Source organism: Cupressus sempervirens, chromosome 8, assembly GCF_028749045.1.
Source record: "Cupressus sempervirens isolate cs-2001-9-10 chromosome 8, ASM2874904v1, whole genome shotgun sequence".
Classification (NCBI taxonomy): Eukaryota; Viridiplantae; Streptophyta; class Pinopsida; order Cupressales; family Cupressaceae; genus Cupressus; species Cupressus sempervirens.
The window spans coordinates 794,534,236-794,678,414 of record NC_143125.1 but is presented as its reverse complement, the minus strand read 5'-3'; the positions used below and the strand labels follow the sequence as shown (position 1 = coordinate 794,678,414).

Sequence of the window (144,179 nt, the reverse complement as noted above, 5' to 3'; positions counted from 1 at the left end):
CTCAAGTGGAATGATGAATAGGATATATAATCCTAGTATGCAAAATTTTGTCAATCTCCTTGAATGTTGCTCCTTCAACTATACAGTCATAGTTTCTTTGTTTCTACCTAAATGGTGTTGCTTTTAGTTTAAGAGGAATTTCATGCTTGAACTTCCCACCCATGAAATTCTTTATGTCTTCATAGCTCCAAGAAAATACATCTTGAAATTTAATTAGTATTTTTCTAATTTCTACCCTCTCCTCTGGTGTGCAACACTTGCCTATGTTTATCATCTTTGGACTGACTTTTGTCCCTATACTGATTCCATCATATTCACCACAGGTTCTTCCTTTCTTATCTCTTTCTCTCTTTATGAATGCATCATGCATATCAAAAATATTTTCTAAAGAGATTATATGAGGTGGAATTTTATTACCTTTCAATTGAATCATATCAGGCTCTATTTTCTTTTTATCACCTGTCACTAAATCATCACCATTTGCATTAGTGCTTCCTTCAAAATATAATCCTGCAAAAGGTTCTTCCCCTTCAATGAATTGTTGTATGTGTTTTTCATCTTCAAATAACTACCGTGAATCTTCATTATCAAGGACATTGGACCTTAATAGAACTTCTACTTTATAAACTTCATCTTTAAAATCAAGATGCGGTAAGAGCAATGATGCAGAGACTGCCAAAGAATCAGCTCTTGAATTTAGTTCCCTTGGTATTGATATGATTGAAAAAGCATCTAAACCCTCAATTTTATCCCACACCTTATTAAAATAGTTTCTTAATCTTGAGTTCTTTACTGCATATTGGTTTTTAACTTATCTCACCACCAATTTTACATCTCCTTGAGCTTTAAGTATCTTAACTCCTTTTTGTTTTGTTGTCATTATTCCAAGGAGAAGAGCTTCATATTCTACAATATTGTTAGTATTTTTGAAATCTAACTTATAAGCCAAGCAAGTCATTTCTCCAATAGGTGATATCAATACTACCCCTACACCACCTAAAGAAACCCCCCACTAACCACCAAGGGCACCCCCTACACCACTATACTATCATTCCAACCCTGCATTAGCACAACTGCCATCAAATTCCAAAGTCCACAACTAATCACCTTTAGTTTGTTGTGTTTCTTCTGAAATATCAGGAGTGTTAGAGAATAACATATAATTACCAAAATGCATTTCATGATACAAGATTTGAGACCTAGGATCATCTGATTTCAGAATAGTGAATTTTTCCTTTTCTTCTGGTTCTAACTTCACCTTTTTATCTCCAACTTGGATAGTGGCACAAGACCAATCTAGTTTTATCTCCCCACCCATTTCTTTGCAGAAACTTCTACTTAGGAGCATGTCATAGATTTTAGGGATTTCTACCACTAGAATTCTGAGATTAAGTCTTTCGAAAGGATAGGCAGCAAGGGCAACTTGAGCATCTTTTATCTATCTAAGCAAGGGCACTTGTTTTACATCCATTGAATAGCATCTACCAAAAGTTTTAGTTAGTGGAATTCCTAAATATTTTTCTACAGAAGTAGGCATCACATTATTAGAGGCTCTTAAATCTGTGATGCAATTACTCAATCTATTTCCCTTGATAAACAAGGAAATTTAGAAGGGGTCTGGTTTTTTATTTGAACATGTGGCCAAGACAAGAGGTTCTTCTTCTTTAAACAACTTAGGGAGTGCAAAATCTTCATCAGTAATAGAAGTTCCACTGGTGCTAGCTTTATTGTGATGATCAACATTAGCATTAATATTAACATGACCCGCATTCTTATTATTGCAATGCTCAACTAATCTTTACAATTGATTAGGATTAGACTTTAAGTAATCGAATAGAGATATGTGAATTCTTACCTCTTCATAGTATTGTATGATGTCAAAGGAATTAACTAACTTAACTTTGTGCTCCTTTTGTGAAGATGAAGTTACTATGCCACTATCTTTATCAGCTAAGTTTGATGGTGCATTATTCTTGATAGGAACTAAATTGTTAGTCTGATTTCTATTCTTTTGACCTCTAGTCATTGTTGTTAACTGAGGTCCTTCTAGAGTAGCAAAACAGTCACCTCCTACTTCTAAATATAATTCATACTCCAAGAAATAATTTTAAGATTCTCCACAAGGAGCATGATCATCCTCACTTTTATAATATTCAATTGTTTGTTCTTTATTATCCACCATCTACCTATATTTGATCATATCAGCACAAGTATCTCCATCATGATCTACCCTTAGATGAAAAGCACACATATTTTGTCTTTTTGGGGCACCTTCAATTGTTAATCTTTGTTGAATAGGTGGTATCTATAATTTTTTACCTCCATTTGGGTTTCTATAACCTTCTTGATGAGGCTGATGAAAAGAATGAGTAGGTCTATTGATTTTTTTCTTCAATGGAATGAGCTCATTAGACAATTTTTGAAGCATGTCTTCTATATTGTTTGAAGTACTAGCTATATTACTCATGGTTCTAGATTGGAATTCTCTTTTCCACTTACTAGATGCTATCATGTCATCCTCCATCTCCATAGCTAGAATATGAGCAACTTGCAAGTTTGCTACATTTGCTCTTCTAATTTCATATCCTAGATGAGAAGGCATAGAACTAATGTAGAAAGTATTCTTATTATCATTTGTAGGTGCACTTGTAGGAGGTATTATTTTGATGAATTTATTGAACCTTGCATTAAAATCTCTCACAAAAATTGATGGTTCTTTCTTTATCTATACAAATTGCGACAACAATACTTGTGTATCCTCTGTACTTTTGTAATGTTCCTCAAACCGTTATTTCATAGTATCCCAACCTATGATGCATCCTATAGATAGGCTTTGAAACTAGTTAGTAACATTGTCTACAAGTGTATCAACAAACATTTTGATAGCCACATCCTCATGTTGAGGATTTACTACATCACAAGCCTTATGGAAAGCACTTAAGTGTTGTTTTGCAGAAGTAATACCATCAACATTAAAATTTGGAAAGTTCTTCTTTGATGCTCTTGGAAGATCATTATTAGCCCCAAGGGCAAGATAGCCAATATAATTTCCCCATGGTTATGCCGTAGCCGCTAGTATAATATTTTGGTTTATAGGAAAAGTGACCAAAAACTAGAAGTATTGCACCTATCAAAAACAAAGCATAAAAAATAGAAGGAATGGAAGTCATAGAAATAGTAGGAGAAGAAGATTGAATTCTCTGTGATCTATTTGGAGGAACCACTGGAGAAAATTGAGTATCTTGAAGTTACTTGCTTAAAGATTCTCTTGCATGTGCTCTTCCTCTTCTACAAAGATCTTTTAGGATAGGAAAATTAGCCTTCTTGAGCTCTTCATATATGGGATCAAGCTTTCCTTTCTCCTTGGAACTCTTGGTATATTTGGAATCTAGGATGTATCAAATGTTCATAAAAATGGTGTTTTAAATTTATCTTTACTATTCTTCAACTTTGGATTTGCTTCTTTTCTTCAGCAAGGTCGAGGTTGTAAATTGGTATCAAGTTCTTATGGCAAACACCTGACTAGCACAAGTCCTTTCTTGCAACTCAAATATATGGAATTATATTGCAAATTAATATGAAGGAAAATTCTTTAGAGCTTTCCCATTAAACATTTATAATTTAAAATAGTTAAATTAAACATTTATAATTTGAAATAGTTAAATTTAATTATTCTTAAATTCATATACATTTATTATAAAATGAAAAGAAATGTAAAAGAGACTTGGGAAATAATGAAGTTTAAGCCATTTTTAAGATATTGAGGAGATGTTGCATATTATGTCATGAAGTATATAGAGTGTATATATTTACTATTGATTATATGGAGTGTGTCTTACTTTTGAATGTTGTTTTAACTTTCTTATATGAAGCACAAATAGAAGAGAGAATGAGAATTTTATTTGAGGATCTTCTTTATAAATAAATGTTCAAAAAAATGGTGTTTTGAATTTATCTTTACCAGTCTTTAGCTTTGGATTTGCTTCTTTTCTTTAGCAAGGTTGAGGTTGTAAACTGGTATCAAGTTTTTATGGCAAACACTTGCCTACCACAAGTCCTTTCTTGCAACTCAAATATATGGAATTAGATTGAAAATTATTATGAAGGAAAATTCTTTAGGAGCTTTCACTTACATTCTCCCCAATAAAGTCGCCAAAAATTATTGGTTAACAGTTTGTCCTCCTATTAGATTTTATAACCTGACTCTTTGATACCCAATGTTTGGAGAGATAAAAGGATTTTTACCAAAAATGTGTCAGTATATGTATTCTATCACTACCCTTTGAATTATTAGGTATAGCTCCCTATGATTTGCACTAATATGTTATGAATATATTTTCATGAGATCATAAGTTTTGACATTATAAGCTCTTAACCAAAGAGCAATAAAGGATAACGAAATTGTTTGTAGGCACAAACAATTTAGGCAAGATGGTTTTGAATAACCTATCACACTCAGTGGAATGACTATAGTAGATTATCTTGATATATCTAACCTTACTTCTATTCTAAATAAAAATTAACCATCTAAATGCAAAAGAGAAATGAATAAGATATGCACATGAGGGAAAATGGAATTTCTTTCACTATCAACCTTGAATGAAATAGAATCCAACCAATAACTAATAGATTCATCCACATTTATCTTTCATTTCCCAATGAAACTATCTAACATGTTATGAAACTTAATAAGAGAAGAAACATAACCATATAAGAAGAAAGTAAATGGAATCACTATACTACAAACATCAAAGTAAAATTAAATTCATCTAATTATTCACATAATCATACATGATTGTCTTTTGACTCTTAGTGCAAAACTACTCTATGCATGGGCCACAAAACATGACAAAAAAAAGGGTAAATGGAATTACAGACCAATTTAGCATCAAGTTTGTCAACCTTTGTATTGTCAAATGAGGTTACATTTATAGTTTTATGTCATCCCTCAGTTCCAGTAGAGCAACAATCAAAAAATAGAAATAAAATATGAAATTATCTAATGATATGAACACATGACATCCTTTCCATTAATGATTATGAATCTGTAGTAATTCTGCAAACATCCAATGACTATTCAACTTCATGCAATCTTAGGAATCATGTAGAAAATTATTATTTTCTTCATATTCTGGTTGTTGGCACCAAGTCTATATAATTCATATTCCAATAGTCATTGCAATTTTGAATTCGAGTCATTGATCTTAAACTAATGATCATGATTAAAACCCATCCATTTTCCTTTATGACTTTCTCCACAAGTCCACCTAGGTACACGTGTAGAGTCATTGTTATGTCACTATAATTATTTTCCTTGCAGCTTTTTATAGCGACGTAACAATGAGTGTTTTATCTCCTTTTGATCTAACTATAGTGATAAAAGGAATTTAACCCTTTGTTTACTTTTCTTCATGGGTCCACTTTCCATCTATGCACATCGTGGTAGATAGGTGGCACCATTCCATTGTTTAGAGAATATGACATTGAACTGCTTTTCTTTTTGGTACTTCACAGAATATAATAGGCCCACTAGGACATGTGTTGTTCTGTCACTATGTCGCCATGATCAAAACATCCCCATCTTTTCATAACGACAAAGTGATAGTTGTAGATTTTTCTTAAGATCAATGATCCCTATAGATGTTTCATAATTACTACGCATGATCAAAAAAAGGTCCCACCTAGTGGGTCTCGCAAATAGTTGTAAGCTTGTCGCTATCTCGCCATGACTATTCCTTGTGCAACTTTTTATAGCAACAAGCATAGATCTATTTTTGATCTAACAGTCAATGAGATGCATTGTTGAATACATATATTTCTATCATTAAAACATCATCCATTGATCTACTCTTCATTGACAATCTAGATTTAGTCTTCTGAGCTATTTGACTTTTCAACTTTGTGACTTATACACACGGATTGAATATTAACCATCGATTTCATTTCAAAAAGAGTCATACCACCTTTGACTGATTCCTTTCACCATTTCTAATGATTTATTTGCTTCTCTTGGATTTGATCCAATTTTTCTAGTTTCCATGATGTTCCTATGATTTGCATATCATCTTTTAGCCTCGATTTTCATATTCTTTACTGTCATTTTCTCTAAATACGTATGTGATCTCTCTATTCTACTTGTATTATGCCTTCAATAAAAACTTGATCATAGATTTAGGGTTTCTAAACAACTTCCCTCTCATCTAGGAAATGCATAAACTTACCCTCCCTTTCCTAATCACCTTTTATGAATAAATGCATTATATTTATTTGAATACCCACCTAAGTACACACAAAGGGATAGATGAGAGGAGAAGTTCCTCAAGGGTAATCTAAACACAAACTCAAGACATTGAATTTGACTTGACTCAAAACCATAGGGAAAAAAGATATGAACTAAAACTTGGGCAACAGGGTTATATTTCGATCCTTCTACTAGATATATATCTTTATAAGTAGTGGATTAATTTAGGGCTACAATACCCTTACCTATCACTATGCATGGTGAGTTGTTGTCAAAATTTACCATTCCTCCATCACAGACCTTGACCTCGACGAACTTTCTTCTATCACTAGACATGTGGTGCAAGTAACTTCTATCTATTATCCAATGCATTGGTTATTGGGGTTCTCTCTACCCTTTCTTTCATGATAGAAACAAAATATACTTCATCCTCATCCTCATCCTCATCATTGGTTGACACTTTATCTTAACACCTTCTTTAGCAATGTAGTGTCGCTTCTTCTCCTTTTCTTTGAAGTTTGAATGCTCTTTTTGGTTCTCTTCTAGTTATTGTTCTCATCCCTCACAAGTTCTAGTTATCTTGCAACATAATTTGCTACCTTTGTGCAGTTAAAAAATTTGAAAGGAAGGTTACCTTTTTACTTCCCTTTTCCTTTGACTATTCTTTTTGTGAACAAAGCCTCCAACTCTTCTTGGTTGGCTTCTTCAACATACAAAATCTCCAATTCTCTCTTGTATCTAGATGTGCTTACCTCTCCTTTTTGTTTTTATGTTGCAGTCAGGGCAACAAAGGGTTTGAATTCAGTTTCAACTTTGCGTGTTTGACTATTATCAAAGTTTCTAAGCTCAATTTCAATGAGCTTTCCTACTAAGGAATTAATTGATACCTCCATCTTATCTATTTTTCTGAACTCTTGAATAGCTAACACACTTAAGGAATATTTGGGTTGCATGCTTCTCAATATATTTCGCATACACTCTTCTTCTTATATTACACCTATGCATGTTCTAATGGATATCATGACATCCTTCACTCACTTTCCATAGGATTCAATCTGTTTGCCTTCTTGCATCCTCATGTCATAAAACTTCCCTCTTAGGCTCTCAGATTTATCCCTCATGATATGCTTGTTGCCGCCATAGATTACTTACAGTTTCTTCCATATCTTGTATGTTGTTTCTAGCTCTTCCACATCTTTGTACTTAGAGTAGGACATAGTACTATCTAGAGCATCAATTGTGGTTGTGTAAATCTCCTTTTTCTTCAAATGGTTTAGGATTTTTTGATCAACTCATTTGACATATTTTACCTCTACATGGGTCTAGTAAGCATCTCCAAGAGTCTTTAGATGCAAATGCATCTTCCTACATCATGAGTTGTAGTTTTCCTTGGAAAAATTTGATGTGTCTCTTTTAAACATCTTGATCTTTTGCTCAAGTTGTTAAACCCTTTGCTTCTGAGAACCTAAGCTCTTATATCAATTTTTGTTCCTACCGCAAGTTAGTGTACTAGGGGGAGGGGGGTGAATCAATATACTCACTAGTTTCAACTTTTTACTCTCAATCATAATTCACACTTATTTATGGGTTTTTTTTGGCTATAACTTAACCGGTCAAGATTAAGCAAAAAAAAAACATGAAATTAGAAACATATAACACATTATTTATCTTGTAGAAACCTACCTACGATAAAAACCACAGTGTGTGAGTTGATCCTCACAAAGCTTGCACTCTCCAAAATGTTTGATCAAGATATTATCTCTTATAGAAGATTACAAAGGCATTATTAGGTGCCACCTAATTAAGGGATTTTGATAAGACATGTTAATGTATTTCCCTATTAAGAGCATTTTGGTTAAAAGACTATATAACAAAAGTTCATGTGTCCCCATGTTAGGGGATTTATAAAAGAACCTATTAGAGTCAACCCTCAACAAGATTTACTATTGCAAAAATTAGTTAAAAATAGGGAATGATCTAACAAACAACTACTACACTTGCTTGAAATTGATGCTTCTTCAATTTTCTTGACCCATCTAGAACTATGTTATGTCTTTTCTTGGCTCTACAACTTTAGACCTCAATCACTTCTATGCTTGGCTCTCTTGTCTCTTGCTCACAATAAACCTTGTGTTTTCTAGGCCTACTCTCTTCTCATTAGCATTATGACTCTTCAAAGGTGAATTCTCTCTTGTCACTCTTCTTCACACTTTGAGATTCCACTTAGCTTGACTCTTCTGGCTCTTTGGCTAATCACTCAAAAATCTAACTTTTTTCTTTCAACTATATCTCATTTTATACTTTCTTCTATATTTTCTGAGAAGCCCTAACATGTGAATTCAAAAGTTGAATTCCTACCTCTACTACTAGCTCAGCTTCCCCTTGTAGTAGTCTGTCGCTCTAGTCAAATGTAGTGTGTTTGTATAGGAGTCATAGGTTTCATGTATCCTCAATGACTTTCTCTTATTAGAGAGAATTAAAATTTGGACTCCTTTTACTATTCCTCGATACATTAACCCATCACCATTAAGGATTATGATGAGTGCACTCCTACCCTCTTCATGTCTCGATAGTCACAAGTATATTACTCCATGCTTATCTAGCTAACTTGTCCAAACCATCTTGTGTAGCCATTGGTCAATCTAATTTCCCTTCCACTTGGTATCCTTATGCTCACTCGAACTTCACTTAGAATACTTCATCTAAGTCGATCACTTATGTCATCACCTCTACTAGACCCACATATCTTCTCTTCTCTAATCACCCTTGTGAACTAGAGTCACACATCAATGTGCTTTTTTTATCCTTTCTCTCTAGTGTTCTTAGTTTCTTCATGTGCCTTGACATCAATGACAACACCTTTGATAACTAGATCTATTGGTCTTTCTACCATTCAATCTTTGGCATTCAAGATACTTATGTCAACAAGAAATAGACAATACTGAGAGGGGGGTGAATTGTTATTGTAAAAAACTCATAACAACTGAATAAACTAAAAACTAAACCACATAACAATAAGAAACTCATAACACTATGCTTTTTTTTAGAAAAACCTATCCAAGGGAAAACCTCAGTAGGGACGGTACCCACAATGGTGTAGTAATCTAAAAGTTCTATGTTAGGATATTTTACCATGTTAAGATTCATTACATACATTTATTACATTAATCCTTGTAAGAGGACTAGAACTTGTTAGAGATCTCAACCCTATTAGGAGTTGTATTATAATGGAGCTCACTACTCTAAAAATATATTAGGTCTATACAATAATTTATATATATTATATTGTAATGATTGTTCAAATATATTATATATCTAATTATTCCTATGTATATCTTGCATCTAATTCTACCCATACAATTATTGATTACATATAACCATCAAAACATCATAAAAGGATCATACATAAAGTTCTCATAACATGCACATACCAATATAACATCATGTCATACTTTGCATCATCTAATTTTCCTTATTATATAACCTTCCAATTATATTGTCCAAACAACCTTGGAAGTGAAATGTGTGACACTCCTCCAAAAATGATTATCAAAACTTGCTAAGTGTTAACATCTAGGATATCATCCCTCCATTTCCAAGTAATTGAATTGACAAGGAAAGTCAATTCCTTCGGCCAAAATGATCAATCTCTATCTCTTATTCTTAATTCTACAATATCGACATGTATTCACATTAACCAATCAAAACATGTGTTATCTAACATATTAACTCTAGAGAACATACTAATATCATATACAAACTCCATACTACCATTACCTAAAAATGTGAGTAATAATACTTATCATATGAATCTCGCTAACTAAAACATTACCTTTGCAGACAGTTTTCCTAAATTGTTGTTAGGAAATTTTCATATTAAACAAAACCCAAAATTGGGTGTAAGTTGAAGTGAATTTACCATCTGATAGCATTTATATAAATGAAAACATGCATGTCTACATAATTTAATACTTCCTAATGATCTCTTATTTCTCTCATCCACATTGACATTTTCACTGTCAACTATCTTTTTCAACCTATTATTGTAACATTTGTATTTCTCTTTGTAGAATAACCAAGAAAATACCTTCATCACATGTAGGACCAAATTTCCTTTAATATTCATTTATTTTGATATAAAATTTTCTTCTAAATATTTTGAGATAATTCATAATAGGAACATGAACATCCTATAGCTCATAAGGATTATTACCAATACCGTATGATATTTTCACTCAATTCAATGTATAAACTATAGTACTAATAGATTCTCTCTAATAAACATAAGTTGCATTCCTTCAATCTTCATTGTCCTGGTAGTGTCTAAGATAGTTCTATTTCTTCTCTTCACAATAAATTTTTTTGTGGGGTTTGAAGTGCAAACATCTATCTCTTTATTCCATGTTCTTTACAAAATGCATTAAATTATCCACATTTGAAATTGCTAACTTTGTTAGATCTCAAACATCTTAGCTTGAAACATGTATTTGTCTCAATCATCACCTTAAAGATTTAGAATTTTTCAAAAGATTCTAATTTCTCCTTTAGAAATGTAACCCATATCATTCTTGAATAATCGACAATGAACAATATTAAAAATATATATGTATAATAACTTCTAGTTCTAGCAAGACCACTAAATGAATATGTGCAATACCTAATAATCTATTTAAAGAATGTCTTTCTCTTGAAGTTAGACCTTGTTATCTTATCCAAGTGGCATTCTTTAAACACATTTCATTAGTAAGCTTCAACAATTAAGGTAGATATTTTACTAGTTGTGTAACACATATCTTCACAATGTTATCAAAGTTCACATGACATGTCCTCTTATGTAGTAACTAGCTATCATGAATTTTACAAATCATATTTTCTTAGCATTATTCAAATGAAAAACATTGCCTTTGGTTTTCGTACATGTTTCAATCTAAACACATGAACTTCCCCAAGATTGAACATTTTTCATTCTTTAATTGTAGAGCATAACCTTTGTCAACTATTTTCCCAACACTCAATAAGTTATGCTTTAGATCTTCATCATATAAGAAATCAATAGTATTATTCTTACCATCAAGGGTAATGGAACTTTTGCATCAGATTAGACAAGGAGCATCATTATTTAATTTAATAACACTGCCATCATACCATTCCAGGTGCACAAATTTGTCCTTATCTCCAATCATATGATGTGAACATCCACTATCAATGACCCATTCATCTCCCTCTTCAAAATGCACAACAAGGGATCTTTCCACATTCATTAAACTAGTACTCTCGTTAGGGATTGGATTTTCTTCCTAATAGCAATAAATACAAATTTGAGATGTAGGATTATCTTGGGTTGGAGAAACATTGCATCATCCAAAAATATTAAATATTTTATTTCCATTTTGTGTCACTTTTTTTATTTGTACAATTTGGAAGATCAATATAGTGGCTCTTCATATTATCTATATGGTAATTATTATTACTAAATTATATTTAGGACCTATCTTGGATCATGTTCCTACATTCACATCTTATTTGGAACTGTGTTTCTTAAGTTATGAATTATTCTCTCTCAAGTTATGTGTTCTTATTTGTTCTTAGACCTGATCATGGAAATTGGATTTGTGATGGAGATATACAAATTGATCTATTTGGTGACATATCTAAATATTTTCTTGGATCATATGAGGACCTAAATCTAAAATTAAAAGATTACAAATAGTTTATTTAATAATTTCCTCATGATTTACGACTAGACCTATTTGTTGTAATGCATGGCATGTTCTTAGGGAATGGAATTGATCTTAAGGCCAACCTATGTGTCACAACGTCTACATATGTAATATAAGGGATCTCTAGGCAAGTGATAATTGGGTAATAGTAAGATATAGGAGGAGGATTGAATTCAAATAAAACTTTGAAGTCTTTTAAGCAATTGGGCATATAAGCTTGCCATCTATGAAGGCATGTGTGTTGTTAATTAAATATAATTTAATTTCCTATAGAATAATGGCATATCTACCATTTTTTTTTCTTTATTTTCCTTGTTGTCTAATATGTTTACTTGTATTACACACTTTGATAGATCTAATTAAGCTCTCTCCATCTATGGTTACATCCGATAGTATATGAACAAAGTTTTTATTTTTAAGGATAGAATTGTAAAACCATAATTTATGAAGCCTTAGTCAATTTTTAATGGGATAGCAGAATTGAGATTTGACTTAAAATTGAAGAGGGTATAAAAATGGTTCATAGAAAGAGAGATGTAGATCTTGCAGTGATGGATCTGATGAGAAAAATTACATCTAGACATGAAGGAGTTGAAACCTAATTCCAAAGAAGAGGATGACCTATTGAAGATGTGGTTGATGAAGAAACTAAGGTAAAAATTGTAGGAGATGTTGAGTTGGTACTTGAACAAGGGGATGTAAGATTATTGAGAGGCTCCTAACTAGAGTAAATGCAAGACGACATTTCAATTCAACTAATAATGATAGTAAGATAGATTCAAATGAATTACTTGATTGGATTCTTGAGATGAAAAAATATTTCAAGTGTTGATGCAAGGGACTCCCCTTAATACCATAAACTCATAACAAAAACAAAGAAACAATAGTAAATGCAAGAAACAAAATATGGACTTCTTATTATCATCAAAAATGTGGTATTATAGAATTCCCAGTTACAATATGCTAACCCAAATGGGTGCCTTCGTTACAATAATCTACAAGACAGTGATGTGAACTATCACCCCAAGTTGTCCTAGACAATGTTTGGGTCCTTCTTAAATAGGAAGTTTTATGCCACTTGGGAAGGTTCTAGATGCTCAAACTTAATACCTAGGGCCGATAGACCCTAACAATACACATAGAGTCAGCCAAATACATCTTTGAAAAATTATTTTAGAAATTTCAGTAGCCCAACTGTTGAAGGCCATAACTCACAAATCGTTGCTCCAATTGGCTATTATAACCACTTTTCAAAAATGCCAGCTCTTGATCTATAGGCTAGGAATTGCACTAGCACCCTTCTATCAAGTTTTTGGACTCCATCTAGGCAATCTAAGGCCTTCAATGGCGAGCCTGGAGATTTTTCTACAAATTTTTTCACCGAAAATCTGCAATAACTTCTCTGATACTTAAGCTAGAGCAATGAGATTTTTATGGTAGGCTTATATCTCTAAAATGAACCTTCCTATAGAAAATGAGAATATTATGAGCTCATATGACAAATTTACTAAAAATAGCAAGTTTCCATAAATAGTAACCACCTTGTCTACAAGTCCTTATTAAAATAGAAAAGGCTAAAAATAAAATATTTTTGGGTGATGCAAGATTGCCTTTACACCCAGGATGCTCCTGCATCAGATATCCGAGGTAATTTGAGAAGTGACCTCATCATGTCTCAGGTGTTTAGAGGAAAACCAAGATGGTTGACCTCCTCCTTTGCTAGCCATCATGAATCCTCAACTAGTCTCCCTTTCCATTTGACTAGATATTCCTCGTGAGTTTTGTTTCTGGTACTTTTTCTAATATGACTATCTAGTATCTCCTCAATCTCCTTAGTAGCCAAACTAGCTGCTGGAATGCTCCATTGTGCTTTTACAACTTCATTTCCATCACCTCCTTCATAATACTTTGTCAAATCTAAAATATTAAATATTGGTGAAATATTCAATTCAGCAGGAAACTCCACTTCATACATATTTCTAGAATCATGCCTCTTCACTATCTTGCATGGTCCAAACTTCTTCATCTTCAGCTTATTATATGTACTTACTAGAAAATGCTCCTTTTTCAAATGAACCATGGATTCATCTCTAGTTTTAAATTCCTTATATCTCCTTTTCATATCTTCCTTGGCCTTATTCTTTGTATTCATCTTATGATGTGCTTCCTCACCTCCTCATGGATGTTTTTCAAGTGTTCAGCAAAAACTTCTACTTCAGCACTACTTATCTCTCTCTTATCCAACTTCCTCAATTCAAAAACATTTCTAGGACTACTCTCATATACAATCTGGAATGATGATTTACTAGTACTCCTATTGACAGAATTATTATATGCAAATTCTTCCTATGGTAAAATTATATCCCATACTTTTGGTTTATCTCCAACCAAGAATCTCAACAAGTTTCCCAAACTGTGATTCACAACTTCTGTCTACCCATTAGTCTATGGATGATGTGATGAACTGAACTTCAAATCTGTCTTCAACTTTTTCCACAATGTATGTTAGAAATACCCAAAAATATTGGTATCTCAATCTAAAACTATACTCTTTGGTAGACCATGTAATTTCACCACTTCTCTGAAAAACAACTCTGCTACATGAATAGCAACACTACTCTTCTTGCAAGGAATAAAATGTGTCATCTTTGAAAAACTATCAACTATCACAAAAATAGAATCATGCCCGCATTGTGTCCTTAGTAATCCAAGAACAAAATCCATGCTGACATCCTCCCATGGCTTCTCTGGTATAGGTTATGGCTTAAACAACCTTGTATTCTGCTTCACTCCTTTTTCCATCTGACATACTAGGAAACTTTGTACAAACTTTGTCCCATCTTGCTATAACTATGGCTACTAATAATTTTCAAAAAATAAAGCTATAGTTTTATCTCTATCAAAATGTCCATCCAATCCCCCACTATGCCTCTCCTTGATGAGGGTTTCTCTCATTAAAATTCTTGGAATGCATAACTAGCTTCCTTTGAACAACATATTATCTTGGATCATAAAATCCAACCACTTTGTCCTATCAAGTGTAATAGGTTATGTACAAGCCTTCTGCACTTCACCAAAATCAAGATCATCTAGATACAATGTACTAAGTTCCTTGAACCCAACCACATCTATCTACATTTCTATCAACAAAAGTTGTCTTCTACTAAGAGCATCTACAACTTTGTTAGACTTCCCACTTCTGTGTTTCAAAACAAATGTATAACTCTGCAAAAACTCAACCCATTTTAAATGCCTTTGGTTCAATTTTCCTTGACTATTTAAGTATTGCAAAGCTTGATGATTAGTATACAAAAAAAACTCCTTAGGGAGAAGATAGTGTCTCCACTTCTTCAATGCTTGAACTATAGCATAAAATTCTTGATCATAAACAAAACATTCCCTTTTTGCATCATTCAACTTCTCACTGAGATAAGCAACTAGTCTACCTTCTTGGTGTTGGTGTTTGAAAATGTTGTAGGTTTCCAATTACCCTGATGAGAATATGACACATCTAGAGGTAGCTAACTCCCATATTCAACACATCATTTTAGAAACTGGGCCAACTATAAGGCTTGACTCTTCTTCACTTCAAGCTCTGCAAGACCTAGGCGAGTGGACCTTAGATTCAATTGATATGGTACCAGTGCAAAAACATATCCCTGAATCTATAATCAGCAGATAAAAACCCTTATTTCTCCTAATAACTCATGTAATGACATAGATCTATAGTAGCAAATTGCAAATCTAGGAAATCCATTAGCTAGGTGAGGGCATCTTATTGTAGCTCTTCAACATGAAAGGGAAAGAATGTTTGATTAATAATGTTGAATTCAACAAAACCAATATGTAGCAGTAAGAACTAATGATCTTGTAGCTGACCAATGCCTAATCCATTGGACAAATCCATGAATCAAATGCATACATATGGATATTTGATACTTATTTATATATTCAGATATACAATCTATCTATTCACCTTGTAAATAGATATCCATGTTCAATCTAGATCTCATTCTTACATGATATCTCCATTAGTAAACTTGCAACCTTGTTGATTCTCCTGAAGCATTTACATAACCCCTTGAGTTATAAGCAATAATGAAATAACATATAGCCTTAAGAGACTGCAACTATAACCTAAGCTCTTTGTTCAAATATTATAAAACATTGAAGATCACTAATAAAGGAGACAAGATTCAAGATGAAACTCAACCTGCTATTCTTTGTATTTGATTTCCTTGAAATAATACATTCATATGCATGAAATGAAAACACAAAAAAACCCAATAGATATGAACCATCTCTATTATCCTTCCTAATGTTGTTCATACAAGATAATTATGCTAAAAGAATGGTGTCACAATATTGGGAATATACCAAGACTAGAACCAAAACCTGGTATCACAGTAATGAGAATTTTTCTCCAAAAAATTAGAACTTGTACAATGAGAAAGAAAGGGAATAATAATGTAGGAAGTGAATTCTTAGATCTATTGTAAAGACAACATGTGTCCACTTAGAATTCCTTTCCAAGAAGATGAAAAATCTCTTTCTACCCTCTCTCTGTAACTGCATATCAAACCATCATCAATTGGCCTCCAAAGAACACCAAATATCTGAGATACTTGATTGGAAATCATAACTGATTTTGATGCCAAAATGAGCTCAAGGTAAAAGTGAAAAATTAGTTTAATATGACCTCAAGAATGCAAGAAAACTATTTAAAGTCAACTTTTTCTACATTCAGACCCCAACAAGTCTTCAAATCTGCCCTTTAACCAATTTTGATGCTCCATGGTGAAAAACACCCATCCTATTGAGAATGCCCTAGATTTTACAAATTTTCTTATAGTGTGAACTGATGAGCACTTGTGCAAAAACCAACCTCATATTTGAAAAGTTTAGATTGTTTCAGTTCTAATGGTATATTGGAGCACCCATTTCAGATTAAAAAATGCCCCTATTATGCATCTTTGAAAATCAGGCCTCTGTTTACAGGTTTCAAAATAATATTGCACAAAAATTTAATCCTTTCCAAAGTTTTGACTATATTATAACCTCCAATTTTATTTAAAACCTGACTACACATGATTCTAGGGAAGATATTGAAAAATATCATTTATTAAAAAAAAAATTTGCCCTTATCTTCCATTTTGGGTCAACTCTGCTTGATCAAGTTGCCACATGTCATCACATGATTGGCCTGTTGTTGCTTTTTCATCAATCCCTACCAACTAGGTGTGATGTTAGTACCTAAGGAAGTGTGCCACATCAAGAACCTTTTCCACATGTCACCATCATACTGGTCCACCTTTTTGCCATGTCACTATGCCACCTAGATGCCACATCATACTTGCTATGTTGCTATATTAATTGGCGTGCAACCTCACCTTAGTGACATAGTGAATACCATCAAATCTTCCACGTGGCATGATCTAGTGCATCTGCTAAATTTTCTTGCCACATCATCCTGCCTCAAAATCCATGCCAAGTGGCACCTTGTGATTGATCAAGAACTCCACATCATTGCCATTTCATCATCTTGTTGATGCACACACTATCTGGCTGCCACTTGTCACTCCCTGGTTTGGTGTCAAACTTCAAACGAGACCCACAACAACCCCTACTAGATTTCAAGGTTTTCCAGCAATTCACTATGTCGCTACCAAAAAACCTTGCCATTTTTTGGTGGTGATATAGCGAATCGCCAAATTTTGGAGTTTCTCAGCGAGTTTGAAATATGTTGATGTCACCTTGTTTTGTGTGTACATTCATTCAAAATTATGTTGACATCATCATCCAACCTAGACGCAAATAGGACCCTTGTGCAAGTTTGGCTTCTAAAAGCCTCTTGTCTTAAGACACAAGGCGTATTGCACAAGATAGTGTTTAAATACTTAAAAAGTCTTGCCCATGATGAATGTGGGATAAAAAAATTTAGACTTCTCACACATATGTTCTGCAATCACATCTAACCTTTCTCCAGCTACATCTTGAAGGAGTGTCTAATCTAAGTTGGTATTCTTTTTATATGTTGACTTATACCCTCCAACTGGTAGGTCTACTCTAGACGTGGGCCTTTGGCTTAGCGTTGGGGTTTCCTTTTTATTCCTTGTGGGGTGCCCTCTCTTCATCATGCCGCAAGTTCTTTTTAATGTGTGAGCCTCTGTGCTTTCTCTAATGTTTGGTGGCTTCTTCCCAAGTTTGGGAGTTCCTTCAAACTTTTACACTGGTTTGCACTTTTTATTGAACTAGCATGAGCTCTCTTTGTTTAACGTGATGCTCTTATTTTCTTTATTTTCATGGGTATTAATGCATGAGTTCCTTTTTTTAAATTCCCCTATTCTTTGTAGCTCGCCTTGGACTGCTTCAATTTTCCTTGCACAATCTTTGGTGCCTTCCCTTAGCGTGGTCTGCCCTTATGTGGGATTCCTTTTATCCTGTGATGAGACATTTTAAAGATTTCTTCTGCCTTTGGCAGCTGTGGATGTTCTTCATTTCTACTTGGCATGGATTCTCTGACTTTGATGTCATTCCTCCTAGCAATGATCAGCTTTTCCTTCATGCATGAGTAGTCTCTTTATTGCTATGGCTTGTGTTATTAGCTATTGGTGGGCTTCTTTTCAAACTCACCTTTTTCCTTTGACATCCCATTTTATTCATGAGACTCCCCTTTCAAATTCCTTGCTATCGGCTTGGCTTTTTCTTCATGTGGAGTGCTTTGACACCAAGTGTGAGCTCCTTCTTTGAGTTTGGCATCTTCTTCTGCTACATGCATGGGTATGTTTGAAACTTGCAAATCTTCCTTAATCAGCTCATGCTCCAAAAACATGGGGCTCTATTCTTCTAACCATGGCATCATCTTCTTCCTCTTTAATTGATTCAAGATGGGTAACATCCTTCATGCTCAACTTCAAACTACTCTCAAGTTAGAAGAGATCAAGTGACATGGAAAGACCAAGGTCATGGAGGCCTAGAATAAGCTTTAACATCCCTGATCTTATGAGACAGCTCGCAAGAATAAAGGTTTAACCTAACTTCATTCTTACATTCATGGGCACCCCTGCATTTTGACTCTTCTTGCCTTTTTCTAGTTTCTTTACATGGAGTTTCCCTTTCTATGAGGAGAGAGTACACATGACATCTCTTCCAATGGAGGCTTGATTTTTCCTAAAGAGTTCTATATGACTCCTAACCAAATCCACCATATCCCTGGTCAATAGATCAATCAGATTAGTACGTTTAATTCTCTGGGATACCTCCCCAAAAATATCACATATAAGAAATTCAATCTGCTTTGGAACTTCGTGGTCGAGAGTAATTGATGGGAACCACAGATCTGTAACAAACTCTTGCACAAACTTCTTGTTTTAACAGATTGAAACTCTTTGCTCAATAACTTTTTGTTTTAACAGATTGAAACTCTTATCTACTCCTACAGTCCACTAAAACTCTTTCCTATCTCCTCTCATTGTTTCAGTCAAGAGTCCACAAATACTGCTAAAACTTCTTATGAACTTTCTGTAAAATGTCACCAGTCCATGAAAAGAACTTACTTCTATCACATTCCTTGGAGTAGGTCATTCAAGGATAGCCTTCACTTTCTCTAGGTCCATTTTCAAAACTTCTCCTGAGACTACAAATCCCAAGTACACCAACTCCTTTACAAAACTGCACTTCTTTAGGTTTATCAACAACTTTTCTTCCCTCAACTTTTCAAACACCTTGTGAATATGAATCAAATGCTCCTCCAATTTCTTACTAAAGATCAATATATCATCCAAGTAAACAATAACAAACTTACCTAGAAACTCCTTCATTACCTCATTCATGAGCCTCATGAAAGTTCTTGGTGCATTGGTTAGCCCAAAAGGCATGACTAACCACTCATACAGTCCTTCCCTTGTCTTGAAAGTACTCTTCAACTCATCACCTTCTCTAATACAAATCTGATGGTACCCACTCTTCAGATCTATCTTTATGAAATATTGAGCTCCACTCAAACAGTCCATAATATCATTCATCCTCGACAAAGGAAATCTATACTTGATAGTGATCTTGTTGATAGCATGAGAATATGTGCACATCCTCCATTCTCCATTCTTCTTTGGTGCTAACACTGTTGGTAGAGCACATGGACTCAGACTCTCTCAAATCAACCCCTTATGCAACAACTCATGAACTTGCTTGTTCAACTATTCACTTTCTGTTGGTGTCATTCTATGCACTGCCTTGTTTGGAAAACTGGTTCCTAGAACCAAATCCATCTAGTGACTAATCTTCCTCATTGGAGGCAATCCATCAAGTACATTATTTGATACAATATCAGAAAAATCTTTTGAAATATTTGCAACTTTTGCAGGTACCTCCTCTACTTCTTCTTTACCATCTTTAGGAATTGTAGAAAAACACATATGCTCATGTTTCATACCTTTAAGAAACTCTATTTCATCAAAAAAACATATTTTGGCAGCACTACATACCATTTCTTCTTTATCCTTCAACGGCTTCAACATATGTTTCACTCCATCATTAGTTAGAGTGTAGGTACTTGCTCGCCCATCATGTGCAGCATGCTTGTCAAGTAGCCATGGTCTACCCAACAACATATGACATATGTCCATAGGTATAATATCACATAGCACCTCATCCTAGTAGCTCCTAATCATGAACTTCACTGAAATTGCTCATTGACCATAACCTTGTGGTCATCTTGCACCCAAGCAATATGATATGGACATGGGTGTTTATGTCTCTTCAACTTCAACTTGGTGACCATCATTTTTGACAGTAGATTTTTAGTACTTCCACCATCAATGATCACATCACAACACTTATCTTCACACTTGCACCTTGTTCAAAACAAACTCCTTTAATCAGGTTCATTCTCCCCACTCAACAGGACTCTTCTACTAATTAGGAATTCTCCTCTTTCAGCATCTTCAGAATGTGAGGATTTGGCATCTTCATCAACATGTGCAACTCTTACTTGACCTTCTATTCTTTGATCTATCTATTGGTGCTCAAAATTGTAGCCCTGATTTTGAGCACCATTGAGAAAATTAAGCCCTATAAATGCTTTTTGATGCATGTGTAATCGGCTATCCATTTGAGGCCCATGATGTGTTTAATGTTTCTAACACCCTCCATTCAGCATACCCACATGTTCCATAAAGATAAATTGACATTCTAAGCCATTTCGTGAAGTCTCGTTTTGAGCAATTGTCAAATCTGCATTTTTACCAAAGTGTCAAATAGCGACAGGAGGTTGTGTTTCCAACTAAATATTTTGTACCCAGTAATGTTTCATGACTCAGTACTTTGGGATTATTTAGTGTCCATACCAAAGAACCTATGTTTTAGATTTTGAGTCATTTCAAATTCGTTTCACTAGGTTTTGAACCCCTCAAAGTTGGTAGTTTATTAATGTCATGCTAATATGAATTAGTCTAAACTATGGAAGGCCCTATTTGACTTGCCATAACTTTGACCCAGTTGATCAAAATGAGAAAATTCCTTTTGCATTATATTCTAGGGGTCAAAGACTTGCTATGTTTCAATTTTGAGCTTATTAAAAATCTCTTTGATTAGTTTTCAAACGAGATTCCAATTGTAATTTCTGACTTTTTATTGGTGTCAAGAAAGGTAGATTGGTCAGTACCCCTATTCATGATGTCATATCTCTAAATCTATGATAGGTGAGGTCAAATGGATTGTACCACAATGATCTTCTCTGAGAATAATTTAAGTGTGTCAATTTTTAAGTTTTGATGAATTCATTTGCACACTTTCTTAGGTCCATTCCATTTGCAAAAAACTATTTTTCTGCCATTATTTCCAGTCTACAAATTTGAGTATCTCACTTTGACCGCTTTCCATTTGCACCTAGTTATTCACGATGAGCCCAAATCGCAGATCCATACTCTCCTCGTGACAATGAACCAATGCCCCAGTTTTTGTTCTCCCAAGTGTCAGTTTGCCCAGTTTTTGAAACCAAATTTGAATGCAATTTATTGTTTATTGACATGTTTATGTGTAGGAAATTCTAAGAAGGAAACTTCGACAGTTAATATCTTTTGACTGATAATTTTTCATGAGACAAGATTTGAAATGGTAGGAGTATGCAAAACAAAGAATCAATGTGTCTGATTTTAGAGCTTGGTCAGGTGTTTTTGTCACTTTTTAAAGTCAGTCAAAGGACCCCTTGGCATTCAATTGACAATTGGAAAAAAGTTGTAAATTGAGCTAAAAAATAATGCCTCAATGATTAAGTTTAGAATTGATTGGTATTGGATGTTCATTAGAGCATTTTAAGAAGTCAATCATTTGAAAATGAAATTTTTTTAAGCCAAACCCACCTGGGGCCCAACTGATCTCATCATAACAATGAAAATTTGTGTGCACTCAAGATTCTCAAAGGAGTTTTTAGTAGGCATGAGATATAAATAGAGACTTAAAGGTTACCAAAGCCTCCATTGATTTCGAGGAAGGAAACTCAAAGAACAAAGGGACAGTGCATATCTTTGTGGCAAGGGATGAAGCATAGCTTAAAATGGACCAATTTGTGAACACATTGTGATCCCGAATGTTGATATTCAAAATATAGACATAATTTAATTAAAAAAGAAAGGAAACTTACATAGACACAATCCAATGCAAGTCGAGGACATGGAAATTAAAAGTCAAATTTTAGGCTACTTTCTAAGAATCCAAACTTTGAACATATAGAGAATGTGCTCCCACCTTCCACAGAATGATTACCCTTGATTTTGGATGTATAGGCTTATCCTATTATCTATATGTTACATGAAAGAAGGCATGTGGACAAGTGTGGAGGCTATCCTTCTAGTGCAGGAGCACAACCATCCTCATATAATGCTACTGTAGATTGGGAACACTTTCCACAAGCTTCCTAGAGGATGATTGAAGCCTGATGAAAATGAAATTGAAGGGTTGAAGCGAAAGTTTTCAAGTAAACTTACTACAAATTCTAGTGCCTTTCAACCATATTGTTAGATTGGAGAGTGTGTTGTTGTGTGGTAGAGACCTAATTTTGAGACATTGATGTATCACTACTATCCACCACATATAACAAAACCAAAGGAATGCAAGAAACTCTTCCTAGTTCATCTTTCTAAAAGGGAATACTTTGCAGTTTCAAAAAACTTGAAACTTCTTATTGTTCCATTGTTTGAGCTCTATGACAATGTCTAGAGATATGGTCATGTTATCTCAACTATTCTATAGCAGCTCTCAAGATTTACTTTTAACATGATTAATGCTTGAGTTGTATTGGGAGTATGTTGTCAATCATTTAGAGTCTCGAGTCTTCTTTCTTCAGGCAGGGGCATGGTAGCAACCCGCATAAGGAAAGAAGGTAGCATATAAAGTTTTTGTTTTAAAAAAGAGAGAGCTTTGAATGGGAGATGGCATGCAATCAGAGAAGATAACAAAAAAGGGGAGCCCACATGGCATAGGTAGAGGCATCTAAGAACAAACCAGTGTATAAAGAAAGGGAAGCATTGACCCTACGCAAACAGTTTAGCCTCCAAGTCACACCAAGATGGGCAAGGAAGCCCACAAAAGTGCCAATTTAAAAAGGAACAACACATCAACAAATATGAAGAAGTCATTGGGGGAGCAACATGATCCACATTTTCAAAGGAGTCAACCATAGCAGTAGGGCAGTTGGCATGTGAAGAATAGAGCCCCGTACAAGAAAGGAATCCATAGACCATGCAAAGGTGGAGCCATTGAAAATGTAGAGGGCATACTTGGAGAGTATGGAGGTAAATGCAAGAAGAGGTGTCCACATCTGCAGTCAAAAGGAAAGCCAGTAGCCTTGGAAAAGAAAATGTCATCTGCAATTCAACTAAACATTTATCCCACATTGGGGATAAGATAGGTTTTGTAATGTTTAAATAGTATTGCACACAATGATCAAGTAACTCAAAGACACCCGGCTTTTACAAGTTGTGGCTTGTATGGTGGGTCTGACCTGGACAGCTGATAGTGACTAACAGGTAAATTTTGACCGAACCCTGCAGGAGGAAAGTGCCACGTGTCAGCTCAACGTAAGAGCAAAAGGTGAGAATCAACAGTCATCCAGTTTTATGAAAATCTCGCATACTGTGTGGGCATAGAAAATTTTTTGAAGATCCCTAATGTTACACACGGCTTGTATGAGTGTTTGAGATGCTATGGGAGAAGGATTGAATGAAATAATAAAATATTAATATATTCACCTAGCATAAGCACATAAAGGGAAAATGAAATTAGGCATTCCTATGAGAACGTAATGCAAGCTATGAAGGGGTCCCGAAAATATTAATATGCTAATGGTGAGCGTATAAGAGTAAAACAAAATTTGCATGCTAAAGGTGCTATGGGAGATGGATAATGGAATTAAAGGAATTAATTAATGTATTAATTAATTAATTAGAAGATGTTTCAAATGTTGCACATCAAATGGGAATCCACCATGTGCCATTGAGAGCTGGGAGAAATAAGATATAAAATCAAATTCAGAAGCTTCAAACGAATAGGATGAAAGATTCAAATATATTTAAATGGTTTACATAGTCTAACTATATAAAAAAATTAAATTTTTGAGTTTTAATGCTCTATTCTTAACCAAGGGCTGAATTTTTCAAACTGCTACCAGAGGGGGTTTTTTTGTCCAAAATAGGTAGTATCATATACCGTTGGAACTAAGAAGAAGTGAATTTTTGAAATATGGAGCCAATTTTTTAGCAGGTCTTCACTAGTTCGATTTATAATTAGTTTTTAATTTTCAGTACATTCTCATTGGAATAGGCAGAATTCATCATGGAGCATTAGAATCAGTTGGGGAACAAACATTGATGTTTTTTGAAGCATAAAACAGATTCTAGAAAAGTTTTCATGCTTCTAGAGTTCATTTTTTAACTAATTTTTGTTGTTGCCTTGGGTTCAGATCAGGCATCAAATCAGTTATGATTCTCATCAAATATCTAAGATATTTTTACATTTGGGAGGCCAAATGATGAGAATTTTATTTTGCAGTTGAGGGGAGAGATTAGGATGTTTTTAGCTTGTTGAAAAGGTTTTCCAAATGGACACATGTCAGATGTAGATCAGATCTAGGGAATTCACTCTTTTCTAACATCTTTATTTATCTCATCCATTGAAGGGTGGGTTCTAGTCTTTGGAGAAAAACTACTCATTACTATGATACTATGTTTTGGTTCCAGTTTTGATGTGTTCCCATACTATGACACCATATTTCCGTCAACAATTTCTCTTGTGTGAATAGCAATAATGAAGAGAACATAGATAGTTTAGATCTTTTAGGTGTTTCTATTTTTTGATTGCATGCATATGAATGAATTATTTCAAGGAAATTAATACAAAGAACAGCAAGTTGAGTTTCATCTTAAATCTTGTCTCCTTTATCAGTAATCTCAATGTTTTATGATCTTTGAACAAAGAACCTAGGTCATAGTTGCAGTCCCTTAAGGTTATATGTTGTTTCATTCTTGCTTATAACTCAAGGGGTTATGTAAATGCTTCAGAGAAATTAACAGGGTTACAATTTTACTAATGAGGATATCATGTAAGAATGAGATTTAGATTGAACATAGATGTCTATTTACAAGGTGAATGGATAGATCAGATATCTGAAGATATGAATATGTCTTAGGTACCCATATGTATGTATTTGATTCATAGAATTTCTTAATGGATTGGGCACTGATCAGCTATAAGATCATTAGTTCATGTTGATGCATATTAGGGGTTTTGTTGAATTCAACATTATCAATCAAATGCTTTTCCCCCTATCATGTTGAAGAACTGAAAAGTCTAACCCTCACTCAACTTATGGATTTCATAGATTTGCATTTAGCTATTGTAGATATGTGTTATTGCATGATTTATTAGGAGACATAAAGGTCAAATTTTTTGATTATAGATTCAAGAATATGTTTTTGCACTGGTACCATATTAAGTGAATATAAGGTTAACCCACTTAGGTCTTGCAGAGCCTGAAGTGAAGGAGGAGTTATGCCTTATAGTGGGCCCAAGATTGCAGTTGAGTGTATCCGTCATAAGAATTTGCTAGTTTTAGATGCATTGGTCTGGTTTCTTGGTCATTTTCAAAACTGTTAAATCAGGAGCTAACAAAATGGCAACTCTACTGGGAACTGTATTGAATCTGAATGGTAGACAAACTCTAAAAATTTAAAAGGAGATTCAATACAACAGAAGAAGTGTGTGAAAAAATTGTAGTAGTAAATTAATTAATGTGTTTTCCAATTTTCTTACTCAAATATCATGCACCCAAATGATGTTTTGTTCAAGACAGCAGTATCTTTCAAGGTTGAATGTAAATTGTATTGCTACTAAGTTTCATTTTTAATCAGTTCAGCCGAATGTTGTTTTCATAGTACTATTGTAAATTCAGAGTCAGAATTGTGTAAAGGTGGTTTCTCTCTTCTAAGTGTTTAAAGTTTTGCAAATTCTACAAGTTGAAAATCCAATTCAGATTTTTCATGTTATGAATCATGTTTTAAATCTTTCTCACAATTGTGAGTGGCGACTCTCTAAGAGATCTCAATACTAGTGTAGATCAGTTATGTATAAATGTTTTCAAGAGTTTTCAGCTGAATTAGGTAGATCTAAAAGTTATGTGAATTTTTAAGAAAGAAGAGAGATATATATGTTCTTGACTGATGAGTTTCAAAGTGTTGTTTGATCTGCTATCATAAAAAAATTAGAATGATAAAAATGAATCACAGTAGTGATTTCATTTAGTTCTTCCCCAGGAGATGGCAGCTCTATAGGGATTCAATCAGTGGTGTGAGGAATTGAGATCAACACCGGTGCCAAACCAACAGATCAGTGGTTTCAACATCAACACTTGAGGTATTTTATTTTTCATGATGTTATTCTTGTCATGAAAGAAAGTGGTATATGTGTGTGTTCTCCATCAAGTGATTTTCAGCACTAGAAGGAGGAGAATAGTTTGAAAAGTTTCATACACTTCATTGGATAGAGTTTCAACTTGTTATTTTTAATTTTATGAAGTGTATTTGAAGGGAGTTATTTGGTAGAAGGTTGTATAGATCCGTTGCAAATTTGAATTTGAGATTTATTATGGGTGAATGAGTTTCGTATCTTTGAAGAATGTCAAATTTCATTTTATCTAGTATGTAGCCTAATAGTAATATTGCTAGATCTATTTCTACCAAAAAGTATATGTCATCATGCTTTGATGGTATCTATGGTTTCTCAAATATCATTCCTAGTGATGTAAGAAATAAATTGCCTAAGTTTAGTCGGAACCATCTTGTTTCAGCTAGTCATCATGTTGAATTGTTCAATGATTTGATGGGTAACTGAGATTTCTCATGAGGACATGCACATGAAGTTATTTGTTCAAACTTTAGAAGGTGATGCTAGAGACTGGTTTTCCTTTTTACCAGCAGGTTCTATTTCATCATGGGGTGAGTTGCATTCCACCTTCATGGAGAAATTTGGAGAAAGGGTAAGCATATCTTATTCTTATGATAAGTTCTTGAAGATTCGCATTGAGAATGATGAACTTGTTCCTCAATTTAACATCAAATTTGCAAGAGTTTTGAATGAGATCCCTGAGAGTTATAGACCCAATGATCAAATGTGTTTAGTTGTTTACTTTGATGCATTTGACAAGAAAATAAATTATCTACTAAGGGATAAAGAACCACAGACATTATATCAAGCTTTTATGACCGCTAGGGATATTGAAAATAATTTAAAGTATGGATTGATTAGAGGTCATTTTTCTATGAATGATTGTCAGTATAATGTGTTTGAAAGAAAGGATGAATGTGGTGTTGACACTTTAATTCTAAATTAGAACATCAACACCCCTATTGTAATGTATAATTAGATTGAAATTTCAAATCAGAGTGTGTGTGTAGAGAAGAATGAGTCTATTGCAAATAGAGACACATATGTTCATGATGTTACAGTAGTAAAAAATATTTCAGACTTTGATACGGTTCAGCACTATGTTGATTTTATGAATCAAGGTTTAGTTATAGAAATAATTTCTTCTCATGATAATTATATGTATGATGATGTAACTAATGCTTCAAAATTTGAGGTTGCTACATTTAAATCTCAATCTTATGCAAGTGAGGAGGCTGAGAGTTATCTCTCTAATCATGAGTTTGATGTTGTTGATCTGACATGCCATGGAGAGATAACACAAGATGAAGAGTGTGAATCACATTTATCTTAGTCACAATCAGAAGAACAAAGCACATGTGTTTGTAATGTTTCAGCAGTAGATGGTAAGATGGATTCATTTGACCAGTTAGATATGCAAGAAATGATTTCTCTTATTCATAGATTACATCATGTTGATAAGTTTATAGAATCTAAAGTTGAAAGATATTTGTCTCAATATGAGAATGAACAAGCTGAAAGTCATGTTTCAAGTGATGACAACAAAGTTGTTGATATAATATATGATCAAGAGGCATCATATGAAAAAGATGATGAGAGTGGCTACTCGAATCAAGATGAGGAAAATGATGCTACATGTTCATCTTCCTATAAGCTAGATGTAATGGGAGAAGAAGAAGGCAATGATGGTAGTGAACATTCATACGAAGGTGAAGGTATGAATTATTTTTCTGAATCTGAAAAGGAAAGTGCATCTCATTTTTTGCATTACAAAAATTAGTTAGTCAGTGAAGAATTTGAAAATGATTTGTCCTCAAGGTATGAAGATAAAGAAATGTTGAATCCAGTTGATGTTAATGAATTTGAATATGAAGATTTTAGTGAAGGGTTTTCAAGTGTTCTTACATTAGACAATAAAGATCCAGCATGTAGTGAGGGGTTTAGGAAGGAATCATGGTCTATCCATAATAGTTATCCTAAACAAGATAATGAAGAGAATGTTATTATGGACACTATATGTTTGGTAGAAGAAATAGAAAGTGAGTCTTCATATAGTTCTGATTTTTCTTCATACGCTAAAAATCTCCATAAGGATGAAATGGGTAGTGAATTTAAAGTGTATACTAACGCTTTATATGATGAAGATCCTAATGATGAACAACCCATATTTTGTCCAAATATTCAAAGAGGATCCATGCATGGAGTTATTAATCCATTGTTTGAAGAAGACATGGAAGTTTCAAATTTAGTTGGGCTAGATGCAAATGGTGATACACTGTCATACTGCTGTAACGAATCAAAATATTGTTCTTCCATTTGTGATATTGAATTTTCTAATGATGCTACATTTTGTGAGCTTGAAGATGAGGTGTTTGATGGAGTTATCTTTGAAGAGGATTTGACACTTCATAGTAAGTTTTATGATGATTCATACGAGGTAAAAACTATTCAGTATTTTAGTTGTGAAGATACATTGGGAGGTTATGGAGTGATTTCAGATTTTGATGATAATGTCATGTGTGAATATAAATCTGATTGCTCATTTGAAATTCAGCTGGCAACATTTGAGGAGATGCAAAGTCAAGGTATGAGCGAGATATATAACTCATTTGATGAAGTTGAGTATAAGGCCTTTGTATTTCCATTTCATGATGTTCATGAGTCAGTTTCTAAAGATCAGTTTTAGTTTGATGTTGATGTTCATGAGCATGCTGATTTTCCTTTTAATAGTAGGCGAGAGTTTGAAGTTATGCCAAGTTTTTACATGCACTATGAAAGTAATGGTGATGATTTTGTTTTTCCAATTAAAGAAATTCACGATGCTAATCTGATTAGTGAAACTAATATGAATGATAGTAAAAGTTTACCTCATGCACATTTAGATGAAAATCAGGTATTTGACAAAGGTAAAAGTTTGTGAGAAAGTTCGGTGGCTCAGGGCCATTGTTTGTACATAGTGGTTGTTGTTTTTGCTTTCAATAAAGTTGTTCAAGAGAGGTTTTTTGCCATCAAGTGTGTGCTTTGCTTCTTCCAGAGATCTAAATCCTTTCCATGCCTACAAGGGACATGCATCCCCAGATAGAGCCACTGTTGGAGCTCAAAATTGTAGCCCCGATTTTGAGCACCATTGAGAAAATTAAGCCCTATAAACACTTTTTGATGCATGTGTACCTGACTATCCGTTTGAGGCCCATGAGGTGTTTAATGTTTCTAACACCCTCCATTCAGCATATCCACATGTTCCATAAAGATAAATTGACATTCCAAGCCATTTCGTGAAGTCTCATTTTGACCAATTGTCAAATTTTCATTTTCACCTGTGTCAAATAGCAACAGGAGGTTGTGTTTGCAATTGAATATCTTGCACCCAATAATGTTTCATGACTCATTTCTTTGGGAGTATTTAGTGTCCATACCAGAGAGCCTATGTTTCATATTTTGAGTCATTTCAAATTTGTTTCACTAGGTTTTGAACCCCTCAAAGTTGGTAGTTTATTGATGTCATGCTGATATGAATTATTCTGAATTCTAGAAGGCCCTGTTTGACTTGCCATAACTATGACCTAGTTGACCAAAATGATAAAATTCCTTTTGCATTGTATTCTATGGGTCAAAGACTTGTTATGTTTCAATTTTGAGCTTATGACAAATCCGTTTGATTAGTTTTCAAACGCGATTCCAAATGCAATTTTTGACATTTTATTGGTGTCAAGAAAGGTAGATTGGTCAATACCCCTATTTGTGATGTCATATCTCTAAATCTATGATAGGTGAGGTCAAATGGATTGTACCACTATGTTCTCCTCTGAAAATAATTTAAGTGTGTCAATTTTCAAGTTTTAATGAATCCATTTACACACTTTCCTAGGTCCATTCCATTTGCAAAAAATTGCTTTTTTGCAATTGTTTTCAGTCTGCAAATTTGAATATCCCACTCTGACTACTTTCCATTTGTGCCCAGTTATTTGTCATGAGCACAAATCGCAGATCCATACTCTCCTCGTGATAGTCGACCAACACCCTAGTTTTTGTTCTCCCAAGTGTCAATTTGCCTAGTTTTCAAAGCCAAATTTGAATGCAATTTATTGTTTACTGACATGTTTATGTGTAGGCAATTCTGAGAAGGCAACTTTGAAAATTAATATATTATGACTAAGAATTCGTCATGAGACGAGATTCAACAAGGTAGGAGTATGCAAAACAAAGAATCAACATGTCTAATTTTAGAGCCTGGTCAGGTGTTTTTGTCAGTTTTCAAAGTCATCCAAAGGACCTCTTGGCATTAAATTGACAATTGGCAGAAAGTTGTAAATTGAGCTAAAAAATGATGGCTCAATGATTAAGTTTAGAATTGATTAGTATTGGATGTTCATTAAATCATTTTAAGAAGTCAATCGTTTGAAAATGAAATTTTTTTTAGCCAGACCCACCTGGGACCCAACTAATCTCATCATAACAATGCAAATGTGTGTGGACTCAAGATTCTCAAAGGATTTTTAAGCAGGCATGAGATATAAATAGAGACTTAAAGGTTACCAAAGCCTCCATTGATTTCGAGGAAGGAAACTCAAAGAACAAAGGGACAGTGCATACCTTTGTGGTAGGGGATGAAGCATAAGCTTAAAATGGAGCAATTTGTGAACACATTGTGATCCCAAATGTTGATGTTCAAAATGCAGACACTGTTTAATTAAAAAAGAAAGGAAACTTGCATAGATACAATCCAATCCAAGTTGAGGACATGGAAATTAAAAGTCAAATTTTAGGCTGCTTTCTGAGAAGCCAAACTTTGAACATATAGAGAATGTGCTACCGCCTTCCATAGAATGATTACCCTTGATTTTGGATGTATAGGCTTATCCTATCATCTATATGTTACATGAAAGAAGGCATGCAGACAAGTGTGGAGGCTATCATTCTGGTGCAAGAGCACAACCATCCTCATATAATGCTACTGTAGATTGGGAACACTTTCCACAACCTTCCTGGAGGATGATTGAAGCCTGATGAAAATGAAATTGAAGGGTTGAAGCGAAAGTTTTCAAGTAAACTTACTACAAATTCTAGTGCCCTTCAGCCAGATTGGTACATTGGAGAGTGTGTTGTTGTGTGGTAGAGACCTAATTTTGAGACATTGATGTATCCCTACTATCCACCACATATAACAAAACCAAAGGAATGCAAGAAACTCTTCCTAGTTCATCTAACTGAAAGGGAATACTTTGCAGTTCCAAAAAAATTGAAACTTCTTGTTGTTCCATTATTTGAGCTCTATGAAAATGTCCAGAGATATGGTCCCATTATCTCAACTATTCTGCAGTAGCTCTCAAGATTTACTTTTAACATGATTAATGCCTGAGTTGTATTGGGAGTATGTTGTCAATCATTTAGAGTCTCAAGTCTTCTTTCTTCAGGAAGGGGCATGGTAACAGCCCACGCAAGGAAAGAAGGCAGCATATAGAGTTTTTTATTTTAAAAAGAGAGAGATTTGAATGGGAGATGGCATGAAATCAAAGAAGATAACACAAAAGGGGAGCCCACATGGCATAAGCAGAGGCATCTAAGAACAAACTAGCATATAAAGAAAGGGAAGCATTGAACCTACGCAAACAATTTAGCCTCCAAGTCATGCCAAGATGGGCAAAGAAGCCCACAAAAAGTGCCAATTTAAAAAGGAACAACACACCAAAAAATATGAAGAAGTCGTTGGGGGAGCAACATGATCCACATTTTCAAAGGAGTCAGTCGTAGCAGTAGGGGAGTCGGCATGTGAAGAATAGAGCCCCATACAAGGAAGAAATCCGCAGACCATGCAAAGGAGGAGCCATTAAAAATGTAGAGAGCATGCTTGGAGAGTATGGAGGTAAATGCAAGAAGAGGCATCCACATCTGTAGTCAAAAGGAAAGCCAACAGCCTTGGAAAAGAAAATGTCATCCGCAGTTCAACTAAACATTTATCCCACATTAGGGATATGATAGGTTTTGTAATGTTTAAATAGTATTGCACACAATGATCAAGTAACTCAAAGACACTCGGCTTTCACAAGCCATGGGTTGTATGGTGGGTCTTACCTGGACAGCTGGTAGTGACCAATAGGTAAGTTTTGACTGGACCCTGCAGGAGGAAAGTGCCACATGTTAGCTCAACATAAGAGTGAAAGGTGAGAATTGGGAGTCCTCCAATGTTACGAAAAATCTCTCATACCGTGTGGGTGTAGAAAAAATTTTGAAGATCCCTGATGTTACATGTGGCTCATATAAGCATAAGGATAGAATGGAGAGCTTTACGATGCTACGATGAGCATATGGTTGTAAAGGAAGATTTTAAGGGTCCCTATGTTATGCTTGCCCATGAGATCGAAAAGTCAAAAATTAGTGTTTGAGATGCTATGGGAGAAGGATTGAATGAAATAATAAAATATTAATATATTCACCTAGCGTAAGCACATAAAGGGAAAATGAAATTAGGCATTCATGTGAGAACGTAATGCAAGCTATGAAGGGGTCCTGAAAATATTAATATGCTAATGGTGAGCGTATAAGCGTAAAGAAAAATTTGCATGCTCACGGTGCTAAGGGAGATGGATAATGGAATTAAAGGAATTAATTAATTAGAAGATGTTTCAAATGTTGCACATCAAATGGGAATCCGCCATTTGTAACTGGGAGCTAGGAGAAATAAGATATAAAATCAAATTCAAAAGCTTCAAACGCACAAGATGAAAGATTCAAATATATTTAAATGGTTTATATAGTCTAACTATATTTAAAAAAATAAATTTTTGAGTTTTAATGCTCTATTCTTAACCGAGGCCTGAAATTTTCAAACTGCTACCAAAGGGGTATTTTATGTCCAAAATAGGTAGTATAATATACCATTAGAACCAGGAAGAAGTGAATTTTTCAGATATGGGGTCAATTTTTTAGCAAGTTTCACTAGTTCAAGTTATAATTAGTTTTGTAATTTCTAGGGCATTCTTAGTGGAACGGGCAGAATTCATCATGGAGCATCAGAATCAGTTGGGGAACAATCATTGATGTTTGTTGAAGCATAAAACAAATTCTGCAAAAGTTTGCACACTTCTAGAGTTCATTTTTTAACTAATTTTTGTTGTTGCCTTGGGTTCACATCAGGCATCAAATCAATTATGATTCTCATTAAATATCTGAGATATTTTTGCATTTGGGAGGCCAAATGATGAGAATTTGATTTTGCAAAGATGTTTTTAGCTTGTTGAGAAGGTTTTCCAAGTGGACACATGTCAAATGTAGATCAAATCCTAGAATCCACTCTTTTCCTATATCGTTCATTCTCTCATCCATTGTAAGGGTGGGTTCTAGTCTTTGGAGAAAAACCACTCACTGTTGTGATACCATGTTTTGGTTCCAGTTTTGATGTGTTCCCATATTGTGACACCATATTTCCTTCAGCAATTTCTCTTGTGTGAACAGCAGTAATGAAGAGAACATAAATAGTTCAGATCTTTTAGGTGTTTCTATGTTTTGATTACATTCATATGAATATATTATTTCAAGGAAATTAATACAAAGAACAGTAGGTTGAGTTTCATCTTAAATCTTGTCTCCTTTATCAGTAATCTTCAATGTTTTATTATCTTTGAACAAAGAGCCTAGGTTGTAGTTGTAGTCCCTTAAGGATATACGTTGTTTCACTGTTGCTTATAACTCAAGGGGTTATGTAAATGCATTAGGAAAATTAATAGGGTTGCAAGTTTACTGATGAGGATATCAGGTAAGAATGAGATTTAGATTGAACATAGATGTCTATTTACAAGGTGAATGGATAGATCAGCTATCTAAAGATATGAATATTTCTCAAGTGCCCGTATGTATGTATTTGATTCATAGAATTGCCTAATGGATTAGGCACTGGTCAACTATAGGATCATTAGTTCATGCTATTGCATATTAGGGGTTTTGTTGAATTCAACATTATTAATCAAATGCTTTTCCCCCTATCATGTTGAAGAACTGAAAAGTCTAACCCTCACTCAGCTTATGGATTTCATAGATTTGCATTTAGCTATTGTAGATCTGTGTTATTGCATGAGTTATTAGCAGACATAAGGGTTAAATTTTTTGATTATAGATTCAGGAATATGTTTTTGCACTGGTACCATATTAAGTGAATATGAGGTTAACCCACCTAGGTCTTTATCATGACCCCTCTTAAAGATAATCCTATAATTATGGGATTAAATATAATAATAATTCATATACTATTCCTAAAAAAATAATATTAAAGATAATAGTAAATAAATAAATGAAAAAAATAGTAAGAATATTTATTATTAATTGTTCATGATAATAATACCCTACAATATATTATCATACAAATTATTATTATGATGAAAGAAAATATTCTTATTAATATTATATATCATATAATGTAATATCCCATCTATGAAAATAGATTTTATTAACAAATGTGAAAGTAGATAAATGATAAATGAATTTAATATATATTACAATTAAATAATTTTAAGATATAAATTTATTTGATTAAGACATATCTCTTAAATCCTAAAGATGTGATTGTTCGAGAAAGGATCATTAAAGAGATATAAATAAATAAAATAGAAATGGGCTAGGGGGACATCTACAGAAAACATTAGCGACTGGGAAGACAAAAAGGAAGGTAGAAAAGCAAACAATATCATCTATTGCAGATAGATTAGGGAGCAGAAGAGAACAAGGAAACAATGATGTTCTAGAACAGATATAGACAAATGAGTCAGAGCATGTAATTGATTAGACAGAGATAAGATGGAGTATAGAAAACAATATACATAGTAGTGATGAAAATAGAGGAGTCCAATGTATCATTCCAGGAAGCACATACCTATGATACATATTGCAATGAACAAACAATGATGAGTCCCGATAAAGAGTGAACAATGATATATATAGAAAAGCAATGGAGATATTTAGCTCTTCTTCAAAGTCAAACACAATAGAAGCATGAGAATACATGTATCGAGCAAATTGTAGATATTTATGTCCAAAATAATTAATAGCATCAGGAGTAGACTTACAATTAAATAATTAAAATTATTATACATTATCATCCTAGATTTGCAGGTAGCACTTGAGACACATAAGACAAAGGATGCATTACACACATTGAGTGAAATATATGCAAGAGAGAATTGCGAACACATATAATGTCAAATGGAAGGTACCATCATTTTGGAGGAAAATTTAGAATAAAAAATAGGAAGGAAACTACACAATACAAGTCCAACCAAGTATGGTACATGAGATGCATATATGGTTGGCATACAAAGTCAAATCATTCCTCGAAAAGTATTGATGGTAGCTATATATTTTCCAGTCTCAGCGTTGAAGTCCTACTATAAGAAATTCAACATCAAAGGCAATATTGTTGGGAGTTGTTTGAAAAACCATCACACAAAATCAAGTTAAGGCATCGATAATCAATATTAATATTATAAGGAGGAGAAGCAATCGATATATGTCCTAAGGTGATATCCTTGATAATGACCTGATGTAATAAACAAAATGAAACATTCTAAACAAGGATAAACATTAAAATGAAATAAGGATAAATGTTGAAGTCCATGGTCCAGCGAACAGGTTAGCAATTAGAGAAAAGATATGGAAAAAGGGGATACAAATTAAAGTAAAAGTCACAAACGAATGACCCCTAAAAAGTAATTACAAATGGAAGGACCCGGGAGAAAACATATTTACAGTAAGAAACCCTAATGTCCCAAAAAGGGTCATTACAATGTACTACAAATCTCATTCTTAATTTTTTTTGATATAAGGTTCATAACTAGTTCAAGATTTCACATCAAGTTGACTAACATTGATGTCCTTATTTTGCATTGCCACTTAAGACTATAGTTTGTCCCACAACACATACCCAATCTTGTTGTCAATGTATGAAAAAATATCACATCAAATATAATAGTGTCATTGATAATTAATACTAGTTCTATACTGTATTTGATTAAGATAAATTACATGGTGTAATAGTTTCATGTAATTTCAAGTGTCAAGATCATAGGGAATTAGATAGAAATCATAAAAATCATCTGTAGAAAAATGATGGACCCCCAATTTGGGTTCATTACAGTCTTGCAGAGCTTGAAGTGAAGAAGGAGTTATGCCTTATAGTGGGCCCAAGATTGAAGTCGAGTGTATATGGCATAGGAATTTGCTAGCCTTAGATGCATTGGTCTAGTTTCTTGGTCATTTTCAAAACTATTAAATCAAGAGGCAACAAAATGGTGACTCTACTGGGGACTGTATTGAATCTGAATGGTAGACAAACCTTGAGAATTTGAAAGAAAGAGTTATTCCTTATAGTTGGTCCAAGATTGCAGTCAAGTGTATCCGTCATAGGAATTTGGTAGCCTTAGATGCATTGGTCTGATTTCTTGGTCATTTTCAAAACTGTTAAATCAGGAGCCAACACTATCCTTCCTTGGTGTTGGGTACATTCAAATGCTTTATGCCCTTCTTCCCCACAGTGAAAACATTTTCCATGAACGCCTCCTCTTCGAGATCCTTGTCCTTTGCCTCTTCCTCTCTGATCTCTATTGTTCTGATCATTGAAATGATTGGAATTATTTCCCCTTTGGTTTTGGTTACTACTTACAGCCTCATCCCTTTTCTTCTTATCATCATTACGGCCTCCATAAGATCATCCACCAGATCTTCCACCACAACCTCTTCCATTATTCTTATTGTCAAACTTCTTGCTCAGTTTCTCCTCAACTCTTAGGGCAAACTGTTATGCCTCCTCAATACTGCTCATTCGAACTAGGCTTAGCTCATCCTAAATGCTTGGCCTTAACCCATTAAGATAATGGGCGAATTTCTCCTTATTAGCTTCTACATGGCCGGTTCTAATGAGAACTCGGTAGAACTCTTTGGTATACTCTTGAACAGATTTGCTTGCTTGCTTCATTCCTTGCATCTTCTTTAATAGATCAAGCTCATAATCCATAGTAATGAATTGTTGCTTCATTTTAGCTATCATTCAATCCCATCAGGTGATTTTTTCCTTTCCCTTTCTATTTCACTATAACTAAACTTCTTGCCACCAGATCTTTGCATGTCCCTTCAATTTTGCCTTCCCAAATGACCCTATCTGAATCCTCAATATCTTCATACTCAAAGTACTCCTCTAGTTCATTGATCTAATCGATCAGCTCTTCTAGGTTAAGATTTCTTGAAAATATGGGAAACTCAAACTTAGGTCTTTTTCCAATCTTGGAGATGGCCCTCAAAAGCCTCTCTTCCTCTGGATTTAGAACTACCTTTGCTTTGGCATTCTCTTCTACTACATCCTCATCCTCGCTTTCATCTCTTACAGGAAGATTTATTCCTCTTCACATTTGTTCTTCTAATGCTTGCATTTTCCTTTGGAGGGCTTGGAAACCCTCAATTGTAACCCTTATAGCTCTTCTGTCATGCCCTCTTTGTGGAGGCATTTTCACGCTTCTACTAAAACCCTAGTGCAAACTGCCTCACAATCGATGATTTGTCTATACGCTTAGCCCAAACCATGGTCCTGGTGCAAACTACCTCACAATTGGTGATCTATCCACACACTCAAGAACTCTAGCTCTGATACCACTTGATGCAGGGGACTCCCCTTAATACCATAAACTCATAACAAAAATAAAGAAACAATAGCAAATGCGAGAAACAAAATATGGACTTCTTATTATTACCGCAAATGCGGTATTATAGAATTCTCAATTATAATATGCTAACCCAAATGTGTGTCTTCATTACAGTAATTTGCAAGACAATGTTGTGAATTATCACCCTGAGTTGTCCTAGACAATGTTTAGGTCTTTCTTAAATAGGCAATTTTATGTTGTCCGGGAAGGTTCTAGTTGCTCAAACTTAATACCTAGGGCTGACAGACCCTAACAATACACATAGATTCGGCCAAATTCATCTTTGATAAATTATTTTTAAAATTTCGGTAGCCCAACTTCCAAAAGCCACAACTCACAAACCATTGCTCTGATTGGCTATTATAACCACTTTTTGGAAATGCTAGCTTTTGATCTACAGGCTTCAAATTGTGCTAACACCCTTCCATTGAGTTTTTGTACCCCATTCGGGCACTCTAAGGCCTCCAACAGTGAGCCTAAAGATTTTTCTAGAATTTTTTCCACCGAAAATCTATAATAACTTCTATGATACTTAAGTCGAAGCAATGAGATTTTTATGGTAGGCTTATATTTCTAAAATGAACCTTCCTGTAGAAAATGAGAACATTCTGAGCTCATATGACAAACTTACTAAAAATAGCAAGTTCCCATAAATAGTAATCACCCTATCTACAAATCCTTATTAAAATAGAAAAGGCTAAAAATAAAATATTTTTAGGTGATGCAAGATTGCCCTTACACCCAAGATGCTCCTGCATCAAGTATGAAAGTATAAATGCAAATAAGAAGGTGCAAAATTGTAGCATTAAGTTGAAAGGGTATGCACCATTACAGTGGAAACATTTACAAATAGATAGAAAAAGGAGACGAAAGGAAAATATCATATCATAGGACAAGAATGGTGAATAAATTGAAAGGTAAATTCTTACCTAGTAAGTATCAAGTTAGTTTGTTGAGGAAGATGTAAATTTTAAAGTAGAAAGAAATAACTATAAATGTGTATACCAAAGAATTTTTTTGGTTAGATATCAGATATGGACATACAAATTATAAGGTTGAATAATTATAAGATGCTTAAATAATTTGAGGATATCTATCTAGGAATAAAGTGGTTTGATTAAGATAGAAAGAATTGAGGAAGCATTTAATTCTCTCTAAAGGTTGAGGATAAATTAAAAATTTGGTAGGAACATAGACAAATAGGAAGAGGTGGAAGATCTAGAAGGGGTGGGAAATTTACTAGAGGGGGAAGATCTTATTCACATCTAGGGAAAGGAAAATTAGAATGGAAAGAAGAAAGGTCATACCAACGAAGAGGAAGATTTTACACTAGAGGTAATAACTACATAAGAGAGGATAGGATTTTTCTTAAGGGAACTTGTTCCCAAATGTGGAGAAGACATTCATAGATAATTTAAGTGCACGTGAAGAAATTCAAGCAAGAAGACTAGTAGAAGTAGTAGGAATGCATTTATGGAAGGAGAGTCATGACTCTATGAATCAAGCGGGAGATGGAGAAGTCCTAATGGTTAGAAGAGAACTATGTAATGTGGAACCTAATCAAGAACTGACATTGAAGAAGATTGTATTTAAAGAAATATGTATAGTTCTAGGAAAGTGTTGCAAAGTTATCACTGATAGTGGGAGTTCAGATAACCTAGCATCAGAAGAATTGGATAGAAGTTGTAGTTACAAAGGATGAAACATCTAAAGCCATATCAGATTGCATGGATAAATGATGATCATAAAGTACTCGTAAGAGAGAAATACGTAGTGAAATTAAAATTTGGATCTTATGTTGATGAAGCTCTTTGTGATATTATGTCGAAGGATTTTTGTCATATCGTGTTGGGTAGACCTTGATAGTATGATACACAAGTAATGCATGATGGTAGATTGAATATGTATACCATAATAGAAAATAGGATGAAGAAAGTATTATTACCTTTGGTACAAGATCCTAATAATGACAAGTATACAATAATACGAGTTTTCTTGGTTGAAAGAAGAAAATTCTTGGATGGTATGAAGAGTGAATATTTTATGCTTTGATTCTTGAGAAACTAGATATTAGAATAATCGATGAACAATCTTAGGAGATAAAATAGTTGTTGACATAATTTGAGTACATCATTTTAGGTAATGAACCTGAAGGATTACCCCTTGTTAGGAGTACCAGTCATTGTATGGATCTAATTCTGGGAGAAATCTTACCAAACAAAGCACCACATAAGATGACGCTTGCAGAGAATGATGAATTGAATAAGAAATCAAGATTTACTGAGGAAATATTTTATCAAAGAAAAGTTGAGTCATTTTGCAGTACCTATAGTATTGGCACCTAAGAAGAGTGGAGAATGGAGAATGTGTATTAATTCCACAACTATCAACAAGATTACGATACGGTATATATTATTTGAGTAGATTGAAGTACTCTAATGAGATTGTTTTGATGAGTGCTTACAATCATATCATAATCATAGAGAGTGATGAATGGAAGACTACATTTAAGAATTATGAGAGTTTGTATGCATGGTTGGTTATTCCTTTTGGTTTAACTAATGCACCTAGTAATTTTATGAGATTGATGAATGAACTATTGAAGAAATTCTTGGGTAAATTTTTTATTGTGTACCTAGATGGTATTATAAGTTTTAGTAGGGGTGAGGGGGAGCATTTATTGCATTTGACACAAGTGTTGCAAAGATTGAAAGAAGAGAATTTGTTAATCAATATCAAGAAATATTATTTCATGAAAGAAGAGATAGTGTATATTGGATTTGTGATTGAAGTTGAAGGTTTGAAGATGGATAATGAGAAAGCTAAATCAATCCTAGAATGGCCTACCCCAAAGAATGTTAGGGAAGTAATATCATTTCATGGATTAGCTAGTTTTTACTGGAATTTTAGAAGAACCTTTAATTCAATTTCTAATCCTATGACAGATTATATGAGGTGATCGAAAGGATTTCAAATAGATGCATAGAATAGATCAAATTTTTTTTAATTGAATCAAGAAGTTTTTGAACAACTAGTATTGGGTTTACCATATTTTAACAAGGTATATCAAGTGAATTGTGATAAAAGTGAGAACATAATTAAAGGTTATATATATTCAAGAAGGTGGATCTATTTGTTTTTATAGTATAATTTTGAGCGATGCAAAAATGAAATATTTGGTTTATGATAAAGATTTGTACGTCATAGTTCAAGCTTTAAAGAAGTGGAGACATTACTTGTTGCATAAGTAATTTGAGTTGTATACTAATAATAATGCATTGTAGTATTTCAGTAGTCAAGGAAAGTTAAATCAACAACATATAAGATGAGTTGAGTTCTTGTAGAGTTGTACTTTTGTGTTGAAGCATGGGAGTGGAAATTCAAACAAAGTATTTTATGCATTGAGAAGGAAGAATTTACTGGCATAGATGAGAGTCGAAATGCTTGGGGAAGACCTTGTATGAGACGGATCTTAATTTTGCAAAATCATCGAAAGCTTGTAAGGAACCTATTGTAGCTTATTGAAGAAAGTGGTTGGATTAATTTGTTCAAGATGATATGTTGTTCAAAGGAGTTTACTTATGCATACATAGAGGATTAATGAGAGATAATATGATTAAGAAGAAACATGGTGGAGGAATCGTAGGACATTTTGGTATTGACAAGACAGTAAGTTTGGTAAGTGAGAGGTATTACTAGCCACTAATTTATAAGGATGTAAGGAAATTCATTCAAAGTCAAAAAAAATTCAATTTTCTAAGGGTAGTAGTCAAAATATGTCTCTGCACACCATTCCTTGTACCTAGTAGACCTTGGGAGGACATGAATTTTATTTTGGGATTAACAAAGACACAAAGAGGTAATGATTCTATATTTGAGATGGTGGATAGATTTATTAAAATGTCACATTTAATTCCTTGTAAGAAGATATCAAATGTAATACATGTAACTCACTTATTCTTTAAGGATGTTGTAAGATTACATGGATTATCGAGGAGTGTAGTTTTAGATAGGGGTAGCAAGTTTGTAGGGTATTTCTGGAGGACACTTTGGAAGAAGCTGAATGCTAATTTGAAGTTTAGCTCTAATTTTCATCCACAAAATGAAGGACAAACAAAGGTTGTGAATGAAAGTTTAGGAAATGTTTTGAGGAGTTTGTTTGGTGATAAGTCTAGTTATTATTATTTAGTTTTGGTGCAAGAAGAGTTTGCATATAATAGTTTGGTGAATAGAAGCACAAGAAAGACACCATTTGAAGTAGTTACTAAGTTTGAAGGGAGTTCTATAGTTAAGGGATCTTAAGAAAGAGGGAAAAAGGAGTGGTGAAGAAAAGCAATTTGTGAATTTTATGACGTTGGTACATAAGAAAGTTAAGCATCATTTGGAAAGTATGAATTAGAAGTATAAGGAGAAGGCTGGTAGGACTAGGACATCAAGATTTTTTAGTAGAAGATGAATTTATGGTTCATTTTAAGAAATGAAGTGGAGTTACCTAATGATGTGGATATTTCACCTATATTCAACATTGTAGATTTGTATGAGTATCATGAAGTTGATTGGAATTTAGATGATGATTCACATGTGAAGCAACAATATCCTAAGAAGAAGCTAGACATGATAGAAAAAATATTGAATAGAAAAGCTAGAAAGAGTAAAAGAGATAAAGAGTATTTTACCAAGTGGAATAATAGACCAATTGAGTAATCTTCATGGATTTCTCAAGTTGGGTTGGATCATTTTGATTCTTCTTAGGAATCAAAGTGAAAGACTCAAATCATTATCAACCTAGGGTGTTTGACATAGGAGCTTCTTAGGTTTGAAGCAATCTTACATCAACCAAAAATATTATGTTTCCAATTTGTGTTATTCTTCCAGTTTGTACAGTCTCGAAGATCAATCCAATGTCTCTTCATATTGTCAAGTTGGCAATTGCAATGAATGGGGTATATTCAAGACCTATTTTGGATCATGTTCCTAGATTGGTAGCTCATTTGGAAATATGTTGCTCAATTTATGAATTGCTCTCTCATGTAGCATGTTCTTGGACCTTATTGTGGAAATTGGGTTTGTGATGGAGATCTACATCTTGTGATCTTCAATGGGGCAACTATGTTATTAAATCATATGAGGACTTAAATCTAGAATTGCAAGCTCTCAAATAGGTTATGTCATAAGTTTCTTATGATTTGGAACCAAAGCTATTTGTTGTAATACATTTCCCATTCTTGGGGAATATAATTGATCTCAAGGTCGACCTACATATTGTTAAGCCTATATTTGTAATGTAATGGTCTATATGGTAGTAATAATCTAGCAGTAGTAAGATATGGGAGGATTGTATTCAAAACTACTCTCTCAAATCTTTTAGGCATATTGCCATGGCATATATGAAGGCATCTATGTTCCCGACTATGTGTAATTTGATTTCCTATGGAATAAAGGTGGATCTAGCATTGTTCTCTATTTTCATTGTTTGTGTTTCATTGTGTTTACTCTTGTTACATACTTGGGTAGAGCTCATTGAGGCCCCTCCATCTATGACTGTATCAATACACTAAAATTTGAACCACCTTTATCAAATTAATCATCTATCACACCTTTATTAGTAGAATAGAAATCTTTCTTCTAATATCTAGGAGAAAATTTCCTAGGCTAATGCTTTGGAACTCTTTCAAGATGCATTGAAGCAAAATGACCAATCTTATTACAAGAAGAATATTTCAAAGGAAACTTTCCTTCATACATACCAACACCTTTAGGAAATCTCTTGGCTATAAGGGCTTCAAGTTCTTCAATATTTCTCTCTTCTTACAACTTCTCCCATTCCTTTGTATAATTAGATCCATACTTTCATGAACTTTCTCTAGGGTCATATCTTTGCTTATCCTTAGAAATAGTATCTTTAAATTCATATTCAACTTTAGAAAGGGCATCACCAAATTTATTCATCTCAAAAGAAATCAACTTGTCATAGTAGTCATTGTTTGATTTCTTCAATAGCTGCAACCTTGTGTTTGTTGGCACCGACTACGATGCAACTTATTTGCACCATAGAAAGGCATGCCCAACTTCTCTTCTGTCCAATTCTGCCATGTCCTTACTTATGTCTTATTTGACATGTCCTTCCCTGCCAACTAAACTTTAGAAAAAATAAATCCATCTTTTATTAAATGATTTCATCTAAGTAAAAATTACAAGGTAACACTTTTTATTATTATTTTTTTTAAGTGTTTTAAATGTTTGAATTCATATATTAATATTTTAATTTATTATTTTTGTCACAGAATAGAAATTAATTATTATATAGTATCAATAAAGAAATTATTAAATTTGAAATAGAAATTACATTTAAATGGATTGTGAAAATGTGATTTTGTTAAAAGAATTAAAATGAATAAATATATTTTATTTAATAAGAAAAAATAAAGTTATTTTAATTAATATGTTTATATTTATATAAATATATAAATAAAAATGTTATAAAATATTTTTTTTAACTATATTTATAAATCTATTTCAATTAAGAGTGAAAAATATTTGGCGTAAATTTTATATTTTAAAAGATAAAATAATTAATTAGAAGTAAAAAATATATTTTAAAATCTTGACAATGCTTTTATCCTATTAATACAAATTTTGATGATTTTCTACAACTATTAAAATCAATTTTATTTTTTTGCCAAAATTAAAATCACATTTATTATTGGTTAAATTATTAGGCTTATTAATTTTATAGCAAATTACACTTACTAGTACTTGCTGAGAGCTAAGTAAACTTCATATTTTTCTTTTAAAAAAATCTGTTTTAATTGGTTTGTTCACTTAGATTCTTATATGTCTATTTATGAATGTTGACATATAATTTTTACTTTTTATATCCTCTCACACAATGACCCTCATTATCGCCTTATACTGCCTTATACTTAGGAATTTACATATTTTAACACTTAGAAATCTTTGAAACTATTTTGGACTTGTACACAAAATTATAATATTCTATAAAAGAAAATTAAAATCATATTTATATAAAATCATATACATTTATTTAAATATGAATAAATAAGTTTAATATAAATGGTATTACTATTTAATTTTAAATATATAAAACTATTTTTAAATTATTGAAATTATTATAACTTAAAAATTCTAAAAAAATTTTAATGAAAAAAGGTATAATTTTTTTTAATATTATTATTTCTACTTCTAGGCACCGTGTTATTGCTCAAATTATATTGAGGGAAAAATTTGTTCTAATGTTTTAGTTATAAAATTGTCTATAGTTATAAAATTGTCTATAGTTTTTTTTGTAGAACAATGAAAATCCCCCTCTCCATCTCATTTCTCCCTCTGTATATACAAAAGCCCTCCATTTATAGGTGAAGAAGTACCTGCAAACCATAATCAGAAGCAGGAACTAATGGTGTGCAAAAAATTCCTTGCACGCGGCTTGGGAACAAGGTCATATTACTGCCTCAAAAATATGAGTAAATCTTAATCTGCATATGGAAATAGATCACTACCACCTTGCCTAAGTAAGTGGAGGTTCCTCTGAAAGTGTGCCAATTTGAAAACTTTGTATGATCTCAAAGAAAGAGCTCGTCGTAATGGGACGCATAAAAAGGTAGTCTCAAAGGCAGGACGTGGTACATCAACGTGCTAGCTTCACCTCAGACCAAGCTTTGCATTAATAAAGGCAACAACCAGAACCTGTGTTAAGCCAACAAGTGGCAGAACACAGAGCTCCCAAGCGGGGGATGGAATGTATTCATGTTAATAAAACTCCACACATGGTTAATTTTAATTTGCAGTTCTACTAGCACGTTTGACTCTGCAAATAATCTCTTTTCACATTCTGAAAGTAAGAAGTAACATTCTCATCTTAACTCATCCTTAAGGACTCAAATATCCTTTCAGGGTTTTCAACTCAGCCGTCTTAACATGAGGGTTACCTTCGTGCAAGGTATGAAACTTTGTCTCGATCTCATTATCAATCTCCAATTCCATAGCATTTGTATACTCTGAGTCTGATAGGGCACTCAACTATGCTTAATTAGCTCTAATGTTGCATTTATCTTTATTCTTCTAGTCAGGAGGAGCAGTAGCAAGACTTGCAGGAGGATTGTATACATTCTTTGCCAATTTCCAATAATGTTAACTAATGCATCTCAAATGAGTCTTCATTTGACCTTTCCAAATAAGATACTTAGCTCCACCGACTCTTGAACTGTCATTAAATTTTGGAATCCCAAATCTCCTCAACCTATTAAGCTTCCCAAAGAAGAAATATCTCTAACACCAATTGATAGAAATAAGGTAACACACACAACTGAGAGGGGGCGATGAATCAGTTGTGTCTATCTTCCAAAACTTAAACGACATGTAATCTTAAACTATATATCTAAATAATAAAAATAAAGCATAGATCCACAACACAAATAATATTTGTGTGGAAAACCTTATTAGGGGAAAAACCACGGTGGGGATGGAACCTGCATAATGAACCATTAGAATAGGAATGTGCATGCATCCAAGAACACTTCCTAGAGCTAATTTGCTTAAATACAGAAAAAAAAAGGCTACAACCCAAAGGAGGATCGTTGCCTTATAGAAATTAAATGGACAACAATCCAAAAATCATGAAATAGATAATATCATCTTCAATATACCAGGTTTAGTTCCATTAAAGTAAAAATAAAGCACATCATATCTATGCCTCAATTGCAAATTCCTTTCATATCTCTTTGCACATCCTCGTCTACTCTCTCGTCGCATACTAAATTACAAATACATTTATCAATTAATATAATTTATCAACGACCCGAAGACCTGAACACATAAGCACCATAAGAAGAACAAAGCAAAACAGAAAAAGACAAAAGGGAAAGGAAGGGAAAGCAAAAAAAGGGGGACACACATTTTGCTGAACAAAATATTGGTATAGGTACAGAGAGCATAACAAGTAGAAGTTTTGAACATTTCTTTCACTGCACTATGGCCTTACCTAATCAAAAATAATTACGAGTATTTGAAGATCCTATTGTCCTTTCTTTTAAGAATCACTGAATTGGGGAAATACTAGCCAAAAAAAAATCTTGAAAAATAGGAAGAACAATAAATCTCATCGAACACCTCCCTAAGTTGACAAACCATTTGCAATTAAAAAGGAACTTTTACAATTCATTAAATGTCTGAAAATTGAAATGAAAAGGTCGGTGAAGCTGAAACAATATTTAATGCTGGAACTCGATACCACTTTATGAAACTACAACTTATATATTTAGAAATTTCCTTTAGAGGTTCCAATAATTCCTATACAAGACAGTGTGCATGCACTCCAAATCCATTACATAAGTCCGTTATAGTTGATAAGTCAGGTATGGTAGATTATGGATGATCTAAAGGAGTTTTTTTGTATTGAAATAATGCGGGAAAAATATTACAAAAGAGGGATATTTTTAAACATTCAAACAAGAAGAATGTACCACATCACTAAAAATCTGTCTAAAGAAACTAATTAGTCACCAAACTAAAACAACAGATACTAAAGGCCTACAGAAAGAGTTGTTCAAATCTAAACAGCAAGACAAATTACAACATAACTTGAAAGACTTTTCAGTTGTCTAGAACAGATGGCATCTTCTTTGCGTGGTTTAAGTAATTGGAGTTTGATCTTACCCAAAAGAAGGTTGCTCAAAAGCTTGATATGTGGTGACGCCCCGCAATTGAAAAGTGAGACAAATAGAAACGTGTTAACGCTATAGCATTTCTACTTTTTGATGAGCTAAATGACTAGGAAACACAGCCAAACATCTGCCTTTCCAGATATTGAGTAATTCAATATGCCTCAAAGAATCCGCCACCACATTATTCTGAATACAATAACCCAAAATTTCAGCTTTCCAACTCAAAACATGATTAAAAATCACAGGGAAATTATTGGCAATAGCCTTCCAATCCCAAAAAAGTGTATTTAAGAGTCATGATGTTGATAAAAAGGACATTCGATTGGTTGAATCGTCATACATTTCAGCACATTTGATTGGTTGAATCATCATGCATTTCCGCCTATCCCTGACAGGTAGTTTGAAATGTAGGATTCTTATTCTTTAAGCCAACATTTGAGGATTAGCCTTAGCCTTAGACCTTGGTATTTGGGCACTCAACTCATTCCATGTCTTTTCATGAAACTAGGAAAAAAATTCTGGTTCAGTTTTGGGTTAAGCAGCATATTTGGAATGAGGCTCAAATAAATTTTCTTTAAAGGGAACTAAGAAAGACATGACCAGTCTCTACAAAAATTGCATTGTAACAAGGTGCAAAGCTTCATAGTCAGTTCAGCTGGCACCAAAGATATGACAAAAATCAAAAACCCTTCAGACCTGTCTTTTAACTGAAACATAACTAGTTCGCAACATGTCAATGGCATGCCTTCTAGGCTTGTTTGATAGGTGTATTCTTAAATCTGAACCAAGTGTTTGACATTGGAAATCAAACTCAAACCCAATGTGACCTTTGACCACATAAATTTTATGAACCACAAAAAATATTAGCACCTGGCACATTATTTGTTTGACATTTCAATAGTTTGTAAGGTACACTAACATTTGTAAGACACAAGTCTTCTGAGAAAGCCATCAATTCCTGCTATTGTAACAAGTGTATTTAAGACTCAGGCAATCTCTCCTCTTTGTTGCTAAATTTATTCATAGCACTTTTGTGCTCTAATACTAATGTCAAGTCAAGATGAAAAAATTATGTTAATAACCCGAGGTGATGTACCAGCAGTATCAGACAATTACAGTGCTGTACCTAAATTTGAAGTGCTGAGAATTCATTTGGAGGTCTCTATCAGTAGCCATATAGCATACATTCCATTCTTCACCCACTTGAGTGCTGAGATTTCATTTTGAGGTCTCCATCGGCAACCATATTACATTAATCCATCATTCACCCACTTCTGAGTTAATCCAGGAAAATTTCAACACTGAAAACTTGTTTCCAGCTTCCATACCAGTACCATAACCATTGGCCCACTGGAACTGAATAATATCAATACTGCTGCTGCTGTCATATTGATTGCAAATCAGATCCAAGTGTAGTATAGGGTTACTTGAGGGTTTTGATGAAATTTTCAGCTTCACGGATGTAATCGACATTCATATTACAAGTTACAGATTCTGTTCCAGTTTGTATATTTTTTTTAAATATTAGTAAACATCAAAATATTACTAGGGAGACAATAAGGGGACTGATATCCCACAGTTTATCTCCATCTCTTCTCAAATTCTGACTGCTGGAACGAAGATGATTGTACACAATTGGCTGACATGGGATGGTTAAGCACTTTTAATTCTCATTTTCCATTTGCCTCAAGCTCTATCACCTGCACAATGAAAGCATTTGTCCACATTTTAGTAACCAACCACCTGCAAAACAAATGCATACCCTCCTCTACCCTTCTCTCCCTTTTATCTAAGAAAACCAAACAGAAGGAATAAGAAATCAAAGACAATCATTTTTTATTACTTTTGTACCTTGCAGATCAGTAGAAACTAATATTTTTTAATATTTGGCTCCTTGGCTATGTGCTAGCCAATGTGAAATACCTTTGCTATTGTTTCCATATTCATGGTAGGATAATATCATAATACCTTACCATAGGATAAATATGGCAATTTCAAGTCGAGCTTGCAACAAACTCATGTCCAATTCTTTCAAGCAAATAAAAGAGGACCAGCAATGACAAATTTCTTCAAGACTCAAATGGATTAAATGGAATAAACCTTGTATTCAAATATAAAGAGGAGATGGAGAAGGATTCAAGAAATGTGACCGTATATGTAAGAGAATAATTTCACACATTTAATCTAAAGACTACAGTTAAGTCTCATACCTGATTGGTAATGGACAAGAAGTTGATTTGACAGAGAAACTTGGCCAGTCACAATCATATCATAGAAATTACTACTAATGATATCTTGTACAGACGTTTTGAACACATTAATCTTGGCAGGCTCTCCTCAAGAGCTCCTTTGACCTTGCTAACCTTGAAGCTGTGCCTCCCAATCGAGTGCTGACCAAAAAGGAAACTGAATTTCATGCTCTCCTCCAGGGTTCCAGTACTTAGTTTTCCTTCCAGCTTCATTCAGAATAATTCTTAATCCTATTTGCAACATGTGATGTAAGGCACAATAGCTCTTCGTTCTACTAAAATTAGTCAATTTTTGATACATTGGTATATTTTTGTAATGTACCCGAAACCCAAAATAAAATTTTGCACACACAAATGTACTGGATTCTCATACCGATACTGGTATCCAAACCAGCAACTTAGCATATTAGAAATTTATAGGAGTTCATCTCCTATATTATAGGAGAGCTCCCATTATTACTCATAACAAACACTCACTGAAATAAATAAACCAAGACAAGTTAACAAATATTTTTGTACATATCCTAAAGACATTAATAAACCCGGAGATATTGGAATGATACAATATTTCTAACAATCATTGATTAATATACAATGGAACATGCATAGCCACCTCTAACATTCATTTATTGTGACTGATTTCAGAATGATGCAAAGGTAACGATAAGTAATTAACTGTGATTTGACAGCTCATTTTGTAATTGATCAGTTTGTTTCAGGATTTTATATCAATAGATAGTGTGATTCTAATAACCGGGAAAAGTGCACAATATCTTCAAGAAAGACGTGGATATTAAATGCCTAAAAGGCTTAATGATCCTTTCATCCAATATACCATGCAATTGATAAAGATACAAGATTGACAACTGTAAATGATAATAGTTCACTTCAAGAAAGCCTAAATCTGACATTGCTGATACAAATTAATGTCATATACCCCCAAAGCATGCAAAGAGAGTAAAGCATAAAAGCAAGACGTAGAGACTGAATGACTGAATTTGATATCTGGTGGACTGTAATTACTAATTACCACCCTTCTGTCTTTTTTTTTCCTGAAGAAATGTTAGCTTCAATTGTAAATGAAATGGATAAGAACTTCCTTTCCACTTTCTGATCATCCAAATCCTAGAATTCAGAAGGCAATGAATTCGCATGGACAACTCTGAAATGGTTCAGCCAACTAGACTCCTCTAAAAGTTGCCTAAAACACACACCCAAAAAAGAAATTCTGTAAACTGAAGTAAACACCACAAATCTACTCTTTAAAACACTACACAAATCTTTATTTTCTACAACTCAAAATCAATCTTCAACCTGCAACACAATGGCAATCACTGAATGAAACCACACAAATCTAGCCAGGGAGGTTTTCATCCTTGAAACTAGAAACCTTGAGAGGGTTTTCGTCCTTGAAAATTTGTGGAGAACCCGATTTCACTCACGAAACATATCAATATCATTCATAAGCATATCCTCCAAGTGAGCCCTGACACCTCCTTTTATAGCTTTTTGGATGGAAAACAACCAGTAACCAATTTAAAAAGAACCTGGTTTCATTCAGGCAACATATCAATATCATGCATTAGCATATCCTCCAAGTGAGCTCCAACACCTCCTTTTATAGTTTTTTGGAGGGAAAATAAACAATTAACCAATTTTAAATAATTCATTTATAACTCAAAGGGACCTTTTGAAATATTAAATAGAATTCCAGAGCAAAGCCCCCTCCTTGTCTCCTATACATTCACTTTTTTTAGGGGTACATAATCATCTTTATAAATATATAACCTTTATTAATTCAATATTCAAAACTGAAGCACAAAATTAAAATTCTTCCATCTGAGTTGCGGAAAGCACTGCAACAACATAAGACACCAACTTTGACCACACCATGACAAAATTGTAGTATGAAGATCAGACATAACCGAGTGACTTACTAAATGTCAGAAAACACTTCCTAAAGTGTCATGACATGCCACACTTCCAACTGAGCTCATTGTCATAACCCCAAGTCACTGTTGACCAACCTAAAGCACTTCAAAATATTTCCCAACTAAGAAGCTTCCAGGAAATCTCAGAAACTAGGCTAAAAGCTCAGAAGTCAATTATGTTCTAATTGGAGACATTGCATAGATATGTTGCTTTTGATATTGAAGATTTTCCTTCCTAAATCTCCTTTGTGAACAATCACATGCAAGCAAATACTACTAATGTTCTCTTGAACAACAGTCCTGAATATGTTAATAACAATTTTCAGATCTTCTAAGTAGCATATTCTCATTGAGCATAGAGGATCAGCAAGATTTGGGCTTTGCAACTTCTGCTTCAGTCATCTTTGTAATTTGATTCAATGTAATAAAGGTCATTTAAAATAGATGATGGGGCTCAGCAGATACCAGGATAATAATGTTACAATTAAAGAGACAGAAATAACAATTAGATGCAAATATAACTGACACCACAAAGGAATAAAGCACAGATAAGCAAACAGGCTACACAAAGATTTAACATGGTTTACCCAATCCTTGTGCTATGTCCACCAAACAGCAAGTCCAATATTACTATCCAGTGATTTCAACCTGATTAGAATCTGCAATCTCATGCAACTCAATATGGCCACAAGAAGCTACTAAATCATCATACATCATAAAATTCCTAACCCTAATCCATTTTATACAAGACTTATGCCACTTACAAAATTAGTGCTTGAATTTGTTGTCCAATAAAAAAATCCTCCCGACGTCTTTTACAATAGTAAATTCATTTTTTGCCTTAGGGGTGCTACCCCTTGACCCCACCCTGTATTGCAACAAGCACACCTAGGGCGCGACCCCAAGATCCCGCCTTAGGCACTGCCTCAAAACCCCCGTAGGGGGGGGGGTGGGGGGTTGGGGGAATTGCACTTAATTTTCTATAATCCCATGAGCAGTGCAGTTCTGAAATCACTTCCTTTAGAGACATGCTTTCAAAGAAATATATTCTGGTGGTATTTATTTTCTCCAACACAAGGCTCTTCAATTTCTACTCTAAGCTTTGTCGTGGCAAATGCAACATGCTTTCTCCAAGCTACATAGATGAATGCCCCATACATTTAAAATTGCCACCAAGATTTGTACTGAGATCCTAATAAAACACTTGACTCCACTTCCCAATTCCATGGATTTAAGAATCCGTCACAAGAGGGAACACAAAGACTAGTTCATAATTCAAAGTATTTTATATAGAAATGACAATGTACTTATAATCTCACAATCTACTCTCACGTTATGGCAGAATGCATATACCACTATTGTAAATTATGAGTAAGTGCAATACATTTCATTTCAATACCAAAATAGAGTGAAATGAATGTATATACCACTATTATAAATTATGAGTAAGTGTATTACATTTCATTTCAATACCAAAATAGAGTCAAATGTATGAACTAAGCCCGCATTTGTTCACATAATACCAACATACAATAAATGGAGAACCTAGCAATTTCCGCGATGGGAGGAATGAGTAGTTCGAGTGACCAGGTCTGGTCAACTCCACGTCCCATGAGGGCCTTTGTGACAGTCACTACCATCGAGTATTTCCAGCAACCCGTTTACTATGTTGTGAGAGCACGTATGCAGTTGTGGCCGTCTGGGCTTCTAACATCCACATTTGCTATCATACATTCTCCCTATACCATCTGGCACCTGCTATTTGTCCAACCCAATTCATTACGACCTGGTGTACTCAGTTCCCTACACAATCTCTACGTCTGGTTCTGAAGTTAAATTCTCTGATATCACTGTTGCCACCACCCGCAACTTCCTGTGCAACCCGTGGAATCGTTCACGAGTTTCTTCCTGTGTTACTAATGGCTCCTATCTTCTCATCAATTCTACGGTGAAAAGCAAGAATCCCACTACCACTACCTCCAAATGTTATAGTTTGCACTACTGTATTCAACAAACTTCTACTTGTATTAACAGAGTTCACCAGGCCCGTACCTGTTTTAGCTGAAGTTCTCTTGTTGCAGACCCAATACAAGCAATGTCTTTCCACACTATGTTCTTTCAAAAATAATTCACCAAGGAGCAGCTGGGGCTATGTCCAAATCCTCACACTTGCTTTTAAGGGGTTTTGTCCTTAAGAGCAACAGTCACATTTAAGCAACCTTGATATTTTGTTTAGAACAATATTATATTTCATGGTGGGAATCCCAATGTAGCTCCTTGCCTTTATAACCTCGATGTGAGGGGAAATACAAACAACTAGGCAATGTGGGATAAAAGCCAATTTTGTCTTTTAGTCACTTATGTTACTTTTGTCATAAAGTAACTTTAGAAATCAACTACATAAAATCAAGTGAATTACTATAGGAAGTTCCCACTTAAATAATCTCCCCAACGAAACCAAATAGAATCCTATGACTGACTGGCATCCTCAAAGTAAATGTCATTAGCCTGTCCGGATGGAAAGATAGACCAACAAGGCGCCATAAGGCCTAGCGTAGAGAAGGGGACATTACAATCCTCCCTTCCAAGGATTGCTTGCTCTCAAGCAATCTCAATGCCGGATGCTGCAAGATTGATTCGCCCTCTCAAGGGGCATCTTCATATGGCAAATCCTTCTAGCGAATTAGATACTCCCTAATGGACCTGTTACGTAGCTTCCTTTCAATCACCTCTGCTGGAACCAAAACTAGCTTGCCTTCCACATCAAGTAGGGGCAATCTAATGGAGGACACTATATGCTGCCCAATAACCTTTTCGAGGCAAGAGACGTGGAAAACATTATGAATTCTGCTATCATCTAGCAAGTCCAACTCATAAGCAACCTCTCCAACCCTCCGAGTAATGCGATAGGGGCCATAAAATCTAAGGTGAAGCTTTTTGGACCCACTCTTCTTCAAGGAGCTCTGCCTGTAAGGTTGGAGACAAAGGTAAACCGTGTCACCTAACTCAAAACTCCACTTTGTCCTACGACAATCAGCATACATCTTCTGTTGATTTTGAGCCTATAGAATGTTCTCCCAAAGAGATCTGAGAATGTCCTGTTGATCCTGTATCCAATCTCTAGCTAGCCGTACTCTGCAGTCCTGCAAGGCCAGATCTACGAATGACAGGGGTTCGGTAGCATAGAGAGCTTGAAACAAAGTCATCCGGATGGACATGTGATAGGAGTTGTAGCAATACTCCCCTAGATATAACCATTTAACCCAAGTTCTCTGTTGCCCCACTACATAATTCTGGAGATAACCCTCCACCCATTTGTTTACTATCTCTATCTGTCTGTCTGTTTGTGGGTGGTAACTCGTGTTGGGTGCCAATTCCGTACCTACCAATCGGAATAGTTCTTGCCAAAAACTGTTGAGAATTTTGTTGTCTCTGTCGCTCACAATGGTTTGAGGGAGACCATGTAGGCGAAAAACCTCTCGAAAAAATAACTCCGCTAGCTGAGAGGCCGACCAATCTAACGGTATAGCAAAAAACTGAGCGAACTTAATCAATCTATCCACAACCACGAAAATGGAATCTGTGTTGCACTCTTAGTAATCTTGTAATGAAGTCCATGGATATACTCTCCCATTTCTGTGCTGGAATAGGAAATGGTTGTAATAGTCCGACTGGAAACTCGTACTCTGACTTGTTCTATTGACAAGTCCAACATTCTCTGACATGCTGAAGGACATCATCCTTGAGGCCCTTTGTCATGTCCCCTCTCTAGTTTGACTAGCTAGCAGTGGTGGATAGAGACTCATATTGGATACTCAATGACCTAAGTTGATTCTACAGTGAGTTTGAGAGCTCGTCGGGGCAGTTCCTTAATTTTAGGGATTTTCCTAAAATTTAGGAGGTTGTGGCAATGATCAGATTTGAGGCTCTTCGAGACCAGTATATGGTTTCAATTTCAGGGTGACAAGGTATATAGCCTAGTTTCTAGGAGCAACCCTAGTTTTTAGGGATGGGATTGCTAGTTGCCCACGTTGCCCGACATCAATCACAGGCAGGTGTCAGGACTCGTTCATTGATTATTTGGTTGGTTTGGCTTCCCAATTGAATAAAAGGAAATATTTTTAATATTTCCTAAGTTTGTGTTTAAATAAATTAAAATAAAGCTATTTATATAGAGTATTGGAGTAATAAGGGGATTTTGGCTTCATCTCGTCAGGCAGGCCTATGTGTTATAGCTCATTGGAAAGGTCTAGAATTATTATAACTTATTTTCATCATCCGAAAACCTTTGGGCACCTAGAGTTATGTTATTTGAGGAAAAGGGTGTTTTTCCTATACATAAAGGCCTTTTAATTGAGAAGATGTCATTTTATAATAAAGGGAAAGGCATATTCTCCCTTTAGGGTTCGGTTGGCTTTGAGAGGGAGATAAAAGGAGACGTTGGCTCATTCTTTCATTATCTTTTACATCTTCATTCTTGATATTTGCGATTTTGCTCTAAGGAGAGATTCTAGAGGACTAGGACGCAACCCCTAGAGCCTGGCTATTAGGACGCAAACCTCAATAGATGGTTTCAGCAGCATTCTACAGTATTGTTCCAACAGTTGACAAAGATTGTTAAGTTCAGCATTTGGAGGTGCTTGTGCATTGCACGTTGAAGGTTTTGTTTGGCACGTTTGGATCTTCTTGCTGCCTTGGCATGACTGTAGCAGCCATATAGTTGCCTTTTAGCTGGCACATGATTTGTTGGTTGGCTTACGTCAGCCATCTTTTCCCTTTTGGTGCGTGGCTTGTCCATTCTTGCAGTTGGCGTCATCATTTTTTGTTTGTAAACACCTTTACTAGCATATTGATTACATATCTTCCCTGGTACAATTTGCAACTATTCTGGTTCACTGAATATTATATTATTTGCTATTGTTGTTAATTATTGTTATATTTGAAAAATGCAAAAAAAAAAAAAGAATCTTTCTACAACTTCTGTCTAATTCTCTAAGAGCACAAGGAAAGCACAGTAAAATCTATTATTTTAATTAAAATTTACAAAAGTTCAGTGAAAGCATCCTTATGGGATCTTTCACTCTTCCATAAAAACCTTTCCCTGACCTGCCTATAGGTTTTGAAGAAACTTGGGTGTCTGGCTGATGGTGCATCATGAAGAGTCTCCATAATTTTTCCATTGAGCTTAGACTCTGGTACGAGATAGATCCTATTCTTATAAAAAATACATCATTAATTACCTTGTACCTACTATCATGGAGCTGCCCATCCATGATCTAACAAGCTTCGAGTATTCTTAGAATACTCAACCAACAACTGGAACTTCTAATTTGTCGATATCTCGGAAATGGTACAACACTCTACTACTGAACGTCTCCTGGAAAGTGCATCAGTGACTATATTGTTTTTACCCTCGACATACTCAAAATCATAGGCCTAAACCTTACTGACCCACTTTTGTTGTCTTTCATTAAGACCTTCTGTTCTAAGAAGTATTGCAAACTATTGTGGTTTGTCATAACCATGAATTTGCCACCCACCAAGTACTATCTAAACTTGGCTAAAGTGTGCATAATGGCTAACATTTCCTTGTCATAGGTGGAGTACAATCTCTCACCATCCTTGAACTTTCAACTCTCATAAGCTATCGAATGCCTATCTTGCATCAAAACTATGCCAATTTCGCTTCCTAAAGCATCACACTCTAGGACAAAAGGGCGAGAGAAAACGGAAAGTGCCAAGCCCGGACATGTGCTCATCACCTCCTTGAGCTTATCAAAGGTCACCTCTGCATCAACTGTCCACCTGAATGCCCCTTTCTATGTGAGATCGGTGAGGGGAGTTGCTGTTTGAGAGAAGCCTCAAGCAAACCTCCTGTAGTAAGAGCAAAGAACGAGGAAGCCCCTCAAATCTGATACGTTCCTTGCAGGCAGTCAATCTAGGATTGCCTGTATCTTTTCCTGGTGTACCTTCACCCCCTCTGCACCAATCACGTGTCCACGGTAAAGAATCTCAGTCAATCCGAACTCACACTTCAACTCCTTCGCAAACAATCAATGCTCCTCCATAATGCTAAGCACATCATCTAAGTATTGCAAATGCTCCTCCCAAGTTCTGCTAAAAACCAGGCTATCATCAAAAAATACCAACACGCTCTTGCACAACTGTTTTCTAAAAATATGATTCATACATGACTAAAACGTGGCTAGCGCACCGGTGAGCCCAAATGGCATAACCAAGAACTCATAGTGTCCATAGTGACATTGGAAAGTTGTCTAATGCATATCCTCTTCACGAACCCTTATCTGATGGTATCGAGATCTAAGATCTATCTTTGAGAAATACACTGCCCCATGTAATTCATCTAGTGACTCATCAATGCAAGGATACGATACCTGTTCTTAATGGTCCTCTTGTTGGGAGCACGTTAATCAATACACATGCTAAGAGTGTCATCCTTCTTCACCAAAACTACCAAAGAAGCAAAGGGGTTGGAGCTAGGACTAATGTGCCCCATGTCTAAAAGTTCCTTAATCGTCCTTTCTATTTCTTTTTTATAGTGTCAGGGATGACAACAAGGAGAGGTAATGACGGGTTTGGCACCCTCCTCCAACTCAATGATATGCTCAAACCCTCTATCTAGGGGAATGCCCGGGGGTATGTCCTAAAAAACCCTCTCCAATTGAATGTCACCTCAAGTTGTTGTCCTGAACCTGATGTAGCTTTAGAGGAAATAAAACAGTGTGCTGCCCACTCAATGTCAGCATGCCTCATAATAGCCTCCATCTTGTGAGCTGAAATCAACCTAGGTTCACTCTCTGGCATGGCCTTGAGAATCACATGTCAGCCATCCTGTAAGAATTCTAGTTGCATCTTATCATGATCAACTGTGTACCTGCCAATAGCATGCAACCACTTGTTGACATTAAGGTCAATTTGTCTATCAGTGACTCAACACTTAGTCAAATTGATTACATTGCTACAAAGTTCTACAATTGCTACCAAGCTTATCATTCAATTTGCAATGTTAACCAAGTGATTCAGATGTTCCCAAGCTAAGTAGTCAGTTTGCAGTGTTTACTGAGCTACACAGCGTTTACCAAACTTCAGAAACAAAGTTCAGTGCAAACTAAGCATAGCAGAGGCTACCGAGCTAGTCAGTGGAAGTGAAGAAGATCGTAGTGTTAACCGAGCTCTGTAGTGTTAACCAAGTCCAACAATGTCTACTGAGCTCTCAAAGTTAACAAAGTGGATCTAGTGTTGATCGAGTCATGCAATGTCAACCTAGTGATCCAATTGCTACCAAGTTTCTCAGAGTTCACCGAGTCACACAATGTTGACCGAGTTAAGCTACTTGGAAGTGATTAGTATGGACCGAACTTCAAGTTCAACGGAGCGCCAAAGATTGTCGAGAGTTGACAGTATTTGTCATGTATCAGAACATCACTGAGTTTGTCTTCAAAACCCGAGTTACAACAGTTGGGCCAACTTTGTGGATTATGATGAAATTAGTATTGTAGCTGACACCAGTAAGTTGTAATTTGGATTGGTATATATGTCATGTATTTTATCATATCCAAATATGTATGTGAAGAGAATATGATGAGCAAAAGTGTGAATTGAAGAAGTCTACAAGCAGTATAAAGGACAAGTATTATCTATCTCAGTCAGGTGATCACTGTAATACAAGGAATCTCAACCAACAAATCAAAGTTGCAAATCAAAGATCAGCCACCGGTTCATCCTAACAGGTGCATCAGCCAAATCCTTTAACAAGGTAGACTTAACAATCTTTACTAAATCTCTTAACCGAATGCATACTTCATTGTATGTTTGTAAATCCTTTTACAGATGGACCTCACAGTCCTCATTGCTCTTAATAGGGCAGATCACCAGAAGTGGTCAATTGTAAGCCTTAACAGGTTAACTTTATACTACAGTATTAAAGCTTGTGGGTATCATCCCCACCCCAGTTTTACTTTCTAATTGAAAGGTTTATGGGTTACCATATCTTGTGTCAAATTGTTATGAATGTTTATTTTCTTTCATTCTTTCATGCATGCAATTAGAGCAAAATATTATATGAAGGATTAATTGGTGAAGTGAGATAAGATTTTATTGGTTCTTGATTCACCCCTCCCCTCTCAGTAACCTTGCCTGCCTTATATTACCAACACCACTGTCTTCCCAACATGGCGTCTAATCTATCCAAATCAACAACATAAAAATCTGCCTCAAGAAGAAAGTCATCAAAGTGAATAAAGTCATCAAAGTGAATCGGAAGCCCTGGCACTTTCCCTATGCACCTCAATCTCTCGCCTCCTCCCACTCTAACTTCGAACTCGTGTATGTCATCAATCTATAACTTCCTCTTTGAAACCCAGCGTGTGCTTATGAAGTTATGTAGCGCACATGTATCTAAGAGACACACAATACGCTGTCCTCTAACTACACCCTTCAACAAAAGGGGTGACCCGTGGGATTGCTAGAAAGGGAAGCTATGATAGGAGACTATCCTAGAGTGGTTTCCTTCTTCCTCTCTCTAAGAGGCTGCTCCCCACTTTCTTCCTCATCGCTGCTATCAACATTGTTGTCCCCCCGCTACTCATCCTCCTCTTCCGAGAGTACCTCAACATGTATTTTGTCTTTGCCAAGGCATCTGTGATCCGGTGTCCATGGCTCCCTACAAGTGAAACATAGCCTCTTCCTCCTGAGTTCATTCAGTGTCTCAAAGTCCAACCTGGGAGGGGTAGTCTTATGCTGGTTCTTGTTCTTCTGAAATCAAGTAGACCCCCTATAAGGTTTCTTAGGAGGCTGTAGTATCGAAGAAGGTGAATCTAGATCATGTGCGATCTTAATAGCATCATCCAAAGTGTTTGGTTTAAGAACCTTGACCAACCCTCTATATTTGTCCTGTAAACCCTCAGTGAACAACATTACCTTATGATGTTCTATCATATTCGAGACCATCACCGAAGTCCACTAAAACTCATCAAGAAATCATCTAGAGATCCACCCTATCGCAGCTACGCCAAATCCCTATAGTGGACAGCTTAGAGCTGAAAGTCTCCTAAGATGTAATGAGACCATGATCCTGGGTGACCAACCCATGATGTCACCAATCATATGCTGCCCCCTCTAAATGCATTGTGATGAATCTAATGGCTTCTATCTCCGACGTGGGCTTAAGTGTTAGGTAGGTGTCTACTTGTGAATCCAAGCTCTAGCAGACGTCTTACTGGTGCCATCAAAAATGGGGAGAGATAATTTGTTCATGGCATGCTTCAAGTCCCTATTCTGTGCCCTAGGCCTCCTATCTTGCTATGGTCTCTCTGTCTCCATTTTTTGATTCATGTATTGAACAAAAGTCAAATTATGTTTAATCTAATCAAGGAACAAATCCCATTCATCGTACTGTATGCGTGAATATGTGGCCTCTGCTAACACACACACTTCAACATGGTCATTGTATGCGGATTCATCTCGGAATGAACATTGGATTGTTCATCCGAAAATCAGCCTGCAAAGCGACCTGTTGCCTTCTATCTAAAGGGAATTGCTTGTTAGATATCCTCAGATTCGAGGTGTTTAAGCAACTAGACCCTGTAAGAACGAAGGATTTGAATGCAATTTAAGCTATATGAATATGCAAGTAATCTAGATGAAGTGCAAGCAATTAATCTAAGAAATAAAAGACATTAAGCTAAAAATGTATGCATTATTAAGCTAGATGAATTTAAACTAAGAATGCAAGATGTATGTAAAAATATGAGCAAATGTGAGTATGAATTCCAGCAGCGATTCGATGCAAATTCTCCAAATTCATCCTCTCAAAATGAAGAGATGAGGGTCCTTTTAAATAGACTTTCCTGGAATCCATCAACGGTTGAGATCGATTTCAATCAACGGTCAGGATTAAAGGTGAAGTTCAGTCATAAAGGGAGATTCCCAAATTAAAGGGAGTTAACAGATTTAATTTGAGTAAAATAAGGAGTTAACTGATTCAATTTGAGTAGAGTTAACTGATTCAATTTGAGTAGAAAAAGGAGTTAACTGATTTAACTCATTTTTGATCAATAGTGAACTGAAAATTTCCCTTTTTTAAACTGAAGAGAGATTTTGATGAAATATTTAATTTAATAAAATGAGATATGCTCTCATAATTACCTTTTCTATTTAATTAAATAATCTATTAATTAATTAGAGATACTTTTCTTATTTAATTAAATAACTTCATTTAATTAATTAGGAATGGCTTCCCATTTAATTAAATAACTTTGTTTAATTAATTAGAAGTACTCCATTTAATTAAATAATTTCGTTTAATTAATTAGAAATACCTTTCCCATAAATTAAATAATTACATTTAATTAATCAAGATAGGCATATTTATTAAATTAAATAAATTTAATTCCGTAGTACATTAGCCTTTAGGATATAATTTAATTTAATTAAAGTATAAATACTTAGTAATTAAATTAAATATTAATCAATAGGTTTAATGCGACTAACATGAGTACGTACTATAGGAATTAAATAAAAAATATGATGAATGCAGATTAGGGTCTTCTGCATCTGACAATTAAGCCAAGTAGCGAATAGCAGAATGAGAATTGCCTATTAGAATAGGTCTTTAAGATTGGTTAAAAATAGACCAGAATTGGTATCATGGCAATGAGCCAATTTTGGGGTATTACATTTTGCCCCTCTTTGAATGAATGTGCGAGCAGCACGTTCAATTCAAAGAAAATCAGAAAGTATGATGCAAAGATGAGATTGGTTCCGAAGTTGATGACACGGAGACCAATTGATAAGCTTTTAAGGACTATCTCTAGAACAGAGCTTAATCCTAAGAAATCCAAGTAGAGCACTTAGATACCTAAGATTGATAGCATTTAAAAGACTATCTCCAGAACGAAGCATAATCTTTAAGGATCCAGACAGAACATCTAGATACCTGAAATTGATAGCATTTAGAAGATTATCTCCAGAACGGAGCTTAACCTTCAAGGATCCAGATAGAACACCTAGATACCTAAGATTGATAAAAGATAACAAGGTCCAATCATGAGTCATAGAATCATCCCCAGAACGAGGCTTGATTCTCAGGAGTTGGGGTTTAGACTGTCCCAATACCTGTCTATCGAACTCTGAGAAGAGTTGTTATAAGGTTGATCAATTGATGAAAAGATAAGATAGATGGCAAAGATGCCAGATAGAAGGGAACAAGATGCCCCGAGTGATGAGATGCCCCAAGTGATAAGGACATAAGATGGGAACCAGATGCCCCAAGCAATAGGTATTTAATGATGTTTAATCATCTTGCCCCCTCGAGAGCGAAATCGAAAGATGACACAACAGAAATATGATTTGTAGTATATCATGAGATATAGAAGAAATTTGAGATTCAGCAGAATATAGACGAGACCAGAACGATCTGAAGAATAAAAAGAGATCAAAACGATCTAAAGAAGATTCAGGGTTGATTTGAATTGATTGCGAAGTCGCAAAGACCAAGTTTGACCAAAAGTTGACCAGATTTAGCCACAGTTGACTTTAAGTTGACTATTTTCAAAATGAATTTTGAAAATATGGAGAATGTAAAGTTGAAAGGATTCCAAGAATCACAAAGTATGAGAAAGATTTGGGCTGCACAAGCGTTCGATCGCGTCGGTCCCTAAAATTTTAAAATGCTTTTTTGAGGCTCTTAGGTGTGTCAGATTTTGAATTTGATCCCGAAAATGGATCCAGAATGGTCCAATTAGCCAGAGGTGTGATTTTCACGCAAATCCGAGCACTTTGAAAAATTTGGTCAACACCTATATAAGGGCCCAAAGGGTCATTTTCAATTCATTCGTGCTTTTGTCCTATAGTGATTTTGAGCTCTGATAGAGACATGGCAGTGAACGTGAGATATCATCGTTTTGAGCGCTCCAGACGACACAGTCGGCCAGCAAACTACGGACCACTGGTGAGTCGTCAATTTCCCATCTTCGTACTTTTGTTTTCACGCATTTTGAGGTCATTTATTGCACGTTTTAGAATTTTTTTTAGGGGTCAAATCTTTCTTCGCGCGAAACCGATCTTTTCTCGCGCGAAGGTCTTCTTTCTTCACACGAAGATTCAAGGCTGTCTGTTTCTTCGCGCGCGACGGTGAGGATCTTCACATGAGAGGCATTTGGTTTCGCACGAAGAAAGAGATTCTTCTCGCAAGTCGATTCGATTTTCGCGCAAAATCCTCTTTTCTCATGCAAAGATTGATTTCTTCACACGAGCCACTTTTTTCGCGCGAAGAAAGAATGTCTTCGCGCGAAACTTTATAATTTCGCGCGAGATTTCATGAATTTCACACAAAATTCCATGACAGTTTTGAATTTTGCACTTAAAATTTGCATTTTATTTCGTTTTGATGCGTCGTTTCGACTTGATACTGATCGTTTGTTTGTCGTTTTTTGTTGGTGTAGGAGGTCTTTGGAGACGTTGCATTTAGGTCACACCATCCGCCATATGGAGAGTTATTGCGGAGTTTGGATGACGCAAATCGGGCACACATTGCCCGATTGAGTTTGTTTTCTCTTTGCCGGATTCCAGCCGTGATGGTGAATCACGGCTTACTCACAGCTTTGGTAGAGAGTTTCCATTCGGAGACGAACACCTTTCACTTGCCGATGGGTGAGATGACTATCACACCAGAGGACATCTGGAGGATCTTGCGGATTCCTTTCCACGGTGCTCGGGTGGTTTATGATATAGTGCCTCGATTAGGGACAGAGGCACTATCCATTGTATTCGGGAGAGAGCTACCAAGAGGCAGGGCCATTAGCTGGGATGAGTTGATGCATACTTATGGACCCACTCACAGGTTGGCATCCGTGCTAGGTATATTCTTGAGCTGCTTCCTATGTCCTGACAGGGGACAGCATGGGTTGGAGTGTGGATGGGGTGTCATGCTTCGCAGGATGCTGAAGGCACCAGAGATCTTTGGGTGGGGTCAATGCATGTTGGCCCACCTTTTCCATGAGATACACGAGGACGTCTTCCATGAGAAGAAGACCATGGCAGCGGGTGTATATGTATTACAGATCTGGGCTTGGGAGCATCTCCCTGTATGTAGGCTGATTTTTGAGGATGCCCGGGAGCCTATGGAGCCCTACATATGCAGATATCGAGGGCATATCACCCAGGCCCACCTGGGTAAGACTGAGCACTGGCGGACTCATCTTGATGACCTAGTGTCCGTTGTATGGCGATCGTGGAGAGAGACAGAGGACTGGGATGACACCCCCAAAGAGCTGCCATGGATGTTTAGTTCTCGACCTCTAGCGGGCAGGACAACATCAATGATTGAGAGATTTGTTATCTCACGAGTGTGGCAGCAGTATGGCTGACCACAGGACATTTCACCTGAGTACTGTGCCTATGCCAAGGTGCAGAGGGATATTGAGCGGGGATGGCCTCCATGGATGGATCCAAGGCGATCCATGATAGATATCCGCAGTTTAGCTGTTGTTCAATGGGACTACCTGCCAGAGGTAGTAGATGCAAGGATGACGCCTGCATATCAGGCATTTTTGATCAACCATCCATTCCCACGTTTTACAGATCCAATGGGGATGGCAGGGCAAGTAGAGAGACAGGCACCTCAGCAGCAGCAGGCACAGCCACAACCACCAGTTCAGCCACAACAGCAGTCATGAGTCCGACACCGGGTTCAGCAGATGTTGATTCCCCCACGTCAAATGGGATCAGACCCAGGTGCCGAGGGTAGTGGGAGTGGACAGGGCCGACGCCGCAAGCAGAGGACAGAGGAGGAGGCCCCTCAGCAGGAGGCTCCTCAGCAGCAGGTTCCTCAGTAGCAGGTGCCACCACAGCCACAAGCACCACCACAGCAGCAGGCACCTGAGATGCTTGATGAGGATATGCTGGATCAGCCGGTAGGTGGGGTACAGGATGTGGTACAACGGTACCGGGAGCGGGTTCGTGCAGCCTCCCGACAATTGGGAGAGTTGCAGATTGCAGTAGCAGTCCGGGATGCGCAGCTAGTGGAGAGATAGCGAGAGACAGATCGTCAGAGGCAGCGCGCGGAGACTGCAAAGCGGAGGCTGGAGCTGGCGCAGGATGAGATCCGCTTCCAGTCTGCTCGAGCTGTGTATTACTATGCCGCATACACCAGCGCCGTGCCAAATGAGACATTGCAAGTTCAGTGATTCTCTCAGTACGCGCGAGAGTCTGGAGGCACACGACCTCCTGTCAGGTCAGATATGCCACCACCACCTCCGCCACTTGCTGCCCCTGCTCCTCCTGCTACTCCTGGAGGCGAGGGTTCGAGAAAGAGTTAGACGCTCTATGCCTGATTTTTTATTTTGATCCCTGGCTATGTATCGATTGGTGTGCCAGCACCACATGTATCATTTTTTATCGATTGTGCTCGAGTAGCGCCCATTTTTGTACTGACCCATTCTTTGATATATATATATATATATATATATATATATATATATATATATATATATATATATATATATATACGAGATTTTGAGCAGAGTATTCCTGTGTACATGTCATTGTCTGTTTAGTTTTGCTTTGATGTACATGAGATGTATGTTGTACTTAGATAGAACGCATATGTATGAACTGACATCTTACATAGTGTTGCGTGTTTTTGACAGTCACAGGTATTCCATTGATGAGCGTGAATCGACGAACCAAACGCTTGTGCAACCGTGGAGGAATCTGATGCATGTGGAATATGAACAAAATTACCATCGAATTGCGTGCTAATGCAAATGGAGTATGTAATGCAAAAATATGTTAAATGCAAACCTAGGTCTAGTTACCAAGCCTCAATACTTAATCACTGGATATAAAATAAAGCTTGTATGTTATACAATTTCCACTGACATTGCAATCATGAAAATATGAATATAACATACGTTATTGGGTTGTCGGGATTAAATGTAAGCATTTGAGGCACAAGAAGCCAGAATGACCAGAACATTTCTCCCTTTTAATGTAGCAAGTTAACATAAGCATCAGAGCATAAATGCATAGGATGACCTGAATGTTGCTTGCATGACAGGCACACCAAACACACGAGAGATCCCTCTTATGCTAAGTATTCAGTATTCATTCTGTCCGCAACGACCCTTGCGTTCGTAACCTGAGACAGAAGTGTGCTAGATATACTCGCAGTGACCCATACGTTCACTTAGCAGGACGAGTATCAATATTTACTGTAGCATGAAGAGTTTACTCCAACAAACAAGGAGAAGAACCAACATTATTGATGTATTCGTATAAAAGGAGTCGAGGTACACACGGCCATCCAATACGAGATAGAGGCTCTTATAGCGAACACCCCTCTTATAGGAATATATCAACTTATTGGAACTAAACCGCAAACAGAAAGCAAAGAAAAAGATCATGCCCCCAGTCATTACTTCTCTAGTCGAAGATGACATCATCAAGTTGCTCGAAGGGATATGATAAAGAAAAATAAAGCAAACAAAGAAAATGCTCAGCATATCCAAACAAGTATATAATTTTTTTGAGTTCAATGTTTTCGGGATTGATGTCAAGTGTCAATGTCCAGAACATGTTTGAAAGAAATCTCTTCAGTAGGGTGACGACAGTAGGTAGACGCAGTCAAAACGACTGGTGACTGAGGTGAAAGAGGAATCTTGACGATGAAGAACTTAAAGAGGACTAAGCGACAATAGACAGACACAGCCAGGACGACTGGTGACTGACGCAAAAGAGATCTTCCGTAAAGGAATCTTGAGACATGACCCGAGCAACGGTAGGCAGACAGCTGAAACGACTGGTGACCATTGTGAAAGAGATTCTATGAGGAGAAGCTCGAAAAGAGTGACACCAACGATAGTAGGCAGACGCAGTCAGAACGAATGGTGACTGTCGCGAAGGAGATTCTATGAGAATCTCGAAAAGAGTGACACTAGCGACAGTAGGCAGACACAGTGAGGACCACTGATGACTGTCACAAAGGAGATTCTATGAGAATCTCGAAAAGAGTGACACTAGCGACAGTAGGAAGACACAGTAAGGACCACTAGTGACTGTCGCGAAGGAGATTCTATGAGAATCTCGAAAAGAGTGACACTAGCGACAGTAGGCAGACACAGTGAGGACCACTGGTGACTGTCGCGAAGGAGATTCTATGAGAATCTCGAAAAGAGTGACACTAGCGACAGTAGGCAAACACAGTGAGGACCACTGGTGACTGTCGCAAAGGAGATTCTATGAGAATCTCAAAAAAAGTGACACTAGAGACAGTAGGCAGACACAGTGAGGACCACTGGTGACTGTCGCAAAGGAGATTCTATGAGAATCTCGAAAGTAGTGACACTAAGGGGGAATGCCCCCGAGCTGTGACGACTCAATCCATGGATACATGAGCAGGAAGCGGGAAAGCGAAAGCGACCGTACAGAATAGCCAAAAGATATGCTGCAAGGTGAGGCATTGGGAACAAGAGGCCCCTGTTTACCAAGTTTTCACCTTCTTGGCAAGTTTTCTCTTTTTTCAATTTTTTTTTTTTTAAATTTTATTTTGGACTTTTTTTGATTTTTAGATTTTTTTCAGGACATTTAGATATGTACAGAGAGCTTGCTGAGATCAAATCAACTGTAAAACCGCTTCAGGTGGAGAGTGTTCATAGGCTCTTTAAGCACTTCTCCTTCGGTTGTGGAAAGCTAATAGGCGCCAGATCCATATACTACAGTAATGATGTAAGGACCTCGCTAGTTTGGTTCAAACTTTCCCTTTTGCATTCGTTGTTGTTGATTCTTAGGGTTCTCTCTCAGGACGAGGTCACCTAGTTTGAAGTCACGTGGTCTAATTCTCCTATTGTAGCTTCGTGCCATTCTTTGTTGATATGCTCGTAGATGATCACAGGCCACTTGTCGTTATTCATCTAGTAACACAAGCTCTTGAAGCCGACCTATCCTATAGTCATCATCAGTGATAAGGCCTTCCATGGAGATTCTCAAGGTAGGAATCTCAACCTCTATTGGAAGCACATCATCCGCCCCATACACCAACGCAAAAGGAGTCGTGCCCGTTGGAGTTCTAATGCTTGTCCTATATGCCCACAGGGCTGGATTGATCTGGAGATGCCAGTCTCTCCCTGACTTACTGACTGTGCGATGAAGAATTTTGAGGATCGCCTTATTGGATGCCTCAGCTTGGCCATTACCCTAGGGATAATAAATGGAAGACCAATGTTGTGTAATCTTGAATTTCTTGCACAGTTCCTTGAGGTCTTTATTTTTGAACTGTCCTCCATTGTCAGTAATGATTAAGGACGGTATACCATATCTACAGATGATGATGTTTGTGATAAAAAGCGCTACAGTTTTGCCATCAGCAATTGTGAGAGGGACTACCTCTACCCATTTCGTGAAATAGTCTGTAGCGGTGATAATGAACTTATGTCTGGGTGAATCTGCCCCACCAAGTCAAAGGCCCATTGTTGAAATGGCCATGTTGTAGTAGAGGTAATCAGCTCTTTGGCTGGAGCGTGAATGAGATTCCCATGTAGCTGACACTGCTTGCAGGACCTAGCATATTTAACAACTTCTTGCTCCATTTTAGGCCAGTAGTAACCAGCACGAAGGAGTTTGCGAGCTAGTGTCAGGCCATTGGAATGAGATCCGCAAATGCCTTCGTGAACGTCAATTAGTGCGCGTTTGGACTCGTCAGGTTCTAAACACCTGAGTGTTCCGTCGAGACCTCTCCTATACAAATCGTCAGCAATAATGACAATGTGAAGCGTTACGAATTAGGTAACGTTTCTCATTCCGGGTCCGACCTTCCGGAGTGGTTTGATTACGAAGGTAGGAATAGATGTGATAGTAGTGGGATGATTCTTGTCCTATAATAGAACAGATCATCTTGAAATCAGGTGTGTCATAGGCTGGGTAGTGTAACGCCTCCACCAAGAACTCGTGTCGGAGATCATTTTCTGGCATTTGTAGAAGGGAGGCCAGAGTGGCCATGGCGTCAGCCACTTTATTATCTGTGCGTGGAACTTGTTGGAAGGTGATGTGTGCAAAATATTTCGTCAAGTCATCAACCATGCGTTTGTAAGGAATTAGTTTTTCATCCTTTGTTTGATACACATCATTTACTTGATTGATGACAAGCTGAGAGTCACCGAAGATGTCCAACTAATCTACTCTCCATTCAGCTGCAATTTTCATACCATTGATCAAAGCTTCATATTCAGCAATGTTATTTGTACAAGGAAATAGAATCTTGTACGCTTTGGGCAATGAGTATCTCTGTGGTGTGATGAAAAGTAATCCAGCACCTGATCCTTGTTGTGTGAAGGACCCATCGAAGAACATAACCCATGTATGGTGAGTGAGTGTTAGAATTGACTCATCTGAAAAATCAATGTTTATTGGTAGAAGACTCTGTATGGGTGCCTCGGCCAACTGGTCTGCAATTGCCTGTCCCTTTATAGCTTTGCATTCAACATATTGGATGTCAAACTCACTTAGTATCATGACCCATTTAGCCAATCTTCCTGTGAGAGCTGCCTTACTGAGCAAGTACTTTAATGGGTCTATTTTAGCCACAAGCCGTGTAGTGTGGGCAAGCATGTAGTGTCTCAACTTTTGGGAAGCAAAGACAACTGCCAAGCAAGCTTTCTCAATAATGTTGTAGTTTTTCTCATAAGAGACCAATGTTCGGCTCAAGTAATAAATAGCTCTTTCTTTGTTGTCATTGTCTCCCTGAGCCAACAGGATTCCCAAAGATGTTTCAGTGGCTGAAATGTATAAAAGCAAAGGCTTCCCATGCATAGGAGGCATCAGGATTGGTGGATTGACAAGATATTATTTGATCTGTGTTAAGCTTTGCTCACAATCTTGGCTCCAATTAAATTTCACACCCTTATGTAAGGTCTTTGTGAAGGGTTGTGATTTATCCCCCAATTGTGAAATAAACCTGCGAATAGATAGAAGCCTTCCCTGTAGTCCTCTCATCCGACTGATGTTTCGAGGTGGTGGCATGTCCATTATTGCTTGTACTTTTTCCGGATCTACTTTAATTCCCTTTGCAGAAACAATATATCCTAACAGTTTTCCTGATGTGACACCAAATGCGCATTTCTTAGGATTGAGCCGAAGACTAAATTTTTCCATGCGATCTAGGATGGGTCCCAAATCGTGCAAATGAGTATTGCGTTTAGCGCTTTTGACCAAGGTATCATCAACATAGTCCTCCATGGTTCTATGCATCATGTCATAGAAAATTGTAGTAACAACCCACTGATATGTAGCTCCAGCATTCTTTAAACCAAATGGCATCACATTCCAACAAAAGGTTCCCCATGCACATGTGAAAGCTGTTTTCTCTTGATCTTCTAGCGCAATTTTTATCTGATTGTATCTAGAAAAACCATCCATAAGTTGGTACATCTCATAGCCAGCCGTCATGTCCACGATCATATCAATATTAGGGAGCGGAAAGTCGTCTTTAGGACATGCCAAGTTAAGATCACGGAAGTCTGTACAAACTCTGATAGACTGATCGTGCTTGGACACGGGACAATATTGGATATCCATTCAACATAATCAATTGCATGAATGAAACCAGCCTTCAGAAGTTTCTCCAATTCGGCTTTAACGAGCAATGCAACATGAGGATGCATTTTCCGAAGCTTCTGTTTAATTGGTTTTATGCCTGGTGCTATGGACAAGTGATGCATGATAAGATCAGGATCCAATCCTGGCATGTCAGAATATGTCCAGGCAAAATTTATTTTCTTTCCCTTGAAAAAGGCAATGAATTGTTCCTTTTCTTCAGGTGACAATGACTGAGCCAGATGTATCACATGAGGATGTTCTTATTTGCCCAGGTTAATTGGCTATGTCGGCTCTATTAACACTGATGATCTCTCCTGAAAGTGACTGGGAAGGACATCAAATATCTCATCCGCGGGCGCCTCAGAGAGGTTTTCACCCTTGGATACGTCTTTTGTTTTTACTTTTTTGGGATCCGACACTGCCACAATGTGGTTTTCACCATCGGACCTCTTGTATTTTTTCTTTTTAATTATGTGACTGAGATATTTGATGTCGGCCTCAGTCATGTTAACACTCTGCTCATTGGTGGAAGATGTTACAGGTTCGATAGCGTTTAGGTAACAAGCAAGAGCATAGTCATTCTCGACCGTGGGGACTTCGTTAGATGCATTGGGGTTCCAGTCTATAAGCTCGGGATGTGCGAGTGAGATAGTGGCTGGTTCAATTGCGTTCACAGTATAGTCATTAAATGCATGGACCAGCAATTCGAGACCTACGGCGACCTCACCCACAGGTGTATTCAAACGCCTCGGAGTACGAACGTTAGTAATTGACAACTCTAGGACACTAGTTGGATCAAACCCCTGTGACCTATCCCTAGACGTTTCACTTACTTCGATTTGATTTTCATAGACATGCACTTGGTCAATGTCTTTATCAATAGTCGCTTCTAAAAGATTGTCAAATTCATATTCATGAGAATCGGTGCTACATGGTGAGAGACTATAGAACTCCCCAATAGTGATAGGGACATACTCTCCTTCAGCCTCTAGATTCTTACACAAATACTCAATATGGCATGACTAACTAGATTCTCCCTTTTCTGAATGATATTTGAGTTGCTCAGCATTGTCCTCAGAAGAATCACTAGTATCATCCACAGTGCTAACACATGGCACAAAGTCATCTAGCTCAGCAAAGAATTTAGCAAAATCATAAGGAATAGGATGAGGGTAAGAATCATCATCATTAGATTCTTCCTCTCGAATACCTGACTCAGATTGTGACTCATTTTCAGATGAATTCACAGGTACGGGTATGAATTTATTGGATCCCAAATGGAAAGGGACCTTCTTAAACCCTAGGCCAGTTTTGTCACTGTTGCTTCGAGCTATTGCTTTGATAGGATCTATTAAACCATTGTTATTGCACCCAATAGGGCCGATTCCCTTGTAACCAAAATGCTTCATAAGCTTAAGACCAGGTCCATATTTCTTAGGAGTGATGTCTCGAGCTTGTTTTGTTAGGTCTACTAGAGCCTCTTCTTTGTAAAGCCATGCAGCAATGGCTCTGTTTTCACTTTCATCTTCTAAGGGAACTGCAAAAGAGCCATTAAACTTGGTCTGAGGTGTCAGCACGAACGGCTTTTTTGCTTCTGAGGGTCTCCCAAAATGTCGAGGGGACTTTGGAATAGATGTTAATGACAGCACTGGTTCCATGTGGTACTCTCCCATACCAGTTTCTTTCAATTTAAATGACTGCTCAATTTGTTTCAGCTTATTGTTGTGGCAATCAGAAGACTCACGGTTAGTAGGGAGGAAAGAATCAGCAGCTTTGAGCATATTGCAAGTGTAGCTAGTAGTGGCAAGAATAGTAACTTCAGAGCCATGAAACGGGAATTTAATGCATTGGTGGTATGTGGATGGCACAGCGCGCATCTCATGTATCCATGGCCGTCCCAACAGAATGTTGTAGGCTAAGGGAATGTCAAGCACCTGACAGGTGACATCCCTTTCGACAGGACCGACGCGAATTGGTGAAGTCACAAGACCTAGTGACTTTCGTTCTACTTCATCGTACGCTTTAATAGTAATTTCGTGAAGGATCAACAGAGTCCTCAAAATAATCCAATTGTCTAAGCAAAGCAGCAAAAACAATATTTAGGCCAGCGCCATTGTCAACGAGTACCCGACGAACACGTGTCTGGTGGATCATAACCTCAATGTGTAGACGCTGATTGTGTGGGTGATTCAGTGAGTTGTCATCCTCCTCGGAGAAGGTCATAAGATGAGGTGAGGTCAGGTGACCTACCATGGATTGAAATCGCTCAAGATTAAGATCTTGAGGAACGTTTGCCTCAGTGAGGGCTTTGTCCAGAATTTGCCTGTGGGCAGGCGAGATTTTAAGCAGCTCAAATATGGAAAGTGAGCATCGGTTCATTTCAACTGATCTAGAACACTATAACTGGTTGCAATCAAGTCCGTTGTGTGTTTTGCACCTTTACCGGATGGACCAGCAAGTGTTTTGTCCTTGTGTTGTTCAAGATTTGAAGTAGGAGGTGCAGGGCCTTTGAGTACCAACTTCGCATGAGAGCGAGTAACAGCGTTAGCACAGTGTTGCGAAGACGCATTATCCATGTTATTGGAAGTAGGGCCTCTCAAGACAAATGGTGTCTTGGGTTTATCGTTATCTTGCTTGCCCTTTATGGTAATAACGTCGCAGTATTCAGAATCTACAGGTTCAACCATGTGAATGACATTGTCATCATTGGAATACGTATAGTTGACCTTATTGTAGGGTTCTGGTTTCGAAGTCTCTCCTTTTTCATAAGCTAAGAAAGGCTCTTTGAACGCCTTGTGGTCCGAGTTTTTGTTATGTCCATCTACCACAAGTTCACCAACATCAATCATGTCTTGGACTTTATGACGCAAGCTTATATAGTTGTTGGTTTTGTGTCCCTTGTTTTGGTGATACTCACAAAATGAGGTCTCATTCCACCATGGTGGACGTGGTTGTGGATCATAGGGACGAGGGTTATCCATTGGTGAGATAAGCTTGTGTTGTAGCAATGTTTTGTAAACCACATCCAAAGGTTCTCCCAAAGGCGTATACTCTCGCTTGGGTCGTGTTGCCCATGAGTTTCTTGGTTTGTTCCCAGAAGCCTTATTGTCAAGAGGAGGCTTCTCAGCATTTTTGGCCGCTTTGAGGCAATTTGTGAGGTTAAATGCTGCTTTAGCAAGTTTGGGTGTGACATTATCAACAACCCCATCATGTACAATTTCTCGGTTCTTGTTGACATGTTTGGTTTTATCCCTGTTGGAAGTGGAACCTTGTTTTGTGTCTCTCTGAAGAGTGAGTTCACCTTTCTTGACCATAAATTCTTCGATACGGATAGCCTGTGTAATCATGTCTTCAAAGGTACGTGGACCTTGTAGTTGGACTCTATACTCGAAACAGGTAAGAGGTTATCAGTGAAAATGTCGAGCTTCTCCGTTTCTAGGATTTTACGGGAATACTTAGTGTATAGTTGTCTCCACCGTTGGAGGAAAGTGAGAAAAGGTTCACCAACCTTCTATTTAAGGTTGCATAGATCTCGAATATTTACAGGATGTTGAATGTTATGAGAATATTGTTGAACAAATGAATTAGCAATTTCGTCAAACATCTTGATACCAGGAGGTAAATGTGAGAACCACTCCAAAGCCTGACCACCTGGGCTTCTAGGGCATAAACGCATGAGGTACGTTTGATTGTGTATAAACTCCATAGACAAAGCACCAAATTCCCGCAAGTGATCTTGGGGATCAGTAGTACCAAAGTACTTGTCATATCTAGGTAGTTCTATGCCTCGTGGGAAAGGCAGCATGTTTATACTTTTGTCAAATGGGAATGAACAAAGAGCGTCCAATGCATATGTCTTTGTGGGTTTCTCTTTCTCATGCATCATCTGAGCCAATTGGTCTTGCATAATTTTCAGTTGTTTTTGGAGTTTAGCGGTGTCAGTTTCTTCTTCATGTGTGATAATGGTCTCCACATTGAAATGTGTGGGTAGTTTAGCTCCCTCTTGGGCAAGTTTGAGAAAGTACTTTTCTTTCTCTTCGTTAAGTAGGATTCCCATGACCTTCTGAAAGTTTTTGTCTCTTCGACATTTTGCTATGTGTTCAGGAAGGATTTCCACCTCTTCCTGTTCCTCATCAGTGTCATATTCTTTCTCTTTCTCCTTGTCATCCCTAGGTTGTTCTTGATATCGACTATGACTACCCTGTTCAGGTTCACGATTAGTCATTATAGGAACGTGTTCAGTTTCTGTACGTTGTGTTTCAAAAGGGTCTGTGGAGAAAGGATCATACATTGTATTTGGGAATGTAGGACCTCTACCTGTTTCAGTATCCTCTTGGTAAAAAGGATTCCTAATTTGTTGCAAATTGGAAAATGTTCGTTTAACTTGAGATGACCTTGCAGGTGAGGAAGACCGTGAAGACGCCTCACAAGCCAAACTGGATACAGATTGCATAGCGAAAGGTAAGCTACCTCTGCCGCGATTACGACCCCTAGCACGACCACGTCTAAGGTTATCGAGATAAAACACGTTGCCGCTTCTGGTTGTGACAGTCATAGGCAAGGACAAGAAGCTAGAACCTGGACAAGGACTACACTAAGACTGAGTCTCAAAAAGGACAAGATAATAGCAAGAATGTTGTGCACTAAGGCACAAATGGTCTGATTTAAAGGCTAGAACAGCCAGAGATTATGACCACTGCGACACAAAGTATGACAAGCATTAAGACGAGGACCAAAATTACTTATGAGACGAGACTAGTCAAGGTATAAGACACAAGTCTTCAGCTAAGCGAAGTGTCGTTGTTTCAAGGCTGTTTGCAAACAGAGAGCGATAAACGGACGCAGAAAAGGACAGCGTGCAAGCCGCAAATAGCTAGAACAGACCCAAATTGGTAATGTTGATACAAAGTATCGCGCGAAAAACCTTTACGGGTTGCATGAAGAAGTTTTACAGGCCGCACGAAGATGTTTTTGTCTCACGCGAAGGTCAGTAACAGAGGTTTAATTTCGCACGAAAATGTTCACAGGATCACGCGAAGATGCACAACAACAATTTAATTTCGCGCAAGGACAAAATGGCTTCGCGCGAGTGTCAAATGATTTCGCGCGAGACCTAAATGATTTCGCGCGAAAGGGCAGAACAATTTCACAACAGCGATTGATTTTGGCAAGATTTTTTATCGTTCCAATAACCGGGCAGATAAACTTTACCAACGGAGTACCTTACCAAGTGGGTAGAGGCGTAGGCCCTACCAGACAACTTTGTAGTGAGCACGGTGAGATTCATCTACAAGCAGATCATCACAAGGTACGGGATTTCAATACAGTTGACAAGCGACTAAAGGGGACATTTTGTCAATCACGTCATCTGGCTACTAATCATGAAATTCAAAATATATCATTCTCTATCAAGCGCATACTATCCTAGAGCAAACGAATAAGTGGAAGCCACAAACAAAATCTTGGTTGCAGTAATCTACAAGTCTTGCATAGTTGAAGGTGAGGATTGGGAGAAGTTGTCATCGGCATTATGGGCATACCATACCTCTTACAAAGTCACCACGAGACACACTCTGTTCCAACTGATATATGGCTAGGAAGTCATAGTACCAAAAAAGTTCATGGTATCAATTTTGCAAATAGTAATCGAGAACAAGTTGGGAGATATGGAAAGTCTCGGAGAGAGATTGCACAACCTGAATACACTTGACGAACAGCGATTTCAAGCACAATGGACCATCAAAGTTTTCATAGTGCAAAGACAAGTTATGGCACAACAAGCACTTGAAACTAAACAGGTTCCAAGTAGGTCAATTAGTTTTGAAATATAATGGGCCCAACGAAATCAAACCGGGCAAATTTAAGGTGAAGTGGTCGATAACAAAGCAATAAAATTATAGACGTTGGGTGGGAAGGAAGTGAACGATGTAGTAAATGGGTTGAAATTAAAAATCTATAATGAAATAAGTAAGGTGCCTGAAGAGGAGACTCCCCGGACAAACAACTCAAAGACAATATAAAAATATATTAATTAGTAATATATATATATATATAAGATAAATAAATATAAATAATTATAATAAATATGTGCAAAATGAGAACAAGAAAAAAGAGTATATTACGACACCATATGGTTGAGAGGACACAACAGGAAGATACCGTATGGTCAAGGTGATATGTGGTGTAGGGCACCAATCCAACTTTCCACATTTGTTAAGCCTTCCATTGAGCTCTTAGATAAGACAGGGGAAATTCACCTTGGACTCATTCTTAGAGCCTCTCAAAGATTAACTTGGGATGATACTATGTCTCGTTTTTCTAAAGACCATTTGCCAAGACTAAGGACTCATAGGTGTTTTATAAACCTTGAGTTTCCTAAGTCCTAAAGGACATAGCATATGATAGTTTCTTGTTTTTAGGCTTACAATAATAGGTTAGACCTATGAAAAGGTTAACCAAGGCTTTAGGAGAGCTTAGAGTCTTCAATTAGGACATTCTAGCAAGTTTTACAAAAGTGCAACAAAAGTTGCTAAGCAACTTTTACAACTTTTTCACAAATTGTCAAAAGTTGCTAGTTTAGGCCTAATCATTGGTTCTAACTAAATCCATTCATTCCAAAGGCAATTGCTCAGTGGATGAAGTTTGTTTAAGTGTCTAAGAACCTTCCCAATTGAACAGGTTTATTTTGTACAACTTATTTTGAAGAATCAATAAACTTTTCTAGTTTTCTCTTAATAATTTCTTGTTCTTTGTGTTGTGTACAAACTGTACAGACTGGGGAGAGTGGGTTAATGATCTGAGGTGAAGGAGAAATCAATAACCTTGCAGATGCACCAAGTCTGAGGTCCATTGGTGATTCCAATCTCACGTTATAGACCATTTTCTATAAACAATCCAAAAACCCTAGTTCCAGCAAGGTTTTGTTCAAATGGAGGTATAGATCGCGACTACACCATCCAAATTGCATGAAACCCAATGAATATGAAAGGTTTTCGAATGCACTTTCAAATTCCAGAGGGAGGAAATCTGAGGATAAGGTTTACCATTTTTGCTGGCAAGCCCTAGACCAAATATTCCTATGTATTTGGTCCTGAATTATAGTAGTTTGAGTGTACAACAATTTGTGTGAAGGAATCGACCAAGTGGATGGTGCATTTGGAGTAAGTTAACACCCTGCTAAGTGTCTAAAAGATTGGTTTCAGTCTATGCACCCATTTCTTAGGACTTCCTTTGAAAACCAAGCCTAATTAGGCATGATTAGGTCTGTATACTTAGGAGGAAATTTGGAGTGCTGGAGTAGATTGGTAATCTGTCGTGTGATGGATAGTTAGGGGTATCTAGAACATTCAAATCCCTCATATCTTCTTGGTCCATAGTTCAACAAGTGCAAATTCATTGAATTGGATGAGACCCTAAGTAAATCTAGTTTGGAGAAGTGAGACTAGGATTTGGAAATTGATCTATTGTGTGTTAGATCTTTGGTGTCATCAAAAGCGAAGTTTGTTAAGTTGGTCAATAGGAGGGAATTGAGGCTTGAAGCCCTTGCTTGGTCTAAGTACTTGAAACTTAGAAGTTTGAGGTCTAGGAACCTAAATACTTGGAGAAACAAACCTTCCACTGTTGCACTTTGCATCAATATGTGAATAGACTATTACAAACAGCGTACGGTATAAGAATAGCAACCGGGAACAGAAAGACCTCAAAGAACCAGCTCATGGTACATTGCAGGAGTCATGCAGAAACAAAACACAAACTACCATACGGTCATACGATCTTGAGGAAATAGAATACAAACTACCATACAACTCTGATACCATACAGCCAAGGTTAATTAAATGTGGGCCACCATTACAACACAAATACCGTACGGCCAAGGTTAATTAAAATGTGGGCCACCATTGTAACACAAATATCATACGACCACATAAGGAAGCAGAACATGATTAAACAATACCGTACAAACTATCAGGTAATAACGCAATACTGTACGGTCATCCAGAAGAAATGTTACAAGTATATAGATCGCACAACCAACAGGTAGAGATAAGAAAACCGTATGGACCAGCAGGAAACAAAAAAGTTCGTACAATGCACGGTAGGATTGAGAGGGCCATCCATACTGCAATTCAAAACCATTAAGTGGGAGTCAACATCCCATGTATACCGTATAGAACAAAGAAGCAGTTGATTGAGTGGTGAAGGTCGTACACACCGTGAAGTCAAATTGAGCCGTACGGACTAAGGAATCAAGTTATCATACAAACAGTATGACCACTGCATATATCTCAAGCAAGAAGGGAGAAGTGCATGATTGTACAGTGGTTGGGAAACCATTCCACCCACTCCTGCAAATTGTTTTGTGCAAACAAAAGGAAGGACAGCTATGGAGAGTGTAGGGAAGAGGGCTTGGAAGAAAAAATTAGAAGATTCAGCAAGTAGCACAATGAATAGGTACGTACAATCTTTACCATCAGGAGTGTGTATTGCAAGAAGTATAGGCAAAGAGAAGGCAAGGGCACAAGTACAGCCGGCTACAACTATGCAACTCACACCCCAGAATGTGACGTTCGAGGGTTTGAATGGGTTCGAGTGTAGGAAGTGGTGGCAGGAGACCTCGAATGACCATTTTGCAAAGGAAAGCATACGGAGGGCGAAGGTGGAATGGGCGCTACGGATGCTAGTGTTCTACATTCATGACTTCAAGGGTTTTCTCCACACCATGCTGGAAACCTACGACCAATTTTTGCAAACAAGTTTGTTTTCGTATTTGGAACAAAACCTCGTGATATCTTTTAGAGCAGCAGATTTCACTAGGGTGTTCAACATACCAGGTCATGTGCAAGGAGGGAGAAAAATTAACAAGCCCAAGAAATTAAGTATAAGAAGTGAAGGCACAGCTGGTAGAGCTGGTATGTGGTAAATGGCCTCAGGCAGAAAACAAAGCCCTAATGGATAATTCAAAGGGAAGAGGATTGAAGAAATTTGATATATACGAACGACATTGGCATTGCTTTATGGACCTAGTAAAAAGTAGACTCACTGGATTGAGTAGGGCATCGGATATCTCATTTTTACAAGTGAGCATGATGAATGGCATCTTGATTGGCAAAGTATATGACTAAGCATCTTTATTGGCTAAGCGCATAAATGAGTTCATGACACTACAACACAAACATTCTATATGCCACACTACGCCATCGGTCTATTTCTCAACGCCACAGCACAGATGATACCTGTTGATAGACTAGAGATCAAGCCAGGTCCAATAGAACCAGGGGAGCCTTTGATCATGCAGTGGAAGCACCTTGATACTCCAAGAGGGTAGAAGGCCATCAGACAGAAGAGGTTGTGACAAGAGGTAGAGCTCAGAGCATGGGAGCACTGATAGTGGGAGGCAGGACACGTCCTCCAAAGACACTAAAGACTCAAAAGAGGAGGTGGAGGACGAGGAGGATGAGGACGTCAAGGTCATCACAGTGCTGCCATTATTATTTCCAAAGTCCCTTGCAACTACATCTCACTCTCACTTAGTCCCAACAAGTGTGCACATTCTAAGATTTGGACAGTTTAGGCAACCTGTGGTTATGACTCCAGTCACCGTAGCAACTAGACCAACAACGATCCGACCAGCATTAGCACCTCCAAGGGTTGTTGAGCCTTCAGTCCACCAAAAGGCTTTGCCAGCTACAAGAGATAGGGACTAAGAGCCTGAGACACATACAGCCGCAGTTATACCCGATGATGAGGTAGAGACACGAGGAGTAATGGAGGTACTTACACAAGCGGAAGCAGTGAGAGTTCGAGGACACCCAGAGTTCACTTAGATGTAGTTGAATCTAATGCAGTGTTGAGGACAGACAATACATTATTGGCCACAAGTGAGGATGCTACAGCCGAGGACTTAAGTGAGCAGGAACTAAGTGGGTATTTGGGTAGAAGATTTAGCATCAAACCGGTAGTGCTGACACTTGTCACTATCTCACCCATTAGAGAAGTACCTTAAGTGACAAATCCTCCAGCCCAGAGTCATCCTACCGTCGTAGTGGAACCACCGCCAACCCCACCTCCAACAGGGAGTATTGCGGAAAGGATGTTTGAAGCATAGAAACAGAAATGGCCACGGAGCACACCACACCATCGGGCCCTTCGATAGCTATAGAGGATATCGAGACGTACTTAGCCGATGTGTTGACTCGAGGTCATCGAGTAGTAGTCTCAGTAAAGAGACGTACTTTGGAGGCGATTGTACGAGAGTTAGAGCAGGTCTTGGCATTTATGCAGTTGGTTGTCCAGCAACCTTCTCTATATGTTTTAAGGCGAGGGGATGGTTGAACATAGAGACCTCAAAAATGTGGCAAGAGTGGAATACTCAGGAGCCTATGGCAAAGAGCAAGGTTGAGCAACTCATGCAAGGGATGGTACACGTATATCGAGAGGCATACTATGTTATCTGCAAGAGTGAGGAAGATCAAGTAGCGCCAGTAAGGGCTCAGGGGGAGACAGCTACCAAACTGGCCTCAATGGAAGAAAGTTTGGCCACCCAGCAAGTGGCTTGGGAAAAGGAGCACGCAACACTCATTGTTGAGAAGGCAATACTGGTATCTCAGTTGGGGGATGCAAAGAAAGAATCGGATACAAAGGAAGTAGAGCTCCAAAAGATGGCCGACATGATGAAGAGGGCACTTGAACTATAGAGGCAGGCCTAATTGAATTTGGACGCTCGAACGCAGCAGGTGCACGAGTTGCGGGCACAACTAAACAAGCTTAGGGCACATAAGACGTCTACCACACCAGCATTACTAGGGATGTCTACCACACCAACGACGCATCCCTCTTCTTCTTAGTTGTTGTGAGTCAATGTAATTAGTAGTTTGAGTCATATTTTGAATTTTGATGTATATGTTGTCTCTATTTTTTCGTTCGGAGATGAATTTACTTTTTTGGGGGGGATGATGTTGGTAAAAACTATATTGTAGCTGACGGATTGAGTTAGTATCCAAAAGGTCGCGTGACGGTTGAGTCACCCCTTTGAAAAATATATGTACATCGTCCGAATGGATTTATGAATCATCATTGTAATTGGAATTACATCTCTGCTTATATGAATAAGTCATTGTCCTGTGTTACATTCTAGTATATTAATGCGATAAGAACCCTGTACGGTAAGCAACTATTGAATTACTATAAATAGTGAGTCCCTCAAAACAGAAACAAAACTCACCATAGGTCACTAGAAAGTCTAATAACTCCACAACTGAAACCCTCAAATCACACTGTCACCTCACGAGGGTCACAATGATGAACTAACCAAGCCAACTACCCTGCTAAAAAATGGGGGCATTACAAAGTCCCACTGGGACTTGAGGATGATATGGCAAGGTATTATCTTGAACATAGTGCCCTAAACCCAGCCATCTATTGTGACACATCATTAATGGAGTAGTAGGTGTGAAAACAACGAATGATCATCCTAGAACAAGGTATCAGGATTAGGAAAGAGAGCGATACAATAGCAGTTGATGAAAATCACCATACCCACCTATGATGGATCTAATGGGGTCACAACTATAGCTTAGTTGTAGAAATTGGTTAGCTATTTCTCCTTGAGCCCTATGTATGAGAGAGAAATCAAGTTTTACATACTTAAGTAGAGGGTTTGGTTCATGAGTGGCACTAGCATGGCATGGTAACGCAAAGACATGGCTCAATCGCTACCCTTGACGAGTTCAACCAAAGATTGATGAAAAGGTTTGATAGGGTTTAAAGGTTCACTTCAAGGAGTTGGCACAATTAAGGCAAGAAGGCATGATTAAGGACTATGGGCCAAAATCTCAAAGGCTATCAATGATGGATCTTAATGTGCTAGAGAGGAGACTCGGTTATTTTTGTGGACGGTCTATCCAAACCACTTAAGGGTTTGTCATTTGGTAGGGGCAATTGATCTAAATTCCTTGCAAGAGATGATAACAGAAACCCTAAATTTGGAGGATTCAACGACTGAAAACAAATTTAACTCCAAGAATGCACTGCCAATACAAAATAACAAACTTCATAAGACTTTCCCTCAACCTAAGGCACTGTCCAAAAACCCAACCAAGGAATCCAAGAATGAGTGTTTTAAGGAAAAAACTATGCTTCAATTAGAAAGCCATAGCAGCCAAGTCACATGTTTGGAAAAAGGCCAGATACACTATAGTGAGGTGGTTTTAATGATGATTATGAGATAGGATACTTTGGACTTGAGTTTGTCGTTAATGAGGTGGAGCACAAGGATCACCTAAAAACACCTTATTTGGCCAAGTAAAGTTTTGCAATGGCATCAGGTAATAGTTTTTCTACAGAAAACTACAACTTCATTGATGAGGCATTGGCAGCAAAGAAGAGTTTAACGACTAAAGACATTGAGAAGTTTAATGCTACAATGATTAATGGGTTTACTATTCTATGTAGTCAAGGGATTCAATATTTCACATGGACTCTATGTGGGCACAAGATGCAAGATGATTTCTATGTAATTGGCATTGATGAGATGAATTGGGTATTGGGAGTGCAATGGTTACACTCATTAGATGAGTTCGCACAGAATCATTAAACTTCAAAATCAAAATTCAAATCCAATGGGAAGGAGTTAGTTCCTCATGATCTTTTCAAAGGGGTTCCCGCAATGGTTTCAGCTAAGAGGATGGAGAGATAATTTTTGTACAAACCAAGTGGCTTGGCAATTGAGTGCTTGATTATAGATGTAGGCTCATCCAAGGATCAAAGGTTTTATCATGTCAACAAAATCTAAGTTTACTACCAAATAGGGGTTTCAAGCATGTGATTGAGCCAGAGGAAAGAGCAAGACTCATCATCACTCCGCCATATCATAGTCCTAGGAGGTAGAAGGAGGAAATTGAGATCATCAAGAATTATTCGAAATGGGACACATAAATCCTTACTCTAGCCCAATTAAATCTTCTACAATACTTTGAGAATGTGCATTGATTATAGGCCCCTCAAAAAAAAGACAATCACGACTCACTACCCATACCCAAGATTGATGAGTCAATAGATGAGCTCATGATGCAGTGTACTCAAAATTGATTTATGGTCAGGGCATCATCAAATAGAAGTTAGACATGAGGATGCATATAAAACAACTTTTCAACATCACTATTGGCATTACGAATTCTTGGTCATGCTATTTATGTTGACCAATGCACCTACCACCTTCCAGTGATGCATGCATCAAGTCTTTTTTTACAATTGAGGAAATTTGTATTAATTTTATAATTTTATTTAATGATATTGTTAAGTTTCAAGATTTGCACCCTACTGAACTGGTAATGTTCAGTAACCCTTACTTAACATGAGAGTCATTTCACCATGTGAGACTTGCTAATGAAATGAAACCTCTGGATTCTAGGCCGACTCCTATTAGATTCTTCAGTGAAACACTTTAAAACTCAATAAAAACTTGTAGGGAAAAGGTAAGACGTAACTGAAAAACAACTTAAATCCTGAAGTCTAAACTAAGGAGGTGATGCACCAGAAGTTACTAGGAAGACATAACACACATGTAACAGAGAGAGGATTATATAGCTCTATGAAGTACAGATAAAGCACATTTTTCTGTAAAGGCTTGCACAAGTGATTTATGACAAGGTTTTAATACTGAAACTACAAAAGGAGGGTAAATTACTACCTCACTTTGACTAATTTCACCTATAAACACATATCATAACCTACAAGCAAACTTACTTTTCTACAAAAAAGTGTTGGAATCAGACAGAAAACAAAGAATAAAGAAAACATTCACAAGTTAACTTATCAAATCATTCAAAAACACACACAAAATTTGTAGAAAGGAAAAGAGCTTAACAATTAACTCCATAAGTATGATCACACTCCTGTCACTGGTATTATTCCTTCAAAAAGTTGAATTACAAACCCTGTAACAAAGCTTAGGACTCAAAATGGATGTGTTGGTTCCCAAAACCGCAGATTGAAATCCTACGAGCCTTGCCTGCTCGATGCTGGGATATCCAACCGGTTAAGGCCAACTTGACGGGATCGATCAATGTGATCCAAATCCCCTGCACTTTCGGCTCTGCAAAATTGAGGCGGGTGTACCTGATCCTGGACAACAACCTCAAATCCAAGATGCTTAAAGCAAATCGATTAGAACACGAAGACAATAAAAGTTTTCCAAATGGCAAGAATTAGAGGAACACTTTAAACTTACAATTTATGAACTGAGAACAAAAGTAAATGATTAAAATAATGTTTTAAATAAAGAATAAGTATACATTAATGCAACAGATGAATATATTAATTCCTCAAAGGCAAGAAGTGAGACATTCGCCAGCATATGGATAATGAATTAAGAGCAAAAGACCAGTGCCTAATTAAACGAGCAATCAGAGTCAACATTATAAACTAAGACATACAACTTTATAAAGTTCAATATATTAAACTATAAACAATTTTAATAATTCAAATGTGACGGATCAATTATATAAACACAATTTAAATTAGTCTAAAATGCACTTTAACTCCTACAGAGACAAATTAGACATAAATACGGAAACAATAAAATATTTCACACTATTTATGTTTATCAAATTTTAAAATGCAATAATGATCTAGTCCACTTATCCAAATATTAAAATATTTATAGAAAATAATAAAAAACACCTATAAAGGACACAACTTAATAATAGTTTAAAACTCTGAAATATAAAATATAAAATAATGCTGAAAATAAAATCACAATAGAGACATTCCTTACAGAAGATCCATCTATTGCAAATCTATCCGAACCGAATGAAATTTACTCAAAAATCTGCCATCCACAGGCTTAGTTCAACAAGTCATTCTTTTGCCGATGAGAAAATATAATATGACAAAGTATGGCATAGGTAAAAAATTGAAAATATGAATATTGAATTGTCTTCTAAGTCTCTCCCTATGTTTTACATCTCATATTTACACTGGATGAAGGGGCATTATTAAACATTGCACCCTTCTATAACAAATAACCAAACCTTAACCCTAATATAATCCGTATTAAATATTATCGGATTTATATAGTTTGTGCAAATATTTTAAATAAAAGCCACTCTAGGCTTAAACATTTGTTTTCGGCATATACACTTTAATTCTTCCAACGTATATCTCCAAGCTTCTTTAAATTCAATGCTTTTCCATATATTAAATGATATCTTCATCAATCAAGAGTCGGGTGTGCTCGATTCATCCTCTAATAATGAAAACGCAAGGGCAATGAAACACTTGTATCATATATAATTTTGCCTCTGCTTATTTTTGTCTTTTCTGTAGTCAAAAATCCATGGCTATATCTCTCTCAATTTATTTGCAGATGGTGAGAATCACGCAGGCAGGTTTCAATACTGGCCTGAGTATCCTGAATCGATGGGCCTCTGTGTTGTGCTCCTGGTGCAAATGACACATAGTATTTATAAAAGATGGATCCTCTAGTCCCATTCCTCATGTGTTGGATACTTAGACTCAGGTATATCTGACTCCCGTGTCAACTGGCGCTCGGCATTCCAATTTTCTTCCATCGTATTTTCCATATACCTGTGCCAAAACAAAGAACCATTAGACAGAGAATTGTTGAATCTGCGATAATTAGTGCTTCCAGCGGCTAAGTGCAGAGACACTTGAAGGATGGTGATAAACTTCAAATGGGAGAGAACATCTTCCAACACAAAAAGTTCATCTTCGTCTATGATTCCATATGTGCACAAGCTTGATCATATGACTGTCTTTTAAATCTGCCCGGGCTTGATATATTGGCATTCAAACTTCTAATCCTGTACATAAATGTCTAAGACACCTCCAGGCTTTACTAATGGACGAACAAAGAAACAGATTTAACAAATCTTAATGATGAGTCTGCTATGGCATTGATGAAGCTGCTGCAATACCACTGTATGTGCTCACAGATCGCTGACTGGTGTTTTCTGTTTGTTCTGTTGGCAAGCATGCTTGTAATTTTTGAGTTTGACAACACTTCTGACCTGTGATGTCATTGATTCCAGCTTGTCCCCTTCATTGTGATTGTATTCCTCTGAATGTAATTCGATAGCAATATTCTTCATTCTAAATTATTTTTGAAGACTTTTGACAATATATACTTTTCCAGCACCCTCAAATTCAAATATGAATGGTATTAGTAATGTGTGGGTGTGATTCAGATCAATTCCTACACTTCAAAAAGTATCCAACACTGGGGATGAGAGCAGATAATCACAAACGGTCACTACAGGTCAAACAAGTTTAAATTCCTTTCCACGCATGATCAGTATTCATTGTGGCTTAAATCATAGCATGCTTGGAACTTCTTTTGTTGATTCATATTGTACTTCCTGTGTGTTCTAGTGGATGTTGCACTTCGCACATTCCTTCTTTTATTATGATATGCATCTGATCTTATGGGAAATGAATCTGCCTGATAAAGTATTCACTTCTCAATGACAATACCATAAAGCTTTCAACATTATTTCAAAAAATGGAGACTTAAATTTTTGGGCTCCATCAGGATGTCTCAAAACTTTTATCATCAAAATCAGAACCCCCCAAATGAGTTACAAAAACTCAATAAGTACAATACCCAACTGTTTGGGTAGTATGCAGAAAGATAGCCTCTAAATCAGGGCTCAGAACCTCCTGAAATAATGATCTCTTGCCTAAAAAACTCCATCCAGTCATAACGCACCCTATGATTCACTAAAAATATCTCTAAAACAGGCCTTAACAGTTAACAAATGTCATTTGACTGTTATGATGAAGCCAAACTCGACCCAGAAATCCTATTCTTGCTCTAAAGATTTCCAACTGCTTCTAGAATTCAAGACCATAATGGGAGAATAAGATGACTCATTTTCTTTGCATGATAAATAGGAAATTATTTAATGATTTATAAAGATTATCATTAAATAATTTTCTTTTACAAGAGCATTTATGCAAAGAAAAATGATGAAAGCAATGATGCAAATAAAACCTTTTTTATCCTTTGCATTTTAGAATGAGAGATAATATTAAATGATAGATATTATCATTTTAATATTATTCTGTTACAATGAGCTATGCAAATATAACAACACCCCTTTATTTTGCAAATAAATATAAATATTAAAATGATCAATCATTTTAATATTACTCTTCAAAAGAAATCAAATGCAAAATAAATAAAAGACTTAACACAAACCACGCTCAATGTAAAGAAATAAAAATAATAATATGGAAAAATCCTACCACATAGGCGGCAGATTTCAACTATTATGAAGAACAACAAAGGGCATGAGAAAAGCTTAATTGTAACCTAACTCCCATCATTTTGGTATTTTCTGGAAGCACCCTTTGTGGCTGCGGCTAAGAGGGTTTCATTGTAGTCTTTGAGAAAAATGGTGAAGCTGCTGCTAAGGCATTTGATGATTTTTTCCATCTTGCTGGAGTTTATATGGCATTTGCTGCATTGTCTACTGTAGCCATAGTCTCCATTGATGTTTTTATTACATATGTGAAGGTAAGAACTTGACCCAGCGTTTTTTGCTATTACTTTTTGTTGTCTCTTATAACTTTGCTGGGACAAATTCGAAGCCGTGATTGGGCTCTCTGCACTTTCAAATAGCATCTGAAGTTTTGTTTTCATTGGAAACCTCGTTTGTATGTCCATGCCATACGTTCAGTTCTGGGTCTTTTGCATCATGATGCTGCTGTTATATCTTTATGTTTGGGGATTTACTATTCAGATATATTGCTGAGAATTCTATTGCTATCATACTTTGAGATTTCTTTAAATACATTTCCTGTTTGTATTCCTTTGCTTGGAATCCTGATTCCTGTTGCAGCAGTTCTTCTTGGAGGAGAATATTGTTCATTTTCATCTACCTCTTTCAGAGCAGCATCAACATCAAATTTATCCCACTTATTCCGACAATAGGTGTGACTCGCAGCTATTGATTTTCCAATATTTCCATCCTTATTAGACTTATCTTTTCTTTTGTTCATACCCAAAACAGATGCGAATGTTGATTGGCTTGAGTCCTGCATTCTTTTGACAGGAATTCAGTTTGTCTTTTGCACTCTTCCTCTGACAAGTAGCAGGTTCAGCTTCTCCTTCTCATTAGCCTGACTGTTCAACTTCTTATCTTTTTCTTTTATAAATTATTCCTAATTTCTCGCCTCTTTCCTTGTAAGCCACGAAGTTTGGCCGAATAGTTCCTTTCAGCATCAACATCAACTGCTTCTAACATAGCAACAAAGTTTTTTACAATCAAGCCACCTTCTTCAGCAAGTACAGCTGCTACTCGTGCTTTCTGAGATGCTTCAAGCTGTTCAAAACAGACATACCCAGAATTTTCTCCCATAGAATAATCAACATACTTCACAGTTCCATATTTTTTTCATTATCTGCCTCAAATCTTCATGAGTGATTTTCTCCATGTTCTCCTTATTTTCTGCATTTGTTTCCCCCCCAGGATTAATGTCTATTGTTGCCTCTGCAGATTTATCATCCTCTGTAGCCTGCTCGGGACTCTTCTTACATTCTTCCAGAGTAGGATCATTCTGTTCCGCTGAATTTTGCTAGGATAATTTCCTCAAAGTAAATGCGACCATACCTTTTGGATAACAGCCATTTTTTTTTGTAAGTTATTCCTTGTAGACCCATGCTCATCACAGTGAATTTCTCTTAATAAAGCCTTCCTTTTAGCTGTAGCCTTGTTCATAGTTATAATCTGGTTCTTTTCTTTTCAAGAGCGAATGATCAGCTGCTTTAAATGGTTATGAATCTTTGTTTTCCTCAAGTGAAACTTTGTATAAATCTACGGCCATCTGTTCATCTCTGAGGTATTCAGCCGTTATTCACTGATTTTCATAAGAACTCTTATTCATTGCCGCAAGTTACAGCATAATTAATATCATGATTATGGCCAAATGACAGAGTATGTATCTGTATTTGAAGCATTTTCTCTTGCGAGTCCTTGTTTCTTTTCAAGAATATGTTGCACATTTTCAAGATGCACTCTTGTTCAAGACGTACGCCTGTTCTGTCATTTGTTTCACTAAGATCAGCACCTTTATTTTCTTTAACTTCAAATTCACTGGAATCTCTTTTAAAGTAACAATGAAGTTAATATATGCACATTTTCTTTCTACCTTCTTTTACCATGTTATGGTCGAATCTCTTTTCCACAAATTCCTTAAGAGTTGCATTTATATGGAGGGTTTCATTGCTAATGCTTCCTTCTTTGAGCATTATTTTTCTATTTTCATGCTGTATTGGAGATCTTTTAAATGCATTGCCCTGTGACTCCATAATAAAGATTACATTACATTACATTATGACAAGTCACTGCAGCTGTTCATCTTTAAGAAATGCATTCACCTTTTAAAAAACATTTTCCTGTAGCATAATTATCATGTAAGGTTCGAGCACGGGCTCGTGACTCCCACAAAAGACTTTTGTCTCATTTCTTTCAGTTTGCATTTTTTCATGATGAAGTGCATCAGCAGATAGAGCATGTATGGCTGTAGAGATAGGCGGTCATTGCTTAGATCCTTCGGGATCTAACATCAATTTTTCTTCTTTTTTGCAGTTGTTGGAGAGCGTGGAGCTCAGAGCTGGACGAGTGCGCCAGGGAAAGAGTTCATAACCAGTCAAAGCAATAGGCAATGACTGGTTATCTCTACTCTTTATTTCTTTCATTCATACATATCTATTCATGTATTTCCTTATGAAAGAAATGTAGTATAGTGAGCTATACTCATGGCTTGTGTGAGATCATTTCTTTTCAGCATATCATTTCATTTCATTATTTGAAAATGTCAGTGTATATTTGAAAGTAAATAAATACAAGGACATTTCTATTTGTTTAAATGAAATGAAAAGCAATTCTATACTTTCATTGCATGCATGCTTAAATTTTTACACGTGCAAAAATTAAGTAATAGATATCTTGATATACAATATGACATGGGAGGATCACTTGGAGCGCATAAACAAGGTGCTTTGCATATTAGAGAAACATTAATTTTATCGAAAAGCTTCCAAATGTGAGTTTGGTTTAATGGAAGTATTGTATTTGAGGCATAAGATAGGTGTTAGCATGGATGACGCAAAGATCAAGGAAAAAACGAGTTGGCCTACACCTAGAACTTTGTCATATTTGAGGGCATTTGTGGGAATTTGCAGCTACTGCAGAAGATTTGTGAAGAGGCTGTCATAGCTTGCAGTCCCGTTGACAAATTTGACAAAAAAAGGATCTTTTGGAGCACTTCAGCATAGAGAGCTTTTGACAAGCTCAAAGAGGTAATGAATTCATGTCCTATTTTGGCTATTCAAAAACATTCCCTTCTTTTTTTTTTTAAATGTGGTGGCTTAGTAGAGGGGATAGGAGCAATCTTGATACAAAATAGACTCTCTAGCATTTGAAAGTAAGAAGCTCAAGGAAACAGCAATGAGCTACTCTATTTATTAAAAAGAGATGTTAGCCATCATACATACACTAGCCAAACTTGGGAAATACTTGGCTCATGGAAAGTTTGTAGTGAAAATGGATCATAGCTACTTGAAGTTCTTCAATCAGAATATTTGAATGATAAATAGCAACAAAATGGTAAGCTAGAAGACTATGATTTTGACATTAAATATGTTAAGGGAATAAATAATGTGGTGGCTGATGCACTCTCTAGGAAACCCTATTTTTCTCTATACCTAATGTATCTATTGCTTAGAAAGTTTATATAGTAGCTATATATGCCAAGAACACCTTTCCTATTGACATTTTGGATAGAAAGATACATGGTGACAAGTACAAAATGGTTGGCGAGTTCACATAGGTGGGTGTATCTTGCACCGAAGTCAAAGGTGAAGGAGAAAATTGTGTGGGCATGTCAACTTGCTGCTCATCCAAGGTTTTACAAGACAGAGAAGGGCTTAAACGTGATGTCTTGAGGCATACTACGGAGTGTTTGATTTATCAACAAAACAAAACAATGAATGTATTTCTAGTTGGTTATTACATCCACTACCCATTCCAAATCTGAAATGTGAGATTATCTACATGGATTTTATCACAAAACTTCCAAAGGCCAAGGTAAAGAGTGTATCTATGTAGTTGTTAATAGAATACCTACATAGACTCGGTTTAATAAATATCTATGGAGTACAAGGCTCCAAAAGTGACTGACTCGTTCTATATAGATATTTTTAGACTTCATGAGCTTCCAAGGAACCTTATAGAAACAACAAATTTTCCAGCTTATTTTGGCAAGAACTCTTTTGATTAATAGGTACAGAATTGACCCAAGCACTAGCTATCATTCTCAAACCAATGGAAAAAAAAATTATGAACAAATGGATAGAAGATTACTTGAGGAACTATGTTACTAGAAAGCAAACATAATGGGTCAAGTGGCTGCACCTAGGGTAGCATTGCTAGAATCCTACTCATCATATTTCTATAGTTATAACTCCTTTCAAGGTACACAATAGTTATGATGCTATTCCATTCATGGATTTAATTCTTCAAGATAGTAGAATACTAAGGGCTAGAGATTTCATTCAACGAATCATAGACATTGTGAATGCACTCCAAGAAAACTCACAGCACTCCTATTAAAATAACCTTCATGTTTCTTTTTAATGCTCACTATTATATCTTATTATATCTCTGTAAATATTAGAATGTTTCTAATATTTAGGTGTAGTCTAGAATAGAATGTTTCTATTCTATTCGACTCCCCTCTTTGTATATATAGATCAATTTGATCTCTGATTAATTCATTCAAGTATTCCGCCATTTACATTTGTAACATGGTATCAGAGCTAGGGTTTAAACCCTCTGTGCAAATCGATTGAAAAATTGTGTCTTCAGCTACTGGCGTTCGTGGAAACCCGTAGCTTAGTCTGTAAGTCACAAATCTGAAGGTCGTTTTTTCAAATCTGGAGGTCGTTTTTTCAAATCTGTTCACATCCAAATCTCAAAAAGTGGGATTTTTTGGTTTTTTTTTTCAAAAACGGGTATGTCTATCCCTGTTGGATATTCTACTCACGTTTCAGCTGCTGGGTTTTGTTGTTTTTTTCACCTGCAAACATCTTTTTTCTGCCTTTTTGACCTTTTTGGCCGCCGACTGTTATTGTGCTCGAAACCCTAGTTTTTGACTTCGGAAAAATTTTCTGAGCACATATTCTTGGTGGGTTTTTTGAAATCTCAAATGGGTCTTCATCAGTTTTTTTGGGTGCCTCGTTTTTTGTGCCTCGATTTTCGAGCCAGCGGATCCGAATTTTGACAACATTTTATTTTTGGGTTTTTCGAGCTCTTTTCTGGTTACTTCTCCAATTTTTTTGGGTCTTTCATTTTCTCAACTCGAAGTTTGTGCCATTTGAAATATTCACATATTATAAGCATCTGTATCAGCAACATCAAAAGTTGGACTCAATTAAACAGCACACCAATGCTGCCCAACATTCAGAGCAGAAAGAATCTATCTACCATGCCTTTATGGCCAGCATACCTGCAAATCATGTGAAATCTTCTGCTTGGTACATCGATTCTGGTGCCTCCCGACATTTCACTCATAGCCATGATTGGTTTGTTGAATTCACTCCCTATTCTGACTCAGTAATCTTTGGAGGCGGTGAAGAATACAATATTGTCGGCAAGGGCAATGTTCAGATTCAGTCTGGAGGAAGAAAACTCATGTTTCTCAATGTATGTTATGTTCCTGGCATGAAACATAATCTTCTGTCTGTTAGTCAGATTATGAAGCACTCTCCTCAGTTGGATGTCGTTTTCAGTGGAAATAAGTGTTCGATTATTGATCGTGTTTCCCGCACTACCCTTGCTTTCGGTCTTGAGGATCATGGTATTTATAGGCTTGTAGATTCAGGCGATTCCCTTGAGCATGCCTTCATCGCCGAATCATCCGCTCTCAGCAGTCTCTGGCATCAGCGATACAGTCATCTGAACATTCAATATCTAGCACAACTTGCTCGAGATAATTTAGTCCATGGCCTACCTAATATTCAGACCCAGAACCATCGCGTTTGCGAAGCTTGCCAAGCAAGGAAGCAACATAGGACACCATTTAAGAATGGTGAATCATGGCGGGCATACAGAGTACTCCAGCTAGTCCATGCTGATGTATGTGGTCCTATGAATACTCCTTCTATTACTGGGAACGGGTATTTTTTACTCTTTGTGGATGATTTCAGTCACAAAATGTGGGTATATTTTCTTAAACAAAAATCAGATGCCTTTCTTGTATTTCAGCAGTTTAAAGCTCTAGTAGAAAAAGAGTCTGGTTCCTCCATCCGTACTCTTAGGACCGATAATGGGGGGGAATTCTGTTCTTCTGCTTTCTCTGCCTTCTGTACTACTCATGGCATTAGACGTCAGTTCACCACACCTCACACCCCTCAGCAAAATGGTGTTGTAGAGCATCGAAACCGTACCATCACAGAAATGGCTAGGACTATGCTAGAACATAGAAATGTTCCCAGAAAATATTGGGCAGAAGTAGTATCCACAGCTGTCTACCTTCTTAACCGGTCACCCACCCTTGCAGTTAATCATAAGACTGCTGAGGAAGCCTGGTCTGGTCGCAAACCTAGGATCAACCATTTGAAAGTTTTTGGCTCTCTGGCATATGTATGGATTCCTGATGCCAAACGCACTAAGTTGGATTCCAAAAGCCAGAAACTTATGTTTACAGGATATAGTCACACACATAAGGCCTACAGACTGATTGATGTAAATACTGATCGTTTAATCTTCAGTCGTGATGTTGTGTTTGATGAGGAATTTGGACCATTTCCGCTCTCTAACTCCCCACCACATTCCAAGATTCAGTCTTCAGCAATCTCTGACTTGGGTTCTTCTATTTTATATGAGTCATCTGATGCTACTGATACACCACCTCAGTCACTTCCAGATAATACAACTCCTGCTCCTGCTTCTCATCCAGCTATTCCGTCAACATCTGATATTGGCTCCTCGACTCTTCGGCCAAAATGGTGGGCTCAAACGATTAGTGATCTTCGTCCTGATGAACTCATTGAGGGTAGAACTTCCAGAAATAAGAGCCTTCAGCACAACATAGTTAATATAGCTCTTATGGCCAACATCCACAGTATCCCTGAGCCCCAGATATATGCAGAGGCCAAAGGAATTCCAGAATGGGAACAAGCAATGGATTTTGAGCTTCAGAGTCTTCAAAAGAACCACACTTGGGTTCTTTCAGATCTCCCTCCTGGGAAGAAACCCATTAGCTGTAAATGGGTCTATAAGGTCAAGTACCATGCAGATGGTACCTTGGACAAATACAAAGCTAGACTTGTTGCTCGAGGATTCACCCAGCGCGAAGGCATTGATTATGAGGAGACATTTGCACCGACAACCAAGATGAGCACTATTCGCATTCTTCTTGCAATTGCAGCTCAGTATGGTTCGAAAGTTCATCAGATGGATGTGAAGAGCGCCTTTCTCAATGGTGAATTACAGGAAGAAGTCTACATGACGCAGCCCCCAGGTTTTAAGGTTGCCGGTTCAGAACACAAATTATGTAGACTCCAGAAGGCCCTCTATGGTCTTAAACAGGCCCCTAGGGCTTGGTACATAAAGATTGATCATTACTTGGTTGCTCAAGGATTTCAGCGTAGTCCGTCAAACAGTAATCTATATATTAAACACTCTGGTAATGATATTCTTTTTCTTGTTGTCTATGTGGATGATTTGATCATTACTGGAAATTCAGAACATTTGATTTCAGAAATCAAACAGGATCTATGCAGAACTTTTGATATGACAGATCTCGGATTGCTTCATTATTGTTTAGGTATTGAGGTTTGGCAGACTGACAATAGTATTTTTTTGTCTCAGTCCAAGTATGCCAGAAGTTTGCTTGATAGGTTTCGAATGCAGGATTGCAAATCTGCCTCCACTCCAATGGAGACTGGTCTGAAATTGTCCGCACAATCTGTTTCTCCTCTTGTAGATGAAACACTCTTCAGGCAGCTAGTAGGTAGTCTCATCTACCTTACTACTACTAGACCTGATCTCAGTTTTGCAGTCAGCTACATCTCACGGTTCATGACAAACCCCAAGACTGATCATTGGATTGCAGCGAAACGTGTGTTACGCTATGTACATGGTACTTTAGATTATGGTCTTCTTTACACAAGGAGTACTACTCCTCAGCTCAGTGGATTCACTGATTCCGATTGGGCCGGCTCAGTTGATGATAGGAAATCTAGTTCTGGCTATGTGTTTAGTATCGGATCTGCAGCAGTTACTTGGACCAGTAAGAAGCAACAAGCACATGCACTCTCCTCTACAGAAGCAGAATATAGAGGAGCTGTCAAGGCAGCTTGTGAAGCAATTTGGCTCCGGCAGATGCTTGCAGATATGCATATTCCTCAAGCAGGTTCGACTTCTTTGTTTTCAAACAATCAGGGCGTACTCAAACTTGCCAAGAACCCAGTGTTTCATGAACGAACCAAGCACATAGAGCTTCATTGCCATTACATCCGACAATTAGTAGAAGATGGATCTATTCAGTTACGCTATGTTCCTACCTCAGAGCAATCAGCACATATTTTCACTAAACCCCTTGGTCCTGACAAGTTTGTTAAATTCAGGGGATCTATTGGTGTAGTAAATAGATTGAGCATTAAGGGGGGGTATTAAAATAACCTTCATGTTTCTTTTTAATGCTCACTATTATATCTTATTATATCTCTGTAAATATTAGAATGTTTCTAATATTTAGGTGTAGTCTAGAATAGAATGTTTCTATTCTATTCGACTCCCCTCTTTGTATATATAGATCAGTTTGATCTCTGATTAATTCATTCAAGTATTCCGCCATTTACATTTGTAACACCTACAACCATAAAAATTTACATGTAGATTGCCATTGAATTGAAAATTTTTGTAGGGCAGGAAATATAAATATTCTTAAGTTACAACCTATAAAGAATCTTTCCTAAAGGGAAGCAGTGCTCAAAAGTTAAGGCCTTGATTGTAATGCCCCGCCCGGAGATCCTTGGAAACAAGGATTCAAATCAAGCCAAGATATTTTTTTTTTTACAAGTATGAATGCACAAGACAACATCATACAGGGATCACAAAGATCGCAACGGAAGACTTCAACAAAATCCTGGCAACCAACGAATCTCCGGACGCCACTACTCAACTGACACACCCAAACAAAAGCCAACAACCACCACAACAAGATGAGGGCACAAGAAAAGACCACTCATCAACAAAACACCAAGCTAGGGTAAAATGCAGAATTCCGAAATTTGGCTAAGCCTGAAATCCTGAAGCCCTGAAAATTGGCTAAGTCTAGATTTCTGAAGCCCTAAAATTTCTTAGAATCCATAACTTATCTCCGAGAAGTTTGAAACCTATCTCAAACGATTTGTCGCATATATTAAAATATATCTTAAGTATAATACTTAAACGATATATTTTAAACCCCAAGATACTAAAACAGAAACACGAAAACTCGATTTCAAGAGAAACCGACTGAATTCAAAATGCAATAGCACAGGGTCGAAGAACGCCCAAAAGGGTATCCAAAACCACTCTCAAAAAGATCAGACCACGAAGAAAAGTGCCCGCTGATGGCACAGGCAGGGTTTTCACAAAAACCGTGCGACACTTTTTACTAAGGAAGGGCGATACTTCTCCTTAAGGCGTGCGACACTCTTCCAGTGTCGTACGACATTTCTCAAGAAGGCATGCGACACTTTTCAGCATCGTACGACATTTCTCAAGAAGGCGTGCGATACTCTTCCAGTGTCGTGCGACATTTCTCAAGAAGGCATGCGATACTTTACAGTGTCGTACGACATAGTTTGCATGGGCGTGCGATACTTTTTAAAGTGTCACACCATGCTGGACAAATGTCGCCCATAGAAACACAAAAACACTCCCAGAAGCAAAAAGGACCAAAATTAGAGCAAAGAACCTCCACACCAGAGAGTATCGAATCCACAAAGGCTCGAGGAATGAACACTCGAGTGCAAGAACAATACAGAAAGGAGAACATCTAACCATCTAAACTACAGCAATAAAGAACACACTGAATTAAACATCGCAGTGAACAAAATACATTTCAGAAACAAAACAACCAAACTAAGTACACGGTTCCTCGCAACCGTCAATAGCATCATAAGACCATCGTGGGTCCTAGCCATCCCCCGTGCGTAACATCCCAAGCCACCAACCAGATCGTCAGTACTGTCGTAATAGGGACGTCACTACTAAAAACATGCAACAATATAAGCATATGGAAATCTAACATGCTAGTGATAACGCATAAGATAATCCTACAGTAGATAACATCACCTATCACATGCTAAACAGCAGTAAGCAACAGATATAATACTAAATCAAATAACATCATCTAATCATATGCTAAACATCATGATAAGGGAATGCGTCAAGTAAACTAACATCATCTAAACATGATATCCAAGCATTCTAATGAAAGCATAAATCACAAGAAAGCATACTCCGGAACTCGAAGTACCAAGTGAAGACATCCAGCAACGGTCGCACTAGGACAAAAGATCGTCTCTGTACACCGATCCCTAGCAGTGGCGAAGGTAGCTACGCCTCCCAACCACGTGGCACCCATAGGTCCACACCCGCCGTGCTGATGGAGATAATGGTCCAACCACAAACACACATAAAACACAACATCCATGGCTAACACTCACGCCAAACAGTATGATGGCTGCAACCAAGAACTTAAGACAATGCAAGGAGTACAGGTCCTGGTCAGACACTCAATAGGCTACTATGTAGGGGCTGACATCATGTAGAGTCGCTTGGCATCGAAAAGCCCAAGCTCGGATCTGTGTAGCTCAACTCCCTCAACGGAAGGCCAATACACAAAAGTACCATTTTATTATCTTAAGTTTTATTACCAGTCACACATTTTATTTAATTATCACTTATATAAAGCTTCCTCTGCCAACCCATGACGCCATGATCGTCGGGCTGCGAGATAGAAGCCCCCTCCATATGCTACCCTACCCTACCCATGCTCATCCTACAACAAGTGCCCGTGGGCATGCATACTCCCATCCCAACCCCAATGATCATAACTTCCGAAAGTACCACGGAAGATCGAGCCTCGCAAGTCACTCGACAAATGTACGCGGACGTACTCGTGTGTGGCGCACCACCATCACGAAGATCATAACAAAAAGGACAGGAATGAGAACACAATGCAAAGAAAACACCCAACTGAAAGCAACACGGGAAGGACGAATTCTACACGAATCTCAAAGCCAATAAAATCATACATCATGAAATCACTCAACCGGCCTCAATCCGAGAGTATGGATTCTACACGAATCCCAATGATGTAACAAGACCAAACATCGTGAACTCACTCAATCGGCCTCAATCCGAGGGTATGGATTCTACACGAATCCTAGCATTCACGAAACAAAGGCAAAGGTCCAAAAGAAACCATAACAGGTAACAAATCACTAAACCGAACACAAAGTCGGGAGTACGGGTGCGGCACGCATCCCAATGCAACATAAAAGTGCAAAAGTGGTCAGACTGATATCCAAACAGATCATCAAGGTCCACAACCCACATTGTGCCAAGAAAACCCAAGAAAACAAGGCAGCACGTAAAACGAGGGAAAAACCCCAAAAATTTGGAAAACTTCAAAATTAAAACCCATTTGGCCTTTGGGTTCAAAAGCCCCAAAAATCCAAAAATAAATGAAATCGGACACCGTATGCAAAAACGGCCAGCATAACGGTGCAAAACTCCAAACCCTCATTCCGAAAAACAGGGAAATGTTCATACCCGCCCAACCGGGTAGAACTAACAAACAAAAACGGAGGGGAACACTAGTTCTCAGCCTCCTAACAAACGGCTACCAAAAACAGAAGCAGAAACAGAGCAGAAACAATAAAACAGGAAAGCCCTACCTCACAGCCAAAAGGGCAAAACGGGAATCTGAACCATAAAATAAATATCCCGCAGAAGTAGCTAAAAATTGCAGCAATCCAAGGTTTCCCCGAGCCGGATCCAACGAGCCCAACCTCGCAACGATCCCATGCCCGTAGCTCCCACAACGAACAAAACAGTAAATCCTCATGAAGAGGATTTTGGGTTTTACTCTCCAACTTTCCAATTTGAAAGTGAGAAGTGAGGAATTAAATTCCTCTTTGGATATTTATTCACTTTTCAGGTGAATAATCGATTAGGGCATTTAACCAGCCAACCTAGTTAACCCCCGAATCGACCCAAACGAAAACAGGCTATTCCTATAAATAGGAATTCATCTATGGCAAAGCTGCCAGATATAAAAATAAATCAATTAAAAAGCCCAAAAAACCCAAAAACACATAAATCTCCTTAAACAACTTTCGCGACAATGCAAACCTCTAAATGCACAAACACACTTACTGGTTTAATCACATAATGCAAATGAGTTCGAATTTAATAATCACCGATAGGTTTAATTTAAACATTTTAATAAAGGATACGTCAACCATATAAGGACGACATTGGTAAAATATGAATGGTTGAATCACTAACTCCATGTGCCACTGCCAAGGATATAATCCTGCACACCAAACAACACGATCAAGTGCAATTGCATATAATAACATAGCCGAAGCAATAAATGTATTAAATCACCTAATTTAACCATTTATTTAATTATATTAAAATAATCTATTTACATCACTCACGTTCGCAAAAGGCATAGCAACGCAGGAATGAAGTAAATAACCATAGCATTAAATCCATCACATAACAAAATCAGAGGTATGTCCAAATACCAGATAACCAGATAACATCATAAAACACATTGTCATCTCAAAATGGCATCATCATGCAATATGATTAACTGAACAGCATAGTAGTCTAAAATCCATGATACTGGAATCAAAGTGTAGCATCTGACCCTCAGGTCCTCTCAAATGTAAACATAACATGAGTAACAAATATCTCTCTAATCAGAAATATAACAAGGTAAATGTCCGCAGCACATAACCAAAGAATCCAACAAGAATAATCCATTTCTAATCATTAATGCATTTAATAAGGCACTTAAAACACATAAACGAACACGGCCATAAACATGACTAGCCACTGCTACAAGAACCTAGTCCAGTGTAGCATGGTAATAGTACACAATGCAATCTCTGCACACATCTCAGGGTAATCATAGAACAACCTCATGATACCACATCGATCCTGGTAACCACTGGCACAAACCTCAGTGAACCAAAAATCACATCATAATCTCATAGATCAGTAAAAAGCATAAACAAAGCAACTGATACAAAAACATAAACCCAAACACCTCAACGGTGTAGACCACTCAAGGTCACAATCATGATCCATCACAACAAAAGATCAGCAAGGTTGCATCCATCAAGATGACTAACAAAAGTCAAATGGGAGAGGCACTACATTGATTGTACGGAGTCTAGACCTTACAAGATCAATTAAAGGATTATTGAGGTAGCATATCAGCCAGCACTTCCCAAGTACAATGCGATCCATTACATTGTTCATGTGCAATGACTCAAGAAGGCCCTTGGACAATAGGTCACTCCTTTGTTGATGCTGACCTGACTTGATGATAAAGGGAAAGAAGCTTAAAAACAAGGTTATTCCAAAGTCTTTGGTGAAATGGAAAGATCTTCCACTTGAGGACCCTACATGGGAAGGAATGTAATAATCTGACCTTATATTTGTTTGAACTGCTGTTGTAAATCTCTGGTAATAATTTCGTCAAACAGTTCACAGTCCCTCCTTAATCACTATACTGGTAAGATGTTTATTAGTTTTAAACAAGCTACAGAATATTGCAAGAATCATTACAGAAAACAGTTGGCATCAGACTCAATTAGGAATTAATGATTGACTTAAATCTGGCACTAATAACAGTTTATATCAGAATACACAGAACAGATTAGCCAGCACAGAAGAATATTTCTTATTTTCCCACTTGGAATATGGTGTGATTTCAAGTTCCAAACAATTGTCAACAACGAAATTTGCACTCAATTTTCAAACAGGTTCGCAATTGGAGAAAGTTACAGACCTCTTCCTCTTGGGTTGCCGTACAACAACACATAAAACTTTTAACTGCTGGAACTTCACCCACGAGCTGAATATATATTTGAGTGCCGTCTCTGCACATGGAGTTTAATCCAACCCTTTCCCTCGACCACAGCTAGATTCTTATCTCCTTTACTTCAACCCACACGTGAATGTTGAATCCCATCCATAACCGGTGACCCAGTGCTGAGTTTGCTCCAAACTTGCCAGTTCTCTATGCCTCAATCGTCCACACAAATCTGCCAGTATTATAATCCCTGGACGTGAAGAACAGCCTTCAGTTTCAGTAGACACGAGTCATTTTTTTTGCAAACCCGACTGTGCACAATGCCATCGCTTTTACCAATAAATCTGCTCCCGACCAGTCAACATTATACTCCCCTTCCACAACGTGTCCCCAGCTCAAAGACATGAGTAGAAAATGCCATCAGTTAAGGAAAGGCAGGGATTACATTGTCTCATTTTCCACCGGGATGAATGCCACCGACCTGAACTTTATTTTCCCAGCAATGGTGACGTCCAGAAGAGAAGACTCTACGTTTGAAATGCCCTTGCTAATAACGCCCAACTAAACAGGTTACACCAATATCTCCCACTGTATCAAATTTTTCTCCTTGAACGTAACTTGGATTGACACTAGATGCTGCTTCTCAAACCTGCCTGCTATCATGCACCATTCGACTGACTGTATTGAATAAATATATTCAAGCTTTCAGAGCAAAGAAAGAGACCAAGAAACTTACTTTCTGCCTGTCCTGAAAAAAAAACACTATTTGCCGAACTCTGCCCAAAGTTAAACAACTGCAAATTTATAAGGAAGCATGGAGTAACGTCCAGCTCCTTACTGCTTCAGACTTGAGGGTTTTCGTCCTCGAAGTCCCAGACCAGTCACATCAAAGCAACCAGAACTCAGAATAATTTATTTCATAAATTCTCTCGTGTGTTAATCCCAATGCAAACACGTGCTTAAATAGCCTCGGAATGAGGGAAAGTACGAAGTACAAGGAATGTGGGATTAATTGACATTTTCGTCCTGTAGTCACTTAGAGCTATTATAAAGTAAATAACTTTTAAAACATTAAAGTGACTTAGCGCTGCTCATTAAATAAAGTTCTGGAATAAATTAAATTAAACTTCTAATTGTGATTGGAGAGCATCCTGCATGAAAATGATATTAATCTATCCGGATGTGGAGATAGATTAATTCTGCCACCCGGAACTAAAATCGAGAAGGGGACATGACAAGGAATGAAGACTTTTTAGCACTAGAGTTTGAACCTACTTGAATACAAGCAATTTGGAGAAGGGAAGGCTGTCATGTCTCTAGCTGATCAGCCAACAACAAATACGTGTTTCTTGGAATAAGTGTTAGCTTTATCATTTATTAAAAATAATATTACACGTATTCACAAAAAAAGACGTTGGTGGGTATAAATTCACAACCCTAAAGTCCATATGGGGCCAATGTTTGCATCATAAAACATAAAATGATGAGGTGCTGAGCAGACAAACAATAGTAGCTTGGGGAGGACTTGGATACCAACCACTCAATCAGCTGCATACATTGATAGGATCTAAAGTATCAACCTGAGGGTCCCAACCCTAGTATCTTTGTCTTTATTTTTATCTTATTCACAAGCCAGTGAATTGTAAGAGCCAACCTAGGGAACTTGATGCAATCAAAGTAGCTAGAGGCTCCACCAAAAAACAACATAATAGTCCCCCCCTGTAGAAGGCGAAGAGGCATTAAATAGTATACAACCAACACAATTTCCTTTGGCAATTGCAGGAGTACCTAATGAGCGAGTTGCAATTGGCAGAAAGGTTTCATCCACACCAGTATCCACAAAAGCCAACCTAGGAAACTTGTTGGAATCAAACTGGCTAGAGGCTCCGTCAAAAAAAACCCAGAAGTCCCACCTGTGGAAGGCAAAGAGGCATTAAGCAATATACAACTAATACAATTATCCACAATTTCCTTTAGCAATTGGAGGAGAATCTAATGAGTGAGTTACAATGATCCAAAAGGCTTCACCCACACCAATGTCCAAAAGGAAGCAAGCAGCACTAGAAGGAGGAAAATGAGGGATCTCTGCCCACAACACAAGGGGCATTCCTCCAATGGTCAAAATGAACCCATAGTTGAACCACTTCCACGCAACTTTATTAGCTTGCACCTTAATCTATAATAAAACATTAGAACAAGTAATTGCTTTAGACAAAAAGAAACGTATTGACCAATAAAGTAATTACCAAGAATTGCATAATTTTTATGCTCCCATATGCTAAAGAAAATATCCTCCATGAAAACCTGTCAAATCTTATTAAACTTGTGAGTGATATAAGGCCAATCCCCCAAAAGAATCATATACCAAGATAAAAGCTCTAGCTAGAAGGGCTTTAAAAAGTCATGAATCTAATGTCCAAAGTTTCTAAGCTCTAGGATAGAGCCAAAAGAGATGCTTAAAGACTTTGACTTCCCTCATAAAGGGCAATAGGGATCTTTGACACCCAAATGAGAAAGTCTATAACCCACAAGGAGGCCTTGGAAAAGAATGCACCAAGCAAAGTGAACCAATTTCAGTTCGACCAGATAGCATAAAACTAATTTTGCCACACAAAAACTTGAGTCTAAATGCCAGCTCTTTAATAAAGTTAGCACTGATAGGGAGAAAATCAATGGTAACCATTTCAAGTCTTATTATTGCAAAAGGTGATGTTTGTACCCAACTCCCAATCTTTCCTCTAAGGCTTGGAAGAGATTGGTTTCCAATTTTTTGAGCCATATCAACCAAAATTGCTCCCATGAACTATCATAAGTTTCATGATCCTAGTTAGAAATATGAAAATTAGCCTTAGTTTCATTCCATTACATAACATGCATACAAGTTCTTGGTAATAAATCCCACGAACATTGATCTCCTTTCTTATGAAATCTTAGGGCCCTTACAAAAGAAGGCAATCTAGCCAAAGGGCAACATTAATCTTGCGAAATTGGGCACCACCAGATATTTTGTTTGGTTGATGAAGATGCCATCATACAAGCTTGAACCAATTCAGAAAAGCCAAGGTTTCATGGGTTCCCAAGCTCATCAAATGCTCTTAACAACAAAGTTCCTTCAATGTGAACTACATTCTTCATGGTGATGAGAAGGCTCTGAAAGCCAATCCCCTTCCAAGCAAGTCATTTAGCAAGATATCTAGAGGAGGTACAATGTCAAACCAAGACTTTTCAAGCTTCATCTCCACTAAGGGAAAAGAAATACTCCGTTTAGCACAAAGCACCAAACCTTGCTTCTTTCTGGATAATTGCCCCAACCTTCTAGAGTCCAAACTCACAAGGGTCATAATAGAATTCCTAGGTGAGCCTACAAAAATCTTTGTGGTTCTTTAAGGAACCCCAAATTAATCACAGAGAAGCCTTTCTAGCATCATGTAAGAGGGTTTAGAAGCAGCCCAGCATGAAGAATGCACATGGGTGGTCACAAGGATCTTGAAGCAAACTTGAAAGATTCCTACCAAAGGAAGGGGATTTGTGATCAACTATGCTGGTTCTTGGTCAATTTTGAAAAGAACTGCTTGCCATAACAAAACATTTGAAGCCTGGAATGCCCAGGAATCTGAAAAATTCTCCATAATCAGTCCACTTCCAATCGAAAGCATTTAGCCAAGGGTACGCAAGGAGAAAGGATTGTCTATAACACTAACTCTTGTGCCATTGAATGGCCAAGCTGGAGGCTTAACAGATCCAAACATTAAGGGTGTTTTCAAACACCATTATGAAATTTTAAAAAATATAATTAAAATTTTTGAAATATAAATCTGGTGCCTAGTTTTGGTCCTTGGACCAACTCATACTTAAAACAAGTAAAAAATAACTCAAGTTGCCTGTTAGCCTATGTTTGGCCCTAGTGCCCCACTTCAAGCACCACACACACACATAGATATATAACAGGGTGCAGTCAGATGGAGAATTGACAAGATTGTTAAGAATTTTCACTAAAGTTGTGTTTCCCAGTATGGAAACCCTAGAAGGCCTTCAATGTTAGGTTGTGTCCCTTGATCTTATTTTGTCAAATTTCCTCTAAATTGCATTTATCTCAGGTCTGAATTATTCTATTTTGACCTATGCCAAATTGAGTTTCCAGATACAGTTAGCATAGAAGTGCAGATTGCTGTTCTTTTTCCCTGAGTTTCACCAAGGCACCTTGAACAGGACTTAAAGAGGGATCTATGCAAGATTAACAATGGAAGGATTAATCCAGCGAGCCATTTTCAGATCCTGGAGACCTGGAAGTTGCAGACCTGATCTGAAGTAAGCAAGTCCACAGGCTTCGTCCAACTCTCATGGAAGGCCACCAAATCATGTCTACACCCCTAATCTGCAACTGTGCAGTGCTTTTGGAGTACTTTAACAGAAAACAGCAGCAGCTAGTTAAGACCTGGGATCTATCTTACCCTAGCCACCATGCAGAAAGTTGCAACACAGGTCTGATCTGAATCTTTCCTACCCCGAAATTGGTGCAACCGCATCTTATGACAAAGCCAAGTTGAGTTTCAAGTCTATACTTCAATTGCAATATATGCTCAATTGTCTTAACCTTTGACAGGTTAAATCCTGAGTTTGTTGATTGATTTGAAAAGCTGTTTTAGTTTGGCTACTAATTATTCATGGAAAATAGAAATCAGATTTCTGCATAGGGCTATACAGTTTGTTTACCATATGGGGTAAATAGTTTAATGCATATAGACAATAGACAAAAACATGTAACACAGCAGTACTCCTTTTATTATTCACATATATGCTGAAGAGATAACATAGTGTTTCCAATGATGATTACAATGCATTTCGGACGATGTACATATATACCTTCTCGAAGGGGAGACTCAACCGTCGCGCACATTTGGATATAATTAATTCTATTCGTCGGCTACATAATAATTACTAACAACATGCTAATCTACTCGTCGGCTATTTTATAACTTTACCAACAACATCATTCCTCCCCCCCCCCCCCCCCAAAAAAAAAAAAAAGTCGTCTCTTGATGACAAATTACAAAATATCTACCCATGCCGCTTTCTCTGCTTCTAACTCCTAGGTACACTGAGCCAAGTGTCGTTGTACTGCCTTCAACTAGATGATCAGCTCCTCTCGAGCTCTCTATGCAACCACCAAGACAGCTCCACGTCCAACACTTACTCCAAGTGCCTCAAAGCATATCACCCCTCTCAAAAGGCCTGCTCTGTTGTTCTCTCCACCTCTTGTACATAGACACTCCATGTCTGCAGCAGCTCCAGGTCTCATCAACTGGTCATACTTACCACAACTGATAACTGAAGCGACTAGGGGTCTAGGGGGCAACGCCCCTAGCAAGGTCGAGGGCAAGCACCCCCACAGGGTCCTGGGGCTCACGATACAAGGTGGGGTTGAGGGGCAACACCCCCATTGCCAAGACCAAATTAGTACTCTCAAAGCCACACAAACTTCCAAGGAATACACCATTTTTTTGATTTTCTTCCGATTCCATGCTCTTCCAGCCAACCGCTTACATTTTACTATCTTTTATGTCTTTCCCTTCCCCTCGGTATCATACGTTACTCATTCTAAACTGTTTCAATCTGTCGTCTTTTTTTTTTTTTTAAACCTCTGTTATCACCCTTCTTCTATGTCATATGGCAGTCCTTCTTGTACTGCAATCCTTCCTTCCAGTTCTAACAATATACCTATGATGCACAAATAATACTTGCACTACTTGGACATAAGGTAGATATGTCCTTGGGCCATACAGTCTTACTATTGGTAGTAGCGACCTGCTTAACCATACGAGTCTTCTGTTCTGGCTGTACGTTGTCTTCTGTTCTAGCCATGGTAATAGCTTCCTGTTCGTACGTTATTTGGTTGGTCATACGTTTACCTTAAGCCGTATGGTGACTTTTGCATCTGTATGGTGTCCTCACTAGCTCCCCATGTCGTACTATGTCCTTATGTAGCTGTATGAACACTCTAATATGTCTGTACAGTTTCAGCCTTCCGTACGATCTTGTATGATATGCCCGTATGATCTTCAATATCTCTGCTTCAGTCATACAGTGTTCAAATGGGCCATAGGGTGTTTGTACCCTATCTTTATAACCTTTTTTCCTTCTTTTTTCAATAATATTGACCTTTTTTATAACACTCCATGTCCCCTTCTATCAGTCACCTCTACCCCCGTTCAATAATGGTCATTTTGTCTTTTGCAACCCTCTAACTAATCGTATGGCAATGCCTCCTTCATTCTTCCACCGATCCTGCAAGGGCCATACAGCCACTTCTTTCAACTCTTGGGCGTACGATCCAAACTTCTCTTTCTTGGCCGTACGGCTTTTGCACTTTTAACTTTCATGTATGTTGATAATGTACAGTGCTTGATGTTTTCTTTCCTTGAGCCATACGGTCATACAAAATATCTTCATATGGCCGCTTCTCTGTCTTTCTATTGTTTAATTGCTCCTTCGTACGATGTACAATACTTTCTTCCTCCCAATAATGCTCTTATATGTCTGTATGGCCCTATGTTCATCTTCTACCGTACAAAAGGCCGTACAGTGCTTTCTCCTTCACAGACAGTGCATGTGTGTTCGTACAATAGCCTCTTCTGGTCATTTGTACGATTACCTTATTTGATTGTACGGTGTTGTCTGGCAATGTGTACCCCCCTCTGTGGCCATACGGTTTTGTTCATGTGTCGTACGGTGATGTTGTACTCCTATTCATACAGTACCATACGGTGATGTTGTACTCCTATTCATACAGTACCATACGGTACCCTAGTTGGTTCGTACGATCCTTTCTTGAATCCGTACGGTTGCTTTGTCTAGGCCGTATAGTACTTCCTTGCCTGCTTCCAAAAGGTCGTACGGTGGTAACTCCTTGTCCGTACGGAGCCTCCAATCTATACGATATTTTTCCCTTGCCTTGTGCTTGCTGTATGGTGCACCTTTAGCTCTCTTCCTGCAAATTTCCAGCCGTACGGTGTATTCTTCTCTTCTTCGCATGGATCAAAGCTCTCTCTTCTCCCACCAATATGTATTTTGGTTCAATATCATCTTCGAGGTCCATGGTTTGTACTATGGCCCCTTCATATTTTATCGGCTTATCTTCACTAAACGTATGGGCTGGTGTTTCATCCACCTGCACTTCTTCTTCCTTTAGTTCACTATATTCCTCCGAGAACTCGTTTCTTCCTTTTTCTTCTTTGACGCCCAACATGTTGCAGCTCGGGAAGAGTTCGTAATCCTCCATCTACCAGTGAAATAGTCCATTCACTAAATCTAGATCGTCCTCATTTGACTCTTCTTCCAATCTCAATATTCCCTCTTCATCAAGTTCCATTCTCTTCTTTCCTTGTCATCCCCTCCATCTTCGCCTTCAGAATTTGACGATGCTGCCTCCTCACCTACCATTTGTGTGTGCAGGTCAATTATGAATCTTTTGCCTCCGCTCTCCATTGATAGGATATTCTTCTCCCAATCATGCTTAACCCTTACTTGTACAAGCCATCCTCGGCCCAGAATGGCGTCATTTTCTCTCCTCTTCAACGGGATGACAATGAAATCGAGTAGGAATGACTATGTTCCAATAGTAACTAGTTGTGCCATCAAGACCCCGAGAGGTTTAATGCCATGTTGGTCTGCCGTTAGTAATTGGAACATAGGTGGCCACAACATTGGCTGTCCCAACTTCTTCCAGGTATCTTCTGGTAGGATGTTTACCCTTGAACCTCCATCCACAATTGTGTCTAATTGGACCGTTCCTAATATACCCATCTCTACGACCACCAGATGTCGTCCAGATGTGAGGGCTAGCAACACTGGGTCCGCTACACTTGCTCCAATTTCCTTTTCCCTTCCATGTTCTCCTGGTAGTTTAGCAGTCGGGGCTATGTTCATGAGTGTTGTCCGTAGTTGAGGCATTGTGAGGATCAAATTATTTAACTTGACTGGTATTTCAATTTGTAATATCTGTCTTATAATGTTTTGTTCTGCGCAGTTCCTCGTTGAGGTACCGGTGGTGTCCTTCAATTGTGATTTCTCTACCTGCGTTGCTTTCTCAATTTTCACCTGCGCTTCTTCCAATCGCTTCTTTTCTTCCGTCGGGTCGGGATACAGCTTTGCTTGTTTATGGGTGATTGCCAAGACTTCTTCTTTGTCCACGCCGATGCTAATCAAATTCACTCCTGATTTCGGGCACTTGGCATCTTCATGATCTCCAGGACTGCACCATCTGCATAACAACTTTGGTGTATTTGTTGATGTACAATTTCGTGCAAAGTGGCCCCACAAATTGCATGCTCGACATTGAACCATCGAATGGCTGTTCACATCATACTGAATTCGACTGCGGGCCCCATTATTGTTGTTGGTATTGAATTGCATGCTCGACATTGAACCATCGAACAGCTGTTCGCATCGTACTGAATTCGGCTGCAGGCCCCATTATTGTTGTTGGTATTGTTGTTCTGCCCTCTTTTATTATTTTTGTACCCATCCAAAGTGGCACCATCATTGCTTGTGTTTTTGCTCCCTCTTGACGCAGAAGCCTCCTGTGTCAAGAGCACTTGTTGATGCCCTCTTGTTTTCATATTGAAGGGGCATTACTTTGTGGAATGTCCCATAATTTGACAGATATCACAGAATTGATTTTTCAGACACGACCCCCTCGTGCGACCTTCTGTCTTGCATTCTATGCACCACAGCTCATTTCCCTTCGTCTCTTTCTACATATTCTTAAATTCCTTCATCATTTTGATCATATCCTTCTAGAGAGCTCGGACCTTCTTACTGTCCTTTTCGTCATCACTGCTATCTTCTTCCAAAGATGCATCATCTGAGTCAAATGAGCTACTTTTCTTCTTCTTTTTCATTTTCTGTTCACTCTAAGTCCATCACCTGATTGTATGCTTCAGTGTATGATGATAGCGACACAATCTTCATTTTCTTCCTTAACTCTGGGCGTAGTCCTTCAATGAACCATCTCTTTTTCAGCCCATCTACCGACTTACTTTCCATTTTATTTATTAATTCTTTTAGTTTTCTAGCATATACACAAACTATTTCATTTTTCCCTTGCTTTGTGGTGTAGATTTTTGCTACAATCTCATTGTCATCTCGTAGCAATTGAAACTCGGTGATAAACTCCTTTTTAACTGCTGCCCAAGAAGTTAATTTTTAGAAATCCACATCGACAAACCAATCAATTGCTACACCCCTTAAGGTTGCTGGAAATTGTCGGACCCATTCATCTGTGTCGATTACGCCATTCGCCATCCAAATTGTTTCGCATGTCTTACAGTGTCTGATTGGATCAATCGTTCCATCACCATCAAACTTTGGCAATTTTTCCTTTGGTCCAACCATTACTATTCGAATTAGAGATGCTTGTTGTGTACCCACGCTGTTCTGCACTCCCGCGCTTTTCTACACACCTGCGTTGTTTCAAACAGTCCTCTTATTTCCCACAACCGTGTTAATTGGTGAAAAAGGGTCTTCATTAAGCTAAGTCCGTTCCGGAAGTGTATCGCGGACAAAGAGTTTACTCCACACTCGTGCTCCCTCGGCACTCAGAGCCGTGCGAGTTAATTCCCTTCCCTCTAGATTCTCTTCACTCGGTGTATACAAGTTAAGAAATTCCTCCCTTGTTTCTTCCACCAACTCCAACCGCTGTCAAGTCTCTTCCAATAATTCCTCAGTGCTTCGGTGTCCGTCGGCAATCTGCTGAAACCTCCGTCTGCGCTCGGCCTGTTGTGCCAAAATTAAAATTTCTTGTGCGGTGCATATTTCATCTTTTTCCTTTATCTTATTTCTATCCTTGTTAAGCTGATTCAGCATTAGTCTTCTTTCCTCTGCCTTCGTTCCAGGTCCATTGGGCAACGGCGCCAAATGTTTACCATATGGGGTAAATAGTTTAATGCATAACGACAATAGACAAAAATATGTAACACAGCAGTGCTCCTTTTATTATTCGCATATATGCCGAAGAGATTAATTACATAGTGCTTCCAATGATGATTACAGTCCATTTCTAACGGTGTACATATACCTTCCCAAAGGGGTGACTCAACCGTCGCGTCCATTCAGATATAATTAATTCTATTCGTCGGCTACGTAATAATTACCGACAACATGCTGATCTACCCATTGGCTATTTTATAATTTTACCAACAACACATTTCATAATTTCCTTCCTTTTGATACAATAATATTGATCAAAAGTTTTTTCGTCAGTGTCTTATGGCAGCTACAGCCTCCTTGATCATTCCAAAATGTGGTATATGAGGGCATTGTTCGTTATTTTTAAGGCCTCCATAACTATACAGATGTCACAATGAAGCACTTCTTAAGAAAACACCCACTCTGATTTCATGTACCAGCATTGCTGGGCAGGATCCAGAGTTATTAAAAAGGTTATTTTTCTTTGCAGTAGAGGCAGAAGATTGTTAAAAAAATTGACACCATAAAAACTTCTTAATCAACTTTTGCTAGCTATTGTCAACAAAGATTTCTAATGCTTGCAGATTTCTTTCTCCTCTGAAACACCTCTGAGATATGGGGACAGGGACTTTATTGAGAAACATCCACATACCATCTTGGATAGTTCAAACACTGGACATTTGTCTTCTCAGTAGGAATCCAATCTTTGAATGGGAGCGTAACTTGCATTAACTGAATCCTGAGTTAGGAGAACCATAAATCCAAAAATGAACCAATGTCCTCACAATGTTCAGAAAAAGCCTAAACCTAAACAGAACCAATAAGCAACTAATTGCTCATTGTTTGAAGCCTAATGCAAAAAATCAATTTTGCAAGTTTGTCTTGTGCAAAGTTTGACTTATTCCACCCCTAATGCCATTAACCTTCTCAAACCACGAATCATATAAGATTTCCAGGCATAAGCTAATCCACATAGAAAACATAGGTGAACTAGATTTACACACAAGCAAGTCATATTTTAAAAATGAAATATAGCAAGACCTTTCAAATCTGAAGGCTTTGTGCAAGAAACTAATCTTAGGTGGAGTGGTGGACTAATTCATGATGGGGTGAAGGAAAGGACAATGACTAGAGAATCATTATTCATTCTCATGGATGACCTTATTATTCTGCAGATATTTTAATAATTGATTACCCAACGTAACCAAATTGACATGTGCACTAGATGTACTTGTTCTCACTGACCATACTTAATAACTTGTGGACTGATTGTGCAAATTATTTAAGTCTTTACTGAAGAATTTGTACAAATGAAGGGATGCAGCGGTGCTTGATCTTGTTGCGCCATCTTTGATAAGAACTTGAAGTATCAATATATGGTTTCCAAAATCAGTATAGACAGTGCATAACAAAATAATTTCCAACGTTGTGTCTGTACATAATGCTATACATTATCTTTAGAAATCTGGTTAATGAAAAGAGTTTTGCATCATTAATGTGAAAAAATAATCAAGCCCTGAAAATAACCAAAACAATAGAGAAAATGTAGCACAGAAAGACTCAGTATCCAGGAATTCAGCAAAGAAAACTTAAATAAAGCCAATGTAACACAGAGACTTGGAATGCAGAAATTCAGTAATAGAGAGCTCAAATAGAGCCATTGTGGCACAAATAGAATTGAAATCCAAGAAAACAAAGTTTTCACATAAGACCAATGACTCTAAGACAGACAAAGAGGAGAAAACAAATACATATGCTGAAACCAAGAATTGGCAATCAAGATTTATATTGAAGATGATACCACATCCCAGATAATATTCTAGCTAATGAGAGATAATAATTTAAAACCATATAAAACCAAGCAAGATTCCAGCTAGGCCGATTTCACTGTCAGGGGGATTTCTAAAATGAGTTAAGAGTAAATTACAAGAGGATGCAACCTTCCTGATGTTTACCGTACTGGTAAAGGAATCAACGCATACAGACAATAGAACACGAACAACAGAATTATATTAGCAATAGTAGATGAATGATGATTTACAATGATCCCAAACGGGCTATAAATACTACCGCCAAACCTTCCCGAAGGAGTCCGTCGACCACAATTATTCTATCCGCTACAAATTATTTATCGCCGAACCGTCGGCTACAGAATACCGAAACACCGCCGGACCGTTGGCTACAGAATACAAAAACACCGCCGGACCGTCGGCTACAGAATACAGAAACACCGCCGGACCGTCGGCTACAGAATACCGAAACAAGGAATCAACGCATACAGACAATAAAACACAAACAACAGAATTATATTAGCAATAGTAGATGAATGATGATTTACAATGATCCCAGACGGGCTATAAATACTACCGCCGAACCTTCCCGAAGGAGTCCGTCGGCCACAATTATTCTATCCGCTACAAATTATTTATCGCCGAACCGTCGGCTACAAAATACCGAAACACCGCCGGACCGTTGGCTACAGAATACAAAAACACCGCCAGACCGTCGGCTACAGAATACAGAAATACTGCCGGACCGTCGGCTACAGAATACCGAAACACCGCTTGACCGTCGGCTACAGAATACAAAACACCGCCGGACCGTTGGCTACAAAATACCGAAACACCGCCGGACCGTTGGCTACAGAATACAAAAACACCGCCGGACCGTCGGCTACAGAATACAGAAACACCGCCGGACCGTCGGCTACAAAATACCGAAACACCGCCGGACCGTCGGCTACAGAAACACCGCCGGACCCATCCAGTCGGCTAACACCATCCCCCCCAAAAAGAAAAGTCGTCTCCGAACGACAATTACAACATATCTGAGAGAAATTAACAAACAAAATATATCATCAAAGTGACTACAACAAGAAAAATCTGCTTCTGTCACATCACTTCCACATTCATCCCGTTACATCTGTAGCCTCTGCTAACACAATACTGTCTCCTCAAGCTGACCTTGATAGCCACCTGTGCTGCTTTCTCTATTTTCAATTCCTCGGTACCCTGAGCCAAGTGTCGCTGCACTGCCTCCAACTGGATGATCAGCTCCTCCCGAGCTCTCTACGCATCCACCAAGACAGCCTCACAGCCAACACCTGCTCCCACTGCCTTTGGTACACAGAAAGTCCATGCTTGCAGCAACTTCAACTCTTCTCAACTGGTCAGACTCCCACGACTGATATCCGCCACGACTGGGGGTCCAAGGGACAACGCCCCTAGCGGGGTCAAGGGGCAGCGCCCCCGCGGGGTCCTGGGGCAGCGCCCCTCGCCGCCAAGACCAAATTAACACTTCGCAACCCACACAAAAATGCACGAATCACACCATTTTTGTCATCATTCTGAACAACTTGATTCTGTCGTCATTTTTTTTTTTTTTTTTAATTTACTGCTTCCTCTACAATCCACCACAAATCCCTCTGCACACAAAAATTCTTCTCCATATTTGCCGCCAACTGACTCTTCCATGGCTTTCGCTTGCCTGCTGACTCCATGCAACAATGACTTATTTCTTCTTATTTTGTTTCCTCCGTCCATTATAAAAAAATCTCAACCCGCGGAAGAGGAGAAGAGAAATCTTAATCAACAGTGCTGCCAATTAAACCAATACTTGCCAACAGCTGTGTGTGATTGTCCCTCCTTTTTCTGGTATTTGAATTCTTGTAACCGCATGATTTGCATTCCGAACCGTGCTCCATAGCCTTTCTATCCTCACCCGCGGCCTTCCTGTCGTCACCCGCAGCCTTCCTATCCTCCCCGCGGCCTTTCTGTCCTCACCCTCGATCTTTCTTTTTCTACCCGCGGCCCATTCTTCTCCTACCCGCGGGCTTTGTTTCCTTACCCGCGGACTATTCTTTCACTGGCGGTTAACGGCGAGGATTTTATAAAATATAATGCCCGTGGGGGCTCTCTCTTCTTTTTTTTCTGCTGGAGGAACTTATGCTGTCAGTCTTCCTCCTTTCTCTGCCGGAGTAAATATGCTGCGGGGCTTTACACTCCGCGGGGGTCTCTTGCCCGCGGACAGGCAGTTGCCTGCGAGACTTTCAGTCCGCAGGCCTTCCTGTCCGCAGGCCTTCCAATCGGTTTTTCTTTTTTTTTTCTTTTTTTTTTTTCTTTTTTTTGTTTTTTTTTTTTTGTTTTGTTTTGTTTTTTTTTCCTAAAAGAAATCAAATAACAGAGGTACCTCCATTTTTCCTCTAGGCGTCGCCATTCTGCAACGACGGGAGTCAGCTAGCCATCCTGTGACAGTGACAGAGTCTTCCTAGCACCATATATTTTGAATTTGGATCTGTTGATTACCGGAGGTATCTTCTGCCCGTCCAAAGTTGATAATCTAATCGCTCCATTGTCGCCGACCTTCCGAATCTGATATGGTCCAACCCATCTGCCCTTAAACTTTTCCACTTTGATTTCATTCTGACCGTCGTACGCCTTACGTTTGTTCTGTGCCACCCCCGTCACCCACGGTGCCTGCAATCGTCGCGCAACTGGATTATTTCCTTGCTATCGGTGCCCTTCCACTAATTTTATGCTGCGGTGTAACCTTTTCTTTCCGCGCGGTCCATTCACCATATACCGGACAATGGGATTTTTCATTTTTCTGTGTTCAGACTGTATGTTCTTCCCCTCAGCTTCAGCCATGATAGCTTTTCCTTCTTCCACTTCCCTGCATTCCTCCGGACATTCGTTTTCCTCCTTTTTCTTATCTTCGTCGACCCTTAGCATATTACAACTTGGAAAGAGTTCGTAGTCTTCTCTCTACCAGTGGTAAAGGCCATTCACCGAGTCCAGGTCGTCGTCATTCGATCCTCCGTCAAGTCTCAATACTCCCTCTTCGTCTGGTTCCATTCTCCTCTTTGCTTCGTCGTCACTTTCGCCGTCACTCTCTGAATCTGACGATGCTACCTCCTCACCGACCATTTGTGTATGCAGGTCAATTGTGAATCTTTTGCCTCCGTGCTCCATTGATAGGGTATTTCGTTTCCAATCATGCTTTACTTTTGCTTGCACCAACCAATCTCGTCCCAAAATAGCATCATATCCTTTTCTTTTCAATGGAATAACCACAAAATCCAATAAAAATGGTTGCATACCAATTGTTACCGGTTGCGCTTTCAAGATTCCCAACGGTTTGATTCCATGTTGGTTTGCCGTGAGCAACTGAAATGCAGGTGGCCACAATGTCGGCTTTCCCAACTTCTTCCAAGTATCCTTCGGCAACACATTCACACCGGACCCTCCGTCAACAATTGTCTCTGTCAAAACATTTCCCAAAATCCCCATCTCGACGACCGTCGGATGTCGTCCGAATGTGAGTGCCAGCAGCATTGGGTCTGTTGTCGTCGCTTCCCTACTGTCCCTTCCTGTGTCCTCCGGTGCTTTCGGAAACGGTGTATGATTCAGAATGGTCGTCCGTAACTGGGGCATTGTGAGAAGGTCACTTATCTTGACCGGTATCTCCGTTTGTAAGATCTGTCGTACAATGTTTTTTTCTGCGAAGTTCCTTGCCAAGGTGCCGGTGATGTCCTTCAACTGAGATGTCCCCACCGACGATGCCTGCGCTTCCCCCACTTTTCTCTTTTCCTCCGCTTGCCTCCGCGTAATTGCCAGAACCTCCTCTACATCCGTGCCAACAGTGATCAAATTTACTCCAGCCTTGGGACACTTGGAATCTTCGTGATCGTCGGGTCCGCACCATCTGCATAATAATTTGGGTGTGTTTGCCGCTGTACAATCCCGCGCAAAATGACCCCACAAATTACATGCTCGGCATTGAACGATCGGCTATCCATTTGCATCATATTGAGTTCGACTTCGGCTCCCATTATTATTGTTATTGTTTGTATTGTTATTTTGCCCTCTACTATTATTCCTGTATCCTCCAGATGTAGCACCGGTGATATTCGTGTTTCCACTACTACCCGACGGGGAAGCCTCTTGTGTGAGAAACACCTGCGGAGATTCTCTTGTCTTCATGTTAAAGGGGCAGTCTTTTGTTGAATGGCCCATGATCTGACAGATGTCACAGAATTGGTGCTTCGGACACGATCCTTTAGTATGACCGTCGGTCTTACATTCCGTGCATCACAATTCACTACCTTTTGGCTCTTTCTGCATATTTTTAAACTCCTTCATCATTCGAACCATATCCTTCTGTAAGGCACGAACCTTTTTGTTACTACCTTCGTCGTCGCTGCTATCATCTCCAGCAGATTCATCATCATCAGAGTCAGAGGAGCTGGTTTTCTTCTTCTTTGTCTTCTGCGCACTTTCAAGGTCAAGTGCTCTGTTATAAGCATTGGCATATGATGACGGTGGCACAATTTTCATTTTCCTCCGCAACTTCGAGTGTAGGCCGTCCACAAACCACCTTTTCTGCAATCCGTCCGCTAGCTTGCTTTCCATTTTGTTTATTAAGTCTTTCAATCTCCTGGCGTAGACACGGACAGTTTCGTGCTTCCCTTGCTTGGTATTGAAAATTTCCGCTACAATTTCATTATCATCCCGCAAGAGTTTAAATTCCGCCAAGAACTCCCTTTTAATGTTATCCCATGTATTTAGCTTATGTGGATCCATATCCTGTGGATCCATATCCGAAAACCAATCAATCGCGACCCCCCGTAGGGTTGCCGAAAATTGCCTGGCCCATTCGTCGGCATCTGTGATTCCATTTGCCCACCAAATCGTCTCACATGTCTTACAATGTCGGAGGGGGTCGGCTGTACCATCGCCTTCAAATTTCGGTAATTTTTCTTTGGGTCCCGCCATAACTCTGGAGGTCTGCACTCCTACAGTGGTCGGCACTCCCACACCGGCAGTCTGGACTCCCACACCGGCAATCTGCACTCCCACACCGGCGGTCGGTACTCCCACACCGGCAGTCTGAACTCCCACACCAGCGGTCTGCACTCCCACACCGAAGGTGTCGACAGTTGCAACCCTTGGTGAAGACGGAGGATCCTTCGAAATTGTTTCTCGCGGAAGTCTATCCTGGACGAAGAGGTCACTCCACGCTCGTGCTCCGTCGGCACTGCGAGCCGTGCGAGTTGATGCTCTCCCATCTGAATATTCTTCCCTTGGCGAACACAAATTCAAGAACTCCTCCCGTGCTTCTTCCACCAATTCCACCCGCTGTCGAGTCTCCTTCAACAATTCCTCCACACTTCAGTTTCCGTCGGTAATCTTCTGGAATCTCCGTCAGCGTTCGGCTTCCTATGCCAGAATTAAATTCTCTTGCGCAGTACGGATTCCATCTTTTCCCTTCGCCTTATTTCAATCCTTGTTAAGCTGATTTGGCATTAATCTTCATTCCTCCCACCTTCCAGATTCATAAGGCAACGGCGCCAAATGTTTACCGTACTGGTAAAAGAATCAACGCATACAAACAATAGAACACGAACAACAAAATTATATTAGCAATAGTAGATGAATGATGATTTACAATGGTCCCAGACGGGCTATAAATACTACCGCCGAACCTTCCCGAAGGAGTCCGTCGGCCACAATTATTCTATCCGCTACAAATTATTTATCGCCGGACCGTCCGCTACAGAATACCAAAACACCGTCGGACCGTTGGCTACAAAATACAAAAACACCGCCGGACCATCGGCTACAGAATACAGAAACACCGCCAAACCGTCGGCTACAGAATACAGAAACACCGCCGGACCGTCGGCTACAGAATACCGAAACACCGCCAGACCGTCGGCTACAAAATACAAAACACCGTTGGACCGTCGGCTACAGAATACCGAAACACCGCCGGACCCATCCAGTCGGCTAACACCTGACAGAAGCAAAATCTGCAAAAACAAATCACAGCTGATGCAGAAACATAGATCTACACAACATAAATAGTAATACTAGAAACATATTAGAATTTAAAAATGAATGTCAGCAAGCACAGAAGAAATAAGTTTAAGAATTAATAGTATCAACTATATTCAGAGCTTCAAAATGGACAATATATGCAAACAAAGTAACTTCTCAAAAATATAATTAGACAGAACACTAGTGCCAAAAAGTAATCAGAGGTCAAAGTTATAAATACACAAAGACAAAACCTTACTCTTTCAAGAGAGGAAACCAGGTCAAATGTTCTCTAGCAAAAGCTAAAATAAGGCAGCCTGGCCCAGTAATCAATCTCTACTTGAGTAATTGGAGAGACCTCCAACCCTACAAAATCTCTAAACTAACAATGCCAATTAACAACTTTATAGAAAGGGTTACCAGAAACACCTTGTCGTAGGTAAATATTGTGTAGCCGACAGGATGTATGTCGTCGGTAGATATTGTGTAGCCAATGGGTCCCTTCGGGAAGGTTCTTGTTATGTAGCCGACGGGCCCTTCAGTAATTGTTATGTAGCCGACAGACCCCTTCGAGAAGGTTATTCGGAAAGTATTTATACACTCTTCGAGATCGTTGTAAATCATCTTATCATCTGTATGTAATCTTTTGGCATATGCGAATAATAGGAGTTCTGTTGTTTCTATCTATTGTCTATATGCATTGATTTCTTTACCCAGTACAATAAACATTTGGCGCCGTTGCCCGGTGGACTTGGTACGAAGGCAGATGGATGAAGACTAAATGCCAAATCAGCTGAACAAGAATAAGAATAAGCTAAAGGAAAAGGACAAAATATGTGCCGCACAAGAAAATTTAATTTTGGCACAACAGGCCGAACGTAGACGACGGTTTCAACAAATTACTAACAAACATCGTAGCACGGAAGAATTGTTGGAGGAGACTCGACAACGGGTGGAATTGGTGGAAGAAGTTTGGGAGGAGTTTCTGAACCTGTATACGCCGAGGGAAGAGAATCTAGATGGAAGAGGATTGACTCGCACAGTTTGGAGTGCCGAGGGAGCACGAGCGTAGAGTGTACTCTTCATCTGAGATACACTTCCGGAACGAACAACTTCAGTTGACAAAAACCCTTCTTAACACGACTGTCGGAAACAGCGCAAGTGTACAAAACAACGTGAGTGTACAAAACAACGCGGGTGTGCAAAACAGCGCAAGTGTGCAGAACAGCGCGAGTGTGCAGAACAGCGTGAGTGTCCAAAACAGCGCAGGAGTGCAAAACAATGCAGGTACACAACAACACCCTCAACTTCGAATAGTAATGGCAGGACCAAAGGAAAAGTTGTCAAAATTTGATAGTGATGGAGTAGCCGATCCGATCCGTCATTGTAAAACATGCAAAACGATTTGGTGGGCGAATGGCATAACAGATACAAACGAATGGGTCCAACAGTTTCCGGCAACCCTATAGGGTGTTGCAATTGATTGGTTCGCCGATACAGATCCACAGAAATTAACCACTTGGGACGACCTTAAGGAGTTTACTATCGAATTTCAACTGTTGCGCGACGACAATGAAATTGTAGCGGAGATATACAATACAAAACAGGGGAAGAATGAAACAATCCAAGTCTATGCCAGGAAGTTGAAGGACTTGATCAATAAAATGGAAAATAAGCCGACTGATGGGTTACAGAAAAGATGGTTCATTAAGGGCCTACACCCGAAGTTGCGAAAGAAGATGAAAATCGTGCCGCCATCGTCATACACTGAAGCGTACAATCGGGCAATGAACCTAGAAAGTGAACAAAAGATAAAAAAGAAGAGTAGCTCGTCTAATTCAGATGACAACGCATCTTCAGAAGACAAGAGCAATGATGAGGAAAAGGACAACAAGAAGGTCCGTGCCCTCCATAGGATATGATTCGGATGATGAAAGAATTCAAGAACATGCAGAAGGAGACCAAGGGAAACGAGTTGTGGTGCACCGAGTGCAAGAAAGAAGGCCATACGAAGGGATCTTGCCCGAAAGACCAATTTTGCAAGATTTGCCAGATCATGGGACATTTGACAAAGGAATACCCTTTCAACTTGAAAACAAGAGCACCGCAGCAAGTATTCCTCACACAGGAGGCGTCCGCGTCGGGAGGGAGCGGGAATGCTAGTACGAAGGGTGCCACATCGAGAGGATATAGAAATAATCAGCGCAGTCAAAACAACGGCGGCAACAATAATAATGCCGGGAGGAGTCGAATTCAATACGATGCAAACAGTCGGCTGATAGTTCAATGCCGCATATGCTATTTGTGGGGCCACTTCACCCTAGACTGTACAATGGCGAACACACCGAAATTGTTATGTAGATGGTGCGGACCCGACAATCATGAAGATGCTAAGTGCCCGAAATCAAGAGTAAATTTGATCACCGTCGAGACGGACGAAGAAGAGGTTTTGGCCATCACACGGAAGCAAGTGAAAGTATACCCCGATCCGACGGAGGAAAAGAAGAGACTGGAGGAAGCGCAAGCAGAGATCGAAAAAGCAACACAAGCAGAGAAGGCACACCTGAAGGACACTACTCGTATCTCCGCATAGAACTATGCAAAACAGAACTTCATACGACAAATATTACAAACCGAGGTATCCGTCTGGATAAATGATCTAATGCTCAGAATGCCTCAGCTCCGTATGGCACTCACGAATATATCTCCAACTACTAAGTTACCAACAAAGTAAGGGAGAAAGAAAGTGGCGCAAGTACGGAAGATCCGATGCTGCTAGCCCTCTCATCCGGCCGGCATCCAGCAGTCATTAAAATGGGAATTCAAGGGACTATCCTGACAAACACGATTATGGACGAAGGGTCCAATGTCAATGTGTTACCAAAGGATACCTGGAAGAGGTTGGGACAGTCGACGTTGTGGCCACCTACGTTCCAATTATTAACGGCAGAACAGCACAGGATCAAACCGTTGGGAGTCCTCACGGCGCAACCAATGACAATTGGAACACAGTCGTTCCTACTCGACTTTGTCGTCATCCCACTGAAGAGGAGAGGATACAACACTATTATGGGCTGTGGATGGCTTGTGCAAGCGAAGGCCAAGCATGACTGGAAGAAAAATACATTATCACTAGAAAGCAAAGGGAGGAAATTCACTATTGATCTGCACACACAAATGGTAAGGGAAGAAGCTCTGTCATCAGATTCCAAAGAAGAGGATGAAAGGAGGCAGCGTATGGAACCAGATCATGAGGGAGTCCTGCGGTTGGAAGGAGGTTCAATGGACGACGATTTGGATTCGGTGAACGGTCTTTACCACTGGCAGATAGAGGACTACGAACTCTTTCCGAGCTGTAATATGTTAAGAGTGGACAAAGGTGAGAAAGATGAGGAAAATGAATGTGCGAAGGAATACAGAGAAGCGGGAGAAGGAAAGGTGGTTACGGCTGAAGCTAAGGGGAAGAACATATAGTACGAACCCAAGGAAAAGAAAGATCCCACCGTACAACTACGCAGAAAAAAAATGTTAAATCAAACCACAGATATAACAGAAAGGTGTCGGCAACACGAAAGACACATCATACGGTCTACACAGAAAACAAATAGGAAGGGTTTAATAAAAGTTGCAGCAGTACGGAGTGGTGTTATTGACGGCAAGAAGGGGCAACTGACGGAGTCCATGGTACCAAGCTTCGGGAACAAACTAGACGATATGAAAAACCGGATGGAGAGATCATGTACCTTAAATAAACTTGATGAGCGACGATTGCAGGCACAAGGGGCCACGAAGGTGACACAGAACAGGCGCAAAGCATGGCATGATAGAAACCTGAAATTGAACAAGTTTCAACCGGGACAGTTGGTGTTGACGTATGACGGATGGAACAAGATCAAACCAGGCAAGTTTCAAGTGAAATGGGTCGGGCCGTACAAGATTCGGGAAGTGGGTGATAACGAAGCAATAAAACTATGGATGCCAGATGGAAAGAAAGTGGTCGACACAGTGAATAGGTCGAAGTTGAATGTCTACCATGAAAGAAATAATGCACTTTCGTGGTCGAACCACTGAAAAAAGAACGACTGTAAATACTGTATATATGTAAATATTGTACAAATGTAAGATAAGTAAGGACAGAGTCAATCAAAAAAAAAAAAAGAGTAAGTGAAAAGTCACTGTATGGCATTTTTAAGAGCATCCACCGTACGGCTTTCCAAGTACATTGCAAATTCTGAAACTTGCAGGCAAGGATGTAACGTACAGATGCAATTGCCTTATGATTTAAAATTTTGCAGATTAAGTTGATGTATGGATTCACCAATTTGATGTCCTTGCTATACAGATTTTCTAGTTAACTGGAGGATGCATCTTCTGCTTGGCACCGTACAACAACTTGTGGCCTCCTGAAGGACACCATATGGTGGAATTAAGGTAAGGATCATGAAGGTTTGATTTATCTTGATGTACGGATATTTTCCCCGAGTGTGGTGTACGGCTGGGAAATTTTATTGATTTAGTCATCGTACAGATTTTCACAATAACCTCCACCGTACGGCTTTTTAAGCCTATGCACTATACGGCTTTCTAAAGTCACACACACCATACCGGTTTTTATAAAGTCTATTTATAAGGATTTTGGAGAGCAGACCAAATACCAACTTGGTGTATGGACTCCCCAGATTGGCGTATGGATTCTCCATAAATTAGTGTATGGATTTCAAAAAATTTGGACATTATCGTACAGATTTTTCCTCTATATTTGGCGTACAGTTTTTTGGAGATTGTCGTACAGGGTTTTTCTCTATATTTGGCGTACAGATTTTTGGAGATTGTTGTACAGGTTTTTTTCTTCTATAATGGGCATACAGATTTCAAGAGATTGGCGTACGGATTTTAGGACCTAGCTTAGCGTCCAGATTTGGCTTGGTGTACAAATTTTGGAAGAAGGTTTCCTTGTTTACTTTCATGCTTTGCTGGCGTACGGCTTCCATACAGATCTGGAGGATTTGCAAGTTTGAGTCAAAGCACTACACGGCATTTTCAGATTATTAAGTCTTCTTATTGATACTGTATGGATTATGGAGAGCTTTCAGAAGGGTTTAAAATATATGCCAGCAGTACGACAATTGCAATTTTTTGGGCACCGTATGTTCGAAGCAGTCAAAAGAGAAGGGCACAAGGAAGCACTCAAAAGAGAGGAGCAAAAAAAAAAAGACGACGACAAATTGAAACAGTTGGAAATGAGTAATGCATGATGCCAAAGGGAAGGGTAGGCATAAGCAATTGCCAGAAATAGTGTGTTCTATGCAATTTTGTGTGAGTTTCGGAGTGCTAATTTGATCTTGGTGGCGAGGGGCTCTGCCCCTCGACCCCGCTGGGGGCGATGTCCCCTAGATCCCCAGTCGTTGCGGATTATCAATCGTGGGAAGTATGACCAATTGATGAGACCTAGAGTTACTGCAGGCATGGAGTGTCTGTGTACCAAAGGCACTTGGAGTAAGTGTTGGACATTAGGCTATCTTGGCAGATGCATAGAGAGCTCGGGAGGAGCTGATCATATTCAGTTGGAGGCAGTACAGTGACACTTGGCTCAGGGTACCCAGGAGTTGGAAACTGAGAAAGTGGCATGGGTGGCTATCAAGGTCAGCTAAGGAGACAGTATTGTGTTAGCAGAGGCTACAGATGCAACGTGGTTTGGAGACCAGTTTGGTGCAGGCACGAGACAAATGTGAAAGTGATGTGACAGAAGCAGTGTAGTTAGTCAGTTCATGTATTTTGTTTGTTAATTGTCTCAAATATTTTGTAATTGTCGTCTGAAGACGACTTTTTCTTTTGGGGGGGATTGGTAGCAGAGGAGCAGTTGGCAGCAGAGAAGGAGCAGGCAGTAGCGAACAAGGAGAAAGAGATGGGAGAAGTTGGAGCGATGATGCAGTCAGCGCTAGAGCTTCAAATGGAAGCGGAGGCTGAGTTGAAGGTTTGGAAGGAGCAGGTCTACAAGCTTCGGGCTGAGCTGAGCGATCTGAGAGCATGGACCCATCCCCCTACCTAGTATCTTGATTCTGGTTGATGTCATTAGTTGTACAATTTTGTTGTATTGTCGTCCGGAGACGACTATTCTTTTTGGGGGGGATGGATGTCGTAGGTAAATATTGTGTAGCCGACAAGATGTATGTCGTCGGTAGATATTGTGTAACCGATGGGTCCCTTTGGGAAGGTTCTTGTTATGTAGCCGACGGGTCCCTTTGAGAAGGTTCTTGTTATGTAGCCGACAGGCCCTTCGGTAATTGTTATGTAGCCGACAGACCCCTTCGAGAAGGTTCTTTGGAAATTATTTATACACTCTTCAGGATCATTGTAAATCATCTTATCATCTGTATGTAATCTTTTGGCATATGCAAATAATAGGAGTTCTGTTGTTTCTATCTATTGCCTGTATGCGTTGATTTCTTTACCCAGTACAGTAAACACATCGTATAGGATTCTACAGGATAGGAGTAAACTTCTTTGAACAAAAATGGTTTTGATGCCATTAAAGCAGTATAGACAAAGAAAACATGTTTTAACATTGCTCAACATTAACAATAAATTAATTGTCTCGGTGCAAAGCCATTTTACTTCTGGAGAAAGCATGCAAGCTTAAAATTGGATATGCCCTTTTTCAAAGAAATTTAAATGCAGTCAATATGAACAAAGGCATAATTTCTATAGAAAGCAAGCAAACTTAGAGTTTGATATGCCTCTTTTCAAGGAAATTTAAATGAAAATAATATGGGAGACATTATTTTTACACCAACCAGGACTCTGTGACCCTAATCTTCCATCAAACAAGAAAAAAAGGCATCCTACACTCTTCTTTTCAGCCGATAACCTTGAATTTCTTTATTCCTGTCTAAAGTTCTAAACCATAAATCATGTCATTCAAATGCCTAATTTAGCCATTATTTCAAATTCACAGCAACTTAATAATTAATAACGCAATTTTCGGAGATGCAAATCATTCATAGTTCATAGATATACAAAAATCCAACTAATCTGAAATTCTCAATGTCAAGAAAGCATGTAAACATTTCAGGTTGTCAAACAAACTGCAGATAAGTGATCACTCGATCTTCAAAAAAAATTGCCAAGATCCCATCAAGAAGAAAATTTGATCTGTGCACTCACAAGTTATTTCTATTGGTAATTACTGATAAAGTTGTTATGCAAGTTCAAAAGAAACTTCTAGCAATTCATTTTACTTAGATTACAGCAAGTGAATTCTAATACATTGATATCAGATGTGGGAAGATAACATTTAAGGCCCACTAGTTGCAATGTGTAATGCTGGGAACATTAGAGATTAGCTGCAATGCATGAAATGTTTGGGAGACATTACCATGCCCTGAGGCTTGACCGTGCTAGATTCACTAGCAGTGGGTGAATTACTCTTGGTGTTTAATTGCAACAGCTGCAACACCTAAGACTCCAAACCCTGCGTAAATGGCATTCAAAAGCTTCAAACAATAAGTGACATATAAAACCAGAGATAACAATGAAATATAACCCTAAATGTATTGAAATTTTGATCACTCTGAAATCGCTTTAAAACTGACCCAATTACCTCCTTCGTGACTTCAAATGGGCACAAGAAACAGTTGTGTACAGGTATGCTGATATCACTTGGAATGATTACATTGAAAACATGGATGACATGTATCCAAATCAAAATGGCACTGCTTCATACAAGTATGTGAACACCATGGAAGAATGTTACCACATTTCCTAAAACAGGTGATGTTGTCATGACCTCCCACATGGCAATATCGCATGCATTTGTGACCACATTTTAGAGTAGCTTCACATTTTAAACGACAAAAGGCGGTCTTAAAATCTTTTAATGTGCGAACTCGAAATACTTGCTCTTCATGATTAGGACAACACAGTTTAATCCTAGTTCCAATCCATCCATTTTTACTTAGACGATTTATGATTTCAGCCCATATTTGACTTTTCTCAGCAAGAAGTTCTGCATTCCCAAACATATAAAGTCCCATTCTAGCTCTACTCAGAGCAACAAGAATTCTGTTTGAAATTCCCAAAAAACCTATAGATTCTGTATTTGAAGATTGTGTTCGAGTTACATTCCTTACCAATGAAAGAATTACAATGTTACTTTCTTCCCCCTGAAACTCGTCAACACATCTTACCATTGGTGCATCTTCACTGTGGTATTTAACCCGGAATCTCTTTTTTCTAGAAAAATGCTGCAAGAAACGCTGACTTATCTCAGTAGCTTGAGATCTATACATGCTAAGTATTTTTATATCCTGTGGAGAATAGCCACATTTGTTCATTAGATACAGCGCAAACTCAACCACCAAATCAGCTTCCCCATGATTGAATTTGCTACCTGAATTATCCATGCAACTTTCTACATTTGAATGATCCAGGAAATACACATTGCTCAGGACCCCTCTAATGTTCTCTAAGGTTTGAACACATCTATGATCTCTAACAGTTGGATAAAAATCTGAGAGAAGATAGGCAATTGCAGGCCTCATTCTCCTCTGTACTTCTAGTGTTTTATATTCTATTTCATTGTTCACCAATCTTTCAAACAAAGAAATGTCGAAGTTGTACTTGAGGGCAAGTTGCGAGGAAGCAACAGAAGGTCGGAGCTGCAAGTGATCTCCTATGAGAATTAGATGCTCAATGTGAGGATTCAGGCAAGCTAACAGCTGACCTTCCAAGACCTCTGCAGCTTCCTCTACTATCATCACCTGTGGTTTTATAGAGTGCAATATATCAAAGAACCTTGCTGCTACAGTAGTGGTCATACCCAAGATTTTTGCACTTCTTAATACATATTGTTGAATTTTGCTTTTTGTCTCCACAATTTCATTGATTAAAGATTCATATTCAGGAGCCAAATTCCAGAAAGCTCTCTGCCCGTGCAATTTAATTTGGTTCAACCAATACCCATCTAGTTTCTTCCTAGAAGGGGCATCCAAAATCCATAAATCCTCAATCTTACCATACTCAAGAAATAAACCAATACTTACAGGATCATCCTCAACATCTTTGAAATTCAATGATTGATTCCGAGTGGTATTCTCAATCTTAGACTCCACAACTGAGTGCAGGCAAGCAGTAGCATGCACTTTATCATTGCCAGCCAACCATGACTGGTAAATGTCATCATCTTGACAACAATTGCAAAAAAATAAACTGTCCATATGTTCTTCTTTTGCAACCATAACAAGAGCTTCCCTAGTTACATGTTCTGCGTACATACACTTCGCATGAAAGTTTAATTTATCAGTCATCTCTTCTTGCATATACCTAAGCCTGACTTTTGCACGACCAAGAATCCTTGGAAGACGAATTTTGAATTTCCTTTGAAACCTTTCTAAGCTGCATTGCTGCAAAACCTGGCTCTTGCTTCCAGTCCCAAGCCGGACTAGGCTCGTTTCATACTTGTAAATACCTTCGAGGAACTGGTCCAAGGCTCTATTGGTATAGCATACCACAATTATGGGACCATGTAGCTTCAGATTGGCAAGCAATTGCTCTGTTATGAAGAGACCAACAAATGTTTTCCCAGTGCCTGCTGGACCTTGAATGATCGCCAGCTTCTTTGAGAGTCCATGCCTGACTGCTGCTTCCTGGCTTTCATCAAGATCGGTAGTAAGAAACCCAGGTAATTCTGTTTCAGGATGTGGGCCATTGCCTTCTGCAAGGTTGGCGTCCTGACAACAATCCCAATCAGCATCCTCGCTACCCAAAACAGAATTCTCAACATCTAAACCACATCCCATGTATGTTCCTCCAGTTATCATAGAATCCAATCCCCGTCCCCAACCATCATTAACCCTCTCATTTCCCCCAGCTGCTTGTTTCACAGATTGTCCACCTTGATCTGTATCCATCAGTTCTCTTGCAGCAGATGCAGGTTCCCCTTCCCAGCCATCATCACAAGCAATGTCATTGGTCAATGCTTCCCAACCTCTACCTGTTCCATCATTAATCACAGATGTATCTTCCCTTCCCCACTCACTATCACTAGCACTCTCATTGGTGCATGGTCCCCAACCTGTATCAATCCCTCCGACAGCAGTCCCGTTGCTCCCTGCAGCCCAATCAATATCATTTCCTTCATTTTTTACAGGCATCTGGCCCTCTCCCCAACCATTGGCAGCCATCTCAGCATCCCCTGCAGCCAAATTTCCCACTTCCCCAACCCTACCAGCACTGCCTCCACTGCTACTGCCCGACACCAAATACCCTGGAACCCCAACCTCAGTCTCTACAAATACAAGATGCCTCAAAAAAACAAGCTTCTCCATTTCCTTCCTCTGTAGCACTTTCAACACATGCTGATAGGCCTCGAAAAAAGCACTGGTGGACTCAAACATAACATATTCGACTCCATACTCAAATTTAGCCTCCAGCTTGTCGATGCCTCTCACCCCAATTTTATTCTCAGCATGTAAATCCCTGGGCCTTCTTGTTGAAACCACAGCCCAGAAAAAGGTCTCAAACCCATTTCCAGAAATGCAGAGCAGAGAATTATACATTAACAATTTTCCATTGGCCCAATCCACATAGTTATGTCCTTCTATGCCATTGAACTTCAAAACATATTCCATTCCTGAATCATAGGCAACCAAAAAATGAAAAAAAAAAAAAAAAAAAAAAATCACTGTTTTGTAAGGCTTACCCATAACTCTTACAGGCAATGCAGTAATGTTGCAGGGTAACAATTGTAATATTCATTCAAAAGCGACCTACAGTTCAAAACTTTACAGATGCTCTTCAAACTTACCCACACGGTCTCAAAGAAGCCCATAGCCTCACCCTAACTTACCAAGTAGTCAAGCAAGGGAAAAGGAGACGGCTGTTTTACAATGCCACCCAAAACTCTAACAAGGCTATCCATTAGTCTAAGATTCAATGTGGGAGGTTCTGGTGCAACATTTGCAGCATACATTCCAGTAATAACCAAGTTTAAAAATCTTTAAAATGTGCTGCAAGCTTACCCACACAGTGTTAAAGCCCACAAATAATCTCACCCAAAATATATACCATGTAATCAACAACATGCAAAACAAACACTTTGTATTGACTCAATTTGTACGATTAGCAATTGTGGTTTAACAGTTATCGTCTACATTTCAGTGTGAAAAGGTTTAAAAAGCTTTAAAATGTGCTTCAAGCTTACCACACGCATGTGAAATGCAGCCCATAATCTAATCTAACTTTTAAGATACAGTAATAAAACATGCAAAACACAACCTTGAATTGACATTTATGGTGTACATTTCAATCTAACCTAAGCTTACAAAAATTTTAATGTACCAAGCTTACCCCACAGAATGTCAAACTAGACCATAACCCCATCCAATATTTACCTAGCCCTCAAGCAAATATGCATTAGAATAGACAAAAACAGTTGCTTTCCATGTACCCAATTCACACAATTAGATTCTCTTCTACACTATTATTTAAACACATTGTCCATACCCAATTTAGCAGCGAATGAATTTAACCAACCGAGTTCTCTTGCAATCTATTAAAACCCAGCTTATTCAAATATCATTATCTACATTGTTTAAAATCTTTAACACACTAGATACCGGTTTATGCAATGACCAAGTTTAACGACATAATACCTGGACTCAATTTTTAAACGTTCTGCATACCCACTCCTGCATTGCCCCATTTGCCACAAGACCAACTAAACTACTGAATTTCAAAATATGACATACAGTGTAGACCCACTTTTGAATTTACCCAATTTTCATGACTGTGCATCCAATTCATTTAACTCTTCAAACAAAACTAAAACATACCTGAATTTTCTGCTCTCATGCCCACCATTCTTACACTATTATATATCTGTATGTCTGCAAGTGACTTGCAATTGAAATTATTTGATTTTCTCCTTCTGAGCTCCCTCACAGCCTGCCTATAAGGAGCGATGAGGTCTTCTCTCATAAGCCTGAAATGGGTCTCCAAATACTCTTCTACACTTTCATAACTGCCTTTGATTTTGTTCACAGGAAGCTCACTGCAGTTTTCCTTCAGAAACTCCTGTTCTTCCTCCTCTATCAATGTTATGTCTCTGAAACCCATTACAATGTACAGAATTGGTATATGCTCGTTGTATACACAATGTATATGTCCTATCTGCTGTCAAAATCCAAAGTAGCATGAACGATAGCGTATAACAGTGGCATAACGTGGAAGAAGGGACGACTCCTGCTGAATTTTGTGAGAGAAGCGCCACCACCATGCTTATTATGATTACAATTGTGTCAATTTTTACTAGAAGTTCTACTTCCTAGGAGAATAATATTATTTATTGCATGGCGTTCAGAAATGCCTAGTTAACCTTTATCTGTCTACAAACTTACTGAATTCGACCACCCACTATTATTAAGGCGTGTGGGAAAGAGATCCTTCCGGTTTAGCCTTGACACCATATTTGTTGGCCTTTAATTGTAGCACAACTTCAGTAATAATAATTCTATCACATATTTAATAGCAACGGTACTTTTGTTGTACAGGTGGCTCGATTTAGTCTTGTCAGAATGCTAGTTTTGTAATTGATTTTGCCAGATCATTTTTACCACTACAAATGTGTCCTTTAAAATTGATTGTACAAGAGAAGGAAGAGCTTGTTTTTCCTTTCAAAATAGTAAGTGCGTAATTTAAGGTTTGACAAGAGAGAATTGTAATAAAAATACTAATATATTAAATTTCAATAATGGCACACTCATATATTAAGTTAAATTTATTTTAATAATCACTTGAAATTTTTGTTATATTTCCTTTTTATTAAGAAATTCAAGTTGTCCTTTATGTTTATACAAGCAAATAAACTTCTTTGTTAAAAATTATTCTAATATCTAATAGAAAATATTATATGAGATTTCTTATACAACATGTTATGATGAGGAGGAGCTCCTTGAATGCTATGATAAAGTGTGTATCATGATTATGAAATAGTTTACTCATGAGGGGTGTTTTAGAATTAATTATTACTATCACATGTTATGGAGTCTTAAAGTCAGGGAAAGAAACCCACTATTCCCCATCAAGGCCTAATCATTAGGTTATACAACTATCATCTCCCTCCAAGTGCTATTATAGTTTAGGAAGCCCTTGCATCTTCAACCCCTCTTTCAGCCAATATCATAGACTCTCCTAGTCCAAGCAAGAAGAAATGTATCAAAATTTTGCCCGAAAAGCCAGCCAAAGTACTCTGGATACCTCACCCATCATTATGTCATGGAGAAGTCAAAAGAAACAAGCCCCCCACCCCTCTCAACCCTTAAGTTGAAAGCCAAGGCCTAAAATAAAGATAAGGTCAATATCAAGCAAATTGACTTTGATATTGAGGTAACATAAGAAGCAAGTACGTCATATTGGTCCTCCAAGTTTGCAATCAAACTTGGTAAGAATATGAAAAAACTGAAAGAGGAGTTAGACTCAAATGGTGGAGGAGAGAGTGCAAAGAATGATAAAGAGAAAAAAAGTTATCATGAAGGAGATCTTTTCTATCAATGTCAGCAGTTCCTGCCACATCTTAGAGAGCGTTAAAACTGGGTTGTTGAATGTTGATCAAAATGTCGTCATGGGGAGAAAGCCCATGTCACCCATTATGGATAGTGGTAAGTCCCCTTGTTGATAAGAAGTGTGATAAATGCAAGATTATTTGGGAGAACAGAGATATGATTACAAAAGGTAAGGATAACAAGGACAAAAAGTTTCAAGATCTATCAAGTTTTGCTTTGAAGGTGATGCATAGTTTAGACACCTCCCTATGGTTGATGCAAAAGGGTGCACTTGATGAGAAGGATAGTGAAGATGCTTATTAATAGGATAATTTTAGCTTCTAGATAAGAGATTGGGAAAGGTTGGTGTTGACAAAGACATGCAAGAGGAAGGAGGCTTAGGGATGTGGTCCATTTTTTTCTTTTTTTGCATTATTGGTGATAGTGGCTTGTATGGTCTTGTTTTATTTTAAATTTATATCACTAATATTGTCATGTTTTACTCGAGTTGTTTATATTGGTTAGACCTTGTGTGGTCTGCTCTAAAAAAAATTATTAGTACTTTTTGTTACCATGGTTAATTATGCTAGAAGTAGTTTGATCAGCATAAATGATGTTTGTGGTAATAAGAAACACAAGTATATTAGTAGATACTTTATTGGTTGTTTTATGTGGAAGTTACTTTGACTAATTTTTATATTGGGTTTATGTGTTGTCAATGTGCCCATAGTGTCAATATGTTGTATTTTTTCCTCTAGGCTTTGTTCTATAGGGATAGCACCCTTGTTTTATTGCTTATATTATAAAAAATGTGGTATTAGAGCAAGAGGTCATAGACGAAGGACATTTTCATTATGGCATATATTTTATTATTTTAAAATGAGGGTTTTTCAAGAACAAAATAATATCTTATATTCAAGAGGAATTTGTGAATGTGACAAGGTAAAACATGTAGTCTCCTCTCATGTTTTCTTTATGTGTGTCATCCTTATGGATGTAACTTCTGCATTATGTTGTGGTGGTGTCTTTGTGCAATTGGATGGAATCTCTTTGTGATGTCTTATTTTGGATTTGGATACTTTATGGCACCTTCTTTGACTGGTTGAGGTCACCTTATTCTTTGATGGATATAAGCTTATATTTTATGACTGTAACGCCCCGCCAAGGGATCCAAAAGAATTAACCTAAAGTTTCACTAAGTTTGCTAAACATTTTTTTTTTTTAAAGTAAGAAAGTATGACATACACATCAAACAATTAGTAGCGGAAGCAATAACATGTAATCATCGACAAACATACATTGCAAGTTACATTTCTTAAAGATCCCAAGATGTTGAGTCACGTTTAAATTTAATTAATTCTAAGTCTAACAACTAACACATACATATAAAAGAAAAATCAGAAACTCCAATGTCCATAATATACATTTGTTCCGAATGCTCCTTGGCAAATTAATTCGGAATGCTCATTCATCCACTGTACATGTCACAGGGTATGAAAGGCTTAAAAGAATATACATACGTAAAGATCAAGATACAACATCCTCAAATCCATGATACAAAGTACAGTAAAAATATATGAAACTATTCACCATACATGATACATCCATACATCCATAATGATAAAACATCTATCATAAAATCTAACCATCCATCATACTAATCCAAGAACATAGTGAAGGTAAATGCCAATCACGAAATCTCCAGCCATGGTGACCACGGAACGGATCTCATTGGTAAGAGTAAAAGCACTACCACCCGACCGCGTGGAACCTAAATGGTCCACTCCCACCGTGCTGAGGAGATAGTCTCAAGTCCCAAATAGGATAACAAAACCTATAATCATAAATACTCTCTAAGTCCAGGAAATCCTATAAGTATGCTAACTCAAGGGTTCCTAAAATGACCGACATCTAAATCCCAGAGGTACCACAAGACACGTAGGAAACCTAATATGCAAGCGGGAAAGTGTCATCGCAAAAGTCATGTAGAAGTTACCCGAGCAATCCCTTAGGAATCCCGGGTCCCTACTGATCCTGCGGCCACTAGTATCCTCTCGTACTGACGAGGCATACTATGGTATGCAAGGTCGTAACCAAGCGTCCTCTCTACCCCATCCTAGTCTGTACTAGCACTCATGGCATGGGAGAGAACATACAATTATCTTATTAGGTTCATTTTCTCTCATTTAGTGTAAATGTTTTCACTTATTAAAAACGACTTACAATAGGTTTCTCAAGGCAGCCACTTAGGGCTCCGACCCCCATTGCAAGCCACTTCCCGACTCTACACATAGATAACCTACCCTAGCTCATGAACTCATAAATCAAAGAATCATAATAAAACCATCTCAGTCCTATGCGAGCAACTGAAAATATCATAAAAAGATAATCCACAAAATATATCAGTTCTTCATGAGCAACAGATAACATCAAATAGTAATCAAGTAATCACGACAATTCTCTATTAGCAACTGAAGGCATCAATGATAAGTCACAAAATCCAATGGTTCTCTAATGAGCAACCAGAAAGTAATACAAGTATAACTGATCGAGACTCAGAAATGGTTAAGTTAGGTATTCTCAAATACATACATCTCAGCTTCACACAAGGAAACTGGAAAGCAATCACAAACAGTAAACACAATCATGTCATAGAGCACTTCATCACATTACCATGGTCAGGTTAAGAAAGATCGAGACCAAATCATCAAGACATCACATTCACAAACCCCGAGCCTCTGGTAACAACCTGAACTGGTCAACGCTAAACCAACCCCAAAACATTCAAAGTAAAAAGACAACATCAAAGTCTCAGAGATTGGATGTAAAAGTATATTATTTAAGTTAAGGTAAGGTTTGTGATTTAGTTTAATGTCGAATTCAAGTAACAAAGTTTTCACAACTACCCTTTTTCGAATAACCCATTTCTATAATAACTTTCATTAAATCAATATCCAAATTTATAGCTTAGTCAAATAAAATTCATTATTAATTAACTTAATTAAACTAATTTTAATTAAATTAATCAATATTCATTTGATCTAATTACTATTTTTAATCTATCCATTAATTGTTAAATTATTAATTTTTAACTAAAATTATCAATAATTTAATATTTACCATTTATGTGAAATACATTTAATATTTATTATTTAAGTATTAATAAAATAAAACTTTTATTAAATAAAAATATATAATAATTTTATTAATTAAAAATTTTAATTAATAATAAAAATCATTTTTTGTAAATAATATATATTAAAAAAAATAAATGAATTTACAACTATACATATATATATATATATATATTTTTTTTTTAAAATAAATTAAAAAAAAAAAGCCACTTTACAATATCCAACCGCCGGCTTAAATAAGCCGACGGCCTGCCGTAGACCTGCGGACGCAGGGCCTGCGGCAGCAGGTATGTCGTACCTGCTGTCGTAGTACCTGCGACGCAGGTCTGTCGGCTGAGCCGACCGTGGGGGGTGGGCACGGGGTAATTCCCTCCCCCCCCACACACACTTATAAAAACATTATATTTAATTTTATTTTATTTTTTATATATATATTTTTAAAAAACACAATCAATATATATATATATATATATATAAAAACATTTTTTAAACTATATATATATATAAAAAAAAACATTTTTTAAACTATATATATATATATATATATTAAAATAATTAATTAATCCTTCTTTCTTTCTTTCTTTTTTTTTTTTTTTAAAATATATATATAAATATATGCCTTGAAAGATTGTTTCCTCCTCTATCTTGATATAGAAAATATAGTCATTCATCCAAACGTTAATCTAGAATCTCGGTATTAAATTCAACCCTTCCCATTTAAATCTCATGTTGGAAGAAGTTTATAAACAAGTAACTGATAAAAACCAATTTCGTAATGTTTAAGTATTCTTCACAAGGAATTTCAGATTTACAAACCCCAGACACGAAGAAGACAGAAAAGGATAATTGCGTATTAAATCGATAATCGAAAACACCAGACCCTACCTGATTCTGATGCTATTATGCAATCTCCAGGAACTGTGAAAGAATTCGCTCCTCTCAATAACCTTCCTCTGGAAAACTTTCTTGGTATCAGCTTCCTGAAATTCGCTTCCAAAATTGTCTCCCCAAAATTCTCGTCCAACTTCGTATATCAAAAAAAAATGAACCCCCAAAGTTGTGATAAGCAAATTCTCCTCAATTCGGGGCACTAATTGTGCGTTTACCCGAGAAGACTCTTTGCACAACTCAGTTAACTCAAATTAACTTTTATTATCTTTTCTAATTCTTTTGCATTCAACTTTCATGCACAATAAGTTGAATTATTAAATAACTCTATTTAAAATTTCACTTGACTTCAATTCTTAATTAATTTATTATTTTAAATCTTATGTGCACTTTTAAGAAATTAAAATAACATTATTAATTTTTATAATTTAATCTTTTAATTTAATTCTTATATTTAACTCATGATTAGATCATGCGATCTAGAATTCTTAATAAATTTATATCTTTCAACTTTTTAATTTATTTTAGAACTTAATTGATAACATATTTAATTAATTTAAATAACAATAATATTTAGCATTTATTTAAAAATGAACTCCAAATATATTATTATTAAATTAAATAAATATTATCCTGTTCTAAATATATCTTAAACTTTAATTTCCAACTTTAATTCTTTTATTTAATTAATTAATTAATTAATTAAATATAAAGATATCATAATTAATTCCTTATTAAACTAAATCATTAATTAGTCTTTTTAATTAGACTTAGTTAATAGAAAATACACCAAGGACTCATAAAGCAACATACGAAAACCCATCATAGAAAAATACATACCACATCAAACAAAAAGGTTATAATCACAAAATTACATCATTTGATGCATTCAGAGGGTACTAACTCAGATACTTGTCCTAATTATCAATTAGGACAATTGGCTAGAGGGTTTAGGATTTGGACTTAAGAGTTTATCTCCCCTCTCTTACCATTGAGATAGTGCGATAGGGTACGCTCATCCTGACAATTCAGGGAAGTCGATACCCGGTACCTGCAACCTGCATAAAATCCACGCATGTACAAACACAATATTCTAAGCTAAACAGGCAATGGCAGGAAGTGGTGCATCGTGTAGATCCCGACTAGCAGGTGACTACGACTCCCTTCCTTAACCATATCAGAAACACCATACATAAATAAAACAGCACGCACACCATACACATGCAGTATGGGGTAAGTATCCATAAGAGGCACATGAAATAATAAGCCATCCAACTAATCATCATCGATAACTAAAACCATTGAATAATCATCATACATGCATGAAATATAGAGTACCAAGTAATCTCATCATATAATAACTGAGTGTAAACATCATCTGATAATCTCTAAAATAATAATACTACTCTTCAAACATAAATTGGCCTAAAAGAGTTTGGCAATCAAAACATAAATGTAGCTCGAAAAATGTAAACTAGGGGCAGGCACTACATCCACCCCCCCTAGACTTAGGCTTACTCCTGGAAGCCTATAAACAAATAGGGATATAAATCCCGTAATCTAGATGCATCCTCCCATGTCGCTGAAGAGTCATCAGTAGGGTCCCATTGGACCCTTACCTGCTCTATGGTTCGACCCCTGAGGGTCAACTCCCGCTGCTCCAGAATACGACTTGGCTCCAAAGCCAGTTGCCCGTCCTCTACCTGTAATGCATTCCAATCAAGAATATGTACAACATCAGGAATATACTGTCTAAGTACTGAAACATGGAAAACATCGTGAATGCGAGCAAGGTTGGGCGGTAAAGCAAGACGATACGCAACTGGACCAATCCTCTCAAGAATATCGAATGGTCCCACAAAGCGAGGTGCTAGCTTCGAGCCCTTTCCATAACGGATCGGACTCTTCCGCGGACGCACTCTCAAGAAAACCTTCTCACCCACAGCAAACTGCTTATCTGACCTATGAGCATCGGCATACTTCTTCTGCCTATCCTGTGCCGTTGTCAAGTGCTCTCGGATACGCACCACCTGTTGCTCCATGTCACGAAGCATCTCTGGGCCCAACAGGATGCGATCCTCAAGGCTATCCCAACTCAAAGGTGTACGACAAGGGCGTCCATATAAGGCTTGGAAAGGTGCCATGCCAATAGAACTGTGATACCCGTTGTTGTAAGCAAACTCCACTAGGTAGAGATAGTCCTCCCAATGAGTCTGCCTATCCATCACGTACATCCTCAACATATCCTCGAGAACCTGATTCACTCTCTCTGTCTGCCCATCTGTCTCTGGGTGATAAGCTGAACTGAAGTTCAACTGTGCTCCAAGATCATGCTGTAGTGATGTCCAAAATGCGGACGTGAAAACATGATCCCTATCCGAAATGATCTTTCGGGGAATACCATGTAGTCTCACAATGTCACGCATGAAGACATTAGCTACTGAAGCTGCAGTGTAGGAAGACCTGATTGGTGCAAAATGTGCCACCTTGGTCAACCGATCAACGGTGACCATGATAGCATCATGACGATGAAGAGTCATAGGTAATCCTACTATGAAATCCATAGAGATGATGTCCCACTTCCATGAAGGAATGAGATTCGGTTGCAAAAGTCCTGCCGGATGCTGGTGTTCTGCCTTGACTCTCTGACACTCAAGACATCTAGCCACAAAATCAGCAATGTCGCGCTTCATCCCGGACCAAAAGAATAAACGTCGCAAATCTGCATGCATCTTCTTGACACCTGGATGTGCCGAGTAAGGTGCACGATGGGCCTCTGATAGGATCAATATGCGAAGCTCATCCAGTAGCGGCACATAGATCCTTCCTGAAAGTCTCAAAAGGCCATCTGACTCTAGGACATAGCCTGAAAACTTTCCCTCCAAGGATCTCCCTGAACTGATCTCACTGCACACCTCCAGATACCATGAATCAGTGGGGAGTGCCTGAAGTATCTGACATCTTAAATCGACACTAAGGGTCATAGATGATATCACATGTTTCCTGCGACTCAAAGCATCAGCTACGACATTCTCCTTCCCCTGGATATACTTCACCTCAAAGTCATACTCGCACAAAAACTCCATCCAACGCCTTTGCCTAGCATTCAGATTAGGCTGCGTGAATATGTACTGAAGACTACGATGATCGCTATGTAGTTCAAATCTGTGTCCCAACAAGAAATGTCTCCATCTCACTAAGGCATGAACTACTGCTGCTAACTCAAGGTCATGTGTAGGATAATTCAACTCATGATCCTTGAGTTTGCGTGACTCATATGCAATCACTCGACCGTTCTGCATTAGAACTGCTCCAATACCCTCGAGGGAAGCATCTGTACACACCATGAACTCACCTTCTGGATCAGGTACAGCTAAGATCGGTGCACTGGTCAGAAGCTCTTTGAGTTTCTGAAATGCTTCTACACACTTTTCTGCCCAAAGAAACTTCTTTCCTTTCCTCTGAAGGGAGGTAATAGGGTGTGCTATTCTGGAGAAGTTTTGAACAAATCTGCGGTAATACCCAGCTAGACCCATGAAACTACGAATCTCCGACACAGTAGTGGGTGCAGGCCAATCGACTATTGCCTGGATCTTCGCAAGGTCTACAGAGATACCTTCGCCTGAAATAACGTGTCCCAAATACTGTATCTCTGATTGGAAGAAATCACACTTTGCCGCATTGGCATAAAGTTGATTATCTCTCAAGCACTGCAAAACTAAACTCAAATGTTCCTCATGTTCCTTTTGGGACTTAGAATATATCAGAATATCATCGAGGAACACAAGAACAAATCTATCAAGATAGGAACGGAACACCCCATTCATTAAGCACATGAAAACTGATGGGGCATTCGTCAGCCCAAAGGGTACCACTGTGAACTCATAATGCCCGTAGCGAGTTCGGAAGGCGGTCTTATGAATATCAGCCTCCTTGATGCGAAGTTGATGGTATCCTGACTTAAGATCAATCTTAGAGAACACTGTAGCTCCCTTGATCTGATCAAATAAATCATCAATCCTAGGTAAAGGATACCTGTTCTTTATTGTCACCTTATTCAGCTGTCTATAATCGATGCAAAGGCGCAAAGAACCATCCTTCTTCTTCACAAAGAGCACTGGAGCTCCCCATGGTGATACACTAGATCGAATACTACCCTTGGCCAAAAGTTCCTCTAACTGCAAACGCAACTCACTTAGCTCTTGAGTGGTCATACGGTAAGGAGCTCTAGAAATAGGTTCCGCTCCTGGAGTGAGCTCAATGCTAAAATCAATGTCTCTCTTCGGAGGCATGCCTGGAATCTCGCTCGGAAAGACATCAACATACTCCTGTAAAATAGGGTGATCTAGGGTCTTCCTCGTAGATTCTTCCTCATCAAGTTCATTTACCGAAACGGCAAATACCTGACACCCCTTACGAAAGCTTCGCTTAAGTTGCATAGCAGAGATCATCCGTAGGGATATAGGCCTCGGTATCCCCACAATCTCCACATCCTTCCCTTGGTCATCCTGACACAAAATGGTCTTCTTTCTGCAGTCAATACTAGCCCTATGAGAGCCAAGCCAATCCATACCTAAGACCACATCGTAGGAGCCAAGAGGAATAACTCGAAAATCGACTGAAGTCTCGAACCCTCCTATGCTAAGTCCACACTTGTGAACTACTGAATCTGTGGAAACTTTAGCACCTGAGGCTAGTTCCACTTGCCAACCATGGTCTTGCTTAACCGACTCCAGCTTACACTTATCAACTAGAGATGGAGAAATGAAAGAATCTGTAGCACCTGAATCAAATAATACAGAGAGAGGTGTACCTCGGATAGCTCCTGTAGTCTCGACTACTGTCCCTTGATGGTCTGCCTGACGGTGATCCACCGCTGCAAAAACTCTATGAGATCCACCTGTATTTCCGACTGTAGGCTCAGATGCTGCTGGCCTGGGTCCTGAATACTGAGATGTTCGCTGTGGGCAGTATGCTGCAATATGACCAATCTGTCCACATGAATAACATCCCGTGCCTCTGCCAGATCCTCTCCCTATAGGTGGTGCATTCGACCGCTGGTGACTACCCCTGCTAGCAAAAGACTGGTTGCTCTGTGCAGGCCGAGATTGCTAATTCTGCCTATTACGTTGAGCATTGCGATTGATCCTAGGGTTGGATCCACCGCCACCACTTTGTGCCTGAGGGTAAAATCCCTTATGCTGCTGAGGCTGCTGCTGAGAATGCTGCTGAGAATACTGATGAGAATGCGGCTGAGAATACTGATTCCTCCTAGGGAAGGGAGGCTTCCTGATCCCACCGGAATTGTGGTTGCCCTTAGATCCTGCTATAGTAGGCGCTCCCACAAATCCTCCTTGCCCAAAGTTGACACTCTGCTCTACCAGGATAGCTCGATGTACCGCATCCTTGAGGGTCTTAGGCTCAAATACCTTAACACCCCCAATAAAACGGTTGTTCAAGCCTCGAATGAAATGTTGTGCCAACTGTGCCGGGTTGTCACTGAATCCCGAAAAAGGCATGAGCTCATAGAACTTGCGCTCATACTCTACAACGGTCATAGTGAACTGTCTTAGGTTATGGAACTCATCTGCCCTATGCTGCTTCCATTCCTCTGGTAGGAATCGCTCATGAAAACTCTCCAAGAAAATC

The 144,179-nt window shown here is 38.0% G+C and overlaps 1 protein-coding gene and 2 pseudogenes across 1 annotated transcript; 2 read left to right on the top strand and 1 right to left on the bottom strand.

Annotated features, from left to right (window-relative positions):
* Positions 1-22,758: 22,758 nt before the first annotated feature.
* On the top strand, positions 22,759-23,247 carry LOC149544794 (pre-mRNA cleavage factor Im 25 kDa subunit 2 pseudogene; annotated as a pseudogene).
* An 8,527-nt stretch (positions 23,248-31,774) lies between these two features.
* LOC149544793 (pre-mRNA cleavage factor Im 25 kDa subunit 2 pseudogene) lies at positions 31,775-32,254 on the top strand (annotated as a pseudogene).
* Positions 32,255-49,101: 16,847 nt separating this feature from the next.
* Positions 49,102-133,447, bottom strand: LOC149544792 (uncharacterized). The gene is made up of 4 exons (XM_089795366.1): positions 132,802-133,447; positions 128,571-131,600; positions 128,346-128,441; positions 49,102-49,959 (listed from the first exon to the last, which is right to left on the bottom strand). Exons 1-2 carry the CDS (start codon positions 133,082-133,084, stop codon positions 128,626-128,628), a joined length of 3,258 nt encoding a protein of 1,085 aa, XP_089651492.1. The 5' UTR covers positions 133,085-133,447; the 3' UTR covers positions 49,102-49,959; positions 128,346-128,441; positions 128,571-128,625.
* Positions 133,448-144,179: the final 10,732 nt, after the last annotated feature.

Excerpts from the sequence above, each read along its gene's own strand:
- LOC149544792 (XM_089795366.1), bottom strand. The coding sequence starts at position 133,084 with ATGGGTTTCAGAGACATAACATTGATAGAGGAGGAAGAACAGGAGTTT. Across the intron at positions 131,601-132,801 it reads CATGAGAGCAGAAAATTCAG|GAATGGAATATGTTTTGAAG; the intron begins GTATGTTTTAGT and ends CCTATGATTCAG.